The 144,179-nt window shown below is 33.6% G+C and overlaps 8 protein-coding genes across 14 annotated transcripts; 4 read left to right on the plus strand and 4 right to left on the minus strand.

Moving 5' to 3' along the window:
* Positions 1-6,693: 6,693 nt before the first annotated feature.
* Positions 6,694-10,136, plus strand: LOC144559863 (SPX domain-containing protein 3-like). The gene is made up of 3 exons (XM_078309015.1): positions 6,694-7,040; positions 7,288-7,438; positions 9,519-10,136. The coding sequence occupies exons 1-3, from the start codon at positions 6,816-6,818 to the stop codon at positions 9,893-9,895; spliced, it is 753 nt and encodes a 250-aa protein (XP_078165141.1). The 5' UTR covers positions 6,694-6,815; the 3' UTR covers positions 9,896-10,136.
* Positions 10,137-10,619: 483 nt separating this feature from the next.
* Positions 10,620-102,158, minus strand: LOC144559057 (NagB/RpiA/CoA transferase-like superfamily protein). Of its 2 annotated transcripts, XM_078307988.1 has the most exons (10): positions 102,148-102,158; positions 14,945-15,017; positions 14,713-14,867; positions 14,145-14,423; positions 13,722-13,848; positions 13,525-13,632; positions 12,025-12,127; positions 11,714-11,839; positions 11,339-11,532; positions 10,620-10,906 (listed from the first exon to the last, which is right to left on the minus strand). In XM_078307988.1, exons 2-10 carry the CDS (start codon positions 14,983-14,985, stop codon positions 10,816-10,818), a joined length of 1,224 nt encoding a protein of 407 aa, XP_078164114.1. In that variant the 5' UTR covers positions 14,986-15,017; positions 102,148-102,158; the 3' UTR covers positions 10,620-10,815. The 2 variants fall into 2 exon arrangements, with proteins under 2 accessions (XP_078164114.1, XP_078164115.1); XM_078307989.1 differs by lacking the exon at positions 102,148-102,158 and having other exon boundaries at positions 13,525-13,628; positions 13,718-13,848; positions 14,945-15,080.
* LOC144559056 (UDP-Glycosyltransferase superfamily protein) lies at positions 15,286-21,459 on the plus strand. Of its 5 annotated transcripts, none has more exons than XM_078307987.1 (16): positions 15,286-15,440; positions 15,868-15,901; positions 15,998-16,053; positions 16,143-16,277; positions 16,709-16,857; positions 17,002-17,091; positions 17,202-17,268; positions 17,361-17,424; positions 17,505-17,592; positions 18,096-18,262; positions 18,377-18,487; positions 18,563-18,624; positions 18,723-18,775; positions 19,815-19,890; positions 20,777-20,905; positions 20,992-21,085. In XM_078307987.1, the coding sequence occupies exons 1-16, from the start codon at positions 15,348-15,350 to the stop codon at positions 21,079-21,081; spliced, it is 1,464 nt and encodes a 487-aa protein (XP_078164113.1). In that variant the 5' UTR covers positions 15,286-15,347; the 3' UTR covers positions 21,082-21,085. The 5 variants fall into 5 exon arrangements, 4 of the variants coding, with proteins under 4 accessions (XP_078164113.1, XP_078164111.1, XP_078164110.1 ...); XM_078307984.1 differs by lacking the exon at positions 20,992-21,085 and adding an exon at positions 21,120-21,459 and having other exon boundaries at positions 15,287-15,440; XR_013513081.1 differs by lacking the exons at positions 18,563-18,624; positions 20,992-21,085 and adding an exon at positions 21,120-21,459.
* On the minus strand, positions 21,602-23,326 carry LOC144559058 (protein NEGATIVE GRAVITROPIC RESPONSE OF ROOTS-like). The gene is made up of 5 exons (XM_078307990.1): positions 23,218-23,326; positions 23,031-23,109; positions 22,262-22,797; positions 22,014-22,173; positions 21,602-21,911 (listed from the first exon to the last, which is right to left on the minus strand). The coding sequence occupies exons 1-5, from the start codon at positions 23,221-23,223 to the stop codon at positions 21,886-21,888; spliced, it is 807 nt and encodes a 268-aa protein (XP_078164116.1). The 5' UTR covers positions 23,224-23,326; the 3' UTR covers positions 21,602-21,885.
* Positions 51,849-54,590, plus strand: LOC144559061 (proteasome subunit alpha type-6). Its single transcript, XM_078307991.1, has 9 exons — positions 51,849-52,062; positions 52,243-52,337; positions 52,740-52,821; positions 52,912-53,008; positions 53,242-53,300; positions 53,399-53,481; positions 53,653-53,748; positions 53,860-53,919; positions 54,345-54,590. Exons 1-9 carry the CDS (start codon positions 51,987-51,989, stop codon positions 54,435-54,437), a joined length of 741 nt encoding a protein of 246 aa, XP_078164117.1. The 5' UTR covers positions 51,849-51,986; the 3' UTR covers positions 54,438-54,590.
* On the minus strand, positions 55,283-59,268 carry LOC144559055 (polyadenylate-binding protein-interacting protein 7-like). Its single transcript, XM_078307983.1, has 6 exons — positions 58,987-59,268; positions 57,709-58,520; positions 57,015-57,306; positions 56,835-56,905; positions 56,030-56,154; positions 55,283-55,904 (listed from the first exon to the last, which is right to left on the minus strand). The coding sequence occupies exons 2-6, from the start codon at positions 58,435-58,437 to the stop codon at positions 55,592-55,594; spliced, it is 1,530 nt and encodes a 509-aa protein (XP_078164109.1). The 5' UTR covers positions 58,438-58,520; positions 58,987-59,268; the 3' UTR covers positions 55,283-55,591.
* A 23,153-nt stretch (positions 102,159-125,311) lies between the features above and the next one.
* CCX4 (cation calcium exchanger 4) lies at positions 125,312-127,722 on the plus strand. Its single transcript, XM_078307795.1, has one exon. It carries the CDS (start codon positions 125,625-125,627, stop codon positions 127,548-127,550), a length of 1,926 nt encoding a protein of 641 aa, XP_078163921.1. The 5' UTR covers positions 125,312-125,624; the 3' UTR covers positions 127,551-127,722.
* A 642-nt stretch (positions 127,723-128,364) lies between these two features.
* Positions 128,365-135,695, minus strand: LOC144558924 (putative lipoxygenase 6). Of its 2 annotated transcripts, none has more exons than XM_078307794.1 (10): positions 135,148-135,695; positions 134,017-134,306; positions 132,640-132,877; positions 131,714-132,037; positions 131,526-131,611; positions 131,332-131,439; positions 130,364-130,668; positions 129,699-129,965; positions 129,041-129,497; positions 128,365-128,930 (listed from the first exon to the last, which is right to left on the minus strand). In XM_078307794.1, exons 1-10 carry the CDS (start codon positions 135,512-135,514, stop codon positions 128,625-128,627), a joined length of 2,748 nt encoding a protein of 915 aa, XP_078163920.1. In that variant the 5' UTR covers positions 135,515-135,695; the 3' UTR covers positions 128,365-128,624. The 2 variants fall into 2 exon arrangements, with proteins under 2 accessions (XP_078163920.1, XP_078163919.1); XM_078307793.1 differs by having other exon boundaries at positions 130,316-130,668; positions 135,148-135,693.
* Positions 135,696-144,179: the final 8,484 nt, after the last annotated feature.

Genomic DNA, 144,179 nt, shown 5'->3' on the forward strand with positions numbered 1-144,179 from the left:
ACTTTAAATGAGGCACAAACAAATTTAGAAGTCTGATTGACGAACAAAATGCATTGTAAAAACAAATTTGAATATATTTTGCAAATAATATGATATAATATGGAAATACAATATATTATTGTTATACAATACAAAATTACAAATATTATATTTTTTTATAAAATAAAAAGTTATGATATTTATTCTTCTGAAACTTCAAAAATATGTTATTCCCTCCAAAATTTTCTATATTACAAGAACTTCAGGATTGCTCGTGTGCCAGTTTCTTTGCTTTTGTTTTCTGTTTCTCTTTTCAGGCATTTTTTTTTTCTAATCTCTTGTTCTTATCTTTGACATTTTAATTAGTCCAATGAAATTTTGCTAGGAATAATGCTAAAAAAACAAAAATTCATCATTTTTATTCTCTAGTTCCGTCAAGGAGCTACATGACTGTAATAGAGCTTAACATGAAACTTATTTTTTAGAATTTTTAATTTATAAAAATTAATACAAAAATAAGAGAGAGAAATAGAAAGAGTATAAACGTTCTTACACCAATAGAAATGTCGGTTTAAATATTTCCGATCCAAAGTATGGACCGAATGACAATGGTGCCGATACGATTTTTTTTTTTTTGCATTTTATCTCAGCAACACGGAAGACTGCACGAATAACACCATAAAAAACTCTTCTTAAGTTTTGTTCAAGGAAAAAAAGATGGGACAATCCGACAGGAAAGAAAGAGAGAGGAGAGAACCTTGCGCAAACTTTGGACCTAATTCCGATCTGCTGTAGCTACTCCTATGCGCAAACTTTTGTGTCGGAAAAATTGCCTCCGATATTTGTACCAATCTAACAACAAGGGTATTCTTTCTTCTTCCTCGCTCTTTTTTTTATTAACAAATAAACAATTCTCCTTATTTTATCTTTTATTTGTTTTTCCTCCAAAATTCGAAGTATATTATTACCTAAGACTAAGAGCATCCTTTTTTTTTTTTTTTTTCTAATCCGATTAATCTCTAAGATGTACAATAATTTCTAAATTATAAAGTTTTCTTTAAAAGAAAATATTTTTTAATTGACATATTGGTGTTGACTGAAATCCTTTCTTTTTGTCACCGTAGCATAAAAGAAAAGTGGCATAAAAGAATAGAGAGACAGCTAATGTGGCATAAAAGAAATTCAAATTTTATTTAAAAAATATAAGAATTTAAAAAATTAAATTAACTTAATTTCTAAATATTACTTTACAGCTATTTGGAATAGAGATGCTCTAATAGTAACTTTTATAAAGACTTGTTATATTAAAAGAGATAAATTTGGATAAGTAAATTAATATTAAAATAATTGATGAAATTACTTGGATCGGGTCGGATCGACCAACCATAATATTGGGCTTGGGTTAAAAGACTTCAACTCGGGTTGGATCGGGTTAGATCAAATCCTTCTAACAAATTATCAAAATTTATACCTCCCGACCCGATCCAACTTGATCCATCGACACCTCTACAAGCAAACCGAAACAGTTTTTAGTACATTACTGAGTCTGAATTATCTGCATTACCTCACCACTTGAGTTCGAATCAGGACCGTCCACTCAAAATTTAAGTCAATTCAGCCCAAGCTTTAATTCAAGAAGTCTCTTTAAAATTCATGCCAATATATAATAACCGAATCGGATTCAAATTCAAAGATTCCTCACGAACGGTTTATGTTATTTTAGCTGGTAAACTGCTTGATATTAAGAAGAGATCTGTGGTATTATTGGGCTATAAATCTTGGAATATCTATACTAAAATGGGCCTTTATAAAGGCTATAATTTCAGCCCGTTCTATCTAAGATTAAAGCATAGTTAAGTTTCTTGTTGTCCATGTTGAAGTTGGCTACCAGCAAAATATCAAAAAGGAAAAAAAAAATTGCCTAGGGGCTTTTCAAAAAATAAGAAAAATAAAAATAAACACATGTTATTATCAATTAAGTTGTTAGCACAGAAATGGACAAAAATTCATAGAAACCTCTTTTGGCATGGTGAAAATTTGGAGTAAAGGAAATATCCATTTGGTGAACTGGCACAGACTATGTGCCTATGGTGGGGTCAACCCCAAAATACAAATTAAATTGTGTTTAAAATGTTTTATCAGACGAGAGCATCCTCCAAGAAGAATTCAAATCACCTGAGGTAACAGAAATTTTAAAGTTTAGATCTCGACCATTCCATTCAATCTGCTTTGACCGACTTTTGTCAAATACGGCTTTTCACAGAATTATATATGTATATATATATGAAATCGAGTATGGAATTCTATTTACTCACTTGAGGTTTTTTTTTGAGTAAAGGTTGGAGGTCAAACCACTCAACTATTTAATACCATTCTAATACAACAAATGATTTCTCTCATCTGAGTTTTCAACCCATAACCTCTTACATAGAGACCATGTGCCTTTGCCACTAAACCAAAAGCTATTTCTTACTCACTTGAGATTTTAGTTGATAAAAAGGGATTACAGCTGCCTGGTAAATTCCCATTTGTCATTTAACAGTAATGAAAAACAGACTTGTAGATCGGAAATTTTATAAAAAAATGAAGCAACTTAAAAACATAAAGTTATTTACAAGAATGTAAATTTCCAACAGAAGCATGCCTATAAAAAATGATCAAATAAATATATTTTGCAATATTGGATCTCTACAGACAAATTTAGTCACCTAAAACAGGGTGTAAATCATGGAATAAGATACAGGAAAATGCCAATTTAGTTAGAATTTAGAAGATGTTTTGCACACTACAATTTGAGAGGAAAAAAAGGTTTTATTTATACACAAATAAAAGTTTTATTTATACACAAATACAAGTTTTATTTTTGAAGGCCGCACATTGTTTAGTCAAGCAGATCCTAAAAAAGTTTACCCAGATATGGTCCCATATTTGAATTTTGTCCGATAATAACTTATTGAACATTTGGCAGTATTTATCAATTTATCCAAAGAGTGTTTTTTGTAGAATTTTAGCTCTGCAATTGATTTTCTTTATACCTTTTGGGTTACTAACTTCATGCCAAATCTGTCGTGCATTTTCTGTTAATATTCATACATTGTAACTTTTAAGAATGAGTATTTTGTGACGAGTAGAACTAGGGTGTTCTTAAGTTCATCAAGTTTTTTGGTGAACTCAAGTCTAAAACTATTAAATTGATTTTAAATGACAAATTTAAACCGTTGAAACACGTCTACCTTATGAGCGATGCGTCTATATGTGAAGATTTTAAACATTTGAATTAATTTAGTATGAAGTCAAGTGGTCAAAAACCGTTCAAAAAATGAATGCATTAAAATTAATTTATTAACCTTCTAATTTTGACCGATTGATTTTATAGTAAATTAATTCGAATGCTTAAAATATTTACATGTAGACGCATCACTCGTAAGGTAGGAGGATTTCAACGGTTCAGATTCGTCATTTGACGGATTTTAGACTTGAGTTCACCAAATGACTTTGTGAACTTAAGAACACCTTAGTTCTACTCTTCTGTGACAACTCTATCTGTAATTCACTTTATTTGTGTGATATATTTAGTATAGGGATTGGGTTTTGTCCAAAGCTAAGCTTAAACACCCGATTTGCATTGAGATTCGTGCAAATATATTTGAAACTTAATAAATTCAAATGACTCTTTGAATCTAAATATTTATACGAATTTTGATGCAGATCATACAGTTTAGGTAAGACTTTAGATGGGACTTTGTCAAAACCATTTGAACAAAAACCCCACTCTTAGTATATATGTTCATATTTAACAGATGCTTTGGTTGTTTGATGTATGTAAAAATAATAACTAACTTCAAATAAAATCAGCAAGTAAAATTTATATATAATAATAATAGTAATAAGAATAAGATATTATATAATAATAATAATAACTTGATATTTTAATCACAATACGATACGTAAAAAATTAACTTGATTATTGCACGACACGATACAAAATCAAAGTCACAGCACAGCATTTTCTTCGTTCCTAAATGTCAGAAACTTTCACGCCTCTTCCCAAACTCAAAAATAAAATATTAAGAGGAGGGTTCAAATGCACCCAAAAATTTGTGCACCCAAATGCACCCTATCTTTCAAATCTTTTTTCTCCATTTTCGAAGTCTGAATAGTCAATCCGAACCGTTAGATGCGATCTATATATTAAGATGTGCTTGGAGACCAAATTTTACATTTTTTAGAATTTTTTTACAATTTATTAAGCCACTTTGAAAATCGCTGATTTTACATTTTCTAGACCATTGGATCAGCGATTTTTCAAAATGGCTTAACAAATAGTAAAAAAATTCCAAAAAATGTAAAATTTGGTCTCCAAGCACATCTTAATATATATATCGCATCTAACGGTTCGGATTGACTATTTAGACTTTGAAAATGGAGAAAAAGAATAGGGTGCATTTGGGTGCACAAAAATTTGGGTGCATTTGAACCCTCCTCAAATATTAAACGCTTCTCGATGCTAAAAGCAGTACTTGCAAGTTGCAACGACAAGAACCGGTCAATTCCAAGAAATGATCCGCAAATTAAGTACACAGCAACCTCCTATTCCTTAATTATTCTCGCATAATTCTAGTTCTTCCTGTTTAATAAAGGAATATTCCTTTTTTATATTCGGCTCCTACTTCCAATCCACGGTCATAGGCATAACCTCTAACTATGACCTGTGTCAGGACTTCTTTGATTAGTTCTAGCTTTCAACCTAATTAAAACAACAGGCATCGTGGGTTGTATGTTGTGCTGGAAGCATACCCTATGAGATGAGATAACTTTTAATAGCAAATGAGTTGCTTTAAGATTCGTGTTGAATAATTTAGATTTTTACACGTATCAACTTAAAAGTTTTCTCAGAGAATGTAAATTCGTGTTGTGCCTAGGTTTGTTGGATGATGAAAGATTAACAATGTTTATTCAGAGAACAATGATTAAATGGGAGATATTATTATTCTTTTAGCTTGGCTGAAGTACTAATTTGAGTACCGATATCTCATGTTTTGAAGAGATCTGCTAATTAATGGTACTTGAAAAAAGTTTTTCATGAGATTATGGTAATATGTGTTATAAATTTGTATCTCTATTTAAGTTTAAATAGTCAATTTAAACGGTCAAAATATAATTTTCATATGAAAATCTACTTAGAAACCAAATTTTTACATTCTTTTTATAAAAAATACTATTTTTTAAGATAGTTCTAAGATCATTTGATAAAAAATTCTGAACCATCCGAAAGTAATTTTCTTTTACCTATATAACAAATTAATAAAAAAAAAAATCTGAAAATGTAAATTTAATTTGATAGGTGTTTATACTTGCACATTCTATCATAATTGAAATTTCTTTCATTGCTCAAACTCTAGGTGTTCAGAATTGAAGTTATAGGTCCTAAAAATGGATGAATAAATCAAGTATTTAACAAGTTATACTTATTGAACTTTGATAATCATTAGTACTAAATTTGCTCTCAGGCCCTCAAGTCTCCATAAATAGATCCAATTAGACTCATAATCAGGACTTGAGCATGTTTCATAGAAAAACAGGGAGCACCATGTGATATCATAATCTATGCAGTGTTGTAAACTCGAAGGGAGAGAAGATTCTTTGGAATCATACCTCACACTCTCACAGGATCACACTAAAATAAACATTCAAATCAAAGCAAAAGTCGTTTCATATTAAAGTCTTCTTTTGTACTGACCACAGAATATACCCTTTACTATTCTCTAATCGATAATTCTTCTTAACATTAATGTTTTCTAATCTCTCCATGAAGGGCACAAAATGGAGGCATCCCTTGGATGTCGTTGTTCAATTTGGTAGCTTGTTGTGCTTTATTTTTTTTTATTTTGATTAAATGATTCATATTTTAACGTGTTTTATTTCTCATTTAAGAAAAAGTATTTGATCGATGTCTCTAAAATGTAACAAAACACTTAGATAATTAACACAACTTTTTTGGTGTTCCTCAGAAAAATAATTGTGTTTTATGGTGTTATTATTTATTATATATAATTTTATCTATATAAAAAAATAAAAAATGTATTATTTTTATTTAATATCTGTTAAATATAAAATTGTCGTATTTTAACATTTTTTTTGCAAATACATACCTCTCTTTCCAGAGTGAAATACAGAAAACACTAATTGATCTCAACGCGCGAGACAGTAAAATAAAACCAACTAATTAATTACGGAGGCATTTTTTATTTTGAAAAGAAAGTCAAGGATGAAAACATAGACATGGCCTTAAAATACACATAATTTATTAAAGAGTACAATCTGCAAAGACAAATTAAGACACAATTTGCAAACAATTTTTACAAAATTAAATTGCAACTTGCAAACAACCAAACTAATTTTTTCTTTTGAACAATTTTTGTTACCTGTTAATACTATTTAAATGTCACTGTACCTTTTGGAAAGATGTTTGATTTTCCAATTGCCTTCATAACCCTCCATTCTTTTAAGTTTTAACATTTAAGAAAGGAAATATTCCTTGTAACAGCATCTATATAAGTTTTAGATTCTAGCTTTTACAAAAATGGAGAGAATCCATTTCTTTATCTCTAATATAAACTTCTTTCTAATCTCTGGTTTCCCCATTCTGGCGCGCTGCTCACGCTTGGCATATACTGTCAAATATCCTTTACTCCCTCCTATTTACTCCCCTTCTCATTTAATTTCTACACAGCTCTCCCCTTTTCATATTAAGCACCTCTCACAAGACATGCATCTCATATATGTACCTTTATATATCATTGCAGAAACTTGAAAAGTGACTAAAGGAGTAAACAATGAAGTTTGGAAAGAGGCTAAAGAAGCAAATAGATGACACAATCCCCGAATGGAGAGAGAAATTTCTCTCTTACAAAGATCTCAAAAAGCTTGTTCGGTTAATCTCGGCCGCACATCCTTCCACCAAGGCAGAGGCTGAATTTGTGGAGCTTCTGAATTCGGAAATAGAGAAATTTAATTCGTTCTTCATTGAGCAAGAAGAGGAGTTCATCATACGGCAGAGGGTGCGCCAATTTAATTTGTTCCTTTTTCTTTTGCAAAATTAAATGATGTCGTGATTAGATTTAATGGATTGACACCATATATTTTCTACTTCTAAATGGTTAAATTTTTTTTTTTTTTTTTAATTAAAGCTACTCTAGAATAGTGTACATGGTTATGAACAGTATAATGCTTGTGCATTTGGTAATTAAATGAAATTTCACCATGTTGCAAGTAAGAGTCTTTTGTCCCTCTAAAATGGCTATGCAGGAATTGCAAGATAGAATAGAGAAATTGAAGGAGAGCTTTGAGCCATCGGATGCAGAATACATGGCTGAGATGGAACAGATTTGGAAGGACATTGTCAACTTCCACGGTGAAATGGTGCTACTTCTCAACTACAGCAGTGTCAACTACACAGGTGGTGCATTTTTTTTGTTCCCTTTTACCCTATCATATTATTTGTTTATTCATTTATATATATATATATATATATATATTTCGAATTTCTCCAGTCTTAAGTGTTTATTATTTTCATTTTTTTTAATTTGCTACATGTGTGCATGTATTGATATGGAATTAACAAATTTATGTTTATGAGACCCAAAACTTGAGAAATTCATACATGGGCTGTGGACATTTAATTGTTTGGAAAAGTGAAACACAATGTGGGAGTGGTCCCATTGGACTGCCTGTTGCTTTTCAACCTGTAATTTTTACTTGCTAAATACACAAACTGAAGAAATTTTATTATACTAATTTTCTAATGTTCAAAGTTTCTTAAATTTCTTTTAAAAATCGTCCGGAAGTTTCCATATTAGATATATTTATAACAACACCTGAGCAACTAAACTAGAATATCATTTACAATTATTAATAGAAAAATTTGGATATGCAAATACACCGAAATATTTATAGTTAGCACTCTAATAAATTAAAATTAAATAATCATCACCTATATCTTCAAATTTCAATTCTTACCACCCACGCACCCCGAGGATGTGCACCAAATTTTTTTTTTAGTTTTGTTCTGTTATGTTCAGTGTATAATTTGTAGTATAAAACGTTGATTAGATTGTGTGTATAATTTGTAGTAATTTGCACACCAACTTACTTAGTACAACACGTTGTTCAGAGTGTGCGTATAATTTGTTGTAGTAATTTTTAGTTCAAATTTAGTACAAATTTTTATTTGTTAAACAAGTGTGTTTTATTTTCTACAATTTCATTGTCAAATTTGATGTGTACATATAATTCTAAATACTACAAAACAAAATAGAATAGAACATAAAAAAAAATTAGTCCAAAAATTTCAAACACAACACAACAAAACAGAACTAAGAAAAATTATTTGGTGCGCTTCCTGAGGGTACTGCACACCGAAAAATAAAAATAATTTGGTGTGCATCCCCAGTTGGGGCACCGAAAAATTTAGTGTGCATCCCCAGATTACGTAGATGGTAAGATTTAAAATATAGAGTTTTGTATGGTGGTTGTTTAAGTTTAAATTATTGGAGTGCTAACTAAAAAAATTTCGGACCAATACAATATGGCATGCAAAAAAAATCTGTTGTTGAAGGGAAACTATATTATACATGGCAGTGGAATCAACCTGTTTGGAAAGGACATGAACAAAAAAATTTAATGAATTTCTATAGTTTTAAGGTACTTTGTATAGATGTCGAAAATTTATTTTTATCATTAAAAAAGGAATAAACCAGAAAATCACGAATTTATAAAAAAAAAAATTAATACAGTTACAACTTCAAATTGTAGTCAGAAATTAAGTGGCGACAACTTCCAACTAACAAATTTATTTATTTCTAAGTAAAAGACGCTGCAGTTAAATTTGGTGAGGCCCAAATAATTTTGGCAATTTAAAATCCTTCATTTCGATAAAACATAAAAGCAAACAAGTTTGGTCAAAAAAGATTTCGTGATTTTTTTCGGCCAATCAAAACTCCAATTTATGTTTACGAGATGTCATTTTTTTCGCCAGATTTAATTTCAAGTTACGGTCGTGTAAAAGATAAAATTTCTCAGATTTCATAATTTTTTTTTTTTTTTTCCTTATTAGTAAAAATATTTTTTTCGGGTATAGATGTGGGTAGGGTACTGTGTGTTGAGCAAACAAAGGGCCACATCCACCGTCTCCTTTTGAGAACATGAACGTCACAATTGATTTGAAATTTTGAAGGTTTCTGTAGTTGACATAAATGTCACATACTTTGACTGGCTGCTTTAACTAAATGACATTTCAAAAGAAATAAATGTTACCAACCAGTAAACAAGAATAGTATGTGCTAATTTATAATAAAGCCACCTTAAATTTTCCGATTATATTATGACATAAAATAAATAAACTATTGTATTTAATTAATTTTTTTTTATACCATAAGTAATCAGTACAATTTTTGTTAAGATAAAATTAAAAAGTCTCTGTGCCAGTAAATTTTACTAATTATATCACTGAAATATGCGTTAATTTTGACACCTGACAGGTCTTGCTAAGATACTGAAGAAGTATGACAAGCGCACAGGCTGCCTTCTCAGACTACCATTCATAGAAAAAGTATTGAAGCAACCTTTCTTTACTACCGAGCTCATCTCAAAGCTTGTAAAAAAGTGTGAAACCATGATGGACACTGTTTTTCCCTTAGCATCTGGCACGGAAGATCAAGCTGAGATTAAGGAGAGAGAAGCCACTGCAATAACCGAGCCAAGCATTTTAAAAAACACAGTGGCTGCACTTGTTACCATGCAAGAGTTGAGAAATGGTAGCTCCACTTACGGTCATTTCTCACTACCGCCTTTGAACTTGGCGGAATTTGATTTCCTGCAATCTTTGTCACTGCCATCCCCAATTCCTATACAATGAGCCAGCCAACCATGCCACACACACGCATTGAAGCGTTTGGTTTTTTTAGGATCTTGGTTTGTTATTACCACTTGTATTATTCGAGAGAAAATTATATGCTTAGCATAGCGCCGCAGGTCATGATGTAGGGATTGAATTATTTGTATCACGGATTCGAAAATTACTGAATGATGCTTTATGAGAGGAAACTGTTGAGCTTGAGCGAGAATTTTTTGGTTTAAATATAATCTTGTACTTATTATTATTATTGTTGTTGTTGTTTATTATTGCAAGATTGTGCCTAAATATGTTTCTTACAATTGAGCTTTTCCACAAAGATGTTTGTCAATAATGATGATTGAACAATCAGATCGGTAACCTTCATAAAACATTACTAGAAAGAGAAGACAAGGATGGATCACCACCATTGCTTGCTAGATGAGGAATTCAGAATATGCATTTATTTAATAATCAGTGGACAATTGTGCGTTGCCGAGGCCATGCAATGCATCTCCGGACTTTGGAAACGTTAACAGAGATTTTGTTACAGGCAAAACCTCGTTTCAGCAATAAAACGGGCTATTTAAAAAAAAAGTTAAGCACCAGCATTTAGATACATTATGATAGCCAAGTTATATCTACTTGCCTGTAGGTCAAATCTCCCAAGCAAACTTACTGATGCAATTTCATGACCTTCTCAGGCAGGAGATCAAATCAGAGGGGGAAAAAAAAATGAAAGAAATACGAATGGATGATTCAACTAATTAGGAATAATAAAAAACTGACACCAAGACTAAAAAATGCCCACAACAACCTCCTCATATTTTGTAGATACAAGATAATAAAACACTTGTATAAAATGCATCCACAGAAACAAACAAAAACAAAATACAGTACTCCATCCACAAATACTATATCCAAGCAACAAAACATATCTAGTTTCATGATGTTGTTGTCCTCTTGATTACCAAATCATCTGCTGAGTAATAATCTGCAATCAGCTTGTACATATGTGAAGCGTTATGCCCTCCTCTACATAAATAAACTGACAAAATTAGAAATGAAAGAAAACAATCGGTGTTCAAAGTAATATATGAATTATATGACAGTAAAAGTACAAATAGGACCTGATACAATGGTGTACTAGTACGGCTCATATTTTACAGAAAGAAACCATTTTTGGTCTCTCGTTATCTTTTTGTATAAACTTCCCTTGGCATGCCTAATTTTTAATTCTGCATGAGGGCAACAGAGACTGATGGAACAAAACTAGGGATGATTGTGTCAATCCAGTATAAATTGAGGTTTAATTGGGTTCATGGTAGGGACGTTATTGACAATGAGAACCATTGCCCCATATGCTCGTTACACTGGTACAGATACGAACTGCCCATACGAGTACCATATCCTGCAGGAGCATCATTTTTGTGTAATACAAGGAATCAAACAGAAAGGCATGCTTACGTGTCTGTAATGAAGAGACTGACGAGTTTAGGTGGCACATAATCAAAGGTTGGGTTGACCACATGCATAAGGGGGGCCCCTCCACGGGCCCCAAAATCCATGCAATCAGAGAACTCCCCAAAGTCAATCAAATCTGATGGTGATTTCAGCTCATTCAATAGTACCTCTGGACTGTGAGAGTACAGCGGGCACAGCTGAAAGAAAAGTATTTCAACATTGTAAATAATTACCAAACTGTCTGTAAAGGAAAATGATATATGCATACTAATGTTTAAATTAATATACGTGTCATATTTCCTAGTTTTTGAAGGGTATGCATTGTGCTTAAAAAACTAAAATTCCCTTCAAATAATAAAAGGGTGGTAAGAAATAAACCTTGTGGGACCCGGCGACAACAACAAAAGGAACAGCATGCCTCTGAGCAGCAAGCGCAAGCATGTTCATTCCAACTGGTGCAATAACCCCTCCATTTGCCATAATTGCATGGGCCCCAACTATCACCTTAACAGATATCTCAAGCTATGTAAGTTTACAGAAATTGCTAAACCATGATATAACATAAAATGACTCGCTTCAATATCATCTTCACAACTCCAAAGCTAAGATTGACTCTGTGTGTTAAATGGAGAACAAAGCTGGGCATGAAACAAAAAACTACTCTTAGAAAAGAGGTGCAGTTCTGTTACCATGTTAACTCGGGAAATCATGGCAAAAATAGCTGAGTCAGTTATCACAGTAGTCTCTAAACCCTTTTGAATAAGCTCCTTAGCAAGGACATGCCCCTGATACCTGATATGAGTGAACTTTTTTTTTAATTACCATAGCATCTTATTAAGAAAAAAAGTACTCTATTTTTTTCTAAAATACATTTTGAAAAAAGCATACGACTGTTTGCATTAGGATTTTTCATTTGAGATAAAAGTGGATTTCTTGGATCAAAAGTTTTGTGTCGCTGGTCAGTTCTATGCAATGGTTTAAATAGCGATTATAGCGGTATAGCGGGACGGTTAAAAAAATAAGCGATTGAACTAAGTAGCTAGCTATAGCACCATAGCTTTTAGGGTCCGAAAAAGCTACAGCTAGCTATTTAGAACACTGGTTCTATGTCACATTCCGAATGGCTCTTTAACTAGATATTTTGAGTGTAAAAATGAGTTAAGACAAGGAGATCTCCTTTCTGCATTGTTGCTTGATTAGTTGCAGATTGTTTGAGTAAAATTGCTGATTAAAGGAGAAGATCTTAGAGCAGGTATATGCAACTTGAATTTCAATTATGCAGATGATAAGCTGATTCTCTTGACAGCCGATGGGAAAGATCTGATTAGAACCAAGTATAGGGAATTGCTTGCAAAAGTGGTATTTTGAGATTTAAAATTATAGGGGTGTTTGCAAAGTTCTGATTAATACAAAATATAAAAATCAAAGTAGTACCAATTCTCCTTTTCGGGGAAATATGATAGCTCAAAAATATATTGTAGATATTGAATGCTCTTTCAGATTGGTCGGGGAGATGATGACAGATTTTGGCAAGATAGATGGCATACTGTTTCTATTGACAAACTTTCCCTGATCTTTACGATGCATGTTATGAGCAGGATGCTTGTGTTGTTAGTTCAGTTTGGTATGGGTCTCACTTGAATACACATTTTAAAAAGCTGCAACACGGGCAGCTTGACTATATCTAATACGTTGATTATGTTACATGAACAAGGATATCTTTGTGAAAGAGTGGATACTCTATTATAGAGATGGGACTCTGGAGTGTTGTTGTAAGTTGCGACTCTATGGTTGGCTAAGTTCTGGGTGAATAAATGACAAATATTTGGGCAGCAGAGTTTGGAATTATATAATTCCTCCTAAAATTGGGGTCTTTTTCTGGTTTGGGGTTCATGGTAAAATTTGCTGGGGCCATGCAAAAACTTTCTTTATTTTATTGTGCTGGTTTTGGTTATGGTATACTACCTGCTAAGGTCATTTACAAGGTTATCTCAAACAGATGGTTTTGGGGGGTCTTTAGATTGTCTGAAGGTTGTAAGATGGTGGTTATACTCTGTAAAAGGATGAAGGGTCATAAAACTGCTTCGATAATTTGAAACAGGTGAGACTCCAGACCACCTTTTCCAAAAATTTAAAAAATGTAATGAAGCAAAGATATAAACAAAGATGCATACTAAATTATAACGGACCTAGGAGCACCTTCAGCGACAAAAACACGAAAAGATCGGTTTTTCTGCTTCGCAGCATAAAGAAACTCCTTGACTGTTTTTGACCTTCCCAATGTTAATATCACCTCACTGTCATGCAATAACAAAATATGATCATAAAGTTCTGTACTAGCAAAATCTTTTGTTGTTTGTACTTCAGATTAAAAGATGAGACTTGCTTATGGTGAATGTGCTCTACAGCTTGTTCAGAAATATCGTCATAGCAACTATTGATTTCTTCGATCAGCAAATTAATAGCCTCTATCACAGCATGCTTTAGTCTCTTGCTCCTTGCACTCTTATCGGCTGCAAGCATACTTATATGTTAATGATGCAATCAAGCAATCTTCATATCAGGATTAATGAACTGTTCCAGATTATCGATCATTCCGTATAAGTTCATGGCAGTACACCAGCATGTCCAGGGAAAAATAATAACAAGCATTCATGTTAATTGAGAACGATACAGTAACAAAAAGAAAACAAGGTGTACTATACCAAAATGGCAGGTAGTGTTGCCAACATTGTACAACAGTACCATCACATACATACAGGTACTTACAAGTACTTACCTAATAATTAGTTGGAAAGAGAATACCTACATTTGCTTCTTCCTTCAGAGTCACCATTAGAGGAGGAGTTAGATGGGACAATTGGTGCTGGCCCATCTTCTAGAAGGGTCTGCAAGGAGCGGGGTCGCAAGGTGCTCCTGGATGCAGCAGCTACAGAAGCTGCTGACAGCAATGGACCACCTTTCCGTTCCACATCTTCCTCATCATCACTTTTTTCAGATATTTGCAGACCCTCAAATGAGACAGCAGATGAATCTTCTTCTCTTATTATGTGCAGAACACGCCTTACAATGTTACCCACTGCCAGCTCTGCAGTTATTGTCTCAACTCTTATTTATTCTTTTCATTTTAGTTTTGGAGAAGGTGATTCTCTAATTGGGAAATTCATGCTCAAAATCTAATAATTATTAATTTTATTCTCAATTGTCAAGTTTTAGTGCAGAATATGGTAATGGCTTACTGAAAAAACGCTCCACATATGATTTTCAGCTTGCGATTAGTATTTGGCATGGTATAAAAGGAAGTGTGAACCGGTAAACTATAGTAAACTCCTCAACCAAGGATAAATACATATGCAGACTTTAACACTATAACTCACCAACTGGATTAGCAGCTATGAGCTGTTCACCAACAGCTCTGACAGCTTCAAGTAGTGAAGCGGTCTGATTCGTATGAGGCATGCGGTGTTGTGAAACAACAAACCGCAGCAACTCTGCGGTCTGGCGTGCAGTTGCATGCGAACCTTCTATTCTCCTGCAATTTCACGCCCAATTAGCACCGATATGACTGACTTTGGAATAAATTGAGAGAGAAAGACGAAGAGAGCACACCGCCTCTGTAGCTTGAGAATGAAATCGGAGACGTCGGGCATGGCGACCTGGGGCTATTTGGGAAGATTCCAAAATAGGAATTGAAGGGAAAAAAAAATGAGATTGGAGGTGGGCGAGAACAGAGAGAGCATGAACGGAGATGAGTGCAAGGGGTTAGGGTTTCCTTATTAGGCCTATTTCACTTGTGGGCCTAAATTTTTTAAAACAAGAATCTTTTAGCAGCCCATAATTTGAAAAGAAAAGGCCGAGATTCCTGGCCTGTCATCTTGGTAACCACACAGGGAACAACTTGTTTGCGCGCCTTAGATAATCTCAATTCTCGCGTCCACTTTCTTCTTCCTTTCCTGTTCGGAAAGACCAGAGCGATCACAGTGCGAGTACATCGACTAGAGAAGCGTCGATAATGGAGAAGAGAGCTAGGGCAGCAGTGGTGGTCCTAGGAGACATCGGTCGCAGCCCTCGTATGCAATACCACGCTCTCTCCCTCGCCAAACAGGCTCTCTCTCTCTCTCTCTCTAGCTATCTATCTATCTATCTAGATGCTCTTATCCCAGAAGTATTCAAATCACTCTCTGGTGACTATATATAAAGCATGTAACTTAACTTTCATATTTCGTATTAGTTACTCCAATAAATTTGGCATACTGTCCAATCTGAAAGACAATTAACCCTAGAAGTTGGCATGCATCCAGTTTTAGCACCGTATTTTTGAAGATTGAAGTGAAATAGTGTACCAATTTAGCATCTTATTCAGAATCAAAGAGATAAATGGTTCTACGTTCCAATTTGGGATGAAATTCTAGTATATCTCCAGTGCATTTTCTCACTTCTTTCTAATACTTCTGTTAGTCTACCTTCAGAAGGCTACCACAATTTCTGCTTGAGTTTTGTTGATGATAAAATTCATATCTTTCAATGTGCAGGCCAATTTAGAGGTGGACATAGTTGCCAATGGAGGTGCAATTGAAAACTTTTATTCTAATTATAAATAAATAAGGTCTCATACTGTTGGTTCCTAACAAATGATGCCACTCCTTTTATTGATATGGACAGGTAGCGAACCTCATTTGGCATTGAAAGAGCACCCATCTATTCATTTCTACCACATGGTATTAAGAGCTAGTTGATCTTTAATTTTTTATTATAAATGTTGTATTTTGCATCACTGTTTCACTTGAAAATAAATTGAAACTTTCAGATGCCAGTACAGCTGCAAGCAATATCAAAAATATCTGGTGCAGTGGCACTTATATTAAAAGCAGCTATTCAATTTGTACTATTGGTTTGGTTTCTTTGCTTTAAGATCCCTCACCCTGATGTATTTATAGTTCAGGTAAGAATTGATTTTCTATTATATTGTCATGTTAATTTTATTGCTATAGACAACCATGACATATCATAAGCCAAATCGACTCCATTTCATATTTAACTGATTTCGTTGAGGTTCCAACGGAGGCTTCAGCCATTGTCCCAGAGTAAACCTTTATGAAGTTATATTTGCAAGGAACCTCAGGATTTCTGAAGTTTGCAAAAAAAAAAAAAAGTCAATTAAACTGAAAAAACATCGGTTTAATGCAAATTGCACCCGGGTGGTGGGTTGCTATATATGTCCAAGAGGAAAAAATATATTCCTAAGACGTTATCGATTGTCCATTGGTAGGTGTTCACATTAAAAAAAATAATCTCAGATTTTTTGGGAATAAATGTAAATCTGATGCATATGAGGACCTAATAAGTTGTCTTTTTATGTAAATTTTGTATCAGAACCCTCCATCAGTTCCTACACTAGCTGCTGTCAAATTGGCCAGCTGGATAAGGCGTTCAAAATTCATCATAGATTGGCACAACTTTGGTTACACATTACTCGCTTTGTCCCTGTCAAGAAATCATATCATAGTTAGATGCTATTTTTGGTACTCTCTCTCTCTCTCTCTCTCTGTCTCTGTGTGCGTGTGTTTGTGCTCCTTCCCTGACCCCACCCCCTGCTCTGTACCTTTCTCTCTTCTTCTCTCCATGAGCATATTATTATCTTAATTCTAATGAGAGTCGTATTGTAGGTTTGAGAAGTATTTTGGCCAAATGTCGGATGGTTCACTGTGCGTCACAGAGGCAATGCAACATGAGCTTGCTCAAAATTGGGGAATCAAGTATGTTGACCGAACAAATTTTATCCTAGTTTCTGTGTGTGCACATGTGGTGTGTGAATTTGTATTCCTTTGATATATTGCGAAACTTGAATAAGTTGTATTTTTTTTAGAGCTACAGTACTCTACGATCAACCTCCTGAATTTTTTCGTCCTGCTTCACTCCATGAAAAACATGAGGTGAGCAATGACCTCACTACTATTATTTAATGCAAGGTGATCATACATTACTCGATAATTTATTAAACAATAACACCATATACAAATGATAGTTGTTTTGTAGATTGTCAGATGAGATTTGCAACCCAAAGGGAATCAAAGACTGTATTTCTTTTGGTAAGTTTTTTTCTAAACTTTAAGATTTATTTTGCATGACAGATGTTAATTATATGTTCTAAGATCTCTTGTGTGTGCAGAAAGCTCATCTCCTTTTACCTACAGCAATGGTGACAATATTTTATTAAAGCCAAATCGTCCTGCATTAATTGTGAGCAGCACAAGTTGGTATGCATTTGTATGGAGTTCTAAGGTTTACATTACTAATTGTTTTTTTTCATTTTGGGTAATGGGAGAGGGATCACACATTTACATCTAATTTGAAACTTCCATAATTAATTAATTACACATATGCCAACTAGAAAATTTGCTCTTTCATGAATGCAATAACATTGTTAAATATACGAAGCTCTTAATGAAGGTGACACCTTTTTGTTAAGATAAACGTTAACCATTGTTTGACTTTATTAGTTTTAATGACATGTCTGTAATGTAATATGTGACATAAGTAACAAAGAAGTTTGTATTTTATATATACTGAGATCCTTGCATATTGTAGATAAAATCAACAAAGAAGAATATATCTTTTAATTTTGAAGTATGCTTACACTAATGTTTGGAAATTGTCACATATGTGACAGTAATTTCAAACTTATAATTTTTAATATATCTTATGTAGCAAGGATTAAAATGATTTTTTTAACTGATTATCAGTTAATTTTTTTTTTCAGGACACCAGATGAAGATTTTAGCATCCTTCTAGAAGCTGCTGTTATGTATGATAGACGTGTTTCAGCCGCATTAAAGGAGGATGATTCTATAAATGACGAGAAACTATGGACAGATATGATAAGTGGGAAGCAATGCGTATATCCAAGGCTCCTATTTATTATTACTGGTACTTTATTCTTAACTGTTTTTACAGAGAATGCTATCTAAGTGTAAGAAATTGAATGGAATAATTTTTCCAGCCTCTTACAGAGGGTTTTTTTTTTGTTATAATTGTTAAAAGGTAAAGGGCCTGAGAGGAAAAACTATGAAGAACAAATAAAGAGGCTGAAACTTAGACGTGTTGCATTTCGAACAATGTGGCTCTCAGCAGAGGATTACCCCTTGTTACTTGGTATCATTTCTTCCAAACCAAAAATAATATTTTAAAATTTAGAATGCTTGAGCTGATTTTGTTATGAACCTTCAGGTTCAGCAGATTTGGGGGTATCACTACATACTTCCTCTTCAGGCCTTGACCTTCCCATGAAGGCAATGATTCATTTCTTTTCCATTTTAAATTTTCTAGCAGTTGTACTTCTTTTAAAAATAAAATTGCAACTAAATACTCAAAACAATCTGTTTTTCAGGTTGTAGATATGTTTGGATGTGGGTTGCCTGTTTGTGCGGCTTCGTACTCATGGTATTTGCGTGTTACACCTTTCATTTAAGGTCCTTAGAAAATGAATATTATTCAAATTTGTTAGAAGAACACTGTAGGCTTAATTAAAACAATTTTAGAAGTAACATATGCACTTAAACTGGATGTTATAAAAGAAACAGAAAGTGAACAATCAGCCTTTGAGCAATCTACTGATATTTACATATGCAGGCACCAAATTTGTGTCAATAAAAGCAACTGACTATACCAAGTCTGTTGAATCAAAATCCTTCTCATTTCAGTTCCCTTCTTTCTCCCTCTATCATTTGTTTTATGTTTCTAAAACCTATGATTAATCAGCTGTGAAAATAATATGGATGGGGAGAAAATTATAGAAAGCACTTTTAGAGTCAAGTTGTACATTCAGTTACATTTTTATAAAAGAAACAGAAAGTGAACAATTGGCCTTTGAGCAATCTACTGATGTTTACCTATGTAGGCACCAAATTTGTGTCAATAAAAGCAATTGACTATATCAAGTCCGTTGAATCAAAATCTTGCTCATTTCAGTTCTTTCTTTCTTCCTCTATCTTTGTTTTATTTGTATAAACCCTATGATTCATCAGCTGTGAAACTAATATGATGGGGAGAAAATTATAGAAATTTCTAGAGTCAAGTTGTACATTCAGTTACATTTTTTTTTTTGCTACTGAAATTGAATTTGTTTTTAAAATAATCAGAAAAATAATGAAAAGCTGCCGAAATCTGGAAAAGTAAAAACTATTTTGCAACAGAATATCCCGCAACCATAAACAGAGTGGGATAGCTGCCACCATGGCTGAGATCATAGTGGTCAGCTGATTTTCTAAAGCTTCCCCAGAACAAGAAAAAAATATAATACAACTAGGAAGGAAAAAAAAAAGAGGTGAAAATGGGGTCATTACAGAAATAAAATAGGTCCCCACATCAGACACAAATAGGAATTGAGAAGAAAATGCTTCAGAAGTGTGTATTATGAAGTCTTGATGATAGCTCAATTGGTTCCAACTCTGATTTGAAGTTTGGTTTGCATCTTTGTCAGCATAAAGGAACTTGTTAAAGTCGAGAAGAATGGACTTCTATTCTCGTCCTCATCTGAGCTTGCGGATGAAATTTTGGTACGAAGTTCTTTATCAATACTAGTATCCATTTCTATAATGGAATGGTCTGTTGTGTACATTTGCAAAAACAGCAAATATCATTTATAGCCCCAGGGGCAGAACCAGGAATTGGCAAAAATTTAGGATGGGGCATAATTTTATAAATATTTTCAATAACAAGCATATTATTGCAATTTTTCTTCAAGAAATAATAGTATGTGAGGCATATGTTTAAATCTTTTTGGGCAGGGGGAGCAAGTGCCACCCCATGGCAACACTTGGCTCTGCCCCTGCATAACCCTGTTAAACTTGGGAAATACCATGTGCATGCTAGCACTATATACAATACTATGTTACTCCAATACTTTATATAGGCAAGCGTAATATCAGATGTGTATCCGATACAGATACTTGTGTTGTACTTGTAAAATGTATTAGAGCCTTATCACATAATTTAAAAAGTTTTTGGCTCACGGATACAAGTCAACAATATGCACATGCATATCCATGCATGGACCTCAATATTTTATTATTCTTTCATGTACTAATCATAGTTCTTTTAACTTTTAATTTTTTGTAGACATTAAATAAAATATAGATATAGGGTGTATTTTTTAACCTGTGTTTTCTTATTTGTTGAAAAGAGAAAATACTTTTAGAAATTCCAAAATAAAATGCATTGTTTTAATTCATAAAAGTAATAAAATAAGCATCATAAAAGACGTATTATAACACAAAATTTTGAAGAATTACGCATTGCTGTATCTTACACATAATTCATCATTTTATACAAGTAGATGAAATATATCTGGTTTTGTGGGGAATAAATGCTATGTTGTTATTCCATAGGGACCACCCTAAACATTGTTCATTTTGTCCTGTTATGGTTGATGGGTTAATGCAGATGCTGTTCAAGGGATTTCCTGATGGATGCCATGCTTTGAAATTGCTGACAGATGGGGCCATGTCAACTGGCTCATCTGCCAGGTGGGCCACAGAATGGGAAGGCAATGCATTGCCACTTATTGATAAGGTAAGTTTTATGCTTTGTGCTGTATTACAACTTGGGTTTATTTGTTTATAATATATCAACAACCGAATCAAATAGATTTTGGATAGCCCAAGACCTTAAACAGATGGTACAATTGTGGTACTGTGCTGTGCTGTGCTTGTCTTGTGGTCATGCCCAGCTTGCATATTTCATTATGAATGTCATTGCAGAAATTCATAGTTGGCAATGTTTGTAGGTCCTTTCAAGTAACAGATAATAAAAAATAAAATGGAGAAAGAAGGAGAAACCTGTAGTTATCTACTTGTGAGCACAAAATGATATGGAGCCTTGATTCTCGACATATGTTTCCGGGAAAAAATTATTGACGATGTACAATGAAAAGCCTTTGTTATGTTACTGATAATTAACAATGTGTTGTATTAGTTAATCAGCGGTAGCATTATTTTCCGTTAGTTATAGATGCTTTTTATTTGTATTTTTTTTTACCGTACTTGGGCTGGATGATTTTGATGAGTTTTTTTCTAAGGAATTTTTGTATGAGATATTAATGTAGCTAAAACAATTACTTGTGGATTTTTCTCTCGTTCCTTTTTTTTTTTTGCGACTTATAATGCAAATATATCAAAAACTTAAACGTTAGTAGCTTGTAAAACGACTTTGTTTATGTTGTTTTTATATTTTCTCCATTTTCTAGAAGTGGTCACCAGTTTGGCTTCATTTTACAATTATGTTTATTTCACTTCGAATTACAAAAGCAATCTTGCAAATAAGAAATCGACCATCCATCATTATAAACAAATAATTCTTAAAAAAGAGAACAAGATAATGAGACAATCCATCCAACACCAGGAGGCCCTTCAAATTGCGATCAATGGAGCAGGATTTGCTTTTGTAACTTGATCTACATTTTTCACGGATCCTTGCAAAAAGAATCACAATCTTGCAAAAAGAACTATTCTTGTGCAGTTGCAGAAGAAAAGGCTCAACCTATCTCCTCGTTATCAAATCTCTAGATCTAAGACAATAACTGTAGAAAACCAAAATAAATAAACCATCAAATGTAATCCGATTTTGGGGATGAAATATTTTATACATAATTGTTGCAATAAAAAGGGCAGATATAACTTACACTCTGAATCAGTCTTGACCCATTTACACCTATCCGTCTCTTTCTCTTCAATTTCTGATTCATTTATCGTTTGTGCTTCTTTGTTTTCAAGATACCTCTTGGTGGAAATTGATGTATTGTTTTGAGGATATATTTTCTTATGAAGTAATGCCCTCAGAACCTTTATTCATTAAAAATTGGTAAATGAAACATTAGCAAACTTGAGTTAAATTGAAACAGAAAAATTAAATGTAGTTGTTTGAATATACCTTCTCCATCCTTGATTCCGGCATCGGATTCGTCAATTTTGGACCCGGCACAGAGCAACCTTTACCTAGAAAAATCTTCTTGAGCACAAATCTAAGTGACTTCTGCTTGATTGTTCTGGATTTATTTGTTAACATATCCTTTGCCTTACTCAAGATAATTTTCATATCAGGAGAAAGGTTTCCACCACCGTTGTTCTCAAATTCATCGTACAACTTTTGAAAAGAGGCTCGGATAAGCTCGAATCTCGAGGGACAATTCAAAATCTTACTTAATTGTTGATTTGTTCTCTCTTCTTCCATTCTGTCCATTCCTGTTGGACCCCATTTTGGTTTCATTGTGAATAGTGATTTAAGCATTTCTTGTATCTTATTGAATTCTTCTAGAGAAAAATCGCATGGATCTTGAGATGAACTAGAATCACATTCATCACCCTTTTTCGCCTCCTCTTGATTTTTGTTACCCAATGTTCCTATCGATAATAAAGCTTGGGGCCAATAATCCAACTCATCTGTGCTATCTTCATTTGAAGCATCTCCTAGAGAAAATAAAGCAGAGAAATTAATGCTAGCCAGAAAGGCCAATACATAACAGAAATTCTTTAAGAGACAACATAGCATAAGCTAACAATCTTACAAGAATAACACACTCTTTAGAGATGTAATAGGCAAGGAACTAGATAATGTCAGGGTGCTTTTACCAATAATTAAAAAAAAAATGATTAACTGAGAGAAGAGAGAGAGAACAGCATCTGTTGATTATTAAACTTACCATGCTTAGATGTCGAAACAGAATCACAAGTTTTCTTTTCTTGCTTACCCTTGAACTTGTTTTGCATCCAGTTGAAGATCTACATGAAAAAGAAAAACCATGTTAGTGATCATTCACAAGTCACAACAGAAGAAGCTACACAGAGAAAGAGTGACTGAGAGAGACCAAGTAAAAAAAAAAATCTTACTCCCATAATTCTATTAGTGCTGTATTCCTTTTGACAAATTTCTATAACAAGGCCTTTTCTCTGTGAGATACTCCTACTGAGGAGCAATAGCTTGTGCAGAGAAATGAGGGAGACTAGGTTCATATCACCCAATTTTGGGTTTAAATAGATGAGAGGGATTGCTACTGAAACGCAGGCACAGTTGCTCGTGAGATTTTTTGTTGCCGAGTATTGTAGGTAACAACGTACGGTCCAAACTCCAAAGTCTCTCTGTTAGGTGGTGGAAAGTTTGGGTTGGATGTCTATCGCAAGTAAATTTGGATTTGATGAGCATCGGAACTATGGAATGAACTCTGCTGCTTTTCTTACATAAAAGCAGCGTCCTGCTTTTCCGAATCCAACTGTTCAAATTTGTTGAGATTCGTGCATGAAAAAGTTTCTTTATAGAGATACGTGAACGAAAAATTTTGAATGGTTGGATTCGGAAAAGCAGGACGCTACTTTTCTGTAAGAAAAGCAGCAGAGTTGTATCCCGGAACTATCTGATGGGCTTTAAGATTTTTGTGTATTTAGTTCTAAAATTTGTATGCACGAATCATAAAATGCATTAGATGGTTTTTATGTTGATCCATTAAATTCAAATTGCTTTCGATGAACATCAGATTCAAACTGCACTACTCTATTAGACTTCTAAGTAATTCCGACATAGTTAATTCATTCCACGGAAAACAGGTTTTTCACCTATTTTAAATATTATTAAACGAAAAAAAATTATATAAGAAGTTTGAAAAAATGCGGCCATTTTTATTAATATCCCTAAAAAAAATGAAAATTTTAAAAATAACGCTGTGTACCATTTTTTTTTATTTCTGCCCTGACCACCAGACCCTGGGGCGCCCCATAAGGCTAGTGAGGCGCCAGCCCCCCGGGTGCCCCACGGTTCTTCTATTTTTATTTTTTTTTAGGGATCTTAGTATTTTGATTTAAATAATTTTGTGAAGAAAAAATTTTATTGTTTAGAGTGTATGCCAAAAAAAAGACAATAGTTGATTTGAAGTATATTTTAAAGAACTAAATTATTGATTTGATTCCTTAAAATTTATATGCATACCAAAATCATTAACCATAGACAATAGTTGATATGCAATATAAACTCAAAAGGATCGAATCAATTAGAAGAAGGTTATATTATGGTTTCTACTAATTTTATGGCCTTCTTTTTCAGTCACTGCATTAGTTTATGCGTCAACTTTCATAGGTATAAATACTTGAGAAATAAGAGATTAATACTTGCAAAGAAATATATTAATATTTTCAAGCGTAACTTGATATGATGATCCTCTCTTTTCAGTCCTCCAATAGTCTCCTCGTCAATATTCCTCTATGAAGTAGTGGGGATTGATACAGGAACTAAAATGCAAAAGTGATTGCACCAACATGTAGAGCATTCAAAAATACACATAATTGATATAAATTTCAACTTATTTGGATTTTTTTTACAGTTAGTTATGAATTTTCAAAGTTTAATTTTCGAAAAAACTTTAAACAACCATAACTTTGGCTAGGAAAGTCGGATTTACGCGTATGAGCACTTTTCGGAAAGGGGAGGACGAGACGGATCCGATTTTGCTTGGGTAGTACACCAGGCATCGTCATATCGGAAGCATCAGAATTTCAAAAAAATGTCGTTTAGTGCCTCAAAAATCCAGTTTAAGTTTCGTTCGACGGTAGGTATTAAAAAACAGCGATTTTCAAACCATCTTAATAATATAGTAAAAAAATTCAAAAAAAATATAAAATTTGGTCTCCAAGCATATCTTAATATAGATTAAACATCTAACGGTTTAGATCGGATATTTGGACTTTGAAACTAGAGATATGAGCACGAATTAAAATGTCCCGTTTAATTCATGAAGTAGCATAGCCTTACTCTACATGTATATATATGTACATGTATATATATGTATATGTATATGTATATGTATATGTATATGTATATGTATATGTATATGTATATGTATATGTATATGTAGAGTTAGGCAGGGGTGCTATGGATAGCATAGTGGCATCTATGCTATGGCTCAATATTTGAGTTTTCAAAATCTAAACGGTCGATCCGAACCGTTCATCTTATTCTCCATATTAATATCTGCTTGGAGACCAAATTTTACATTTTTCTGATTTTTTTTTACTATTTATTAAGTATTTTACAAAATTGTTGATCCAACGGTGGCTGCACAAAACAGTAAAACCGTTGGATTAGCGATTTTCAAAGTAGCTTAATAAATAGTAAAAAAATTCAGAAAATTATAAAATTTGGTCTCCAAGCAGATATTAATATGGAGAATAAGATGAACGGTTCGGATCGACCGTTTGGATTTTGAAAACTCGAATATTGAGCCGTAGCATAGAGGCCACTATGCTATCCATAGCACCCCAGCCTAACTCTGTATATGTATATGTATATGTACATATTTATACATATATACATATATTATAAAAAAAATTGTATATATGTATATATGTATATAGAGATAGGCTAATATGCTTTCGGTAGCATATGGGCCGAAATACACACGGTCCAAATTTGAAATTTCAAAATCCAAACGGTCAATCCGAACCGTTCATCTTCTTCTCCATATTAATATCTGCTTGGAGACCAAATTTTACATTTTTCTGAATTTTTTTACTATTTATTAAGTATTTTACAAAATTGTTGATCCAACGGTGGCTGCACAAAACAGTAAAACCGTTGGATTAGCGATTTTCAAAGTGGCTTAATAAATAGTAAAAAAATTCAGAAAATTGTAAAATTTGGTCTCCAAGCAGATATTAATATGGAGAAGAAGATGAACGGTTCGGATCGACCGTTTGGATTTTGAAATTTCAAATTTGGACCGTGTGTATTTCGGCCCATATGCTACCGAAAGCACATTAGCCTATCTCATGTATATATGTATATCTGTATATGTGTATATGTGTATATGTGTATGTGTGTGTATATATGTGTATGTGTGTGTATGTGTATATATGTGTATATATGTGTATGTGTGTGTGTGTATGTGTGTGTATGTGTATATATGTGTATGTGTGTATATGTGTATGTGTATATGTGTATATGTGTATATGTGTATATGTGTATATGTGTATATATTATACATATATTATAAAAATTGAAAAAAAAAAGAGATCAACAAGTTGTTAAAATTTAAATTTTTTTTGAATAAAAGCGAAGTCCTTAATTAGTATTATATTTAGACTTGTGATATCCAACTGACAAATAAAATCAAAGTTCACAAAAAAAATAAAAAATAAAAATCATAGTTATAAAGAGTTACGACATTATTTCATAAAAATACAACTATTGTCTTATTTTTTGGCATACACTCTAAACAAGAAAATTTTTTCTTCACAAAATTATTTAAATCAAAATACTAAGATCTCTAAAAAAAAAAAAAAAAATAGAAGAACCGTGGGGCACCCGGGGGGCTGGCGCCTCACTAGCCTTATGGGGCGCCCCAGGGTCTGGCGGTCAGGGCAGAAATAAAAAAAAATGGTACACAGGGTTATTTTTAAAATTTTCATTTTTTTAGGGATATTAATAAAAATGGCCGAAAAAAAATGTATACAAAGCAAATAAATTACTAAATTATATCTATTGCGTTAAAATTTATCATCGTAGAAATCATAATCAACACCTTTAGCTAAGAGCATTTATCTATTAAAATCCAATATTTGTATGTTACTATACAAATCAAATACCTTGCTCCAAAAATTCACTGTACAGTGACATCTCCAATAGCAATGATATTTTGCACACACCAAAAAAAAAAAAAAAATTATTATTGTTGCTATGATATTCAGTAAAAGAAATACAAAACTATGCTTGTGATCTAAAATAAATATGAATTATGTTTAGCTCAAAAACTGAACACATTTGCCTCGCTATAAAATCTAGTAAAAAGATAAGAAAATATTAAATATAATTGTTCACAAAATTTTAATATACAGATCATACTGAGCAATGCAGAAAGACCGTATAAATTCAAATCAAGATTTGAGCACAATGATTTTTGTTCTTTTTACAGCATCTGTAACACAGCTCTTTATATCCATTAGTATTTTTTTAAGGTTCGAAACTCTTTATCTATCTTAAACATGTCAATATAAATGCTCTAATTATAAATTATTATATAATCTGCATTAACCGATAAAATCGATTTGATAAAACATTATCGTATTGCAATATTAAGGGGCTCGGTCTTTTTGTTTGTTAGGCAATAAAAAAGCACATGTCATTGATAATTTGGAACAGCATAATTGACATTAATTTACAGATCTCACCTCCTAAATGCTATGTGAAGGACAGCTTGCTCCATGTGCTTAGAAGAATTTTATGATCTAGATTCTAGACAACGAAAATCACAAGTGTTTACAGGTCCATGGGCATATCACTAGGTTCAAGTTCCAAAGCTTTAGCTTTTACCTTGGAACTTTTCACAGGAAACCTTCTTTTCCCCCGATTTCCTTTTATCGGTGAATAAAACAGTACAGTAAGCAGTGCATCTCTTAATTTATCATTTCGTCCTTGCGGCCAGTAAGCATTCATGTGGTTATAATTAGCAATAGAGAAATTTAAATGCTGTTTGTGTTTTATGCCATCAAATCTGTACTTGTATTTTATATTTTAAATTTAAATTATACGGTTTATTTATTTATTTATTTTTAAAGTCAATGACCACGGAATATTTCTACGATTTATCGAACTAAGTTTACAATTAATCAAAAGATGAAAAAAATGCACTGTAATTAATCTATCAAGTTACTTTCATTTTATATATAATATATATATATAGAGAGTGTGACTAATATGCATTCGGTAGCATATGAGCCGATATGCATACGGTTCAAATTTGAAATTTCAAAATCCAAAAAGTCGATTTGAACCGTTCATCATGTTCTTCATATTAATATGTGCTAGGAGACCAAATTTTACATTTTTCTGAATATTTTTACTATTTATTAAGCCACTTTAAAAATTACTGATCCAACGGTGGCTGCTGATTTTACTGTTTTGTTAAGCCACCGTTGGATCAATAATTTTCAAAGTGGCTTAATAAATAGTAAAAAAATTCAGAAAAATGTAAAATTTGGTCTCCTAGCACATATTAATATGAAGAACAGGATGAACGGTTCAAATCGACTTTTTGGATTTTGAAATTTCAAATTTGGACCGTATGCATATCGGCTCATATGCTACCGAATGCATATTAGTCACTCTATATATATATTTAATTCCTGTGTTGAAGTACTTGTGTTCATGTATTACTGCAAGGTGCTACGATAAAAAATATATATATTAATTCACACCTATATACCATATATTGACAAATTTAAGAATTTTATTAAAATTGACGGAAAATATATATGAGGATCAATGTTTAAAATAGCTATACATAACAATGCTATAGGTGCACTATATTTTTTTAGGCCTCAAATGTCATACGTACTATGTCCAAATATTACGCAAATATTTTTTATAATTGCTAAAAGCCTTAAACTGATGCTATTCCCACTATAACTAAGTAGTTTGTAGCTCTAATAGCTAACCGCTATGTTGCACTTTTTTTGCCACAATTTTTCTTTGAGTATAATTATCATTTGTAGTTTAAAAGGTCCAACATTGCTTTTTCTCAAACAAAATGGGCCAACCAAAAAGGAAGTTGAACATCTAAAACTGATTAACATTAAAAAATTATCATTTTGTATCGAAATATCAAAAACTTTATGTGTGCATAAAAATATTATAAATCATAGTTTTTGATATATTTAATGTTTTATGTTTTATACTATAATAGAGATATGAGGAGACAAATAAAGACAAGACATCTAAAACTTCTTTATATGTATTGCATGTACATGTGTAATTGTTCAATTCTAAGTTAGGAGAAGAGTCACTTGTTATGTCTATGATTTTGACAAATCATCAAAAATTAAGCTTGAATGTGAAATCTAATATTGTAAGCATGAATTATAAAGTGTATATACCATGACTAATGAGATTTGTCACATGCATTTGAAATTTTGAATATATTTTTTTAACAATTTAAAATTAATTGTTCTTGATGCACTAATTAGTACTCACATTACAAGAAACGTTATCGGTACTCTATCTAAATAATTCAATGATATACCTACAAATTTATTTTAAATTTTCTTTAAGTTAATTTGAAGAGGAGGGTTCAAATCATGCCTCCACTTTATAATTTTGTAATAACAAAAATTTTAAAACTAAAATATTAAAATGAAACCGTTAAATATGATCTATATTATTATTTTTTTCTACATACACATACAAAATTAATCACTTTTCAAATTTGATTTTGATATGAATTAATAAGTTGAAAACTAACATCCAGTATTTATCTATATTAATGTATTTTTGCAAGATACCTATCAAAATAACTTTAAAATGTCATAATCTTTTATATGTGCATAAAGAACATAATATAGATAAAATCTAACGATTTATTTTGATATTTGAGATATAAATTTTAAGTTATTAAAGGTTAAAAAAATAAGGCACGATGACGTCACAAAAAATAGAGATATTCGAACCCTCCACTAATTTAAAAGCTTGGAATCAAATCTGCTCCTTTTTTCGAGAAAAGAAGCACCCTCTTATTCTTCCATCAGAATTGTTCAAAATTAATTACACGGCTTCAATTAATTTTTTCTTTTATATCAATATAATATATTAAAACAAATCAGATATAATTGAAACCGTTTGATTAATTTTGAACTGTCCAGATGGAAGAATAGGAGGGTACTCATTTTCTTAAGAAAATGAGCATATTTGAATCCTAAAAGGCTTATGATGCGCGTAAATTAGGTACACTTTTACCTAGGGTTTTGTATTGATAACTTGACCAATTTCCATGCATTTAGTTTAGTTTAGTTTAATTTAGTTTAGAATTACATCAAGAATCAAGTTACTGTCTAAGTCTATTTAAATTACAGAAAATGGAGCAAATTATAGATCTTTTCACAAGCTTTCCGAAAAGTCATAGAACGCTGAAAACGGAGCTACGGATAAGGAGTTATGCTCATTTGAAATCTAGTTCACAGCCAAAACAGAGGCTCTGTGCGGGCTACAGTGCGGACACCCCTGGCCGCATAGCTCACAGCGCAGGAAATCCAGCTTTCGACACCCTTTCGTATTTTAGTCATATCTTGGTCATACGAACTTCATTTTAAACAAATAAAAGATTGCTGGAAAGAGCACAACGAGATCTACAATTCTAGGAAGGTTATAAATCAGAATTTGTAATGTCCAAGTCACAGAAATCATTTTAGAAAGCCATCAGCTGATATCTACTGCCATATCTCATGAGATCTTGATTAATTCACCTTCCATAGTTGGTTGCTTCTTTCCTAAGTCACAAAATAGCTATAAATGAAGGGGAGGCAGCAAGAGGAAGGATCATCTCCCCTTTGGGGAAATCATCTCACACACAACCATTCTCCCTTGAAAACCCTAATTCCTTTCTCCATCAATCTTATCTCTCAAGTTAATCTAAGGCGCGAAGGATTGAAGAACTTGGCGGATCTCGAGGAGCTTGCAAGGAAGAACTGAGGCATAACTTGGGAATTGGTGTATTCTATTTCTCTTGTTATTTTCTTAATTTTACTTGTATGGATTCTTTGTTTTCTATCATGGATATTTTTGAATTTGCACCCATGAGAGGCTAATTTCCTCTCTAAAGGCTTAAGTTGTATCATGAACTTGTGTTAGTTTATTTACTTGGATGTTCTCTTTATTATGATTGTTTTGGCTTGATGTTTAGTTCTATTTTATATTTGTGAGTCATGCATAATTGTGTTTTTAATAACCTAACCCTTGCGGAGGTAGTGACAGTACTTCTTGTTTTTATGGGATTGTTAGATTAAACCCTTATTGTACACAAATCACCTTAGGGATAATGGGTTAGATGGACCAAATCTAGTCTACCCCGGATTCATAGAACTAAAGGTTCGATATGGAACAGTTTGGGAAACCAAGGTTATTACATATGAGTGACCGGGAATTTACCAAGTATTGTACCAATTAGTAAAAGTAAATGACTTCAATTAAAGAACCCAAATAGGTAGTGACAACCTAGGCTGGAGGTATATTAATGTGAAGACATGAAATTATGAATGATATATGTTAGGAGGTAGATAAGCCAATCCCTTTCAAGACAAAACATGAATTTAGAGAACTCCAAAAGTAAATAGATTGACCAAGTGATTGTTAACCAAAAGCCCTTAGATCTTGCTATCTTGATCACAAAACCCTTTTAATTTGCATTTAGTTTAATTCTTGTTACAACCAACTGCTTCGGGTATTGAACCCACATTTAGTTAATTGCAACAAAATCCCCCTTTTTAATTACTTGCAATTTATTTAGTTTTAATTTAGTTTTAGTAAAAATTACAATTGTCTTAGTCTTTGGATCAATACCTCATTACTACAAGGATAGATTGTGCGCTTGCAATTGATCTACTTTGTGTTTTTAGGTTTATAAATTTAAAGCATTTTGTGTAAGATTTAGTCCAAAATAAACACCCCTAAAATTCACAACAAGTTTTTGGCGTCGTTGCCGGGGACTAACGGCTAATTGTAGTTTTTATTTTTTTCAAGATTAATTCTAAATTTTTCTTTTATTTTCTTTTCAGTTTTTGTTACTTATTTCTCACGATTTTTTTTCTCTTGTGCGAGCTCTCATTCCGAGGAGATAGAAGGACAATAGCACAATTCCATGACTATGAAACCTACCAATAGCACAACCAATACCAAAACAATTTTTCAAACACCTACCAATGGCACAACCACGAATACCAAAACCATTCCTTTTTAAACACCTACAATTTTGATTGGAGAGACCACCAAAATCCTCATGACCAATATTATCAAAACCCATACCAAAACCAAGGTTTAGATGCACAAATTGATCGGATGGTGGAAAAGATGGACAATTTTTCTGCAACCTCAAAGCAGCACAATATTGAAGTAAGACAAGAACATGAGATGATCAGCAAACAGTTAGAAGAAATTAATGCCGGTTGTAAAGCCTTAATAGAGAGTAACACAAGAATATTTGAACACCTTGCAACCGTGTCATCCTTGCACCAACATGATGAGCCCCCAATCAAGCCGGAAAGCAACTCAAGGGAGCATGATCATGCCATGGCCATGGGAGTCGAAATTGTGCATGAAGGGCAAAATGGGCAAGTCGAACAAATCGAGAAAGAATCTCTGGAAAAGGAAGGTAAATCTCTCATAAAGGAAGGTGAATCTTCAAAAGAGGTAAAAATTGCAAGGTATATCCCTCCTTATAAATCTCTTCATTTTTCAGCACAAATGGTCAGATTAGGACTAGATGATCAGTTTGGCAGTTTAATTGAACAAATTAGCCAATTAAATCTTGAAGAAATCTTGCAAATGAGAAATTTGACCAAATTCTTGTTTAATCAGACCCAAATCATTAAAGAAAAGAATAAAAAGATCAATTTAAGGAGAATGACCAATCAATTGACGATCCTCTTGAGATTCTACCCCCAAAACTGAATAACCCTGGTACCTTCTCTATACCTAGTTCCATAGGCACAACACAAATTCCTACTGCCTTGTGTGACCTATGTGCAAGTGTTAGTCCCTTGCCTAATGAGATATTCGACCAACTTGAGTCCAGTAATTTTGAGCCGACCAAAACGAAATTAATTCTAGAAGATGGTTCAATACAATCTCCACTTGGTGTTTTAAAAAATGCAACAATTAAGATCCCCGCCGATTTGGTTGTAGTTGAAAATGAAAAATGTGTTCAATTGAACAATTTTTCAGGTCAAATTATCTTAACAATGGCGGATGCACACAATAATGTCAAAGAGGGGGAACTTCCTTTTGCGTGGAAAAGTTGAAAGAAATTTTTTGTCATACTCCACCAATTACCCCCTCTACTAATAAAAATTTAGTACCCTTGATAGAAATTTTGCAGATGGATTACAGTTCTTCGCATGGGACGTCGGTGGCAACATCTGATACCGACAAGGCACGAGAATCTCACAAGACGAACTCGACTTGGTACTCGAAGGAAAGATACATCAATACAATAAGAAATTACAAGAAAAGGAGAAAGAGGAAGAAGTTCGAGGCCAAATCCACAAGATGAATACTGTAAAATTACAAGATGAATACTGTAAAATTACAAGATGAATACTGCAAAATTAACGTGATAAATACTGTAAAATGACAAGATCAATACTCCATATCGCCTCTCTATCATCTCTTTCCTCCAGATTTTCACAAGATGAATATTGTAAAATTAATGAGGTGAATACTGTAAAATGACAAAATCAATACTCCATATTGCCTCGCTTTCATCTCTCATCCAGATCGCCTCTCTCCTCAATCGATATTTAAACTAATTTGCTTTTTACCTTATATAAAACTGATACATCTTGTGCCCCAATTAACGAAATATAGAGACTAGATCTCTAGGTTTCTTTGTCAAAAATGATTTATGTAATTTTGAATTCAAATATCAAATTCAAAATAAAAAAATTCAAATCATACATTGAAATAATGTGAGATCCGATATTACTCACATGACAGAGTTTTAGCACGATGCCTCGCGTGGAGAGACGACGTCAACAGTTATTGCTGCAAATCCCGAGAGATCAGAATTGGAGAGACGGCAGCGGCAGCGACGGAGTTGAGAGAAGAGGGAGCAGTGAGATCTGGAGGAGAGAGATTGGGAGGGGTGGGTGAGGAGATGGGAGAGTCATTTTCGTTTTTGTAGAGAGAGATCATAAATTTATTTTGAAAAAAAAAAAGAAACAGATCGGAAAATGAGTATAAAAAAAATGTCGTTAAAATTGAACAGCTTTAAAAACGCATTAATTAGTGGGGACCGACAGTTAATAACAGTTAAAATCAAATCAGATTAGTGTTATGGACAAAGTGTTGTGGATAGAAACATTTTCTCTTGTCAAAATTGTGAAAATAAGGGTTGTCAGTCCATTTTTAGTTATACGGTCTTACTTCCATATTATTGATCCGTACACACCTACTCCTGTGCATGAGAACCTCCAATTCTCCAAACAAATAATTCAACATGTTTTGATCTGATCCGATCCAATCTCATATTAATGATTTTTTTTTCTTAAATCTCTTTACATGACCATGCTACGATGCCCCATCAAAAAAAAAAATGAGACTGCGGCGCTGGCCCATGCATGGCACGATCCATACGCAATGACACATGGATGATTAAGCATTCGCTCCATGTCTCCATGTACTGTTTCAATGGCTATTCATTTCCATTCCTAGCATGCATTTGACGCGTTAATTGAATTTCATTCTTTGACCCGGATCACCTGATCTTTGATTTTTGTTGCTTTTACTGTAGGAAGAGATGTTGTACCGGATTCAGTTTTTGCACCAACAGGTAGAGGCGAAGTTAGACTTTTAAATTAAAGAGGTTAAAGTTAAATATAAATGAAGATCAATTATATAAATTTTTTTGAGTTATTTTGCACTAATCGTAACATGTATTATAAACTAGATAGAAAATAAGTTGCAAATAAAAAAATTTGAAAAAAAAATGAGGATCACTGACCCTATTCTTACACTATTTATCCGCCCTTGCCAACAGGTCTGTTTGGAGAAGATCTAGTAGAAGATACAAAAATAGTGTTTTTTTTTTCGTCTCAGATCTCAGTAGTTCTAACTGGTTATTTTTATTAGGATGTCTATTTTATAATGTGTATTGTAGGCAGTATTTTTTATCTTTTGGTCCATATGGTGCTTTTTAGAACTATAAATGCGTGTCCAATTGGCCTAATTTTCATGGGAATTTGTGAGAATTATCATGGACAGAACTCAAAAATCATAATAAGAGTGCTAAAACTTAAAATGCACAATATGTTATTAGTGAGAATTAAACTCAAGTTCTCCACAACCACAAAATATTATCTCATCATCAAACTTCAAGTGGATATGTGATATTTTATGAAAAGAGATTGGACTATATAAAAAAATTTAAAAAAATATTCAATTAAATTTCTAAAATCATAGAAGTAGCTTAGCACCCGTATAGATGAATATAAATCTGCTCTTGAAAATTGTGGGGGAATGTGATTTATATTCAAAGGCAACATCTGTCCTGTTTCTCAATAATAATAAAAATAAAAATAAAACAGAGATTTATATCTTGAAGTGTGTTTGGCGTTCATTCGATAATGAAAAAATTGACCTACGGAAAAATATATTGGAATCAAATTTGTACACAATTGCACGGGAAAAAACACGAGATTGGACTTAATTTTGTTTGCACATGCCATTTCATGCTCACTCTTCCTTTGCATCTATTACTTTCAATTTTTTTATTTTCATGATGAGTGCATTTTGTTTGATTATTTTTTACCACCACCTTTACTTTTACTATTTTTTTCATTAATTTTTATATATTTTTTCATGACAACTTATATATTTTATATTTATTTGTAAATAGTATCATATTTTAAATATTAAGCTTTACATTATTAGAATTAATCATAATTTTATCAATTATTATTTCAATTAAAATATATAATTGACAACATATCTTTAAAAAATATAGTTGTATGAATATCTTTTTCAAATTAAGATTTTTCACAACAATTCTCATAGTACAACCGAACATTCATTTTTAGCTCATTATCATGACAATTTCTAGACTTTCCCAACTCCAAGGATATGAGTTCCCATAAATTAATTTGTGAGTTCCAAAAAAATCTCATCCCGCACAATTCCGTGACAACCGAACATACTCTTATTATGTAACACTTTCCTTATTAGTACTGGAGTTGTGGTCCCAAGTTGAATTTTAATTTCTAATAAAACTAGCGACTTGTAACACCATCAATTATAGAGAAATTCTTATATAAAAATACTAAATTGTGTTCTTTCTTGAATGAGGATCGAGGAGAGGAGAGAGAGTTTGAAAATATAGGAGCACTCTAATATAATAAATAAATAAATAAATAGAAAGATTATAATTGGATGGATGCAAAATGTTAATAATTTGACATAGATTAAAAAAAGAGAAACATTTTTTATGGATTATAAACTAGTTAAAATTAAACTAGTGTTCAATCGATGGTACAATATATTCGGATGCTTCTTATTCAAAATTCTTCAATCAATTATACCCATAACCTGATTACTGCTAACATTCGCATTTTTGTGCAGTTAGAGATGATACCGGATATGGGAGCACAGTGTATCCGATGGACAATTGTCCGTTCAGAATCATTTAATTCGCTTCATAATTTATGTGCACTTAATTGTATGCATACATATTGAAACAACATACATAAATATTGAAGTAGTACACACAAATTATAATTAAAGTGAATCGAACAGTTCTAAGTCATGAGCATCGAACTGATTTGAATCAAATATCCATCAAACATGCCTAGAGGTGCAAACGGATCGGATACGGATCAGATAGTGGTAAAACCATATCCATATCCACTTTTATTTTTCAGATACGGATACGGATCAGATATTAAATGGATACGGATACAAATATCCGCTTTTTATAATAATGAATAACATAAATTTTTTCATAATATATATTAAATTATATAGTATATGAGTAGGGTTAAAATGCACCATACGGTTTTGTGTCCCAACCATACCTAGGGGTGAAAACGGATCGAATACGGATCGGATAGTGGTAAAATCATATTCGTATCCATTTTTATTTTTCGGATACGGATACGAATCGGATATTAGTCGGATACGAATACGGATCGGATACTAGTCGGATACGAATACGGATCGGATATTAGTCGAATACAAATACGAATACGGATATAAATCGAATTCTTGTTCGGATATTACAACAAAATTAACATATTATATAACAAATTATTTTTTCCTGTTAAAAATAGACCAAAAATTTAGCATATCAATTTACTCAGGATATCAATGAAAGATATCATACATACTGATAGCACCTTAGCAGGTCTTGACACATTTAAAAGAGTAGAAATTTAGCATATATCATGATATCAATTTACGGATGAATTCTAGCTTTTTTATATGTGTAATGTATAATTTAAGCAACTTTGATCAAAATATTTTTTGTACTTTATTATAATTTTAGAATGTACATGCAAACAGTTACCCAATTTCAATGTTTCCGAAAAAGATATTTTCCTTGTAATGTTTTCTTATTAAAGTATTTTCAGGGTTATACATGAAAATTGCCACAATAAACAAAGATGGAGAGAAAGAGGTGCATGCCATGGTCCCACTACTTGCAAGATGTATCAAGAATCAAGATATGCTCTTATTAACGGTGGGAAGAAATTGAGAGGAGCGGAAAACTAGAAATGGAGATTTGAGAAACAGAAATAAGAAACAATAAAATAATAAACTAAAAAAACGGATATCCGAAAAGACTAAATATCCGGATCCGGATAATTATCCGTATTCGTATCCGTATCCGATTCTGAAAGTGATACCAAATTCGTATTCGTATCCGAATAATAATATCCGTATTCGTATCCGTATCCGTAAACTATCCGTATCCGAATATCCGAATCTGCAAAAATTCGAATACGGATCCGAATACGGACGGATAATATCCGACCCGTTTTCACCCCTAACCATACCCCATGTCTCTATCTCTGTTTACAAAGTTCAAATAGTCGATCCGAACCGTTCATCTTGTTCTACATATTAAAATGTGTTTAGAGACCAAATTTTATATTTTTTGAAATTTTTTTACTATTTTTTTAGAAAGGTACAAAATCACTGTTTTTGGATGGTCCAAATGCAGTGATTTTGTACCTATCTAAAAAAATAGTAAAAAGATTCCACAAAAATATAAAATTTGGTCTCAAAGAACATTTTAATATGTAGAACAAGATGAACAGTTCGGATCGACTATTTGAACTCTGTAAACGGAGATAGAGACGTGAGGTATGATTGGGGCACAAAATCAATGGTGCATTTCAACCCTACTCATAGTATATATATATACTATTAAAATACGGATAATTAAAATTTAAAACCATATCTGTATCCGCATCCATATTTGCATATATATTCAGATATTGGATATTCGTATCTAATTTTTGAATATGAATTCGAATACAATCGAATAATATTTGACCAGTTTGCACCCCTAGACACGCCTCGCTTCCTACTGGATACCGCAACTCCAAACTGCTATACTAATCAGACTCGGGTCGATACCATCCTATGCAATTAGATAGGACCCAAACTATGCTGTCATGCACTCGTAGAATTGACTCAAGGTGTACAGTAAATACAAACTTTTGGTTAATTGTTCCATTCTTATTTGGTAGCCCACACGCAAAATAATAATAAATATATTAATTGAATAAAAAATAATATATTAATTATTAAAATAATAAAATGATTTTTTTTTTTTTAGAGCGTGTGAGTGAGAGCCAAGTTGGTAGAGAGACAAACAAGATATGCCCTTCCATGTTTCTCACCCACCCAACACACACTTCATTATCTCACTGTATTAGACCATTGGCTCCCATTTCCACCTTTCCAATGCAAAGCTATTGCCAAGCTAGATCCTAACTAGCTTGTATTATTTGAAATATGTTTAGTTCAGTTCTTAAATATTTACTTTTTTAATGTGTCAAGTATTTATTATTTACATATACATAATTAGATAGAAAGACCAGAAACTAGATGTTTAACATATGATGATAATAAAAAAGATGATTTGTTTTTTTTAATATTAAACTAGTTTTTCTTTTTTAATATTTCTTTGTCACAAGCAAGCCAAGGGTTTTTGGCTCGGGTGACCTAGGTCTAGCTCGCTCGATTCAGGCTCGGGCCAAAATAAACGAGCCGAGCTAAGACCCAGCTCGGTCCGAGCCAGCTCGTTTACACCCCTATATGTAAGTACAATGATGCTACTCATATGACTTATATATGTATTATTAACATACGTGTTTTGATTCTTGGTAGCCGCTACCAAGTTTTCAAAAAAAAAAAAAAAACATACGTTTTTTGAGAGTTGTAGTTTTATGTATTAAAGGAAACAAGAAAATATTAAAAGAAACTAGCATATATGTTGAAAGAAACTTAAACTGATCCAGGATGGATGCAAACAGGGGCCTTCTTTCATGACTCATTTCTTGTATTAACAAAAATAGATTAAATAATTGTTCATTAAACTATTAGAACGAAAAGGATAATTCAAAATGCTTTGTCTTGTCTTTCCTCTTTGGAGGAATTTCATGTATATACCTCAAAAATCTCAAAATTACGTATGTTTCCCTCTAAAATTCATAATTTCATATTTACTCTTCTAAATTTCAAAAGAACACAAATTTATCCAATTTATTCATTTCTCTATTAAAACTAATTTTAAACTATAAAGAACTCTTATTACACTTTATTAAAAAAAATATATAACTAACATGTTTAAGATAAATGTGTAGTCTTTTAATTTGTCAATTTTGAGATCAAATAGTTCATTTTCTTACTTTCTCACAAATAAGTATAAGCTTAAATGTCACGTAAATGTATTACAAGTAAAGAGATGAACCATTTTTCGTAGGTCACTAATAAGTTAGATGAAATATTTTTCTTTTACAAACTACATTTTTTTTATTATGAATAAAATGTATATTTTATAAATTTAATAAGTGGGATAAATTCACAAGCCTTTGATATTTAGAAGGGTGGATATAATTTATGAATTTTAGAGGAGAAAATACATAATTGTGAGAATTTTTATTAGTATACATGAAATTTCCCCTTACTCTTTTGTGACTTCATCATATTTTTTTTAGGAAAGACTTCATCATATTTCTGTATTTTGAAATTTTAATGTGGATGAGTAAGATGTATGATGTATACAATTTGCTTTCCGCATGCATATTCAAAATGATTATACAAAGCTTGAAATGTTCATGTGTGTGATTCTTTAAAAGAAGGCTTTTCAATCTCGTAAGTCCAAATCCTCCGAGGAGTTGCTCCATATTAATGAGGCGAATCACGCGGAGAAGAAAAAGGGAGGAAAATGAACAGACGAATTGTCTCCTTGTTTTACAGTTTCATGTGGAATTTATGGATGAAAATGACAGATAAATATAGTCTACAAGAATAGAATAGTATCCGCGAGGATAAAAGTGTTTTTTGTCGACAAAATCATCGTGGATATTTCTGTCGGTAATATCAACATAGTCAGAAATATCACGTTTCTATTGGTGTATCCTCGACAATAATATTTTTGTACCCTTGCGGATACTGTTCCATTCTTATAGATCTGCCAAAAAAAATGAAAGTTAAATATATTCTGTCATCAGCCTAAATTTGAGGTCTGCCAAAAAAAAAAAATGAAATGTAAATATATTTTGTCATCAGCCTAAATTTGAGGTTTCAATGTGAAACGAGGGGATTAAACAATTTAGAACCGTGCTAAAAAAATGTGTTGTAGATATATTACATTATTTTTTTTTTGGAAATGTCCACCTACAATTTTCTAAACTAAAAAGCAAGATTAAAGCTCATGTCAACCATTTAAATTTCCATTCACCTTCAAATCAACCGTTGAAGCATAGCCTCAGCGGCACCAAAAAATGCCACGATGTAATTGGTCTCTGACATCAAAAATTTACCACCAAGTTTTTTTTATTAAAAAAAAAAGACATCAAAATTTTACCCAGACATCAATCTCTGTGAAATCGCTGTTTGGTATTTTGAAGGTTTTGCGGGGACCCACCGTACAGTATGGCAAGGCACATCCTTTGAAATTTTAGTTCCTCTGTCACGGACCCACAGTGATGTTGTCACATAAGTCGGCCAGAGCCAATAGGACTATAGGAGATTAAACCCAACAATAATATTTGTTTTGTAAGTGAGATAATGATAATAATTTTTTTTTTTTTGCTTTCCTTACAGCCCGAAGGCCTGATAATAATAATAAATGCACGCATCAAATGACATGATAAGAAAGCACCAAATCAAGAGGCCTTTACTTTACGACCTGATTACATGAAGACATACACTGACGACAAGGATATCAATCCCTTTTCTGTGTAAAGGATTCACTCAGCAAGCAGCTTTTTATTTGTTAAAAAGGAATCTTAGTGGTTATATTAAGAACAAAAATGTGAAGAGTTAAAAAGTTGCTGATAATGAGGAAAGTTCGGATAATATAAATAAATAAATAAATATTATTGACCATGAAAATAAATAATTAATTTGGATCTAATTTACGAATGATACAGTTACTGAGTTACATATTAATTTGTGATTTGTCAAGATCGTTTGTAAAAAAAATTAAAAGTGATGAAAAATAAGTTCAGAAATAAATGTAATAGAATAAATATATCGGTATTAATTTGCAACATATTTGAATTAGTTTTTATCATTTTAATTGAACTACAGGTTTATATAAATAACAATGAACATTATTTTTTTAAGAGAGACGTATGTTTAATTCTCCCAAAAAAAGTCTAAAAAAATAGATGTTGGAGTTCACAAGAGTTTTTTATTTCAATAAAAAAAAATTAACATTTTAATAATGGAAATAAAAATGAAGTTCAAGATTCATGAATTTACAAAATAAGCATTGGGCTCATGAAACACAACTCTTATTTTCACCTCACGAGTCATATGACATGATTTCACATTTTTACTTTCTTTCTTTTTATCCCGATCATGTACTAGATTGATCTACACAACTACCCCGTAATCAAAAGATGTATAAGATTTTTTTTTTTTTAATAAAAGTAGAAATTTCCACTGATTTCATTACTGAAATCGTACGAAAGTACCCGCTAAGGTATCCAAAGAGGATACCTAAAACCAAGCACACATGTTCTGACATCTGTTCTTACTTACAAATTTTGAAACTATAAAAGCCAACTACACAAAAGTCAGAGATAACAAAAACAACAGTTAGATGACATAATAACAAAATGACAGTATAACTGAAAACACTCACAAAACTAGTTGTCTAAATCGCTCCAATTCACATCTTCTTCACTGCTCGAAGCACTTTCAGACATTAAACCTGTACTGCCACCCTCCAACAAGCTCCTGAGTGGCAACAGCAACTTCCAGGCCCTCTTCCTCCACCTACAGAAGATATAATATAAGCATGTCGATTTTCCAAAATATTTTTAATTGGACGAACTGGACTCAAATTACGTGGCCTATGATCCAAGTGAGAAATAACATCAGATACAGATTCGGAATTGGCATTGTCTGTAATATAAATAATGAAAGGAGGATGAATTTTATGTATACCCTTCAAAATTATTAAAATTTTCATTCCCCCTCTAAAATTCACAATATCATATTTACCCTTATAAATTTCAAAAATTACAAATTTACTCAATTTAATATATATTAAAACTCATTTTAAATTTAGTGCCCATTTAATCTTTGTTAAAATGTAACATATTTAAGAGAAATATTTAGCCTTCTAAATTCTAATTGATTAGTTATGTGAACAAATAGTTTATTTTCTTACTTGTGATACACACTAGTGTGTGTCTGAATGTCACTGTGTATATGTCAGAAAAATAAACTATTTATTTTTGAAAACTGACTAGTTAGAAGACAAAACATTTTAGAGACTACATATTTTTATTTTTTATAAAGGTAAAATGGGTACTTTCTAAGTTTAAGATACCCAATAGAAAGTAAATAAATTGGTTAAATTTGTATTTTAAAAAACAAATTAGAAGGACAAATTTGATATTATAAATTTTAGAGGAAGAAATACGTAATTTCGAGATTTTTTTTAAGAATATACATGAAATTCTCCCAAAAAAATCAAGCTTCTATCTTTTTTAAAGAAAAGTTATAGCATACGTTCAGTTTATAATATATTAAATTATTTTATTGAAACAATTATTAATATGGCATTCATTATTTATTTCATAAGTATCATTAATGTCATTAATATATAAGATTTGTTTAGCAGCTTTCACTCTCTCGTGGGAGGGTGTGGGAAACAAAAATGCTTTCGGTGATAGCGGATTATGTAGCAATAATTTACTTCTAATATTTAGTAAAATATTATAGAACTAACAAAAATTAAATAAAAAGGGAAACAAATATATTGGTTTCTCTTCAACTTGTATCAATCTATGCAGAACTAATGACATATCCAGTCTAAAATATATAATTTGAAAGAGTGATTGACTCTCTACTACTACTACAAAAAAAAGACATAATTTAAAAGAATAATTGACAACTGATTTACTCATATATTAAATCAAAGTTCCAACCAATAACCATCTAAAAATAATAGAAACTTCGAGCTTAAATTGTACTAATATAAAGTAGTTGATTAAAAGATATTAAAAATGGAGTTGGGTGAATGCTCAACTCCAACAATCACATCTTTAAATTTGAAATTTAGTACCATGGCATTTTAGAAGTGAGAAAGCACAGAGGAAGGACATGATAGTCTAAGGTTCCTGATTCCTGATAGAGCATATAGATACAATCTCTCTAATAAATTAAATTATATAATATTTTATCTATTTTTAAAGAAATATAAAAAATATTTCTAATATTTTAATACAAAAAATAAATAAATGATAGCATTTTCTATTATAATTTTTTTTTAAAAAAAACTAATCCGGAGAATTATTCTCCAAAAATCCAAATCTCTTTTCGGAGGATAATTTTCCAGAAAAAAGCTTGAATCAGGAGAATTATTCTCTAAATTGGACAAATTTGAATTTTCATAAATTTAGATGCAAAATGTTAAATATTATATTTCTTTTAAATATTAATAAAAAATTTGAGAGAGAGAGAGAACATAATTTCTTATCTATAATCTATGCAGTTTAATATGATTTAATCTATATTTAAATTTAGAAATTCATTATTATTTTTAGCCCAAACTATGTTTACTTGTTGGGCAATTCTAACATATGGCTCAAGGTAGCGGTGTAAATGGATCGGATAATGGTAAAATCATATCCATAATGCTTTTATTTTTTAGATATAGGGACGGATCGGATATTGGATGAATACAGATACGAATACAGAGACGGATATCTGTTTTTTATAATGGTGAATAACAATTTTTTTCATAATATATATTAAACTATACTGTACATATCTACTATTTGAAAACAAATAATTAAAATTTAAAACTATATCCGTATGCATATTCGCACGAATATTCTATTAAATTTTTGTATACGAATCCGGATACGAATGGATAATATCCAACTCGTTTGCACCCCTAGTTGCCTCAAGGGCGATAATAACTTTCAGCTTAGAGCTAATATTTAGACTAATCTCAGTTGACTCATTTTGATTAATAAGAATCTCCATTGACCAAACCATAAAAATATAAAACAGATCAAAAAAAAATTAAAGAGCAGTGGTCAGCATAGCGTTAATAGTGTCAGCTATGTACAATATATTTGTATAGCTCTGTTTGCTCAATTTTTTAAGTATATCATAGCATTTGAGGTTTAAAAAAACTATACCGTGTTATAAGACAACTATATTTAAATATTTAAAACACTAAGCATGTATCAGTTCTGATTCATTTGAATTATATTTGATCATCTATAAATTAAGTATCATTAGAACTAAACAATAAAATTTAGCTTGTTTTTGACGGGTGGTTAGATGATTTTCGAATTTAGTCAAATTTAATTTATGACAAATCTAAATGACTGAGGACTTATTTGTAATTTTCATTTTTTTTTTTAATTCGGACAGTGTAGAAAATATTTAGTCTTTTTTTCCCAGTAGAAACCCATGGGCATAAAATATTTAGTGTATATATCAAATAATAATTTATTTATTATGTATATAAACTCTGTCATCCATAGACCATAGATCTTTTCTTTTTCTCTATAATTGGACTCTGCAGTGTTGCAATTTAGTTTCAAATTTATATTTTTGATATAAAAAGATAGAGATCTAATTTATCAATTTTTATTCAATTTTGCATAAAGATTTTTTATTTAAATTTCGAATGTATTATTTTACAATATTTGTATTTGTGACTAGATTAAGGACTAATTCTGTTTAATTTTGTTTAGTTTTGAACTTATATATTTACGTCCTAGTCTGTGAATACAAAATTTGATGGTTTGTACTGTTAAATCTTTGGATAACCAAAATGACATAAAAAGCTTGTTATCTATCCATGGACCGGAATTCTAAGCGGCATCGCCAGTGGAATGCTTTAACAAACCAAACTAAATAAGCGCGTGTGTAACGATTTTCACTGGAAACTTTATTTTTCAAAACAAGTTGATTATCTAGTTGTTAATTAACTTGTGTATTGTGTAATCCGTGCTTAATAGTTAATTACGGCCTTGGTTAGCATGAGGTTATAATCACGAAATTGCATAGATTCAATTCCGTCGAGAAAGGAGCCCCTAATTTGTGTCTGCCAACGGTCGATGGACCACATGGGGAAACACGTGTCAATACCCCAGATCACCAACTCTGGAATCCTCTTCAGAAATGATTATTTCCTCGGTTAGCATTAAGAGTTAAGCAGCCTTTCGTACAGGGATTAGCAATCACTAATTAATCTAAATTTCTTGTTGACTAGTTAGACTTTTTGTATTAAAATAAGCTGGGATTTTCCACGCAGATCCCAATAAAAGTTTGGGAAACGCCCGGGGGCCGGGGCAAACACAATTTGGATTAATTCGTGTGAGACCATGGTACATGTATTGAATTTTTATTTTTATTTTTAAAGTTTAAATAATTTATTCAAACTGCTTAACATTATTATTAAATAAAATTATATTTGAAGATTAAATTTTATAATTTTTTAAAATATTATTTTATTATTTTTAGATAGGTAGAAAATTACTGCTCTCTCGGATGGTCCAAATTTTTTTGATCTAACTGATATTTTAATTATCTAAAAATAAAAATATATAAAATTTAATCATCAAATATATTTTTATATAATAATAAGGTTGACGGCTCGGATTGATTACTTGAAAAATAGAAATATAAATTTAAAGTGCGAATTGATCCATGTATTACAATGTACCATAGCTTAGGGCATGTTCGACTTTTATTGTTTCTGTGGAATAATGTTTCGGTCATTCAAATTTAAATTCGAACTCAAACTCATTTCCGTTCCCAATTAGCAGCCGAACAAGTCCTTAATATATAGTTACATGAAGAGAAATTGTCAACCTCATGTAACTTATATATAGTTTGGTGTAGGCCTCATAGCTTCGTGCCAAAACAAAATTCACTAATTTTCTCAAAGAAGTTAAATATCATTTGTTCTTTTGAATGATAATTAATAAAGAGCTTTTAGGACAAATTTAGCTAACAAATTTACACACAATTAGAGTTATTAATTATTTATGCGACTTACTCTTTGTTCCATAACATGATACTAGTATAGGGGTGAAATGGGTCGGATATTCTTCAACCGAATTTGGATCCGTATTAGAAATTAGATACGGATATCCGATATTTAAATATCCGTGTAGATAGTGAAACAATTGTGATTTTGAATTTTAATTATATGTATCCGAATAGTAGATATATACTATATTATTTAATATATATTATAAAAAAAATTATGTATATATCTTAAGATATCTGATATCCGATCATGTCCGTATCCACAAAAAATACATATTCGAATATAATTTTATCACTATCCGATCCGTTTTTACCCCCTATATGATGCACAAGGGGAGGGGAGATGGAGTCCGTATCATCTGAGATATCTCAATTGAGTGGATTCAAGGTGGGCTAATTTATGTTCGGTACCTATTTCAAATGGAAGGGACAGTTTAATATGCTTTGAGATTCATGTAGAAAGAATTTTTGAATGGTTAGAATTTTGCAGAGATTCACTAAAATTCGAGATATCTCAGAGGATGGGAATTCGGGGAGATGAGGGGTGACCGGATCTAACCGACCATTGTTTGCTTGTATTACAACACTAAATTTTGAAAAAAAATATTGTATACAAAATATTCAAATTTTGTAATTCTCAAATCAAAATGTAAAGAAATTAAACACTTTATGTTGCCCTTTTTCTTCTCCTTAATTATCTGAAGCACGGTCCTAGGGAATACAAGCTAGACGGTAATATATTGTCTAGATTGTTGATGAGATTTACAAGTTAGAATAATTAGACTAACAAATTGCAAGTCGAAAACCATTTAATCCATATTATTTTAGACTTGGATTTTAGTCTCACAAATTTTATTGAAAAAATATTTAAATTAAAAATATGAATAACAATTTATTATAATTAGAAAATACAAACAAAAATATAACATATTCCTACTAATAGCATAAAGAAAGTTTAAATTAAAAAATAATATATATATGTTTTTCCTCACAGTAATGCTATTTTTATAGTTCTATATACACACATATTCCAAAAGAAAAGAAAAAAAAAATACACCCGTAGTTTGATTTGACTCTAAAACCAGTAACAAAATTTCTCTGTCATCATTTGATGAAAGTTCAATTGGTGCATATATAACTAATTAAAATTTTCACAATTTTGCAAATGGAATCGAATGAAATGATTTAATTGATCGGTTTTCATTTACACTCCTCCGACCTTATACTACCAATTTATACAAGGAAGTCAAATACTCAGTTTAGGTCTGATGAGCATCGGAGTCATCCAATGAACTTTAAAATCTGTACGCATGAATCTCAAAGTGGAATGTGCACGAATCTTAAATCACATAAGACAGCTCTGATGACCATCGGAGGTACACTTTTCTCGAAATTTATGTGTGGTCATTAATCATCCACCTCGAAAATTCAACTAACAAGTGGTAACAACTACTTAGCTGACTGGAGACACAATATTTATAAAGAAAGATAATTACATATGGTCAAATCATATGTAACGTAACCCCTTATATAAGTAATACTCAATCCCGGATTCAATCTAATTAAGAGATCCTTTTATAATTACAATGACACTTTTTTTTATTTGCGTGGCTGATTATGAACTAACAGGACCATCACATTAAAAATACTGGCTAATTTAAAATTGGTGTAAGTTGTAGATAATAGAAGGCCAATATTAATGGAAAGGGGATCTCCTGCCATGATTAATGTTATGTGAATCTATGTGTTCTTAACATCTCAAAATGGTCCCTGCTCAAAAGTGCTACTATTTATGGGCCTTTTGAGTTATAATAATTTGTGGATTAATTAATTAATTAACAAACATGGCAAATAAATACAACTGTGTGTTAGTAAGCATAGACGGAGGGAACATTCTCTCTGATGGTGCATTTACTTTGGAGAAGGCAACTATGCCATGTGAGCATTGCTTGACATTTCTTGAGATGCACGATGATTAATTTTCAAATAGTAAAAGATAGTGCCATCACCAAATTAAATAAATTCTTGCCATTAATGGAGTTTGTCAGATCAATATACCTCGACGCCACTCAAAATCATTCCATTTTCAGAAATAGCTTTACATTCTATGAAACTTCGCATCTAAGGTTGCTCCCTAATTTGATAATGTTAATAGTAAGATTGGCGTGATATGATTTTTAATTGGCTATCCATCGGAGGAAGAATATTAAAAATATGGGCTTATTTTATGAATCAGTGGGGTTTCATATGGCTTTAATTTAGACGGTGAAGAATGTGCACTTTGCACCATATATATGCCTAAAATCTAAATCAGTCCTTTTGATCGGAAAAATTATAATAACGGTTATAGTGACCCGCTATACAGATGTCTTTATAGAAAAAAAACAGAGAAACCTAGATTCTGATAATGGCCTCAGCAGTGACACGCTTCAAATTAATTATCTAAATCTAAACATCTTATCTTGAGACATGATGAAGATTGAAGAAAGATGTTAGAAATTTCAAATCCAAGAAACTTTGCAACTTTTCCAACACGTGTTTATTTTAATCGGCTTAACTACAGTAACATCATCAAACGATTCAAACCAATATTTTTCATATTTGGGTCTGAGTTACTATTAATTACCGTCATTTTTTTACCTTTTGCAAGTAATTATGTCAAAATAATAGATAAGAACATAACAAATTGCTTCCTCTTTCCATCTATTAAAATTCGGTTTCCAAATTCATAAAAACTTAATTTCAATTTTTTATATTATTTGAAAAAAAATTGTTAATTAGTCACAAGTCTAAGCTCATCATTATTAATTTCTAGATATGTGCTTTCATGTAATTAAATGAAAAAAAAATTGAGCATGTTACTTATATTCTCTCTGATATTATATAATTTAAGCATGTATTATGTACTAGAATAATTCAAACAATGAAGATTGAATCAAATTACTTTCTAATCTTTTATTATCAACAAGTGTAAAAAATATTTTGTCTTCTCTAAACTACCAATATTCAAGTTCTGTACTTCCTCCACCAAATCACCCTCCACTTTTTTTCACGTTTATTTCAACGTTCACATTGTATTCCGAAATTTCATCAAAAATACATCCAAATTCACTAGAAACTTCAGAGCATTCTCTTGACTCTTCCAGACAGATCCGTGATTTTCTCTTATTGTTTGTTTCGCCTATCAAATCACCTTTTAAAATCACCATGCTCTACCAAGAAGTGCATCTTTGTGTCCTTTACAAGTTCATCCCAAGTTTGGCCAAAAAAATCCTTTAAGTTCTCCTCTAAACATTTCAATAATCAAATCTTGCTGTCATAACATATAACGAGTCAAGTTGTTACATTATGTGGCATGAAATTACGGAACATACCAAATTAAATTGTTTTTGAAGGTCAGTGAACGGACGGTCACCAACATTTGTATCAAGACCATGCAGGGCCTCACTATATATAACAGATATCTGGTGAAATGGAAGAGCAAGTATATATGGGCTGCCTGTAGAAGGCAGTTTGGGATAGATACCACCTGGAGGGTGGGAATGTAAGCGTTATGGAAGGAGCGTAATAGAACAACGTTCACCGATAAAGTCAGATTGGGACATTATCTAATCGAAAAAAATACAGCAATAGACGTTTATAATTGGACGAATTTTGGATAAAGAGATGGCATCCTGAAGGATAGGATTGTATATTCTTGAGTTATGTTTACGTTTATGATAATTGTATAGAGACTAAGAAGACCAAGTAGACCTTTTGTAAATGACTTTTTATTTATAAATATATATGTTGGAACTGATGCTTCCAACCTTAAAAAAAAAAAAACATTTGTATTAAGATAAAAAAAAAAAAAGGAGAACATACCAAATTATTACAGAATGAGAAAGGTTTAATTTATATTGTGAACTGACAGCTTTGATAACACAGTAACTGGTGTGAGCACAACAAGAATTAGAGATGCTTCAGCCCCATTAAGAAATAAGAATCTATAAAGCTATCTTGAATTTATAATGGGAACAGAAAGCTGTAAGATCAGTTACAAGAAAAAAAAAAAATATATATATATATATATATATATAATACTTTGTAGGGGCCGTCAAATTATTTGTATAATTAATTTTCAAGCCATTAATGAATTTTAAGATAAAGTTTTTTTTTGTTAAAAAAAGAAAACAAAAATGATCCTAAATCACTAATTCCATTTTCTTTCTCAAAGCCCAAGTTCGACATTGCACAATGAAGTGTCTGTTTTACTTTTGTCAGTACTAATTAAACAATCCCATCAACTACAGTAAAACTTGATGCCATTGTTTTTTTTTTTTTTTTTGATAATATCAGCAGTAGCTGCGATATAGCAAATATGTAAAGAGTTTTGCCAGAAGCATTACATCAGAAGATCAAAAGGAAAGGACCCATCGGTCCAATTATACAACATACAAATTATATAATGCATTTTATGCAATATTACCCTTATCTATATTATTATTACCATCAGTCTGATTCCGGAAGGAGATTTGTGCCCATTGACCTCCTAGCACCAGTGTTACAGTACTTCAACCACAGCCTTCCTTCCACCAAAATTCTATCTACTAAAATTCTTGATGTGACAACTTGATGCCATTGTTAAGGAAGCAATTACTTTGGGAGTTGTTAATCCTTTTTCACTTTATATCAATCATCCAACTCAGCTACTCTAAGTATGTTGTTGTTAAGGAAACAAGTAATTTGGAAGTGAATTAATCTAATTATAATTTGAAGCCGACATGCAAGTAGCAAGTTACACTCTCTTCTAGTAGCAATTTTCTTCTACACAAGTGGGGATTTAAATTTTCAACAGACCAATGTTGGATGCAGCATTCAAAAGTCATATCTAGAAGTTCACAAAACTGTGCTGGAGAAATAACCATTATATGTATAGTATATACCTGGAAAGGAGGGGTGGCTACAAATTACAATGAAATAATAGCAATCCATTTATTCAGAAAGAAAAATATATATATATACACAACGTCGCCTTCTTGAAAAATACTTTTGAATTTTTATTTCTTTTCTGGGACGGTGCTGGGCATTTTATAGCCCACAACTTTGACTACACCAAGAGAATTATTTTTAAGGGCCTATTTATAAGAAACTTTTATAATGGGCCTGATTGCTATATATATTTTGGGCTAAAGGGGTGATAACAAAAACTAAATAAACCTAAAAAGGCCCAATCCGATGCATTTCTTGCTGGAGAAGAAGCACACAGAACTCCCCTTTTTCTTGTTCATTTTTCTTCTTCGTCTCAAGCAGATCTCACATATTGAAAAAACCCCAAGAAACCCTCTTCCTAAAGTGAGAAAAAAACTTGAACTGAAATTCGAGAGAAAAGATGAGTAGAGGCTCAGGAGCTGGTTACGATCGCCACATCACCATCTTCTCCCCGGAAGGCCGCCTCTACCAAGTGGGTATGTATTATCCACCATCTCATTAGGGTTTCTATGCTAGGGGTTCAGATCGTCTCCATTTTCGGGCTCTGAGCTGCTTTATTTTTTATAGTAGTTTGATTTTCTGCTCAGAGAAAGGCTTATTAGCTCCTTCTAAAATTTGTTTTCTCTTCTTTTTGTGCAATTGATTTGGTCTGATAGAGTATGCGTTCAAGGCTGTGAAGGCGGCTGGAGTGACTTCAATTGGAGTTAGGGGAAAAGATTCGATTTGTGTTGTTACCCAGAAGAAAGTCCCTGTAAGTGCTCTGTTTTCATCACCTGTTGGTTGGAAGTTATGCCTGAATTTTTCATAGTTTTGTTTAGTTAGTGCCATTTATATCATAAAATTAAGACTTAAGCTGGAAATATCAAGTTTCCCTGTTCATCTGGGTGGTGTATGTGAACAGAGAAATGACGGGGTAAAAAAAAATGGATTAATGAGGCTCAATTCTGTTAATAAATTAGCCCAATTTTGATTTGATCAGAAATAAAGTAAATCTGCTTAAAGAGTTGTAATCAATGGCCAGTGAAGTTAGGGAAACTAGGTCTAGGTACAAATTTCTTGCATTGTCATTGTACATGACAAATTGCGATTTTAAATTTTAAAATGGGAGGAATTAAATCATCAGTCCACTTAACAATTTTTGGTTGCCTTGTAGGATAAGCTACTGGATCAAACAAGTGTTACCCATCTCTTTCCCATCACCAAGTACCTTGGGTTGCTTGCCACTGGAATGACAGGTTTGTTCTCATTTCACACATCATTACAATTCTGCAATTATAATCGCATTCTAGGCACCTTAAAAAGTTTTTGTTATATATTATGTGTAGCTGATGCAAGGTCACTTGTTTCCCAAGCAAGGAATGAAGCTGCTGAATTTCGTTTCAAATGGGGTTATGAGATGCCTGTTGATGTTCTTGCAAAGTGGTATTGTTTTTACAATAATTTTGGAGTAAAAGCTTCTATTTTTTTGTATGATTACATTTCAAAAGAAGTATTGCATTGTAGGCTAAATTGCATCATTGTCCTTGGTCAATTGTAGTCTCTATCAATGTATGTCGTAGCTAAAAATGTTGTTTTGGAACATTTTTCCGTAATTTTCTGAAAGATAATACTGAGTTTTAAATTTTAAGAAGTGAGGATTACTCTAATCTATGCAGGATTGCAGATAAGGCACAGGTGTACACACAGCATGCCTATATGAGGCCTCTTGGAGTCGGTTAGTGTTATTTACTTTGCATTGTAATACATTTAATCCTATTCATCTTTACCATAATTCTGATAACCGATTTCTCTGTTTGATCTTGTACCTGACAGCTTCTATGGTGTTGGCCATTGATGAAGAGAAGGGCCCTCAACTATTTAAGTGTGATCCTGCTGGTCATTTCTTTGGGCACAAAGTAATTCAATTTCAAATTGACATGCTAGATTTATTCTGTGGTGTATTTTTGTTGGTTTGTAAAGGGAGATTAGCATCTTCAAACAATTGACATGCTAGATTTATTCTTCTAAGTTCTAATAGTTAGCAAAAAGAAAATAAGGTGTCTCACAAAATGACTTTACAAATTTAGGCCACAAGTGCGGGGCTGAAGGAGCAAGAAGCAATAAATTTCCTGGAAAAGAAAATGAAGAACGATCCCTCTTTCTCTTATGATGAGACTGTCCAGGTCCTTTTCCTATCTTCCTTTTATAAAGTTTCTTCAGATTAAACTATTGTGACAACTGATAACTCCATTTTGAAAATGATTGTTCAAGTGTGTTTTGTTTGTTTATTACAGACTGCAATATCTGCGTTGCAATCCGTTCTGCAAGAAGATTTCAAAGCCACAGAAATCGAGGTAATACTCTGTTTATATTAGTAAAACCTCAAGCATCATAATCTGTGCTGCTTTGTTCGATTTCATGATTTCTTTTATAATAATATTTTTTCACGAGCTTGCTTCTTATTTCCATGCAAAGTATATTTCAATTTCAACCTGAAGGAATATTTTTTAGCAACAGTTATCATTCAGGATTCCAAAATTTATTGAACCAAGTATGAATATACCTACTTGTACATCCCATATATTACTGTGCTCAATTCCTTGTTTTATTTCTTGGCATAATTGATAGTAATTTAGGCTTAGTTCAGCATTAGGAAGGTTATCCAGCTAGATTAGAAATCAAGTAACCAACCCTCCTTTGGATGGATAATGCTTTCCCTTGTTCAGGTAATGATGACAAAATAGAAAAATAAATTAACAGTTAAGATTGTGTTGAGCAGGTAGGAGTGGTGACAGAAAAAGATCCCATGTTTAGAGTACTATCGACAGAAGAGATTGATGAGCACCTCACAGCTATCAGCGAGCGTGATTGAGGGGCTGGCTTTTTTTATCCACTTGTGTGCTTTTGGTAGTGAAGGACAAAACTATGTTACAAATCAGTTTTCTTGTTGTCAGTACATGTTTATTTGAACTTTGTTATTCAGATGTTAACAATGAATTTGATGAAATGAAATCATGATTTGATTAAGGAATATTAATTCGATGAATACTTTTTGTGGTATATAGAAAGATTTACTATCCAGTAAATTATGGACTTGGATAATGCAATTTACTTTGTTCATGCAGGATTTTGTTATAATATTTCCAACATGCACGGGACTGAAACACGTCTGTAATATCAGGGAGTGGTTGAGGGTCCGCTGGCATCAAAGCTGTTCGGTGCGCTCTAACAGCATCTACATCCCTGAAACTATTAGAAACTATTAGAGTTTCTAATTTGATGTGGCAATTTTTAATCTTGTTTCAGAGATGCGTGGGAGTTTCTCATTTAGAAACTATACGTGAAAGTTTCTTATTAAGAAACTGTTTATAAACTCTATGTTGGCTAAATAATTGGGAATGTGAGAGATAGAAACTTTAAAGACCATAATTTCTAAAAAATAGTTATCAGTTATTTAGAAATCCTTTTGAATTTTAAGAATGTAGATGCTCTAAGATTTGTGCATATCCCGTTCTAAGACGTGTACATGAGTTTAAAGTGCATCAGATGGCTCCGTACCCAAATATGCTTCCGATGGGCCTTGGAACCAAACTTTTCTCTTTCTAAAAAGATATATCCACAAAAAAATATTTGAAGTAGCAATGAAATTAACTATGCTTGTTAGAGTAATTATCTACACGCATTACGCATACTTCGATTGACATGCACAAAGACACATGACAAAAAGTTACTGCCACTATTAAAAAAACAAAGTGCGGAATTCCGCAAAAAACATCTTACAAGACATGGCTGTTTAGGAGCCACAATAACAAAGGTTAAACAGGTGTCACAAGGCCTACTAACCTTATCAAGAACACTTTTTATCTCCTACTTTCTCCCCCATATACAAAAAGAACAAGTCCTTTTTTACTGTTTTTCTGGGTCTTTCATTCTTCCATAACTATATATTAATACATAATATCTGATTTTTTTTTTTCAGTCTTTTATCTTCTGGCTTGCTACCTTGCATCAAAAGTTTTTTTTTTCTTAATATATCATGACACTAAGAACACCTGGCTGAGTCTGGGTGCATCGGAACCCATGCTCGAAGAGGTACTGTTCAACAGCCCCAGAGAGCCTAGGAGGGGTACGAGCACCACCCCTGGTGAGGTTACCAACACCAGGACCTACCAAAATTGTAACCTCGAGCCTACGGCCAGTCGACCTGACGTTGCGCTTTATGTTGCTTAATTCGTAATTAAGCACATGGACTGCTTCACTGGCATGAAGACCGCGAAGGTCAATTGGACGGTCCAGATTTTCTTGGCCAAAACCCTGAGCCTCCCCCAATAGTAGGCTCCTGAAATTTGCGGGTATTGAAAAATATTCATCCATTCTCAACAAAAACAACAACCAAGCCTTTAAGAAATCCATTCTCACTAAAAAATAGTTTTTGTATAAAGAAGAGTTTTTTGTTAAAAAGACCTATATTGGGAGGCGGCTTCTTTTGCTTTATCCTGAGCAGACTTGATTTGCATATCATATAGTTGCCCCTTAAGCTTGAGCTCCTTTGAGAGTGCATCATTCCCAGCCAAGTATGCTTGTCTTGCCTAAATAGAGCATATCAGCACTACATAAATTTTTAGGTTCATCACCAACACAAGAAATTAACTACGAGGAAGAAACATACAGAAAAACATTGCTATTTCGGTTAAAGAAAAATAAATATAGTGTCACATGTCCATTAGTGCCAATATGGATTTAAAAAGTACCTGAACTTTGGGTGCTTGCAGACAAACAACCATTTTTAAACACGGAATATGTACCGGACTATTCAAATTGTTTCCGTTTTCTTGGAAAATCCAGCTCCAAAATGTTTGCACAAAGTTGCAAGAGTTTCAATAATGTTATGGAACGTAAAAAATTAATGGTTGAGTTTTGAGAAATGTAACAAAGAATACAGGCAAAAGGACACGAAAACACATCAAAGTCAGAGATTATGATAAGATAACCACTTAAAATGACTTATTGATCCCAATGTGGGTAAATTGGCTAAAGTCTCTATTTTCCTAATCTAAGTTGGTGTTCGTGTAAGTTATAAAAGTTGCTTAACTTTTTTATTTGTGCAGATACCACATACTGTTGATGGTCTTTGCAAATAGAGACAAACAGAGGTGTATTTTGCAAATAACATAAGAGAAAAAGAAGTATGTATTAGGTTTTTTTCTTAAACAGAGGCAAAGGCAGGGGCAACAGAAATTTAGCTAATAGATAGAATAGACCTATCTACCTGTTCAAGGCACACATTTCGAAGGAGTGCGAGGTTGCGGAGTTCCTCCTTTGACTCCAAATTCATGCTTGCTGTCAACTCAAAATTATTTCCAACTAACAGTCCATCTTAAAAGAGAAAAAAAACGAGAAATAACAAAGAACTCGGAAAATGACTACTTGTATTTTATCATCACATTACCAACAGAATCAGTGCTTTCAAGCCAAGGTGATCCCAAGCCACCACTAGCCATGTCTTCAGTTCCATTGTAAGATAAATTCCTAGCAATTCTGCCTGATCCCATGGGCCCGACAACCAGTGATGAGCCATCCCCTCTGTACCACCAATTTGGTGCAGCTTCACTCACAGGAGATGACAAATCTGTATCTCCACCGCGTATTGTTGTTGAAAGGCTCCTGTACAGGCCATTGACTGGAGATCCTTGAGCAGTCATGTTTAGAGATGAAAACGATTTTGAATTCATCTTTTGACTCTGTAATATAAGATAAAAATGCACTGTTGTCAGTGAGATAACTCAAAAGATAGATTGTAAAATCTTAAAAGAAATTATAACTTTTTGGGCCAATTTTGATGGTGCCCTTACAAATTTTAAAAATTTCATATATTCCATTGTCTAAATGAAAAGTAAGACGAGATATCCGCCCCTGTAAAACAAAGTACCTTTCCTACCACAAAACATCCTACACAAATAAGGAAAAAAAGGACGAACATTTTAATTTATTTTCAAAAATCAGGACAGGAGGAATGTATAGCACTCCATTCCTTTAGATGCATGTGGGATATTTCTTATTTGCAGGAGTACACATCATATTCTGAAGTTAAACAGGGATATGCTTTAAGTTATTCCAAAACTTCTTTAATTAGAAAAATATACCTCCATTTCAGCTAGAATTTCCAACGTTAAGCTCAAATCCTGGCCACTTCTCAAATAAATATCAGCAAGAGTTTGAGAAGAGAGCCCAGGGTACTTCAAAGATAAAAACTTTATTGGATTGATGGAAGAATCCTCTGCGCTACTAAAGAGGCTTCCACCAATAAAGTCATGCACTGGGCTTGCGCTGGAGGCTCCATTGAAGGCATTAACCTCCCTCCCATTCATACTGGACTTACCTACATTCGCAAACTGCTTGCCCCACAGAGACCTGTTGCCATTATTACCAAGAGAAGGCGACAGAACTGGAGGCTCCATTCCACCTTCACTGATGGATAACCTCGCAAGAGAAATGGTCTCAGTTGCACGCAACTCATCTTCCCCTGTAGCTCGAAAATCAGGAGTGATGTCATCTGGTAACTGGACCCTCCAGTACTTATGTGCCTCTTCCTCTGAGGTGGTTGATGCACTTGACTCAGACCGATCTAGGGTTGCTGTAGCTGGATTTCCCACATTACCATTTCCAGTAGGCGACTTGAGGGATGAAGGAATGAACTCCGCTGCATTCGGATTTGCAACTCCAGTTCCAGTGCCACTGGATGATCTATGGAAAGACGGAACAAACTCGGCCGCATTTGGATTAAGTGTTGTATTCATTGAAGTAGAGGTTTTATTTGACAGATTTAACCTCCTGTCCATATGGTTTGAACCGCCTATTATAGACAAGTTCATGATTGTATGAGGATTCTAATCAAAGGTAGAGGCGCTGTCTTTTAGTCAGAAAAGAGCATATCATGCATGTAGTGATCCAACACCTGATGAATTTTTAAAGTAATATGTAAGTAATCATCTTTTCAACAGTTATCAATCAATTAAACAAAAATCACAAAACACGTTTCTCCTTCTCGAGTGGTAAAATTTAGATATAAAACCGGTAATACCTTGTAGAAGATAAGACCAAGAATAAATTCTATAATTCAATCCCTGATTTCAAATTCAAAGCACCCCGTTTAAGAAGAACAAAAGAAAAATAATTTCATCTAACACTGCACCTTACAGAAATCTTGCAAATTACCGTTCAATTAGAATTTGAAAAGGATCTAAGTATAATTGAGTCGGAATTGACCCATTAAAAATGAGGAAAAAAAATCTTTTAGTTAGCAGTCAAATTCGAAAAGAGAAACAATCGTCTGTTTGGTAACCCGTCACTTTAAATCAGGAGCGAAACAATTCTACAAAACGCATCAAATCCATAGAAACTCTAAAAAGATTGATGTATACCTTTGATATCAATCAAAGGCGAGTAAACTTCTATCGCTTCGAGCTGCTTTTGCTGATTAGAATTTTCAATCGTAAGTCAGAATTGCCTCCTGATTCGAGCGACCTACAAACCCTAGCTCGCCTTCTCCAGCAAAAGAACTAGACGAAGAGAGAGAAAGAGAGAGGGAGAGAGTGTGAAACAAACAGCGTATCTCCTCTCCTCTCGTTTACAATCGGCTCACCTCTCTCTCTTACTCTTCGATATTATAATCCACTTCAAAATTATACACTCTTATACTCTTTATTGACGGGTCAATTTTATAAAACTGAAGCTTAGCCTTCATGTATAGCACGTCATATGAAAGTACAGAGTTGTACAACTGTGATGGTAGACTCAAAAAAGTCATTTACATTTTTTATCGGTTGACTCGTGGCCAAAGGTTATTGGCTCATTGAAAACAGATATGTATCGGAACCGTCAATTATTTCGGGGGACTAATCAAACGGCTCGAGAGGGGTATGTAGGCTGCTGGGAGATGTGACGTCGTCCCGGCAAATTCAGGGGACCAGATTGATGGAAAACCAGAGAGAGAAGCGTGGATTTTTGGGCTTGTCGTTAAGTGTGAGAACTCGTTCCCGGCTTGTTTCTACGACTTCCTACTCACCACTAGGAGCGCAGCGTAGCGGCATGGGTCCACTTTTGCTTCAGTTTCTCGATGATAATATAATGGAGGAGATTCTCTATGCTTTCCGCTTGTCGAGATTAGGGGTGGCAACGATCGAACCGAATTCAACTTATTCAAATGGTTTGAATAAGATTTGAACTGAATTTGATTTGATTCGTTTCGAACTGAATTTATTTTGAATCGAATTAATTGCGAACTATATATTTTTTGAATCGAATCACAAACTAAATTATTTTTTAGCAGCCCTAGTTATACCGATAGTTTATAAATTAATTTTTTCTTGTAGGACAAAATTTACATGACTTTCTTTTACCGGTATGAAATGAGTATTTTTAAGTTGAAAAACTATTCATGAAAAAATACATCACAACAAATAATCGTAAAAAGAGAATTAAGTACAAGAACTGAAATATGCAGTAAAACAAGTAATCGTACCTCGAGTGCTAACTCGATCAAACCCTCAATCAGAACATCTAATGAAGTGAGAATCCGAAAGGGAGAGAAGGCGAAGGAGAGACAGCCGTCTAGGCTGGGGAGAGGAGTGACGGCCAGAGAGACAGCCAGTCGCCGAGAGCATCGGCTAGGTTTTAGAGCGAGAGGAAGAGTGAGTTAGGAAGAGGCAGAGAGAGAACTAGATTATTGAGATTTGAGAGCAAGGGAGATTCGGCTAAGTTAAATTATGATTCTCTATCATGGATTTTAATTTCATCAGGTAAATGAACGGCCGATGTTATTATGAGATTCGAACCATAAAAGTTCGCGAATCCATTTCAATCGAACCAGGCTAGGTTTGAGTTTGGTTTGAATTAATTTCGAACCGAACCTGGTTTGGTTCGTTTTAATTCGAACTCATTTCGAATCAAATTAAACTTGAATCAAACCCGAATCGAATCACGAACTACGAATTTTTTTTTCCAGCCCTAGTCTAGATCTTTTATTTGTAACATTATATTTTATATTCTCTAAAATAATTGTTCATGTAACTTTTAATATTATTTCCTCTTTAATTAGAATATGAATGACTGTAAAGTGTATTATCCATAATAATTTACTTTTATTTGTTTTTTTTTAATTTTGCTGCTATATGTTTTACATAATTTATTTCAAATAAGAAAAATGTACCTATTTATTAATATTCATTTATCATTTATCCTTTATAAAATAAAATTTAAATTATACGAACTTTAGTTGTGCATGAAATAGATACTTTTATATAAAACTGAATTCAAGCATATAGAGGGAAATATGAAAACATAAAACTAGAGATAAAATAAAACATTTAATATTTTTTCGGATATTAACATCAAAATGAATTGTGATTATGGGTCAACAGTGAAATTATTTTAATATTTTTGTGGGTCACGTGTGAAATTTTAAGAAAAATACATGTGTAACATCAAAATAGCTACATATATGTGTATTACTAAGTAAATGGATGAAAGACAATGACCCTTGTTTCATGTCGCTAATTTTTCGCTCATGCGGTCATGCTTTCAAATTCTGAACCATGTCATCACATCAAGTCCATAACCTTTTTAGTTACCACATCAAGTCCATAACCATGTCATCTACTTAATTTATTTAGACACAATAATGAGTTAGGCTAATATGACACTAGTGTTATATCAAACAAAATAACACCACATCTTAAACCCTTAGATCTGCTTTAAGATTCGTACAAAATGAAGTGCTTGAACAGTAAAAGCGGATAGTACGAATCTTAAAGCAGATCTAAGGGTTTAAGATGTGGTGTTATTTTGTTTGATATAACACTAGTGTCATATTAGCCTAACTCCACAATAATGAGTATAATCATTTTGTTCTGCTTTCACTTGCTAATACTCGAGACTCGAGAGTAATGTTAAATACAACACACTTAATTTCTAATCACAAGGATATATCAAATTGGAATAATACAACTATTATGCTGTTTCGGTAATGTCTTCGGCAAATTCAGTTTAATATAGATTTTTAAAATATTTTTCACAATTTATCTACAAAAATCTGTAGGTGTATCTTCAAAATTATAGATTAATTAAGAATTGGTTACTACATCAAATCTGAAAAAAGGAATTGTCAATGATTTCGAGACAAGTTCTCCTGTAGCATTAAAAATTATGGTAGGATCATACCAATTCACATCCAGCCTCCTGTAAAAAATTCCAAATCAACGTCTCCGTCTATTGGTTTACTCTACAACTCAAACTATAATATATTTACAATTTTCTTCCAAAAAAATCAACTACTCGTACAGAACGCGCACAATTTCTTTTTAGAAATAAAAAATGAATTATCGGGAATAAGATAGATTATAATTTTTTAATATCATAGATGAAGTCGATTCAATAATTATGTCCACTGGAGTATATATAGAGATCAAACCAATGATACAATCTAAATAGTTTCCTTGAGTTGCATTATATCTGAGCCAAAAAAAATTCTAAAACCTAATGGGACAGCCTATTAATTCGGTCCAGTAGAGACTGTAAAATTGGCTCTCATTCCTTTTCTTTTTTTTTCTTTCACGCTAGCTTCCGTTGAAAATAAGTTAATGAAATCAAAACAATAGTTTAGTCCCATTAATTTTTCAAATTATGTTATGTGATTTAGCGTGCTAAATTGTCAAAATCAGTTAGTTCGATTCAATCATTTATTGAGGGAAAGAATTCATAATGTCTCTAACAAATTATTTTTATTTCTGAAAACAAAAAAGAAATTGCAATGCGCATGATTCGTGCTCAAGCGGCCAAGCGGGTACGTTAGACAATTTAAGGTTTTGAAAAATACCACTTTCCATTTTCCAACTGAAAAAAAATACAATAACAATAAATGATAAGGGTGGGGCCCGCTTCGTGGACGTTGATAGAGACGGCTACGAGCTTTCGTCTATAATAATTTATTACTAGCTAGCTGTACTTACAAAACTCAAAACATATATTTACATCCCTGCTCCTGGCTCTGCCGTACTCCTCTGCTCCCTGCATGAAATCTACGGGAAATCTACTTGCGGACTAGGGCCATGTTTGGTTGTGGAGTAAGAGGTGGAGTAAACTCCTTACTCTACGTTTAAGGAGCCAAACGAGGAGTAACATAGGCGGTTTAAGATGGAGTAAGATTTGAGCTAAATCGGAGTAACTTACACCACCTAGAGAGGTGGTTTAGCTTACTCCACCAAACATGGTTAACTTACTCCGGTTTAGCTTGGAGTAAGAAATTTAATCCGGTTTAACTTTACTCCACAACCAAACATGACCTAGAGGTTTAATGGGCGGGCGGGTACGGGTACCCCGGGTATACCTGAGACGGGTACGGGTACGGGTAGGACGGGTACAAGGGTATACGGGTACGGGTATGGTCGGGTATATTTTTCAAAAATCATACCCTACCTGTCCTATACCCGTACCCGTGTACCCTTGACGGGTAGGGCGGGTACGGGTATTTTTTTTTTCCTGGTTTTTTTCTGGTTTTTTTGTTTCTGTTTTTTTGTTGGTTTTTTTTTTTTTGCTGTTTTTTTTTTTGGTTTTTTTTTTTGGTTTTTTGTTGGTTTTTTCTGTTTTTTTTCTGGGAGGAAAAAACAGAATTTTTAAATTTTGAATTCGGATGAATAGTACTCGGGTATCGGGTACGGGTACTAGGGTACGGGTATAGTCGGGTACGGGTAAACTCGGGTAGGGTATGGTCGGGTATTGGTCCAAAAAAACGGGTTCGATCCGGTTTATGCCCGTACCCGCGTACCCGAGTACCAGACCCATACCCGGGCTCGGGCACGGGTACCCCGGGCGGCGGGCACGGGCGGGTATGGTCGGGTATACCCGACCCGGGTATTGTTAATCCACTATTGCGGACTTCTCCGGTCACACCTAACACCCTGTTTGATGGAGAGTTGAGGAAGAAAATGGAGGTGAAAAATAAAAGAGAATATAATGGAATTGAAAAGAATATTAACATATTTTTTTTTTTGTATTTGAATGATTAATGAGAAAATTTTAATTTAATTTTAATTTTCGTTTTATTTCTTATTTGATTGATTATAATTTTGAATATTAATAACAAATTCGATAACTATTGTAGGATTGTGAAAAAAAAACTTGTATAAACATTATATAGGTAGTATATAAGATTCAGTATTTGTGTTATTTTTTTTTTAAAATATTTGCAACAAAATTTATTTTCATCCGTTACATCCTAAATTGAGAGAGAATCTGACTCTATATATTGATTATAATGATACAAGGTTAAACCTTTTGAAAGGTTTCAGGTAGGTTATATGTGTAACAAGTCAAATCAGTTCAAGATTTGTTCACTATCTAAAAATCAGAATTCATGTGTAAATTAAATTCCTAGATTAATATAGAGTTTACCACTAAATACGCAGCGAAAATCTTTGTCTAGTCTTCTCTTCCTACCTTTCTGCTTCTTCTCCTTGTCAGATAAATGCACCAGCGACAGCAGTTGCGTATCTACCGGTATCCACACGACCAGGTTTGAAAATAACCGCGAGTCAGAGTACTAGCACCAACTGGCAGTCCCCTTTTAGTCTTTCTTTCTCTCTTTCGGTTTCTGATCTGGTGCGAATATACAATATGATTTTTTGTCTAACCGAAAATTCTTGTTTTCTATCTTTTATGTCTTTTTCACTTCTGTCCGAAAACTGAACAGTTCAGAGAGAGATCCAAAAATATCATATGTATGTGTATTTATAATACAACACACCAATTGATTGCATCTATTGATCGAGCCATTTCAGAAGACCTTATCTAGATGATTAGATTAGAGATTTCGGACCTACAGATACATGCAGCCCAATAAAACTTGATCCATATTATAATTTCATTAATTAACAATTAATTATGGCCTAAAATATTATGACCTATAAATATATTTCTAACACCTTTTACTTTCTATATCTTTTATCTCTGACGTAATTTTGTCAATCAAACATAATTCAAGGAAAAATTTTATTTTGTTCCACTCCGTCCCTTCCTCTACTCTCCATCCAAACAAGGTGTAACGGGAGAGGTCCCATACTCCCATTTGATTTCACAATGTAAAAACATCGGATTAAAAGTAATTTATGGGTTGCAGTCTTGCAGACGGAACTGAGTGGGCCAGTAAATTTAACAAGTAGTCCGTCTTTGGATGGTGGCCGAAGGCCTAGTAGTAGTAGTTTCTTCCGAAATTATAGCCCATTTTTTACGAGTGATGGTTTTAAGTTTTAACCCTTGTAAATTTGTAATTTAACCAAGTCACGGGACTCAAGAAGCTCGCTCTACGAAATATGCATCCGCACAGAAGGTGAACCCCACGGGCCACGTCCCCACCCCACCTGCCCGTTTATCTAATTCGGTTAATATATTACGAATTTTATAATTTAGACTGTTTTAATTGGAAGCCAATCTGCTTCTTTTCTTGAGAAAATGAGGACCCTCCTATTCTCCAATCCGAACCGTTCAACATCGATCAAACGGCTTCAATTTCTTTTTAACATGGCACGAATCTCAAAGCACAAATAAATCAGATGTAATTGAAGCCGTTTGATCGATTTTAAACGGTTCGGATTGGAGAATAGGAGGGTCCTCCTTTTCTTGAGAAAAGGAGCAGATTTCATTCCGTTTTAATTTAAAAGTACGAATTTTAAAATTGTCTTTCTTTCTTTATATGTTTTGTAAATTTTCAAATAAATATGCATTGAGAAAATTAGTCTAATTTGGGACGAACTCAAAATTTGAATTATCGTGAATTCCACTCCTCTCGAATGTATAAAATCCGAGTTGTTTCCTCATCATTAATTGATCCTAATAGAGAGTCATGTACACAAGGTCCTCAAAGATGCTAGATTTGAGTCAAGAATAATTCTCTCGGACCACCATTAAAGGGCCGAGCTGGAACTAAGAATAAGACTCATGTCTCTAACATCGAGGAACGGTCTGCTACGGTCCAATATTCCACCCAAAAGTTATGTCGTGCCAGCACAATGGACTTAAATCAGCTTGCGCCCGAGAAGCCTGTCTCGGCTCCATGTTTACTGTCATCGCCCTCCCGTCCGCATAGGCGAGAGAGCGTTGGGTGACTGTACTCTATGTGAGCGTCACCGCTCCTTATGTGAACTCCTCTAACCGTTCTGACAAAGCGGAATGACGGTTATGAGATCGCCTATATAAGCCATAAAGCCTCATGAAGTGGGAACTGAACCTTTAGACAATAAAAGATACCAACAGGTTAGAGTCTGAATACCTCTACAATTTTTCTCTGTTTAGAGGTTCATTGTAATTTAGACTTGAACCATTCGCCGAGAGTGGGACGAGTCAAGCATCCCGACACAAGCACGAGAGTAAACGGTGTCGTCCTCCGAGACTAGTTCCGTATCAGATCCGATGATTTGTTTATTTTCTTCTTTCTTCTAATTTAAAAAGAGATATGTTTCCTTATCATAGATGTACATTAATAACTTTAAAAATATGTATATTTTATATTCCGCTGAACCAATTACCGTTCGATTAATAGTAATATATATTTTTAGTATTTTTGAAAGAAAAAAAAATTGTATTTAAAATTTGCGAAATACAAATTTTGGATTATAAATCTTTCTCTTTTTACAAAAAATAACTATTATTCAATAGATACTTTCTTCATAAGAAAGTTTTCTAGAGAATAACTCTAGTATAACAACAAATAAAAGAAGATACAATTATCAAGACGACGGATGAATTTCTGATGAGTTGACCTTCAGTATCTCTGTGGGCGCATACTCTCACGAATTGGCCAAGCCTCCTGCTCCGACCAGGTATACTCCTCTGTCGTAGCATGCTCTTGGTTACTAAGACGTATCAAATAAAGGCTCCACTAGCTGAGATGACTTCGAAAAATCACTAATGATGTACGAGAGAGAAAGACTCATCATATGCATGATCTGTCTAAGGAGCCTACATGAATAGCCTTTCGAATTGTCAAATACAATCTTACATATCTCGACACAATATCTATCATGTGTTGAGCGATAGGCATTCAAAGCATGTCGCTAATAGCATGTTCGTCGTCCTGCCGGAAAAACAGACCAGATGCAATCTCATCGTATGTGATGATAACGGATAACCTCATATGGTGTAAGTTTAGAGTGTGAAGCAATATTTGACTCCCTACTGTTTTGGTAGAAATAGGTTGTTTTTTTTATTGAATTCTGATATAATTTCTGAACATTTGAAGACAACTTGGTTAAATTTTGTATGCTTTTGATAAAAAAATTTGTACAATTTACAAAATCTGGTACAATTTAGCACAATTTTGATACAATTTTTCATTACTTGAAATATTTTATTACAGAGTTGGTCAACCTTTAGCCTACCATCGGTTGTAATGGATTTACCTTTGATACTAAATTTATCTACAACTATTTATTAATTCAGATCAAATTAAATAAAAAATTACCTGACACGTAAAAAGGAATTTGCAAAAAAATTAAAAAAAAGTCTGAAGACTAAAATGAAGAGGTCATAGTAAACAATTGCAAGTGGAGATGATTTTCTCTCTTCCGCCACTTTTATAACCAAAACAGATAAACTAGCATTAAAGGATACTCTGATTTGGCCTGTGTATCGCCCCTCATTGACACATAGATCTAATCTGTGTTCTTGCTAAGTTCAAAGAATTTTCTAATGTGATTCTAACTTCAAAATTTTTATTTTTTGTTAAATACTAACAAGAAATAGTCGGTTGTCCGAGCAAGCACCTATTATGATGCTACAAATTCAAATTCACCTTTTTTTGTTTAATAAAATAAGAAATCAAATTATCAGATAATGAATCGATTTTTTTTGTTTTTGGAAATAGATGAACCCGAACTATTGATTAAATTTATATAATATTGAGTTGGTCCCTAGGAGCTAAAATTGAATCAATGGATCGCCCATTGATTTCCATAATAATCGCACCAACTGTCACAAAATATGGAATATGTTGGTCGAATTATTCATTCAGTTCCAATGGCATTTGGCTCCGACATTTTTAAAAATACCTAATTAACTAAATCTTTTAATAATAATAACTAAGTTTTAGTCAATTTAATAAAAATGATCAAACCGTGAAAAATTTTCACGGCTTGAAATTTTAATTCCAAACAGTGAAAATTTTCCACGGTTTGGGTCTCTTTTTTTTTGCAAAATAGAAATTTTTAATTTTTTTAATTTTTTGTATTGAAATATTAGAAATGTTGAATATATTTCTTTAAAAATAGATGAAACAGAATATCATTTGATTTATTAGAAATACTGTAACAAATAACCCGATCAACATTTTTCAGACCGGATTTTTCGTGGCTGTAAGAAAAATTAATATATTTCTTTATGTGTTATTGGAAAAAAATAAAAATGCTTGGATTCTGAGTTATTGATCCCGGTTCAAAAGTCACTTCTAGGTAATATAGAAAATATTGTGATCCTTCTAGTACATTTAATTTCTAAAAAGTTGTATCTATTTTGAGAATTCTTTTTGAATAAAAATCATTAAATAACTTAAAGTTTTGTTTTTTTTTTCAAAAATAGATACAACTTTTTAGAAATTAAATGTACTAGAAGGATGACAATATTTTCTGTATTACCTAGAAGTGACTTTTGATCCGGGATCAATAACTCATAATCCAAGCATTTTTATTTCTTTCCAATAATACATAAAGAAATATATTAATTTTTCTTACAGCCGCGAAAAATCCGACCTGAAAAATGTTGATCGGGTTATTTGTTGCAGTCTTTCTAATAAATCAAATTATATTTATTCTATCTATTTTCAAAGAAATATATTCAACATTTGTAATATTTTCATACAAAATATAAAAAAATTTAAAAATTTTCTGTTTTGAAAAAAAATTAGGTTGGTAACTGCTCTCTTCCCTTGCCGTATGGAGACATTACTAGAGTGCTGCAAACACCTTCAATTAAAGTATTATATTTGGGTTGCAACTACCCTCTTCTCTTTCCATATGGAGTTTAATTAGAGTGTTATATTAGAGTTGCAACTACCCTCTTCCCTTGATATTTGGAGACATTACTAGAGTGCTGCAAACACCTTCAATTAGAGTGTTGTATTATAGTTATAACTACCCTCTTTTGTTGCCATATGGAGACACTACAAGAGTGCTGCAAAGTCCTTCAATTGGGGTGTTGCATTAGGGTTGCAACTACATTCTTCTCTTGCCAACTAGAGACACTACTAGAGTGCCGCAAAGACCATTAATTGGAATGTTGTATTAGAGCTGCAACTACTGTTTTTTTTTTCTATATGGAGACACTACTAGAGTGCAGCAAAGACCTTCCTTTTTCACTTGCAATTTCAAGACATAACTAAAGTGCTGCAAAAACTTTCAATTGAAGTGGTTTACCAGGGTTGCAACTACCCTCTTCTCTTGCTATTTAGAGAACTAGAGTGCTGCAAAGACCAAAGGTACATATTATTCAGACAACTTCTACATTTTTTGTCATCTAAGTTGTATGGGTAATTGGGCAAACTACATGAACTATTTTGCGTCACTTCCAGTGCTTCTGTTCATGTATCAGGGACCATCCGCGTTGGTTTGAGCATTTCAACAAACACCTTTAATGCATTATTCTATTTAATAAAATGATCTCAAAAATTCAATCTTTTCAAGTGCATGGACTACAAATTCGAATTAAGTGATTAAAAGAGATTACTTACGATATTTTGTGCAGGTTTGATTTCGTTTCAAGTTTAGTCTTCAGAATGCCCTTGAGCCACTGTGCAATACACCACACTAAAAATAAGAAGATTGAAGGAGAAAGCCAAATAGAAAGAGGAATGAGAACCAATTTCTTATTTCTTTCCATCTTAACCAGCGGAGAAAAGGGGGAAGGAAATGAAAAACTTGGTGAATTCAAAAGATGCACGAAATCAGATATCAACAAGAAGAAGATACGAAGATTTTATCAAATTGGATTTGAACCGGTACTTTTAGGTGATTTTATTCAACAACTTAATACATGAACCAGCCGGTAAAATTGGTTTTCACCGATACAATAGCGATAGAATTGCTGAAGTGATAAATTATCTGAACCAAACCGGACAGGTGACCGGTTTCGTTTTTTTTCGGCCGGCCCGGTCCGGTTCTGATAACACTGGTTAAAACATTTTAATTTTGTTATGCATAAAAAGGATGTTCATATTTGTAAAATTATTTATCATCAAAAAAGAATTTACAATTTTTAATGCTATAAGAAAAGAGAAAAGGTAATGTCCCTCGACCTTCAGTCTCCCGATAATCCCCGCATATAGAAACATTCCCGGTTTAGCTTCTTCTGACGCAGTCCACCACTTCGAAATTGAAAAATTTCCATTTTCGACCACATGTTTTCAACCGTCCCTAACGGCCATAACCGACACTTTCAAGCAACGCGGTCCCCACTACCACCGACATTTTTCCTATTTAAACCCTTCCATTTTTACCGCTTTCCATTTTTTTTGAAAATTGAATCAATTTATTTCTCTTTTTTTCTTTTTTATCTGATTTGTTTCCTCTTCTATTTCTTCTTTTTGTGAATCGATTTATTTTGAGCATCGAGGAGTAGCATCTCCAGTGGTTCTAATTTTGCAATGTTTCTCCATTGAAGAGCATCATTGAGGAGCAGCATCTCTAGTGGTTCTAATCTTGTGTCGTTTCTCCATTGAAGAGCAGCATCGAAGCGTTAAAAGCTATTTAGTGAGTTTCTGATTATATACTAGTATCCAATTTCGTATTTACATCAAATTTTTTTTATTATATACTGGTATCGAATTTGCACCAAGTTTTTTGATGTAAATTTTCAATTTCGTATTGAAAGTTAGATAGATCGTTTAGCTTGTCATGTTTATCAATTGCAGTTTACAAAATTCAATTATGATGTTAACATGGTACATTCTTTTAGTTTGTCATGTTTATATTTCATATATTTATAGTGTGATAGATTTTTACAATTGCAAATTAATTTATAAGATCTTTGTTTATATTTACTGCATACAACAACTGAAGTCAAACTTTGTTATGTATTTGTTGATGATGTATAAATTGATAATTTGTTTACATGATTGGTTGTGATATATTACATGGTTTATATTGACGTTTACAGGATTTGTTTTATAGAATTTGTTGTTTTGTTCACAAGATGTTTTGTCAGATTTAACTGATTTTATATGTTAATGCATTAGTAACTAGTATTGTTAATTTGTTTTGTAATTTTTTTTTGAAAAACAAAATTATATATATTTTTTTGAAAAACAAGATGTTTTTTTTTTTTCAGATTGAACTGATTTTATATATTAATCCATAATGTTGTTGTGATGGATGTCATCTACCTTACAAATATGTAATATATTTGTGTTATTTTACAAATAATATTTATGCAACATGTTCATATTCTTAATTAAGGGTATTTTTGGTACTGCATGCTTTATGATGTAGTGTTTACAGAATTGTGCACATTGTTATATATAATTAGTAACTTAATTTACAGATTAATTCTACTAAAATTTCTTACTATTATAACTTTCAGGTATCATATGCCACTTGTGCTTTTTGTTGGTGTGAACCATCATTGGCAATCACTGATTTTTGCTTATGCTATTCTTTCAAGAGAAACTGAGGTGGATTATAAATGGTGCATTAAGAAGTTTCTTGATTGTATGAAAGGTGTTAAGCCAGGTGACATTTTGATAGATCAGTGCTCGAGTATTCAATCAAGGATTAGTCATGCCTTTGGTGCTGAAAGCATAGGTGTTGTGCATAACATATTTTATGTAAGTTGCCTAAAAAATTGGGTGGTACTATTAACAAGGATGGTATAATTCTGCTTGTTAACGATGTCATATACCATGTCAAAACACATTTTCAATTTGAAGAATATTAGTTAAGGTTGATGACAGAAATTAGATATGAAGATACACCCTGGTTTAGAAGTATGTTTGCACAGAGGCATAAATGGGTTCCAATTTATTTAAATGACCAATTTTGGGCTGGAATGAATACTACCCAATGTGTGGAGCGGATGAATCATTTTCTAGATAAATATCTCAGACCTAATGCCACTCTAGCTGAATTTGTTGGTAGTTTTGATAGTGCTTTAAACAGAATATGGCAAAAAGAAAATGACAAGGACTTTGAAACAAATACAAAAACAACTACCATATATTCAGAGTTTCTATTTGAAAAACAATTTTCCAAGGTCTATACTCTTACCATATTCTACAGGGTTCAACATAAGCTGAGAACCTCCATCAATATGACTTGTGTTTTTAAATTGGGACTACCTGACTCTAGAAGATTTTATGAAGTTGAAGATATCAGGGGGGCAAATTTTTGAGGTCCAATACGACAATGAATATAAAGAATTTTCTTGCATTTGCAAAATATTTGAGGCTTCTGATATAGTTTGCTCATATGCCTGTTGGGAAACGGTGCACGTCAGAAGGTACCTTTCAAAAATTTACTGAGTGCCACACGCGATCTTACTATAAATATACAATCAATCACACGTAGTTTATGGATCATGTTACATGCATGATCAAGTAAAGTGTTTGTTCACATGCAAGTGTATACATAAAGTTTCAGGTACAGCTAGCTGTACCCTTTTAAACCGTGATTTAGCTTTCGAATTAGGTTGCAAGTGCACAACGTTTATTCAATAGTATAATCAGGTATTGATCCGTAGGGACGGTACGGTTCAACTCTGGACTTCTACTTATCTCAGTTAGGCACTAGATCTGAGAATAGATTGATTTGATATATGTAAATTTCCTAATTTCAATAAGAGAAAATGACAACAATCAAAAATTTGGTTTTAATTGATTTTAAAATGAAGTTTTCAGGGTTTCAGATTTCATCCTCAACTCTGCTTCTCTGGACCCTCACGCGACTTGCATGCTTCCGCACGCAACCCTTGTGACGTGACCCGCATGGTCTCCCACGCGACTCGCGTGGTCCTCGAGTGAATGCAGCATTTAGTCTGTTTCTGAGTTATTCACTTATGTAAGGATCCATTGACCGTACCTAATGTTCCTAAACCTCAACTCTCGTTTATTGGCTTAATGAACCTGGTAAGGAAATGCAACTTCACCTTCTTAGATTTACAACCTCAAACTCTCGTTTACTGGTGTTCAACCTAAGTCATTTGTTTGGTTTGCTAAAGGTATCCACTATCTCTCAATGGATGAAAATTTCACCACTCAGTTACTATTGATCTCACCTCTCGGATCTAAGATCTACCTCAAATACTTGATCTAATTGCAAGAAACATCAAGCTAGGTCAAAGTACTAGAAGAAATGCTAAAAACATTCAACAGTAGACATCAAGATTCATTCAAACAATTTCAATCAAGCAATGGAAGAATAATACTCAGGCAAATAAACACAAGAAAAACTCAAATTCATACTTAATGCATTACAAATAGAATTTCAGACTACATCAACCCTAGAAACAAAAATGATCTACTCAAGCATCATAAAGAAAGAGATAAGAGAAGAAATCATGATAAAACTGAAGGAGGAATTGGATCTATGAAGAATCTTCAAATATTCCCTCCTCAACTCCCTTTCTTGAGTGATACTTCAAAGAGCTAGGTAGTTTGAACTTCTTGAATTTTCTCCCTTCCTCTCGTTGGTGGCAGAGGGTGGTCTTTATATAGCTTTCCCAAACGACCTCATCCAATTTGGGCCTTTACTGGGCTTTCATTAGGCCTCCGCCTTCCGCTCTAGTAAACTTCGATGCGAGTCGCGTCAACAGTGATGCGACCCGCGTCAGCTTGTGTGTCTGATGCACCTCGCATTGGTTGACAGTGCGACCAGAAGGACTTGATGCGCCTCGCGTCTTGTGGTAGCGTCAGGGTGTGATGCGACTCGCGTTAGCCATGATGCAGATCACGTCAGAATCTCAGAATGTCAGAAACTTCCCTTATTTCGCCAGTTTTTCTGCAAAATAAGAATGAAAGTGCAACAGTACCACATTCTATATATATTCAATGTAATAGACGCTATTTGATGGTATAAAATACATGTTTTGGTACGGGAATTGGTCAGAACAATAGATTAAATATGGCAATATCAGTGTTGTAGTTCATACCTTGTCCTCTTGCGAGGTGACGGGCTTGGGTGCCTCAAGCTGTCTACTCGCAATCTGCTCGCTTCTTCTTATCTTTCCAAGGTAGGAAAGCCAAGAGGTATGCTGTGTTCGGGAAGGATGAATTGCTCCCGAAAAGGAATCTATGGATTCTCTTCCAATTGATTGGATCGTAGGTGCGATGATTTACTTCACGAGCGAGGTCTCTGGTTCAAATCCAGGATGGCCCCCAGCTACGACAGGGAAAAGAATAAAAGAAGCATCTGACTCTTTCATGCATACTCCACTCGGGGGGATATAACTCAGTTGGTAGAGCTCCGCTCTTGCAATTGGGTCGTTGCGATTACGGGTTGGATGTCTAATTGTCTAGGCGGTAATGGTACACTAGGGGGTAGTCGAATAACCGGCTTGTTTGATTGCTGGATTAGCTCACCAATCCCAATCGAATCACGAACGACTGATCAACTCCAATAACTGGATTGAATCGATCCACAATCGCTTTTCCAATCAACACACCTTCATGGATTCAATCCTCAATCCCAATGCAAGATCAAACACTTGATCTTGCATCTCAATCAATCACACAAGAGAAAGGAGAAAAAGGGAGAGACTATTAGAGTGACGTGTACACCTTCAACACACCTTAAGTTGCAGCTACCCTCTTTTATTGCCATATGGAGACACTACTAGAGTGATGTGAACAGCTTCAATTGGAGAGTTGTATTAGGGTTGCAACCACCCTCTTCTCTGGCCATTTGGGAAAACACTACTAGTGCACTACAAAGACCTTCAATTGAAGTGTTGTATTACGTTGTAACTACTCTCTTCTCTTACCATTTGGAGACACTACTAGAGTGTTGCAAAGACCTTTAATTGGAGTGTTATATTAAGGTTGCAACTACCCTCCTCTCTTTCCATATGGAGATACTACTAAAGTGCAGCAAAGACCTTCAATTAGAGTGTTGTATTAGTGTTGCAACTACCCTCTTCTTTTACCATTTTGAGGCACTACTAGAGCACTGGAAAGACCTTCAATTGGACTGTTGTACCAGAGTTGCAACTACCATCTTCTCTTGTCATTTGGACACACTACTAGAGTGCTGCAAAGACCTTCAATTGAAATGTTATATTAGGGTTGCAAATACCCTCTTCCCTTGCCATTTCGAGACACAACTAAAGAGCTGCAAAGACCTTCAATTAAAGTGTTGCACCAAGGTTGCAACTACCTTCTTTTCTTTATATTTGGAGATACTACTAGAGTGCTGCAAACACCTTCAAATGGATTGTTGTATTAGGGTTGCAACTACCACCTTTTGTTGCCATATAAAGACACTATTAGAGTGCTGCAAACACCTTCAATTATAGTTTGTAATAGAGTTGCAACTACCCTCTTCTTTTGCCATTTCAAGACACTACTTGTACCAGGGTTGCAACTAACATCTTCTGCCATTTGGGGACACTACTAGATTGCTGCAAAGACCTTCAATTGGAGTGTTGTACAAGGATTACAACTACCATTTTCCTTTGCCATTTTGAGACACTACTAGAGCGCTGCAAAGACCTCCAATTAGAGTGTTGTACCAGGGTTGCAACTACCTTCTTCTATTTCTATTTGGAGACACTACTAGAGCGTTGCAAACACCTTCAATTAGAGTGTTGTACCAGGGTTGCAACTACCATCTTCTCTTGCCATTTGGAGACACAGCTAGAGTGCTGCAAAGACCTTCAATTGGACACCTTCAATTGGAGTGTCGTGTTGGGGTTGTAAATGCCCTATTATCTTGCCATATAGAGACACTACTAGAGTGCTCCAAATACATTTAATTGGAGTGTTGTATTAGGGTTGTAAATGCCCTATTATCTTGCCATATAGGGACTCTACTAGAGTGCCCCAAACACCATCAATTGGAGTGTTGTATTAGGGTTGTAAATGCCCTATTATTTTGCCATCTGGAGACACTACTAGAGTGCTCCAAACATGTTCAATTGGAGTGTTGTATTGGGGTTGTAAATGCCCTATTATCTTGCTATATATAGACACTCAAAGAATGCTCCAAACACATTCAATTGGAGTGTTATATTAGGGTTGTAAATGCCCTATTATCATGCAATCTCGAGACACTACTAGAGTGCTCCAAACACCTTCAATTGGAGTGTTCTATTAGGGTTGTAAATGCCATATTATATTGTCATCTGGAGACACTACTCGAGTGCTCCAAACACCTTTAGTTGGAGTATTGTATTAGGGTTGTAAATGTCATATGCTCCAAACGCCATAAATTGGAGTATTGTATTAGGGTTGTAAATGGCCAATTATGTTCCCATTTGGAGACACTACTACAGTGATTCAAACACATTCAATTCGAGTGTTTTATTAGGGTTGTAAATGCCCTATTATCTTGTCATATAGGGACTCTACTAGAGTGCTCCAAACACCTTCAATTGGAGTGTTGCATTAGGTTTGTAAATGCCCTTTTATATTGCCATGTGGAGACACTACTAGGGTGCTCCAAACATCTTACATTAGAGTATTCTATTAAGGTTGTAAAAGCCCTATCATCTTGCCATATAGACACACTACAAGGGTGCTCCAAACACCTTTAATTGGAGAGTTAAATTACGATTGTAAATGCCATATTATCTTGCAATCTACAAACACTACTAGAGTGCTCCAAACACCTTCAATTGGAGTATTGTATTGGGGTTGTAAATACCCTATTATCTTGCCATAAAAAGACACTACTAGAGTGCTCCACACACATTCAATTGGAGTGTTGTATTATGCAAATGCCTTATTATCTTGCATCTTGAGACACCACTAGAGTGCTCCAAACACTTCAATTGGAGTGTTGTATTGGGGTTGTAGATGCCCTATTATATTGCTATATAGAGACACTACAAAAGTACTCCAAACACCTTCAATTGGAATGTTATATTAGGGATGTAAATGTCCTATAATCTTGCAATCTGGACACACTACTGGAGTGCTCCAAAAGCCTTCAATTGGAGTGTTGCATTAGGATTGTAAATGCACTATTATCTTGCCATATAGAGACACTACTAGAGTGCTCCACACACATTCAATAGGAGTGTTTTATTAGAGTTGTAAATGCCCTATTTTCAGGCCATCTAGAAAACTACTAGAGTGCTCCAAACACATTCAATTGGAGTGTTGAATTAGGGTCGTAAATGCCCTATTATCTTGCCATATAGAGATCCTACAAGTGTGCTCCAAACACCTTCATTTAGAGTGTTGTATTAGGGTTGTAAATGCCCTATTATCTTGTCATATGGAGACACTACTGGAGTGGTTGCAACACTTTAATTGGAGTGTGGTATTAGGGTTGTAAATGCCCTATTATCTTGCCATATAAAGACTCTACTAGAGTGCTCCAAACAACTTCAATTGGAGAGTTGTTTTAGGATTGTAAATGAGATAGGTTCTTGCCGTATAGGGACTCTACTAGAGTGCTCCAAACACCATCAACTGGAGAGTTGTATTAGGGTTGTAAATGCCCTATTATCTTGCCATCTAGAGATACTACTAGAGTGCTCCAAACATCTACAACTGGAGTGTTGTATTAGGGTTATAAATGCTCTATTATCTCGCTACATAGAGACTACTAGAGCTCTCCAAAACACCTTCACTTGGAGTGTTGTAAGCCATATTATCTTGTCATCTGGAGAAACTACTAGAGTGCTCCAAACACCTTCAATTGGAGTGTTGTATTAGGGTTGTAAATGCCCTATTATCTTGCCATATAGAAACACTAGTAGAGTGCTCCAAACACCTTCAATTGGAATGTTGTATTTGGGTTGCAAATGCCCTATTATCTTGCTATATAGAGAGCCTTCTAGAGTGCTCCAAACATCTTAAATTGGAGTGTTGTATTAGGGTTGTCGATGCCCTATTATCTAGCCAAATAGGGACTCTACTTGACTGCTCAAAACACCTTCAGTTGGAGTGTTGTATAAATGCCCTGTTATCTTGCCATATAGGTACTCTACTAGTGTGCTCCAAACACATTCAATTGCAGTGTTGTATTAGGGTTGTAATTGCCCAATTATCTTACCATATAGGGACTCTACTAGGGTGCTCCAACCACTATCAATTGGAGTGTTATATTAGGGTTGTAAATGCCATATTATCTTGCAATCTGGAGCCACTACTAGAGGTCCAAACGCTATCAATTGGTGTGTTGTATGGTAAATGGTCAATTATGTGGCCTTCTAGAGACACTACTTGAGCACTAAACACCTTCAATTTGAGCGTTACATTAGGGTTTTAAATGCCCAATTATCTTGCCGTTTGTAGACACTACTATACTGCTCCAAACACCTACAATTAGATTGTTGTATTTGGGTTGTAAATGCCCTATTATCCTACCATATAGAGACTCTAGTAGAGTGCTCCAAACACATTCAGTTGGAGTGTTGTATTAGGGTTGTAAATGCTCTGTTATCTTTCGATTTGGAGACACTAGTGCTCCAAATATTCAATTGGATTGTTGTATCAGGGTTCTAAGGTAGTATCAGGGTTCTAAATGCCCTATTAGCTTGCCAAATTCGTACTGTAGTAGAGTGCTCCAAACACCATTAATTAGAGTGTATTGTGTTGTAAATGCCATATTATCTTGCCCTATAGAGACACTAGTAGAGTGCTCCAAACACCATCAATTGGAGTGTTGTATTTGGGATGTAAATGCCCTAATATCTTGCCATATATGGACTCTACGATAGTGCTCCAAACACCTACAATTTAAGTCTTGTATTGGGGTTGTAAATGCCCATTATATTGCCATCTGGAAACAGTACTAGAGTGCTCGCCAAACACCTTCTATTGGAGTGTTCTATAAGGGTTGTAAATACCCTATTATCTTGCCATGTAGAGACACTACTAGAGTGCTCCAGACGCCATTAGTTCGGGTGTTGTATTAGAGTTATAAATGGCCAATTATGTTCTCATTGAGAGACACTACTGCTCCAAACACCTACAATTTAAGTGTTGTATTGCGGTTGTAAATGCCCTCATATCTTGCAATCTGAAGACACTGCTAGAGTGCTTCAAACACCTTGAATTTTGAATTGGAGTGTTGTATTGGGGTTGTAAATGCCCTATTATCATTTCATATAAGGACTCTACTAGAGTGCTACAAACACCTTCAATTGGAGTGTTCTATTAGGGTTGTAATGCCCTATTATATTGCCATATGGGGACTCTGCTAGAATTCTCCAAACACCTTCAATTGGAGTGTTGTATTAGGGTTGTAAATGCCCTATTATGATGCCATCTGGAGACACTATTTGTGTGCTCCAAATACCTTCAATTGGATTGTTGTATTAGGGTTTTAAATGCCATATTATCTTGCTTTATAGAGACACTACTAGGGTGCTCCAAACACTTTCCATTGGAATGTTGTATTAGGGCTGCAAATGCACTATTATCTGGCCATATAGAGAGACTACTAGAGTGTCCCAAACACCTTCAATTGGAGTGTTGTATTAGGGTTCAAAATGCCCTATTATCTTATCAACTGGAGATACTACAAGAGTGCTACAAACACCATCAATTGGAGTATTTTATTAGGGTTGTAAATGCCCTATTGTCTTGCCATCTGGAGAGACTACTAGAGTGCTCCAGACAACATCAGTTGGAGTGTTGTATTAGGGTTGTAAATGGCCAATTATGTTCTCAACGAGAGACACTACTACTGTGCTCCAAACACCTACAATTTAAGTCTTGTATTGGGGTTGTAAATACCCCATTATATTGCCATATGGAAACACTACTAGAGTGCTCGCCAAACACCTTCAATTGGAGTGTTCTATAAGGGTTGTAAATACCCTATTATCTTGCCATGTAGAGACACTACTAGAGTGCTCCAGACGCCATCAGTTGGAGTGTTGTATTAGGGTTGTAAATGGCCAATTATGTTCTCATCGAGAGACACTACTACTCTGCTGCAAACACCTACAATTTAAGTGTTGTATTGGGGTTGTAAATACCCCATTATATTGCCATATGGAGACACTACTAGAGTGCTCGAAACATATTTAATTGGAGTGTTGTATTACTGTTGTAAATGCCCTATTATCTTGCTATCTGGAGACACTACTAATGTGCTATGAACACCTTCAATTGGAGTGTTGTATTAGGATTGTAAATTCCTTATTAGCTTGCCATATAGGGAATCAACTAGAGTGCTCCAAATACCATCAATTGGAGTGTTCTATTAGGGTTGTAAATGCCCTATTATCTTGCCATCTGCAGACACTACTAGAGTGCTCCAAACACCTTCAATTGGAGTGTTGTACTGGGGTTGTGAATGCCTTATTAACTTGCTATATATAGACACTAAAAGAGTGCTCGAAACACCTTCAATTGGAGTGTTATATTAGGGTTGTAAATGCTCTATTATCTTGCAATATGGAGACTCTACTATAATGCTCCAAACCCCTTCAAATGGAGTGTTGTATCAGTGTTGTAAATGCCCTATTATCTTACCATTTGGAGACACTACTCGAGTGCTCCAAACACTTTCAATTGGAGTGTTGTATTAGGTTTGTAAATGTCATATTATCTTGCCATATATAGAAACTACTAGAGCGCTCTAAACACCATCAATTAGAGTGTTATATTATGGTTGTGAACGCCTTATTATCTTGCCATATAGGAACTCTGCTAGAGTTCTCCAAACACCTTCAATTGGAGTGTTGTATTAGGGTTGTAATTGCCCTGCTATCTTGCCATCTAGAGACACTCCTCGAGTGCTCCAAATACCTTCAATTGGACTGTTGTATTGGGGTTGTAAATGCCATATTATCTTGCCCTATAGAGACACTAGTAGAGTGCTCCAAATGCCATCAATTGGAGTGCTATAAATGGGTTGTAAACGCCCTATTATATTTCCATATAGGGACTCTACTAGAGCGCTCTAAACACCATCAATTGGAGTGTTATATTATGGTTGTGAACGCCTTATTATCTTGCCATATAGGGACTATGCTAGAGTTCTCCAAACACTTTCAATTGGAGTGTTGTATTAGGGTTGTACTTGCCCTACTATCTTGCCATCTGGAGACACTCCTCTAGTGCTCCAAATACCATATTATCTTGCCCTATAGAGACACTAGTAAAGTGCTCCAAACACCATCAATTGGAGTGCTATAAATGGGCGCCCTATCATCTTGCCATATAGGGACTTTACTAGAGTCCTCGAAACGCCTTGAATTGGTGTGTTGTATAAGGGTTGTAAACGCCCTATTATCTTGCCATATGGAGACACTACTAGACTGCTACAAACACCTTCAATTGGAATGTTGTATTAGGGTTGCAAAATGCCATATTATCTGGCAATATAGAGAAACTACTAGAGTGCCCCAAACACCTTCAATTGGAGGGTTGTATTAGGGTTCTAAATGTCCTATTATCTTGCCATCTGGAGACACTACTAGACTACTCCAAACACCTTCAATTGGAGTGTTGTATTCGGGTTGTAAATGCCCTATTATTTGGCCATCTGGAGACAATACTAGACTGCTCCAAACACCTTCAATTGGAGTGTTGTATTAGGGTTGTAAATGCCCTATTATCTTGCCATATAAGGACTATAGTAGAGTGCTCCATACACCTTCAATTGGAGTGTTGTAGTAAGGTTGTAAATGCCAGATTATCTTGCCATATAGAGACAATACTGGAGTGCTCCAAACTCCTTTAATTGGAGTTATTTCGGTTGCAAATGCCCTATAATCTTGCCATACGTAGACACTTCTAGAGTGCCCTAATCACCTTCAGTTGGAGTGTTGTATTAGGGTTCTAAATGCCCTATTATCTTGCCATCTGGAGATACTACTAGACTGCTACAAACACCTTCAATAGGAATGTTGTATTAGGGTTGCAAATGCCCTATTATTTTGCCATATAGAGAGACTACCAGAGTGCCCAAAACACCTTCAATTGGATTATTGTTTTAGGGTTCTAAATGCCCCATTATCTTGCCATTTGGAGACACTACTAGAGTGCTCCAAACACCATCAATTGGAGTGTTTTGTATTAGTGCTGTAAATGCCCTATTATCTTGCTATCTAAAGACACTACTTGACTTCTCCAAACACCTTCATTTGGAGTGTTGTATTAGGGTTGTAAATGCCCTATTATCTTGCCATATAGAGATGCTACTAGAGTGCTCGAAACACCATCAATTGGAGGATTGTATTTGGGTTGTATATGCCCCATTATATTGCCATGTGGAAACACTACTAGAGTGCTCTCCAAACACTTTCAATGGGAGTGTTCTATGAGGGTTGTAAATGTCGTATTATCTTGCCATATAGAGACACTACTCGAGTGCTCCAAACACCATCAATTGGAGTGTTGTATTAAGGTTGTAAATGGCCAATTATGTTCCCATCGGGAGCCACTATTCGTGTACTCCAAATACCTTCAATTGGGTTGTTGTATTAGGGTTTTAAATGCCATATTATCTTGCTCTACAGAGACACTACTAGGGTGCTCCAAACACTTTCCATTGGAATGTTGTATTAGGGTTGCAAATGCACTATTATCTGGTCATATAGAGAGACTACTAGACTGTTCCTAAAACCTTAAATTGGAGTGTTGTATTAGGGTTCAAAATGCCCTATTATCTTATCAATTGGAGATACTACAAGAGTGCTCCAAACACCATCAATTGGAGTGTTTTATAGTTGTAAATGCCCTATTGTCTTGCCATCTGGAGATACTACTACACTGCTCCAAACACCATCAATAGGAGTGTTGTATTAGTGTTGTAAATGCCTTATTATCTTGTCATCTGAAGACACTACTTGACTTCTCCAAACACCTTCATTTAGAGTATTGTATTAGGGTTGTAAATGTCATATTATCTTGCCATATAGGGACCCTACGAGAGTACTCCAAACACCTTCAATTGGGGTGTTGTATTAGGATTGTAAATGCCACATTATATTGCAATGTTGAAACACTACTAGAGTGCCCTCCAAACACCTTCAATTGGAGCGTTCTATTAGGGATGTAAATACCCTATTATCTTGCCATGTAGGGACATAACTTAAGTGCTCCAAACGCTATCAGTTGGAGTGTTGTATTAGGGTTGTAAATGCTATATTATCTTGCCATATAGAAACACTACTAGAGTACTCCAAACAACATCAATTGGAGTGTTATATTAGGGTTATAAATGCTCTATTATTTTGCCATATTGGTACTATGCTAGAGTTCTCCAAACACCTTCAATTGGAGTGTTGTGTTAGGGTTGTAAATGCCCTATTATGTTGTCATCTGGAGACACTATTCGTGTGCCCCAAATACCTTCAATTGAAGTGTTGTATTAGGGTTGTAAATGACACATTATCTTGCCCTATAGAGACACTACTAGAGTGCTCCAAACACCATCAATTGGAGTGTTATATTTGGGTTGTAAATATCCTATTATCATGCCATATATGGACTCTACTAGAGTGGTGCAAACACCTTCAATAGGAGAGTTCCAAAAAGGGTTGCAAACATCCTATTATCTTGCCATATAGGGACTCTACTAGAGTGCTCCAAACATCTTCAATTGGAGTGTTGTATAAGGGTTGTAAGTGCCCTATTATCTTGCCATATGGAGACACTACTAGACTGCTACAAATACCTTCAATTGGAATGTTATATTAGGGTTGCAAATGTCCTATTACCTTGCCATATAGAAAGACTACCCGAGTGCCCAAAACACCTTCAATTGGATTGTTATTTTAGGGTTCTAAATGCCCTATTATCTTGCCATCTGGAGAAAGTACTAGAGTGTTGTATGATTGTAAATGCCCTATTATCTTGCCATCTGAAGACACTACTTGACTGCTCCAAACACCTTCAGTTGGAGTGTTGTATTAGGGTTGTAAATGTCCTATTATCTTCCCATATATGGACTCTACTAGAGTGGTGCAAACACCGTCAATTCGAGAGTTCTAACAGGGTTGCAAACATCCTATTATCTTGCCATATAGGGACTCTACTATAGTGCTCCAAACATCTTCAATTGGAGTGTTGTATAAGGGTTGTAAGTGCCCTATTATCTTGCCATATTGGACACACTACTAGACTGCTACAAACACCTTTAATTGGAAAGTTGTATTAAGGTTGCAAATGCCCTATTACCTTGCCATATAGAAAGACTATCAGAGTGCCCAAAACACCTTCAATTGGATTGTTATTTTAGGGTTCTAAATGCCCTATTATCTTGCCATCTAGAGACACTAATAGAGTGCTCGAAACACTAACAAATAGAGTGTTGTATTAGGGTTGTAAATGCCCTATTATCTTGGCATCTGGAGACACTACTTGACTGCTCCAAACAACTTCAATTGGAGTGTTGTTTTAGGGTTGTAAATGCCTTATTATCTTGCCATATATGGACTCTACTAGAGTGGTGCAAACACCGTCAATTGGAGAGTTCTAATTGGGTTGCAAACATCCTATTATCTTGCCATATAGGGACTCTACTAGAGTGTTCCAAACATCTTCAATTGGAGTGTTGTATAAAGGTTGTAAGTGCCCTATTATCTTGCCATATGAAGACACAAATAGACCGCTACACACATCTTTAATTGGAATGTTGTATTAGGGTTGCAAATGCCCTATTACCTTGCCATATAGAAAGACTATCAGAGTGCCAAAAACACCTTCAATTGGATTGTTATTTTAGGGTTGTAAATGCCCTATTATCTTGCCATCTGGGGACACTACAAGAGTGCTCAAAACACTAACTAATAGAGTGTTGTATTAGGGTTGTAAATGCCCTATTATCTTGCCATCTGGAGACACTACTTGACTGCTCGAAACAACTTCAATTGGAGTGTTGTATTAGGGTTGTAAATGCCCTATTATCTTGCCATATATGGACTCTACTAGAGTGCTGCAAACACCTTTAATTTGAGAGTTCTAATTGGGTTGCAAACATCCTATTATCTTGCCATATAGGGACTCTACTAGAGTTCTCCAAACATCTTCAATTGGAGTGTTGTATTAGGGTTGCAAATGCCCTCTTATCTTACCATATGGGGACTCTACAAGAGTTCTCCAAACACCTTCAATTGGAGTATTGTATTAGGGTTGTAAATGCCCTATTATCTGTCATCTGGAGACACTACTAGTGTGCTACGAACACCTTCAATTGGAGTGTTGTATTAGGGTTGTAAATTCCCTATTATCTTGCCATATAGGAACTCTATTAGAGTACTCCAAACACCTTCAATTGGAGTGTTGTACTAGGGTTGTAAATGCCATATTATCTTGCTATATATAGACACTAAAAGGTGCTCCAAACACCTTTAATTGGACTATTATATTAGGGTTGTAAATGACCTATTATCTTGCCATCTGAAGGCACTACTCGAGTGCTCCAAACACCTTCAATTGGAGTGTTGTATTAGTGTTGTAAATGCTATATTATTTTGCCATGTAGAAACACTATTAGAGTACTCCAAACACCATCAATTGGAGTGTTATATTAGGGTTGTAAATGCCCTATTATCTTGCCATATTGGGACTGTGCTAGAGTTCTCCAAACACCTTTAATTGGAGTGTTGTATTAGGGTTGTAAATGCCCTATTATATTGCCATCCGGAGACACTATTTGTGTGCCCCAAATACCTTCAATTGGAGTGTTGTATTGGGGTTGTAAATGACATATTATCTTGCCCTATAGAGACACTACTAGAGTGCTCCAAACACCATCAATTGGAGTGTTATATTTGGGTTATAAATGCCCTATTATCTTGCCATATATGGGCTCTACTAGAGTGGTGCAAGCACCTTCAATAGGAGAGTTCTAATAGGGTTGCAAACATCCTATTATCTTTCCATATAGGGACTCTACTAGAGTGCTCCAAACATCTTCAATTGGAGTGTTGTATAAGGGTTGTAAGTGCCCTATTATCTTGACATATGACACACTGCTAGACTGCTACAAACACCTTCAATTGGATTGTTGTTTTAGGGTTCTAAATGCCTTATTATCTTGCCATCTGGAGACACTACTAGAGTGCTCCAAACACTATCAATTAAAGTGTTGTATTAGGGTTGTAAATCCCCTATTATATTGTCATCTGGAGACACTACTTGACTGCTCCAAACACCTTCAATTGGAGTGTTGTATTTGTGTTGTAAATGCCCTATTATCTTGCCCTATAGAGATGCTACTAGAGTGCTCGAAACACCATCAATTGAAGGGTTGTAGTAGGGTTCTAAATGCCCTACTATCTTTCCCTCTGAAGACACCACCAGACTGCTCGAAACACCTTCCATTGGAATGTTGTTTTAGGGTTGCAAATGCCCTATTATCTGGCCATAAATAGAGACTGCTAGAGTCCCCCAAACACTTTCTATTGGAGGGTTGTAGTAGCGTTCTAAATGCCATATTATTTTGCCATCTGGAGACACTACTATGCTCCAAGTTCCTTCAATTGGAGTGTTGTATTAGGGTTGTAAATGCCCAATTATATTGCCATCTGGAGACACTACTAGACTGCTCCAAACACCTTCAATTGGAGTGTTGTATTAGGGTTGTAAATGCCCTATTATCTTGCCTTATAAGGACTCTAGTAAAGTGCTCCATACACCTTCAATTGGAGTGTTGTATTGGGGTTATAAATGCCCCATTATCTTGCCACATAGAGAATACTGGAGTGCTTCAAACTCATTCAATTGGAGTGTTCTATTAGGGTTGTAAATGTCATATTATCTTGCCCTATAGAGACACTACTAGAGTGCTCCAAACACCATCAATTGGAGTGTTATATATAAGTTATAAATGCCCTATTATCATGCCATACAGGGACTCTACTAGAGTAGTGCAAACACCTTCAATTAGAGTGTTTTATTAGGGTTGTAAACGCCCTATAATCTTGCCATATGGGGACTCTGCTAGAGTTCTCCAAACACCTTCAATTGGAGTGTTGTTTTAGAGTTGTAAATGCCCTATTATCTGTCATCTGAAGACACTACTAGTGTTCTCCGAACACCTTCAATTGGAGTGTTGTATTAGGGTTGTAAATGCCCTATTATATTTTCATATAGAGACACTACTAGAGTGCTCCAAACATATTTAATTGGAGTTATTAGGGTTATAAATGCCCTATTATCTTGTCATCTAGAGACACTATCAGTGTACTCCGAACACCTTCAATTGGAGTGTTGTATTAGGGTTGTAAATTCCCTATTATCTTACCATATAAGGACTTCTAAACACCATCAATTGGAGTGTTCTATTTGGGTTGTAAATACCATATTATCTTGCTATCTGCAGACACTACTAAAGTGCTTCAAACACCTTCAATTCGAGTGTTGTAGTAGGGTTGTAAATGCCCTTTTATCTTGCTATATATAGAAACTAAAGAAGTGCTCCAAACACCATCAATTGGAGTGTTGTATTTGGTTTGTAAGAGCCCTATTATGTTGCCATCTCGAGACACTATTTGTGTGCTCCAAACACCATCAATTGGAGTGTTGTATTAGAGTTGTAAATGCCTTATTATATTACCATATAGGGACTCTACTAGAGTGCTCCAAACACTATCAATTGGAGTGTTATATTTGGGTTGTCAATGTCCTATTATCTTGCCATCTGGAGACGCTATTAGTGTGCTCCAAACACCTTCAATTGGTGTGTTGTATTAGGGTTGTAAATGTTCTATTATCTTACCATATAGGGACTCTACTAGAGTGCTCCAAAGACCAACAACTGGAGTGTTGTATTCGGGTTGTAAATGCCCTATCATCTTGTCATCTGTAGACACTACTAGAGTGCTCCAATCACCTTCAATTGGTGTGCTGTACTGGGGTTGTGAATGCGCTATTATCTTGCTATATATAGACACTACAAGAGTGTCCCAAACACCTTCAATTGGAGTTAATATTAGGGTTGTAAATGCTCTATTATCTTGCAATTTGGAGACTTTACTAGAGTGCTCCAAACACCTTCAATTGGAGCCCTATTATCTTGCCATCTGGAGACACTACTCGAGTGCTCCAAACACTTTCAATTGGAGTGTTGTATTAGGTTTGTAAATGCCATATTATCTTGCCATATAGAGACACTACTAGAGTGCTCTAAACACCATCAATTTGAGTGTTATATTAGGGTTGTAAACACCCTATTATCTTGCCATATAGGGACTCTGCTAGAGTTCTCCAAACACCTTCAATTTGAGTGTTGTATTAGAGTTGTAATTGCCCTATAACAGGTGTACAACCTTTCTAATAAATCAAATTATATTGTATTTGATCTATTTTCAAAGAAATATATTCAACATTTCTAATATTTCAATACAAAAAATTTTAAAAATTTCTGTTTTGCAAAAAAAAAAAACCAAATCGTGGAAAATTTCCACAATTTGGACATTTTTATTAAATTGGCTAAAACTTTGTTATTATTATTAAAAGATTTAGCTAATTGGATATTATATCGGCATTTGGCTTGCCAATGGACTTTCAGACCACTTATTTCTAGCAGACAATATGTAATTAATTTTATGTTTCATATACGAAATGGGCCTTGCGCCTTTTATAAAAAAAAATTCCAATATTTATCACACATACACAACTTCAGCTTTTAATAATATAGTCAATAATAAAATAAATAAAAAAGTTCTAGCGACTACTAGACTGAATCATTAATTTGGTCTCATTAGTTTTAAAATCTTTGGTGACCATGGCACACTGTAAATTCTCAAAACTACTAGAATCTCATAAAATATTCGGTTGGAACAGAACCAATTGTAGGTACCATATATTTTTGAGAAAATGTTTCTGTCCATTCTGTTTTGTCCACCATCTGTCCACAGTCTTATCTGACTCCTGGTTCAACTGACTTTAACAGCCTTCGACCCCCATCTTTCTCTCTTATAAAAGTTTCTCGTTAGCGCTTTCTGTTTTTGAAAATAATTACTAATCTCTCTTTTCGCTCTCTCTCTCTCTCTCTCTTCACAGAAGCAAAACTACCGATCACTCTTTCTCTCTTTGTGATCTCTCTTTCTCTCTTTACAGAAACAAAACTTCTTTCTCTCTTCACAAATCTCTCTTTCTCTCTTTGACGGGTTCTTGATCGTGTAGATCTGAACGACATCCTCTCCTACAGTTCATTTTTCAACGACAACACCACTACTCGCCACTCGTCAGCACCACTACTCGTCGGCGCTTTCTTCTCTCCGACGGACTTCTCCGACATCTCTCTTAGATTCTAGTGGAGAGAGACGATCTAAGAGATGCGATCTGGTGGAGAGCGATGAGAGCGAGGTGATATGGAGAAGAGAGATAAGAGCGAGGCAATCTGGAGCATAATCGGATTCTTTTGTAGTATTCACTTTGTAGTTTTACAATATGCATCTTGTGATTTTACAGTATTCAAAACAACTTGTTTATTTACTAATCTATTTAAGTTTCGTTCCTTTTATTGATTTGAATTGATAATCATGATTTCCTTGCTTCTATTGAAGTTTCATTTGAATTGATGTAGTCTCAAGCGTGTATGCATTATATGAACATTGATTTGAATTTTAATTGTATCATTTACTGTTCAATAACGGATCTCGCATTATCTGATGGTCTGATTTGAAATGCATAGTTCGTTTTCTTTATGTCGTTGTTTTGAATTGTTTGATGTACGAAATTACATGATTCTATATTTTGTTTTACAGTATTCGATTTCATATTCGAAAGAAGAACACGACGAGATTTTGTCATCTCTGAACTAGTCAATTAACATATACCACTTCAGATCTGGTGAAATATGTAGAATATTTTTACATAATATATGCACTATTTTATAGTATCTATTATTATTGATATTTACAGGTTTACAGTATATAGTTCACAATTTTACATGATATAGTTCATTGTTTTACATGATACATAGAGTGTTTTATAGGATATAATTCACAGTTTTACAGTACTTGCATGTAATAAATCCAATTTGTTACATTGTTTATTTTATTTGTATGCAGGATGATACCTCGAAAGAACGTGTAGTTCTTGTGATGAGGCTTCTTACTCATCCCAGCAATGAATACATGAGATTTTTAATGTAGAAGTTTTATCTTTCCATAGTTTTTTTTGATGATATTCTGGATGTTGATTGATATAATTAGGTTTGCTATTTTGTGGTGAATATTATGGTTTGTGTTGAACAGATGTTGTGTGTGGTGAATATTATTATTTTGTTGAAGAGATGATGTATGTATGTTTAGATTCAGAAATTTTACAATATACATGGAATTGATTTATAGTTTATATTTAGAAATTTTACAGTATTAATTGTTTGTAGGTTGTATGTTTTGTGTTTTGAAATTTTGTATTTTTTACATTTTATTTTATTCTTTTCATATGCTTATTTTACATTATTGAAAATTTATAGTTTTTACATTTTGTTTTCACAGTTTAAATTAACAATTTTATAGTATTGAAAATTTATATTCTTTTAAATTGTATTTTAATCGTTTTCATCTGCTAATTTTACATTATAGTTTATACTTTTTATTTTTACAGTTTAAGTTTATAATTTTACAGTATTGAAAATTGGCATTTTTAAAATTTTATTTGATCTGCTAATTTTCTAGTTTTTACCTTGTGATTTTACAGTTTAATTTGATAATTTTACAGTATTGAAAATTATTTTTTTTAACATTATATTTTATCGTTTTCATCTGTAAATTTTGCATGTCTGTAATTTTATAGTTTGTACATTTTATTTTTATAGGTAAAGTGGTCAATTTTACAGTATTTAATATTTTGATGATTTATTTGTGTGTTCATTAAATTGAGAAAAAAGAATTAATCAGAAAATTAATTTTTCCCTTTATCACTTTTTTGTCAAAATAACTGCTAATAACTAACATTAACTGCTAATAACGTCTTATAACTGCAATTTTCGAAAGTACAGTTTGAAAGTACAATTTTTTTGTCCTGTTGTGCAAATTGCAATATCTTTTTAACTATCATGGAACCACTTCAAATAGTTGCTGGATGCTTTGTGATTAACTGATATATTTTATGTGATATATTGTATAATTATACAGCATGTAGAAGTAGTTTTACAGTATTCGCACAAGTCAAAGCTATTGACAAATGGTGGACAAAAGTATGTGGACAATTAGACGCTTCTTATATTTTTGAGGAAAAAAACAATCAATCTCTTTCCTCATCATTTAATTTCTTTTTTTTTTTAAATTACTTATCTGTAAGTACATGACTTTGAAAATATCTATATATTTTTTTTATGTCGAATTTAAAAATCCGTTCAGAACATTCTTTTTACTTTGTATTACAAATATAAGTGGCGAAATTAGGAAAAAAAAATGACGAAATTTTTACAAACTAGCAAGTTCAGAAAAGGTCACCGATATGTATACATATTTTGTTCACATATTGCTAGTTTTATATAACATTGCAAATTAAAAGGACTCCCGTGTCCTCAGTCAAACGTTTCAGGAGCCGGGGCCGAATTTTAATCTATATATTAATTAACTAGTATCATATCCGTGCGTTGCAATGGAAACATATTATAAGAAGAAAAAATATATATCAATGAAAATAATAATTATCTAAAATTAAGACACATGTTAATAGAAAATTTATATGATTCTGTATTTTTAATAAATCATGAACTCTGATAACAATTTGATGATTTGATGATTATATATTTTTAAGTACCAATGATATTAAATAATAGCTCGATTCAAATCTAATATCAAATATCATACAACAATTCAATATCGACATATAATGATATCAGAAAACATAAATAAAAAGTGTTATCGTGTGTGTGTATAGGACACACACACACACACACATTATAAGAGAAACATACATTCACACACACGTTCCAATTTATATTCTTTTTTATATTATTCTTCTTCTTTTTTTCCAATTTAGAATACACACACACACATTGATATATTATATATTGGAAATATATCCTAAATTGTCCACAACAATATGTATAGAAGTAAAGAAAGAGAAATAAGAAAATAAAAAAAAAATGATTTTCATTGTGATCTATATAGAAACGAAGAAGAAGTAAGGAAACGAATAAATAAAAAAATGGAAGGTGGAGTCTTCTAAATTGAAAAGGAGAAATATGAAAACAAAGATATAAGGAAATTGATAAATATATCGCTAAATTTCATATTTGTTTAATTTTAATTGTAACGTATTGTGTGGCAACACATGTGGTGAGTATGTTTTTAACTACTTCTATACATAAATCAGATGTATTTAATCAAAAGAAGACAAATTATGTAATTGGAGGGCTGAGATCAAATCCGAAGTTTCATCTTTCAATCATAGTCGTTGGTGGATCGAACACCTAACATGCTTAATAATAGAATGGAGATATACATGTAAAAAAAAATAACACTTTATTCTTTTTGTGCCTTTGAAATCGTAGGGGTCAACTATAATAATTTTATAAAACCAAATAAAAGTCAAATTTAACTTCGATATCGCATTTTTATCTAAAATATAATAAATAACGTACCAATCTATTAAAATTTTGACTAAAAAAGGATCAATTGATGATGCAGCCAATTAATGAGAGAAACAAGAGGGAATTTAGTGCTGCGAATTAACGGCTCATTAAAAGCATAATACCATGGCTCATTAAAGAGAAAATCATGCTACTTTAAAATTATATATTGCAAGATTTTGTAACAACTCATTTTTATTTCTCTTTTATTATAAATAAGCATATAGGTTAGTGGAGAGAATATTAGATGAGAGTCAGTTCGTTTTTGTCTTAGTGTGATGCTAAGTTTAGGGTGAGTGAGTCCCCTTCGGGTCTCCTTTGGGTGAGCGAGTCACCATTGGATCCCTGTTGGGTGAGCAAATCCCTTAAGGGTTGAGTGAGTCCTCTTTTGGTTGACCAACAAATATCTTGTATCGTTACTATTTTATCAATATAATTTTATGTTTAAGCAATCTCCATTATGTTTGCAATATTTTCCGCTATCAAATTGGTATCAAATCAGGTTGTGCCATGCCATGAGGGATATGTAGTGCAAACCAAGCAGACTCGAGGTCGAGTCTTATTCGAGAGGAGGAATATGATGCAGCCAATTAATGAGAGAAACAAAAGAAAATTTAGTGCTGCCAATTAACAGCTCATTAAAAGCATAATATCATGGCTCATTAAAGAGAAAATCATGCTGCTTTAAAATTATATATTGCAATATTTTGTAACAACTCATTTTTATTTCCCTTTTATTATAAATAAGCTCATAGGTTAGAGGAGAGGATATTAGATGAGAGTCAGTTCGTTTTTGTCTTAGTGTGATGCTAAATTTAGGGTGAGTGAATCCCCTTCGGGTCTCCTTTGGGTGAGCGAGTCCCTATTGGATCCCTGTTGGGTGAGCAAATCCCTTAAGGGTTGAGTGAGTCCTCTTTTGGTTGATTAGCCCCAACAAATATCTTGTATCGTTACTATTTTATCAATATAATTTTCTATTATTTTTATGTTTTAGCAATCTCCATTATGTTTGCAATATTTTCTGCTATCAATTGATCCCTTTTCTTTGGATCCAAATCCACTGTTATTCTAAGGAGAATAATAGGGCGGTGCTCTCCATTTTTGTCTCTATCTCTCTTAAAAAAAAGGAGAGAGAAATAAAAAAGAGAAAAAAGAGAGAGATAGAGAGGAGAGCACGAATAACATGGATTTTGAATAGCAGCAGATTTCATTCCCTTTCTTCATGTGTATCTGGATTCCGCCCTTAGAATTTCATACTTCTAAAAATTTTAGATGAAATTTTATTCTTTGAACATGTTGGTACAGAATATAATATAACTCAAAATTTAATATAAAAGGCTTGACTATGTGACATTTTGTTTACTGAGGACGCAAGGTTGTTTATGGTCTTCTTTTTCGTTGCTTTCACACAAAATCTCGTAGGTCGTGATTCAATTGAGTTCGATTTGAAAAGAAATTCGGTTCGAAACAAATCAAATCTAATTCAGTTCGAAATTGGTTCGAATTGAACTCGAACTGAGTCTAGCTCGGTTCGAAACTCTTCTTTTTAGTTCTAAACTTTGCTTCAATTTGAACCAGTTCGATTCGAAACTAGTTCAAATCTCACCGAATCAAACTTGAACTCTTATTTTCAATTCGAAATCCTGCTTCAATTTCGAACCAGAACTCGAATTCAAACTGGATTAAATTCGATTCGGTTCGATTCGTTTGTAGCCCATTTCAATTACTATGCTTTAGTTGTTTTCTGCCACTTCTTTTACCCATAAAAAAAATAGTTAGGATGTAGAGACATTTTAAGTGGAAGTAAAACGGAAGGTATTCCATTTTATACCAAAAATCACAGCAAAAATCACAGGAGAAGTTGAGTTGTGATTTTAATTTAGGGATACAAGTAATGTATCTTTGTCTTTATTGTCCGAAAACAATATATAAACTTAGTTTGAATATTCTAATTGTGCCATACTTTAAAGTGTTAACGATAAGTAGCCTAAAAAAATATAATCTGTGAGAAGTTTTGTTAAACAACTGGTGTGGTGATATGTTATTTTATAATGATGGACTCGTTATCGTTCCCTTCATTCTTACGCACAAGACTTGCAAGTTACCACGTTATTAGCTAAGCAATGGCACAGATATTTTTTTTTAAATTATAATTTTCTTTTTCAACAAAAAAAAAGAATGAAGAAGGGTTTCTTTTGGAAAATGTGTGATAAGGAACGACTAGTTTTTGAAATCAACACGTTTAAAATTAAAGCAAAAAAAAAAAACATAAGGACAATTTTTTTTTTTCAGAAAGCACCAACTTCCAACTGGACATTTTTTTTTTTTTAAGGGACTTAAATTAAGAATTTTTTATTAATACGAAGCTTTATGAGAAACGGGAAAATAATCTTTTTAAACACAAGTCACGATGTTATTGACTCATTATCATTATTTGTAGGCTTATACATGAATTTGTATCACCTAATTAGGTAACATACTATTTATGTTTGGATTTGGATCGTCCAATCAAAATCACCCGACTATTAAAATGCTCCCGGTACGTTCTATTTTGAGCCTGATGGCTCAGATTCCGATCGAGTGGCTGCGATCCAAATAAAAATATTATGTTACCTCAGAGGATATGAATTCAATTACTTGACCGGGCGATTTTTGCAAAGTCCACAGTGGATAGAATATTTCTTCGTATTATTAACAAAGTTATTTATTATATGTAAACAAATTACGCAAGATTATATATACAAAAAGAAGGGTTTTAATATCTCATGTTTTTCATATCTCATCATATTTTATATTTATATCTTTGTTTTTAAAGTTCAAAATGTTAATCTAAACTGCTTAACATGATGTTTCTACTAAAATATGTTTGATGATGAAATTTTGTAATTTTTGTAATTTTTTTTTACAATTTTTTAAGTTAGATACAAAATCACTGCCTTTTCGACTGTTTGGATTTTAAAAAGAACAAATATGAAATTTGAGGCATAATGAAGTACGAGAGACATGAGGCATTGGAACTCTTCTCATATAGAAAACAAGGAGTGAGTCTATGGTACTATGCATATTACGATTTGGCACTGTGCTACGGCTCTATATTCGAGTTTTCAAATTCTAACAGTCGATCCGAATCGTTCATCTTGTTCTCCATATTAATATGTGTTTGGAGACCAAATTTTACATTTTTTGGAAATTTTTTACTATTTTTTTAGATTTATTAAAAATCACTGTTTTTGGATGGTCCAGAATTTTCAGATCAAGTGATTTTCTAAATATCTAAAAAAAATAGTAAAAAAAAAAATCAAAAAAATGTAAAATTTGGTCTCCAAACACATATTAATATGGAGAACAAGATGAACGGTTCGGATCGACCGTTAGGATTTGAAAACTCAAATATAGAGCCGTAGCACGGTAACAACTCGTAATATGCATAGTACCATAGACTCACTCGAAAACAAGTATTGCATAATTTAGTTTTGAATGTCAATGTTTTATTTTATTAGTGGATTATTTTAGTGTAAGAAATTGTCTTAACATTATTTTTTAGATTAATTATTTTTGTTACAATTTTGTCCTTTTTTCAATGCAAAACAAGGGTAGCAAATTTTTTTTCCTGAGTTTCCCATCTGATTTGACCGTTTTCTTACCAATTTTATGACTAAATTATCGATTTTGACTTCGATTATGTTTTTGAAAACTGCGATCATAATTAATTTTGTTTGCTGGTACATGAAAAGTCTCGTTAATTAATGTTCTTTTTATTTGGTAATATTTTGAATTCTGATTGGTAATTACTAATTAGTGTTGAAATTTGAGTTAATCCATCAAATTCTGATTGATAAATAGTAAATTAGGTTAAAATTAGAACTAACTCTTATGAATAAAATATTAATGTGGATGTCCATAACTCTCAACATTCATTCTCAACTATTCCCACTACTTCATGCACTACAATTGGAATTGATGGCCACTACTATTGAAATTTATTTCTCTATTTATTTAGATGGTTTTTCATTTACAATTTGTAGCCTATAAATAGAGACTTTGTAATATTGTATTGTACACATATATGAGAAATGTATGAATAAAGAGATTGTCATATTTTTCTCTCTATCTTGTTTATTCTTCTTTATGCTTGTTTATCTTTATTTTATAACACATTATCAGCACGAGAGCTCTACTATTTGAAGATTTGAGGTAATTTTAATAACTTTTATTTTGATAGTATGATTCATAGAATTTTATATGAAGTGCATTTTTTATTTAATCTTCCTGAAGAAGATTTAAAAGATAAATCTTCTTGAAGAAGATTTATATGATGTATAAATATTGTATAGTTGTTCATATTTTTTTTCTTCAATAATTGAATCTTCTTGAAGAAGATTTCAAGAGATATTACGAAAATTCTCAATTTTATAAAATGCACCGAGCAATTGGTCCGAAGCCATTATAGCCATTTTATCAACTTTTTCAATTCATATTATTGGCCCGAAGCCAATTCACCTCTAAGGAATTCAATTTAATTGATATCATATTATTGAATTTTAACATTTATTGAAAATTGGCCCGAAGCCATTCTATCATAGTATTGATTTCAATTTTAAATTGATTAATAAGAAATTAAATTTATTAAAAATTGGCTCAAAGCCATTCTGTCAACATAATTTAACTTTTAAATGATCATATAATTTTTTTTTCAATAATTCAATTTTTCAGAAGAACATTTTAAGAACAATTCTATAATTTTGATCTTCCCGAAGAAGATTTTAAGAAATTTTCCTGAAGAAAATTTAAATAAAAATTCATGTGATGTTCATATTTTTTTTAATTTTAATCTTTATGAAGAAGATTTCAAGAAATATAATTTGTTCAAGTAATCTTCCTGAAGAAGATTTATGTGGCTCACAAAAATTAATATGAGAATATTTCAATATATCTTCTTGAAGAAGATTTCAATAAGATTTATATGATGTGGAATTTTTTGATGTACTCTCCCGAAGAAGATTCAAGAAATATTTCGAGTTTATACATTATCTTTTACATTATATTATGTTAATGAAATGGCCCGAAGCCATATGAATATAAATTATGTTAATGAAATTGGCCTGAAGCTATTTCATCAATTTTATCAATTGACTTGAAGTTCAATTATAATAAATTATTGAAACCACATGTCTTGTTCTGGTTGAACAAAATAATAATTACACCTGAAGTGGAAAATAATATGATGGACAAACTATTAGATATGGACGTGATAATGAAGAAAAAGCGCATCATTCCACTAGAAGTGGAAAAATAAATGAACAAAAAGAATTACCACTAGAAGTGGAGAAATAATTAGAAAGTGAAGAGAATGACAAATAAGAAAATTCATGCTATTATTAGTCATGTACCTGTCGTACGCCAACGTACCTGTAGTGTTGGGGTTTCGGGGTGCTGTAATCAAACCCGTTTAGGCTTAAGGTGCGGAATGACCGTAGAACAAAAATTTCTACAGCCAACTTAAGCTCAGGATTAAACGGGCTATGTCAGGAAACTTTCCAAGGTGGTCCACCTTCAGTATTCCTTTGGCATCAAAACTCAATTTAATCCTTTTACAGATCTACTCCATGATTGATTTCTAAAACTTTAATCTACTTACCAATTAAATAGATTAATATAACATATTATACCTTGTTTCCAAATCATAGTTGGAATGCAGACCGAGCGAGTAGAGCCTCACCAGGGAAGGAATCGACTCGGAGTATCACACGTGTGATACCTCTATCGGTTATCCACCAGGACTAACCAGAAAGCGGTTTGTTTCTTCTGCCAGAAATACCATAAACCGCGGAATTCTGCAAAAACACTATTCACGGGGAAAAGACGAAAACCCGTAAACACGAATTTTTAGTTACTCAGTTTCATCAATATGCAAAACTGACATACCGCTAAATTCTGTAAAATACTATTCATCAATCCCGTAAATATACTCCACAACAACCCGCAAGATTATACGTCAAGTACGTATAACTTTCTTTTCTCAACCGAAACACTATTTGGGAGAGAAACCGAGAAAGAGAGAAAATACCGATCTGTTTCGACACGAAACCGGTACGAATGAATTAGCTAATTTCTCTCTACTCCTCCACCCCTATTTATAGGGTTTAGGGTCGGTTGCAAAAGACCAAAATGCCCTCCAAGTTCGGCCTATTTACAAGGTATGCCATTGACACCTCATCCTTTTATATGTGAAATGACCAAAATACCCCTTCCACACCCTTCCACACTCTTCTCCATGTTTCTACACATGCAAGGTGGCATAGGTGTGAAATGACCATTTTGCCCTTGTGGATAGGATTGATGACATGTCATCTGGATAGGATCAATGACATGTCATGCGGATAAGGACGAATCTGAAAAGACCCGAATGCCCTCGGCCCGAACACAAATAATATTCGTATAATTATTCTGAACAATTATATATATATTTTTCTTGCGGTTTGTTGTTTCGGTAATTTATACAACGTGTCCTGCACATTTATAAATTAACCGGTTAACTTTTATACAACGTGTCACACACGTTTATAAATTAACCAATGTTTTTGCTTGTTATTTTTACATAACATTTATAATTTAATTATAACACGTATAATTAATTATAACCATCTTACTACTGATCATAACCAATTTATAATCAATCACAATAAGATTCTCCGATTAACTCCTATATGGTGTGACCCAATAGGATCTGTGTTATGTTGGTAAATAGAATTAAAACTGTTTTAACTTCTATAATTATGGGTGGCATCTGGCAACACATCATGACCATCCAATTACACAGATGATGCTGTACAGTACAATATCACGATCCAGTAAACAATTTACTTGTGTATGTTCTTCTGTCTCATAGCTATCAGATCAGTTTCAAGGTAGATATGTGTCATCCTTGCTAACTGAATCTTTTCTTGATCTTGAGCAGATTATCAAATATAATTACTCTTGTAATTATACCGCTAGCAGATAATCTAACTCTATCAAGGGGCCCAGTGATGCTATAGCTCGTATAGAGATACGAGGGACAAATAGTATTCTTGGTAAACTATCACTTCCTCAGCTAAGCTATACATATGGAAAAACTACTGTTATGACTGCTTTTTACGGACAGCGGTAGATAACAATCACACATACATATTTCTCAGTGGGAACGATAAATACCTCATACTGTAGAACCTGACACTGAATGAAAACATAAATGACACCAACACAATTCTATTTAATGTTTCATTCGGGGTCTGTCAAATACCATGTTCCTAGAACATGTATCTATGTGATTAAAATGACATCTCGTGTCAGGTGGTTTGTAAAACTTAACCATCTTTTAATCCACATACTAACCTTATCGCGGTAATTAGTGTTCCTGCTAATTACCTTGGTCAGTGACCTTTTAAGAGTATATATCATCTATATTATGGAGTTTCACAATTTCAGTCATGAACTCGAAATGATCCATAAATTCAATAATACTCAAGGCAACAAAATGATATATAAATAAACATTCAATTCATGAACAAAGCTTTATGATAATTTATCGTATTATTGACTTCTAGATTATTACAAACTAACATGTAGTACGTCAAAACATTATATTGAACTATTATAGACAAACTCAATTTAATCAAATGATTTGACATTATTTGAATGATGAAAAAGAGAAATATAAAATAGGTGACATTTATGAAAAATTGAGCCCTCACTGTTTGAAAAAAAAATAGTATATCAAACTTATACAAAATTATTTGAAAAGAGATGATTTACTTTCAAAAATTATTTAATTTTCTATTAATACAATGCCCTAAAAGAAGCTTGTTTGTTTCTATTAATACAATGTCTTAAAGAAGCTTATCTATTTCATTAGAGGTATTACATTATAATGTGGAATTTTAATTTTTATCTTTTATGTTGTTACGAAAAATTTTAAGATAAAAAATGAATAGTTATTCATTCTTTATTTTGAAAAATGAATTAATACTTATTTATTATTTATATTGATTGTAGTGCATAAAAAAAATGTAAATGTAAGATAAAATTTACTTATGTACGTTTAATTTTTTTTAAATACTACTTATTTATTGTTTTTATTATTGATTATTGTTGAAATGATATTTATTTATTTTTATAAAAAAAAATTGATTGAAAGCTCCAGAAGAGCTATTTTGTTGTTATATGTAGAAATACAAATTTATATTAATGATGTATTATATTCTTGTAAGTCTCAAAGAAATTTGAGACAACTAATGAAAAAATATTGAATATTTGAAAAACAATGCATATTGAAAACAAATTGCATATGTTTTACCTCTGACTTGTACTACACATATATTAGTACAATTAAAACACATGTTATTGTAAACCAGAAGTTTACATACAAGAATATGTTTATAGTTTGGCATGACCGGTTGGACCATTCCGAATCAATAGTGATGCGAAAAATAATAGATAATTATTATGAACATTCATTGATCCACCATAATGCACTAAAATGGGATATCAAAGAAAGTTGAGAATTTATATTGAATTTGAATCTCCATATATAATAGAGTGGTAGATTTATTCATGGCTAATTTTGCCGGTTGTGATTTTAATGAATAAAAATTCCCAACTTTAGGGGAAGAAAAATATCAGCTGAAAAAAAAATATATTAGTATGAATTATCATTGTCTTATTTTGATCCTCGTACTAAAGAATGTGAACTAAATGTTCAAAAGGTAATTCATTTGCAAAGTGTTACATCTGTAAAAAAAAAAAATTTCGTAAAACGTTATGTAACATTTTTCACTGTAAAACTTGATAAAAATAGCAATTTTATGAAGGCTGGATTCAATTAAAACGTCATAACGTTTTTAGAAAACGTTATAACGTTTTATACACTAAATTATGCGTTTTATACACTATTTTCTGCGTTTCTCACCAGCTGAATCGTTACAACGATTTACCAAAACGTTATAATGTTTTATCCGACAATGTGAGGGTCTATTTAGCAAAATTCTGTGTCTCTTTCTCTCTCACTCCGTCCCTTCTCCCTCCCTCTTGTGTATTCCGCCAAAGAAAGAAGAAAAGAGAGAGAGAGCTTCCCATCCCTCAAAAACTCACCAAAACTCCCGTGAAATTGAAGGAAGGAGCGAGAAATTGGTTGCTTCTCTCATCTAGCTCTCCCATTCGGTATTCCCTTGTCTCCTCTTCTCCCTCAAAATCTGAATTTCACCATTGTTAGGGTTTTTCGTTTTAAACCCGAGATTTGTGTTTGAATTACTTGTATACTAGCTCCTTGAGCCTCCTTGGTTGTTTATGTGTCGATCATTTTCCTGATTTCACCTCGATTTTGGATTCCCATTTCTAGGGTTTTTGGTACGAAATCCGAAATTTGGAAATGTTGTTGATCGATTAGGCTAATCCGACCAAATAGACTTGTAATCGGTAAACCTCTCTATCAACTTTGACATAAAGCGGTTAATTCAATTTTCAACCAAATTAGGGTTTAATTAATCGGCAAATTGAATTGTTACGAGAACCAAAATAGTGAGAGGAATTGTTACCCAATTGGAATTGTGTATGGTCTAGAGGACCCAAACGTGATTATGAGAATTGATAAGAGATGTTAAGTAATTAAGACCAATGAAGAAAGGGTTGACACTAAAATATATGAATTTCGTTAAGGAAAGTATAACGAGATTAATCCAACTAAAGCAAGCACTCGAATAAAGATTAAACCAAGGGTACATGTAATATAGGTGTAGGCTCGGTCGAGCAAGACTTTACGGGACATTTCGAGACACCTGATCCATAACTAAGCGGTACGCTCGTCGTAATCAGGTGCGGGATTCTTGGACTTGTTTGATACTTTATTTTCAGGAATTAAACTGTGTATTTGTTTGTCATGTTGAATATCTGATTGATTGCATCATTGAATTGTGTAAATCATTTGCATAACCCAATCAAATTAAACTCGAATTGATGTGACTTGAGTGATTTGCATGCTGGTATGGTTGTCGGTTGTGTCGATCTATTATGATCTGATTTGATTGAAAGTCACCACGGACTATGTATGTGAGCGGATTTACAAAGTTGAGCTGTATAGCTGACTTGGATCCGACGAATTGTGTGTGTGAATGGATTTACGAAGTTAAGCACTTGGATCCAATGAATTTGCAAAGTCGGGCTGTATGCTGACTTTGATTCCCGGGATCCTAATGGCCTTAGGTGAACGACCCTCAATGTTTCCCAGTACCGGTTGGGACGAGGGAGGGTGATTATGTTATGAGGTGTGAATTGGAATCGTGGGTGACATGTGTAACGTCTGTGGCTCGGTGGCATTCTCCTACGTGTGAATGCATTTGGAAGGTCAATTGAATATTACGAATATTGGAAATGATTATAAAGAGAATTTTTTTCATGTGACTTGAACCAGACCTTAATAAATGGTTAAGCCAAGCGATTATAGATGGGTGTCAGATAAAGGGTCCAGCTCGGTGGGCCATCTGTAGGTGTCAGTAACCCTACAGATGTGGGTTTGATAAAGGGTCCAGCTCGAAAGAACATCTGTAGTTGCTACAAGCCCTAATGAGTCGAGTTAAGCCAAAATATGTGTTGTGTTTGAAATTCATCTTGGAAATTATGTAGACTATGATTCAGTTTGATCAATTGTTGTCGACCATTGGCATTCTGTTATTTATGAATATATATATACATTTGTTTGAATTGCTATTGCATGGGTTTCATTTTTGAGTATGGAGTTTGATTGCAAGTCCAATAATCTAACTGTGGCAAATTCGCACTGAAAATTTATTCTCACCCCCTCCCTTTGGGTCATTTTTAGGTTTATTACACGGATACAGAGAGACGATTCTGGATTGTGTATAACAGCATAACCACACATAATTTGGGATTTGGGTGGTTGAAACTGATAGGATGCGGGAGACAATTCTAAATTATAGTTTGCCGTATTCTGTCAGATAAATCTTGTAAGGAATATAGGGATATAGTTAATATGTAATGGTGTTATTAGTAATGCATATAAAAGATCCACTGCCTTGCGTATATATGTCTTAATAAATATACGCGGCGGGCTGTTATATCCTGGATTTGGGGTGTGACACAAAGGTTAGTGAATCAATTGCCAGATACATTCACAGACTCAAAGAAAGTGACCAAATCACATGTACCAGCTGATAATGCTCCAATTAAAGTCAGTATCCATGTTGGACAGACAAATTATAACACGCATGAAGCGTGAAAAAGCAATCGGTTCCAAAGATTAAAAATATAAAAATCCTTGAAAAAGAAAAGAAGAAAAGAATGAAAATGGTCAAGTCGAGGATATGATAATTTCAGATAAAACTCCAGAAGAGAATGAAATTATAAGTAATATTGGAGTTCCAGCATAAACTTAGGTATCTGAAATTTATGAAAATAAAGAAATATCGATAAATTATATCATGAATGAAATAAGATGGAACCGAGATGAAATTGATATCAATAATATTTTTATATATAATATAGCGCTAAACATAATAAATATTGAGGATCATGACTAGAAGTCTATTAAAGAATGTCGACAAAGAAATGATTGGCCAAAATAGAAAGGTGCAATTCAGGTAGAGGTAAACTCTCTTGAAAAATAAAAAGTTTTTGGACCTGTTGTTACGTTACGAAATTTTAATGTCTAAAGTCAAAGGATTTAAAAGCCAGAATCGAAAATTTTGCTAATAAAATGGAAGTTTAAACCTTAATTAAGGTTCCTCTAAATAAGTAAATTAAGTATGAATCAAAACCGCGTTGAAATTTCGAGATTTTGAGATTTTATAGGCTGAGTGCGGATGGATTGACCCGCACTGCGGGTGGGTGCGTCCGCACTCATGCAAACATGTGTTGATTGAAATTTTGAAAAAATTGGCTAAGTGCTGAGTGCGGGTGAGTGACCCGCACTGCGGATGGGTTCAGCCACACTCATGAATTCCTGTATTGAACTGAATTTCCTGAAATCGGCTAAGTACTGAGTGCGGATGAGGTTGACCCGCACTGCGGGTGGAATTCATCCGCACTATGCTCGGACTTTTCCTGAACTCTTGCCTAAGTCCCGAGTGTGGGTGAGTGACCCGCACTGCGGATGAGTGCGTCCGCACTGTGTTAAATTTCATGTTCTGAAAACCGACCAAGTCCCGAGTGCGGATGGGTTGACCCGCACTGCGGATGAAACCAGTCGCACTGGATGATTCTGAGGGGTTATTTGCATAATTCCTTTGCTCTCTCTCTCTCCCACTTCATTCATTTCCCCATTTTCAAGTGATTTTCACCCGAGAGAGAGAAAAAGAGCGAGAGAGTTTCCCGTTCCTCTCAAACCCTCGATTGTTGCGAGAAATCGAAACTGGAACCGAGTTAGCGCCCGTGAATCTCTCCCAACACTCCGATTCGGTATTCTTTTCTTTCCTTTTCTCTTTCTAAACCTCAAATTTTCTCGATTTCTCAGATTTTTGTTTTAAACTCGAGATTTATGTTCGAATTCCTCGAGGATTAGTTCCTCTACACTCCTTGCTCGTTTATTTGTCAATCTTTTTCCCGATTTCCCTCCGATTTGTGAATTCTGATTTCTAGGGTTTCGTGCCAACGCCCAAATTGAGCATAATCGTGAATTGATCTGTTTAATCCAACCGATTAGACTTATAATCGGTAAGGTTACCCTTTGATCCTGAATTTTTAGAACAATTAACGGCTGAATTGAGGTTTTGACCAAATTAGGGTTAACCCAACGGTAAATTGAATTGAACCGAGAACCAAAGTAGTGAAACGGTGAATGAATGGTAACCTAAGTGGAATTGTGTAGGGTTTAAAGGACCCAGAAGTAAATTGTGTGAGTTTTAAAGGTTTTTAAGTAAGAAAGAAGGAACCGAAAAGAACCGATACCAAAGCATCAGAATTGAATTAAGACGGTATGAACCATTGGTAAACTAAAATAAACGTATAGACCACTGAACCCGAATTAAACCAAGTATACGTATAATATAGGTGTAGGCTCGGTCGAGCAAAACTTAGCGAGGCAATTCGAGACGCCCGATCCGTAACTAAGCGGTACGCTCGTCATAATAAGGTGCGGGATTCTTGGACTTGTTTGATACTTTATTTTCAGGAATTAAACTGTGTATTCGTTTGTCATGTTGAATATCATTGATTGCATCATTGAATTGTGTAGAGCATTTGCATAGCCCAATCAAATTAAACTCGAATTGATGTGACTTGAGTGATTTGCATGCTGGTATGGTTGTAGGTTGTGTCGATCTATTATGATCTGATTTGATTGAAAGTCACCACGATTGGATTGAATATGTTTGTGAATGGATTTACGAAGTTAAGCACTTGGATCCAATGAATTTGCCAAGTCGGGCTGTATGCTGACTTGGATTCCCAGGATCCTAAATGGCCTTAGGTGAATGGCCCTCGATGTTCCCAGTACCGGTTGGGACGAGGGAGGGTGATTATGTTATGAGATGTGATTGGAAATCGTGGGTGACATGTGTAACGTCTATGGCTCGGTGGCATTCTCCTACGTGTTAATGCATTTGAAAGGTCAATTGGATATTACGACTACTGGAATGATTCCATAGAGGATTTTCTTTATGTGATTCAAACCAGACCTTAATAAACTGTTAAGCCAAGCGATTGCAGATGGGTGTCAGATAAAGGGTCCAGCGGTTGGCCATTTGTAGGTGTCAGTAACCCTACAGATGTGGGTTTGATAATGGTTCAGCTCGAAAGAACATCTGTAATTGCTACAAACCCTATTGAATTGAGTTAAGCCAAAATATATGTTGTGTTTGAAATTCATCTTGGAAATTCCGTAAATTGTGTTTCAGGTTGATTAAATTGTTGTCGAGCATTGGCATTCTGTTATTTATGATTATATATATCTGTTTGAACTGCTATTGTTTGGGTTTCATTTTTGAATATAGAGTTTGATTGCAAGTCCAATAGTCTGAACTGTGGCAAATTCGCACTGAGAATTTATTCTCACCCCCACCCTCCTGGTTATTTTACAGGTACTGGTGCGACTGATTCCGGAGAGGCACGAGAGTAGTAGGCCTTAGTAGCTTACCACTTGATGACCCTAGATATATTTTGTTGTATAGATTTAGGGTAGGCCTCATGGTTGGTATCCGGATGTGATACTTTTGTTGTATTATTTATTGTCCAGACTGTGTACTCTGATTTTATATTAGAACTTGTTTATATTGCTTGTTGTTTGGATTAAATTGTTAATAGCCTTGTAAGCATACACGGCGTTGTATGCTTACGGCGGGGGACTGTTACGACCCGTGGCCGCGGGGTGTGACACCTGTAGTCCTTGTACCTCAAGGCATAAAACCAGTAGGATATAAATGAATATTTATGAGAAAATAAAATGAGAAAGGTGAAATTTTGAGATATACTCACCTGTGGTGGATGCAACAACTTTTTGATATATAATTAGTCTGGCAGTCCATGAAGGACTTAATTTGCACCTAATGGATATTGTTACAGCCTATTTAAATGGCTTGCTTGATAATGATATTTATATGAAAATCTCTGAAAGATTTAAGATGCCTGAAGCATGTAATTTAGGTTCTCGAGAACATTATTCAGTTAAATTGAATAAATTTTTATATCGATTAATGCAATATGGACGCATATGCTATATTTATTGAAATATGGATATAAGAATGATACGATCTGTCCATATATTTTCATGAAAATATATAGAAATGATTTTATTATAATTGCAGTTTATGTTGACGATCTAAGTATCATTGGAACTCCTGAAGAGCTTCCAAAAGCAATAAATTATTTAAAGGAAGAATATGAGATGAAAGATCTCGGGAGAACAAAATTTTGCATTGGATTACAAATTGAACATTTAAAAATGATATTTTTATGCATCAAGAAAATTATATTGCAAGAGTGCTGAAATAATTTTATATTGATAAATAACATTCATTAAGCACTTCGATGGTTGTAAGATCATTAGATGTGAATAAAGATCATTTAGACCTCGAGAAAATGATGAAGAACTATTTGGTCCTGAAGTACCATATCATAGTGCAATATGAGCACTTATATATCTTGATGGACATACAATGCATGATGTATCATTTGATGTAAATTTAGCAAGATATAGTTCTTCTGTCATGTGAAGATATTGGCATATAATTAAACATATATTTCGCTATTTATGAGAAAATTTAGCAATACACAAAAGCAAGCTGAGTGTGTGTTTGGTTAAGATATGTGATTCAACACATTTGTCAGACATGCAGCTTGTCTTTTAGAGAAATGATCCTGACGATCATATATGAATATAATATTGTATGTATTGCTCAATGAAAGAAATGATACATTAAATGAGATAGAACAAAACATATTTTACCAAAATTCTTTTTCACACATGATCTCCAAAAGAATAATGTTATTCATGTTCAGCAAATCCATTTAAGTGAAAAAATCCAGCAGATTTATTCTCTAAGGCACTCCCTACTGCAATATTCGAAAAACTAGTTCGTAATATTGGAGTTCGCCGAATTAAAGATCTTGACTGATGCTGTCATGAGGGGGAGTTCATATGCACTATATTTTCCTTAACCATGATTTTTCCCACTGGGTTTTCCTGGTAAGACTGTAGTTGCGTATTTAGAAGAATATTGTACTATTTTTCCTTCAATAGGTTTTTATCCCATAGGATTTTCCTAGTAAGGTTTTAATGATGCATATTCTTATGTAATGGACATCCAAGGAGGAGTGTTATGAATAAAATATTAATGTGGATGTCCATAACTCCCAACATTCATTCTCCACTATCCCCACTACTCCATGCACTACAATTGAAATTGATGACCACTACTATTGAAATTTATTTATCTATTTATTTAGATGGTTTTTCATTTACAATTTGTAGCCTATAAATAGAGGTTTTGTAATATTGTATTGTACACATATATGATAAATGTATAAATAAAGAGATTGCCATCTTTTTCTCTCTATCTTGTTTATTCTTCTTTATGTTTGTTTATCTTTATTTTATAACACTAACCACTTAATTCCTTTTCCTTTCTTTTTTTAAACTCTTTTAGCTAATCCGATATTTATTTGAACTCTGTTAGCTATTAAATAGCACTGACAACCTCTAATTGGCGAAGATTAGGTGCCACAATCGAGCACAAGTAACTACTTCCTGGCGCTCAATGTGAGCTTTGCATCCAGAAATAACGCTTCAAATTGATTTTTTTTCCATATATTTCCACTTTAGTTATTTTTAACAATTTATTCAGTTTACAAATTAAAAATGAGGAAAGAAATGCGGAAAAACGTCGTACCAGTAATCCAGTACACGACATGTCCGCAGACTATCGATTCCCAATAATCTGAACACAAGACGAACATCTCTGACAAACACGCAATTACACGACACGATCAACACGACACGGGATTTATTCAGCAACTATAACGATAAGACGAATCGCCTGTGACTGGCATCTAATGCCAGCTTATCTGTTGACGTGGCATCACTTAGTTATGTTCCCTCCTTGAGACCCACTTCGCCACTCAATCGGACAAGTGTATTAATTTTCATTGGTCTGGCTTTACCATGGGTCCGGTTTACAGATCGAGGTAGTAAACCAGTGAGAATCCTTATCAGAAAGGGTCGATAATAACGTAGACTGGGCCCATGTGAATACACGAGCGATGTTCAATGATTGATGCGGACCCCACTTTCAGCATCTCTCTCCCGCCATTTAAACCCCTTGAGGCACCATGCCATTAGAGCACGCGCACGAGATTGAGAGAGGGGAGCTCTCCTCTCTAGCCCTGAATATGGGCCCCTTTCTCCCCATCGCACACCAAGCCATGAAAAATCAGAGAATTGGAATTTGAGGTACTCCTTGGTGTTTTTCTCTAACAACAGGGTTTTTTTGTTCAAATCTTCACTCACTGAAAAGTCATGTCTGTTACTGGAATCCAAGAAGAGGTGGAGTACGCATCGTGCGACTGCTGTGGATTGACAGAGGAGTGTACACCCGCATACATTTCTCTTGTGCGTAGCAGGTACGTACTGTGATTCATTTTTCATTCCGACTTCTGAGGACCAAATATCAATTCTTCAATCTTTCAAGTGTCAATACGCAAAAGAGCATATAATTTTTCACAGGTACAACGGACGGTGGATCTGTGGGTTGTGTGGAGAGGCGGTGGAGGAGGAGATTACACGGTCAGCTGAGCTGGCGATATCGTTTGAACAGGCCCTGGAGCGTCACGTCAGCTTCTGTCGTGCCGTTCGTTCCCCTCCAGCAGATCACCTGATCAACGTTGTCAGGAATCTCCTTAGAAAATCGCGCTCTGCTCCGGTCAGCCCTCGGAGGAAGGATGACTTGGACGGGCCAGGCGGCAGTGGTTTAAGGCCATTGATCGCAGATTAATTAGATTCTAAAGTGTCGGGTCCATCTGTGTCCCATTCATTATATGCTTTCATGTAATGAGTTGCAATGTAGGTCGCGCATCTCCTCGCTCCGAGGAATTGTATCAGTGAATATGCTCCTTGGACCTTGGGCAATGGGCATACGTAGCATGACTAACCGTCGCTTAGTAATTCACAATGGTAACAACTCGGCTACATGGAGATTGACGCAGAAAATCAGGATTTTGGAACCCGAGAGGGAGAAAGGAGAGAATAATTAGTCATTGACTTGTTAATTTTTTATCTCATTAGTACATTTCAATTTCAATTTCAATTACAGCGCATGTATCATTGTATCTACTACTACTCTTTTCCCTTTTTTGTCCCCCAGAGTTTAAGGGGTGAAAACAGTGGAAATAAAATTTAGGAAATGGGAGAATTTCATTTCCTTTAAAGATCTATCTTCTATGATTTGTTTCCTAGTGGATAATTATTCCTGGTTGAATAATTCAGTGGGGTCACGCACTCACGTGATATACAGTAAAGATTTCTAATGCGACTATGCGAGATTATTTGCAGAAATTATATACTCCCTCTTTCCTTTCCTTTTTTTAATTTATTTAATTATGATGGACAGGAATGCTAAAAGGACTTGCCCAGGACGCTAAGCCTTATAATAAACAAAGCCCCAGAAAGAATAAACAACCAATTAAATGGTATCTGTCATTGTTTATGGCCCCAGATTGGTGCTTGTCTTGCTAGACACTCAATCAAATGGGGCCAGAGAAATACAATTGTTGGCGCTTTTCCGAATCAGACAGAGAGTTGAGCTTGTGCTCACTTCTGGTTTTTGTTCTGTTTCATAAATAAGGAAATGAAATACAATTAATCACCAACATTTTATCATGTCCATATATCTTGAACAAATGGATTTGACAGTTGGACTTTTCAGAAAATTAGAGACAGGTTGCATATATTGACAAGGAATTATTTGATCAACTGCATATTATAACTCGTTATTATAAATTATAATCTTAGTTACGTTCTTGATCGTTTGATCCATTTTGTTTTGATAATATTTTTACTGTATGAAAATTATCGCTGACCAAATATTTTTCAAGTAGTAGTAAATTTTATAAATGGCGTATTTAAATGACAAAAAAAAAATTATAACTGTAGTTTTCTAGAATATTCTAACTATAAATATATTATTTGTCAATATTACTCTAACTATAAATATATTATTTGTCAATATTACATAATTTACTTAAAATAATAATGAACGCCATTTATTGCAAGAGATGTTCACTCCTTGCATCTACTGTATCATTTTTTTTCTTTAAAAGACACTAGGTTTGAAAACTAATAGCTATTTTTGTTTTTTTGAAAAATAGTGGTATTACCACCGATTTCATAGAAATCAAGCATATTTGATATGGTACCTAAAATTGATACCAAAATCAAATATGAAAAGTTGTACATCAAGTCATCATCAACAAACATAAAAGCATACAAATAGAGATAGTACCACAGCAAAAACTAAATGGGAAATAAAATGAATACTAAGCCAAAGAACAAGTCTCAAAAAGCAAGCATATCATAGAAGACTAGTAATCCAATAAATCCTCATCCGACAGCACGTCTCCAGACATATGATCTGGGGGGTTGCCGGCTCCAAGAGCTTGAGTGGCCTCTGCCTCCGCCAGTATCTGATCTGGAAGGTCCTTAACATCACATGGAAGCATTAGACTTAATTTTAAGTATGAATTGTTAGAGCTAGACTTACACCAAAAAATAGCTAAAGATATTATCTTAAATCCTAATGTTTTAGCAGAAATGGAAGTAGTATTATCATTAAAAATAACTCGATTTCGTTCCAACCAAACAGTCCATAAGATGGCTCCCCTTAACAATTCTACAAGGAGTATATCTTTTAAGGGGATAGAAGCATCAAGTAACCACAAATTATCTAAGGAATTACATGTAAAGGGGAATGAATTGTATGTTGCAATCCAATTCCATATCAATCGTACATATAAACAATGTATAAATAAATGGTCAGTACTCTCATGTTGGTCACAAAAAGCATAAGTAAGATATCCTGGCCATCCTTTTTTTGCCAAGTTAACCTTAGTGAGAATTTTATCTCGTCGGACAAGCCAAAGAAATATTTTAATTTTTAAAGGAATGTGAGATTTCCAAATGATATCATAATCAGAATTTGGAATACCACCATACTCTAACCATTTATAAAAAGAATGAACAGTGAAAACTAATAGCTATTAAATAAAGGGAAAATATTTAAGATGAGAAAAAAAAATATACAATCAGTTTATGTGGAAACTAAAAAAAGGAATGCATAGTTAAAATAAGCGTGACGCGTGACGGGATGAATCATCCAATGAAGGTAGATGTTGTTGCATAGTTTATTTATACTAGAAATTCTCACGTAAAATTTATAATTTATAAATAGGGTTAAATAGGATACTTTATTTAACAACTAATGACAACTGACTTCAAATTTTCGTTAAGAAAACTAAATTTGTGTATCTAAATATATACCTAGTTCTATGGTTGATATGCATCGTGTATCGAATTTGGTGCACATAACATTATTTGATAACTGAGGACATATAACTTCAAATTTCGTTAATTAAGAAAGTAAAAATAAATTTGTATATGTAATTCTATATGATTAAATTAATGCATCATGTATCACATTTTGTGTATTTAAAATTATTGGTCAACAATCAAATATCAACGGAACTATTTAAATCGTTGATTATTCAAAGCACTCAATCAATGACAATTAACCAATCAATTTTTAGATTGCATAAAATCCGATAATATAAAGAACACATCTACACTTTGATAACCGCTTAGTCGGTCATCGGTTTATTCAAATAATATTGTCTATAACAAGCATACTCTATAAATAAATTATATTTAGATTTTAGGAAGAGGAGTTCAAATCAATTATCATAGTAAACTGCATCTAGCAGCTGCCATTAGACCGATTCCAAGCATATTCCAATTAAAATTTAGAAGAAAAAAATTAATAGAAAAAGAAGCATATTGCACTGAAAATAAAAAAATAAATTCCGAATTCTCGAATGATGTGCGGCATAATCTGTGCCGTTTAAATTTAATCGGACGGCTCATGTTTGCAATAACAGCAAGCTGCTATCATTCAATTGCAGTAGAATTCGGATCCCTCAGGATTAGAATTAGACAGACCTAGGGGTGTCAATGGTACCTTTTTAGCCGTTTACCCGACCCGTATCGTATTCGATAAGACGGGTATGGGTAAGGTTTTTTTTTCGTTAGCTTATTGGGTATGGATATGGATAAGAATTTTTTTTCGTTAAATAAATGGATAAGGGTATGGATAATGACTATTTCGTACCCGTTACCCTATAGGGTAATTATAAAATCCAAATATATATTCAATTCAATTCAATTTTCAACCCACTTAAATGTATATTTAATTCAATTTCCAACCCACTTAAATGTATATTCGTGTTTTTGAATTTTTATTCTTTATAAAAAATAATTTAGTTGGAATTTATTGCACATTTATTTTATTTTTTATTAGAAATGCAATTATATATGTGTTAAAATGAATGAGTTTTTGATATTTAATTTGTAAAATATAATAAAACTAATTATTATACTAGTATTATTCATTATTCACCCGCTACCGTTTCGTTACCCGATAATATTAACGGGTAAGGGTAGGATAGGATAAGATCAATTTTTAATGGGTATGGGTAGGATATGAATAAGATCAATTTTAATAGGTATGGGTATGAAAATGTCTCCACCCGACCCGTACCGTAAGACCCCTAGGTCACAGACCCACTGTACATCCGTGAATGCAATATGTGGCTCCAAAATATTATTTGTTTTCCCTACCTACTTAAGCAAATAAATATTGAGCTTACAATAATCAATTAATCATTCGTTAGGTGCGCGCGGTGCTTGGCTTTGGCTATTTTAAGACAAATGCGAACATCAAACTGGACATTTCCTACTACACGGATATTTAGTCATTATACCAGAGCCCACTCGAGATGCTTCATATTTTCCTATGAAACAATTGTTACATGTACACAAAGCTGAGCTCCTATATATACCAAATACCCAACTTTATGATTGCAAACTAAGGAATTGAGATCATATCAAACCTTTTCATGATTAAAATGATGTGAAGAGATGGTTCGCTACGTGTCAGCATTTGTATATTTAAAATTTTGCACTTTTACATGATTACATCATAGGAGAGCTCAATTGTCTCATTATTTCCGTAATACGTTCATTCCTTACATCTTTATTTTCAATTTTCAAGTTGAAACAAACAATTCAAAATGATATATATATTAAAATGTGTTGGAGACAAGAATCTACCTTTCATCTAGTAACAAAGACACGTAACTTACATGTGAGAGGTTATCAGTTTGAAACTCATAAAGTGAAGAAATCCTATGTCATATACTCATATACACAAGGATTTGGAAGTGTGTTGAGTGGTTTAACTTCTAACTTATGATTTCAAAAATATGTTGGAGATCAAATTTTATATTTTTTGGAAATTTTTTACTATTTTTTTTATATATATATAAAATTATTGTTCTTTTTATGGTCCAAAATGTCATGAAAAATAATAATTTTGTACCTATCTAAAAATGTAAAATTTGATTTCCAAGTACATTTTATAATGAATATTATGTTAAACAATTTATATTGTCTATTTGAACTTTAAAAATAGAAATAAGAATGTAAGATATTATTAAAGCAAGGAATCGATGAGGCATTTGAATGAACCTAACCATTGTATAATATAGATTGGACTAGACTCAAACTCAGATCGTTACATTTATCCATTTGCAATTTGAGAACGCAATGTGGGTTCCTCTTGCATAATCTTTGATCTTTCGGCGGTTAGTAAAGAGGTATTGTTGTTAATTTGTTATGGTTGCAAAACATGATTACTCTTAATTAGTCTGATATGAGCGTGGATCACGGATAGCACCTACTGGTGGTTACTTGGCACAAGCATATGAAATTCCATTCAATTTTTGAAGGAAATTTCACATTATGCCTAAGTCCCTAGCTAGATCCCTTGACCAAGACACATCATGGAAAGATTGCTAAAAGCACCGACAACTCCGACAATCTGACATGTTAGATTGAAAATGGAGTCTGACATATGTGTTTAATTGAATATTTAAGCATCTTGATCAAAAGCAGCTTAGCAAAATTGGTGGCCAAGTATATTTCTAATTTCTAAGCATCTTATGTTTGACAAATAAAGTATTTACTAAGAAGGTAAAATACATTATAGTTGATAGTACTGAAGTAATTAAATAAACTAATTTTAATTATATATAAATATCATATTGACTTCGTTTAATTACTATGCAGCAAGTGAAATAATAAATTGAAAATATCAAACTTAACAAATTTGTTACTTTAAATATATTCTGCCTCCTGAAGTAATTTTACATTATTCCACTTTTAAATACTTCTAATGCATTCAAATACTTAAATTATTGTAACTTTATTTACCAAACACAATGAATTTAAACTCCACACTCTGGGCGTGTTTGTCATTTCTCTACAATCACATGACTGGATGGGCATATAAATGAGTTTGGCTAATATAACATCAGTGTCATTTTAGCATATATAATACAAACTCTAAAACCTATTAAATTGACTTCGAACGACTAATAACCTGTTCAAATCAATTTATATTATGAGTGATGCGTTTATATACAATTTTTTTCATATTTTCGAGTTATTTTAGTATCAAATCAAGCGGTAAAAATATTGAAAAATGAATGTATTAAAATTAACTTAAAAACTCACACATTTGACCACTTGACTTAATACTAAATAAATTCGAAAAGTTATAAATTTTGCATGTAAATACACAACTAATGAAATAGATTAGTTTGAACGGCTTGAATTCATCATTTAAAGTCGATTTGATAGGTTGTAAAATTGGTGTTATATAGGTTGAAATGACACTGATGTTATACTAGCCAAACTCCATATAATTAAATTCGTTAGTTGTTACAAAAGACAACATAAGCTACGGAGAGCAATTTCTAGTGTATATTCTGATCAAGTTTTTATTTTTTTTAGGAGAATATGATCAAGTTAATTGTAAGCAGCCGCGGAGCCAAATTTTCGAACTATGAGGATTAAATATATATATATAGATGTTGGCTAAGATCAAAGTGATAGTTCCTGAGCTTTGGTGCTACCAATTCGTTTTTTAATTTTTAAAGTTCAAAACATCGATCCGAACCGTTCAAGTTGTTCTCCATATTAAATTCTGCTTGGAGACCAAATTTTATATTTTTCTGAATTTTTTTACTATTTATTAAGCCACTTTGAAAATCGCTGATCCAACGGTGGCTTAACAAAACAGTAAAATCAGAAGCCACCGTTGGATCAGCTGTTTTCAAAGTGGCTTAATAAATAGTAAAAAAATTCAGAAAAATATAAAATTTGGTCTCCAAGCACAATTTAATATGGAGAACAACTTGAACAGTTCGGATCGATGTTTTGAACTTTAAAAATTAAACAACGAATTTGTAGCACCAAAGCTCAGGAACTACCACTTTGATCTTAGCCAACCTCTATATATATATATATATATATATATATATGAGTTAGGCTGGGGTGCTATGGATAGCATAGTGGCCTCTATGCTACGGCTCAATATTCGAGTTTTTAAAATCCAAACGGTCGATCCGAACCGTTCATCTTATTCTCCATATTAATATCTGTTTGGAGACCAACTTTTATAATTTTCTGAATTTTTTTACTATTTATTAAGCCACTTTGAAAATCGCTAATCCAACGGTTTTACTGTTTTGTGCAGCCACTGTTGGATCAACAATTTTGTAAAATACTTAATAAATAGTAAAAAAATTCAGAAAAATGTAAAATTTGGTCTCCAAGCAGATATTAATATGGAGAATAAGATGAACGGTTCGGATCGACCGTTTGGATTTTGAAAACTCGAATATTGAGCCGTAGCATAGATGCCACTATGCTATCCATAGCACCCCAGCCTAACTCTATATATATATATATATAGGGAGAGAGAGATGAGCTACGCTACTCCATGAAGTATAACACGTTGGTGCTCCATGACACTATATTTTTATTTTGAAAATCCAAACGACCGATCCGAACCGCTCAACATGATCTCCATATTGAAATGTGCTTGGAGACCAAATTTTATATTTTTTGGATTTTTTTACTATTTATTAAGCAATTTTGAAAATCACTAATCCGATGGTCTAGAATTTTTTACTGTTCACAGCAAAACAGCAATTTTAAAAATTACTTCATAAATAGTAAAAAAAAAATCCAAAAAATGTAAAATTTGGTCTCCAAGCACATTTCAATATGGAGATCACATGTAATGGTTCTGATTGGTCGTTTGGACTTTCAAAATGAAAATACGGCGTGAAGTACAAACGCGTTTTACTTCATGAAGTAGCATAGCTCATCTCTCTCTCTATATATGAGGGTCAATCATATAAAAAAAATTTAATATAAAATGGGAATTAATTTTACTCTAAATTATATATAAAATCATATATAAATATAAAAAATTTAAAAAAATGAAATGAAAGCGAATTGATGCCATACTCTTTACCTCCGCCTCTGATTGTAAGTGCAGCAGTATAGGGGATACCTCGATACCTATAGTACTTCCATTAATTTGTCCATGCATAAGCTCAAAAATCTGAAATAACAGTGAAACTCTTTAGTTTGGTCACTCCAAAATTTAAATAAATCACGTATACATTATGAAAATAATCTATATTTTAACGGCAGACTTAGTATAGTGATATGAATAGTAACGGATTCAGAATTTCAGTTAGAAATAGACACAAAATACTGACAAAAGTAGTGAAAAAAAATGTGACGTGACTAACACACCGTAACTTTTGATTACGTCACATCATGGCACGACACATTACTAAAATTTATTTTTACATGACGTGACTAAAATGGTGGATAACATTTACGTCACGTGTGATCACGCCGTGATCACACGTGACGTTGCTGATCATGTTTAGATATTGTTTCAAGTTTTAAGTTAGTTCAAAGAAAATAATAATAAAATATACCAAAAAAACATAAGAATCTATTACAAAATAAATTATAATTAATAAATAATATTGAAAAAGTTGATCACATAACATGATTGAGATGGTGAAGGATAGTCACGCACATGAATGATTACGTCATGCAACACGCGAGTCATTTCACATGATTGGCACACATGACGTGACTTGACGAAACTGTTAACGACATGACCAATTTTCTTCTCTAGACAAGAGTGTAAATTTCTTTCTTTTAGCGAATCGAAGCGGAGCAGTGGACATCTTTTTTTTTTTTTTTTTTTTCCTAGTGAATCAACGATTTTTCTTAGCGAAGTAGCAGACCAAATCACACCTTTTTTTCTTTCTTTCTTTTCAGTGAATCAGTTTAATCTGACTTTCTTTTTAACGTGATTTTTTTCTACTGGACTGTGAATTAATCCAGTGATAGGTCTTATTCCCATTCAGGGATAGACACAAGTATAAAATTCCATTAGATCAAAAGAAAAAATTTGAATCCAGAGATAGATATTTGTCTGCCTCCGTGTCTCTTTAGATCTGCTGTTGAACATGAGTCTGTCTCTCTACGAAAATATAGTATGTTTAATTTTTAAGAATAATATCTAAAAAATGTTAAAGTGTACTGTGACCTTTATTATAAAAAAAATATTTGTTAGATGAGAATGTATTTAAAATGTATTTGTGCGTTATGCTTTTAATAAACTGGCAATATACTCGCACGATCCGGCAGACGTGATATTTTTTCATGCATCTATTTTTTTTTTTTTTTTTTTTTTTTTTTTAACATGTGCACTTTATACTTTATAGCATAGAAAAACGCTAGACAGAACCCCGATTTTTTTAAAAATATCCATTAAAAAAATTAATTTAATAAAAATAATCAGATTTGAACAGAAATTTTAAAACTATCCAGATCGCGGATTTTTTCCGCGCTCCGGAATTTTTATTCCGGGCCGCAGAAAAAATTCGCGCTCAGAAAAAAAAAATTAATTTTTTATTCCGAGCGCGGATATTATGCGCGGGCCGGATTTTTAATTTTTTTTTTTTTTTTTTTTTTTTTGTAGAGTTTGGAGGAAAAAAAATTATTTTTTTGGTCCAACTTTGCACCTCTGGTTAACATATCAAAACACCTTCAAAAATCATGAAAATTTACCGACATGCATTCTTGACTTCATAGAATAAGATTGTAAAGTTTCATACAAAATCTCAAAACAGATCGTGAGATATCGGCTCTCAAAAATTGCCCGTACTGCTGAACGAGTGCTTCTGACCCCAACTTTGCACCTCTGAATAACATACCAAAACACCTTCAAAAATCATGAAAATTTTCCGACATGCATTCTTGACTTCATAAAATAAGACTGTGAAGTTTCATACAAAAGCTCAAAACAGATCGTGAGATATCGGCTCTCAAAAATTGCCCGAACTGCTGAAGGAGTGCTTCTGAGCCCAAATTTGCACCCCTGATTAACATATCAAAGCACCTTCAAAAATCATGAAAATTTACCGACATGTATTCTTGATTTCATAGAACAATATTGTGAAGTTTGATACAAAATCTCAAAACAGACCGTGAGATATCGGTTCTCAAAAATTGCCCGAATTGCTGAAGGAGTACTTCATGATTGAAGGTGTTTTGATATGTTAATCAGAGATGCAAATTTGGGTTCAGAAGCACTCCTTCAGAGAGAGTTCAGTTTTGTTATGTTTGAGTTTTGATTTGTTATGTTCAGTTTTATTATTTTCTTAGTATATGTTTTATTATGTTTCAGTTTTCAGTTTTGTTATGTTTCATTATTTCATGGTCTATTTTGAGATTTTGTATGAAACTTCACAGTCTTGTTCTATGAAATCAAGAATACATGTCGGTAAATTTTCATGATTTTTGAAGGTGCTTTGATATGTTAATCAGGGGTGCAAAGTTGGGCTCAGAAGCACTCCTTCAGCAATTCGGGCAATTTTTGAGAGCCGATATCTCACGGTATGTTTTGAGATTTTGTATCAAACTTCACAATATTGTTCTATGAAATCAAGAATACATGTAGGTAAATTTTCATGATTTTTGAAGGTGCTTTGATATGTTAATCAGGGGTGCAAATTTGGGCTCAGAAGCACTCCTTCAGCAGTTCGGGCAATTTTTGAGAGCCGATATCTCACGATCTGTTTTGAGCTTTTGTATGAAACTTCACAGTCTTATTTTATGAAGTCAAGAATGTATGTCGGTAAATTTTCATGATTTTTGAAGGTGTTTTGGTATGTTAATCAGTGGTGCAAAGTTGGGCTCAGAAGCACTCGTTCAGCAGTACGGGCAATTTTTGAGAGCCGATATCTCACGATATGTTTTGAGATTTTGTATGAAACTTCACAGTGTTATTTTATGAAGTCAAGAATGCATGTCGGTAAATTTTCATGATTTTTGAAGGTGTTTTGGTATGTTAATCAGAGGTGCAAAGTTGGGGTCAGAAGCACTCCTTCAGCAGTTCAGGCAATTTTTGAGAGCCGATATCTCACAATATGTTTTGAGATTTTATATGAAACTTTACAGTCTTATTCTATGAAGTCAAGAATGCATGTCGGTAAATTTTCATGATTTTTGAAGGTGTTTTGATATGTTAACCAGAGGTGCAAATTTGGACCAAAAAAATATTTTTTTTTCCTCCAAACTCAAAAAAAAAAAAAAAAAAAATTTAAAATCCCGCCCGCGGATAATATCCGCGCTCGGAATAAAAAATTAATTTTTTTTTTTTTCGGGGCGCGAATTTTTTCTGCGGCCCGGAATAAAAATTCCGGAGCGCGGAAAAAATCCGCGATCTGGGTAGTTTTAAAATTTCTGTTCAGATCTGGTTATTTTTATTAAATTAATTTTTTTAATGAATATTTTAAAAAAAATCGGGACAGAACCTAACGTTATTATCCAGACATATCACACTCCTTTATCTTATAAAGATTCTGACGGCTGCGATAGTGTATTTTGAATGGATGCTTTAATCAGCGCACTGACTTAATTTTAAAAGAGGGGGTTTTCTCTTGCCGCGCGCGTCCGCTCTTTCGATATGATGAAATTTGTATTAATTTTGAAATTACAATTTTTTTAGTGATGAAATTACAAATTCACGAGCGACGAAATTGGTGAGAATCATAAGTAAATGGAACGACATCCCAATTAATCGGATCTACACCTGTGTTGCAAATTAATTTACACAATACATCCTGAAAAACAGAGAAAAATAACATAATATCAATCACCAAACCTCCATTGAGGGATAAATTTATAAAACCAACAACCACATATTTTAACCAAAACTTCTGTTTGGTAAACTATACAAATAATTGACAGCCAGATATTCCTTTTATGGTAATTTTTTTTAGTTTTTCTTCATTGGGTTAAATTGACATGCTTAACTTGATAACTCCAAGGGACTAAAAGCTAACTTCCAATGACAAATTAGATTTTGTATAATGATTATCTTTTGAAGATATTGCTCCCTTTCTCGTAAATTTTCTCACAGTGATATCTACATTTTTATTTTCATTTTTATGATGCAAAAATCAGTGCATACTATAAGAATTTGTGAATATTTGCGAGAGGAAAAAAATGATCATTGTCAAGAATAAGCTGACATCAATTATTATTTTCAAGAGTATCGTTATTATTAACATAATATATGTACGAGTATAGCGGCGCTGTTAAGCACTTTTACTCTTACAAATACTCTCAGTATATATATATATATATAGCAAAATCCATTAGGATGACGCGCATGGGGAACAAGTCAGTTTTGTCAGCATCCTTAAGAATTAATATTGACATTCCATAGATTAACCGAAATTCCATGCAAATTTATAAAATTAGCAGGAAGCAAAATAAAAAATAATGTAATGTCAAACAGTTCAAGGGATCAGACCACAAGAGAAAAGAAGATATATAATGAGAAATGCTAAATTTGGTTTCTAATTGAGGTGAACTTAGGATGTATAATAAGCAAAATGATGGATCATTTGTTAGTTTAAAATCATGGTATTGACAGTGATTATAATTAAGGAAGCACCTAAAGTGGCATAAATTTGAAATTGTACTTTAAATCATGGATCTAAGAAGAATTACTAAATACCTGCATGTACCTGATATACTCCCTTTTAGAACTTTTGCTATAGTTGGTGTTTCCTTGTTATTATTTACCATTTCTCTCTATATTCACTTCAATTAATTAACTTATAGTAATTACCAACCTTGTTCGAAAGAAAGTATCGTTTCTAAAATCACGAACTTTAGACCTGACATAGGCAATATATATAGGTCCCATAAAAAAAACTCCGAGATTTATTTTTTTTTTTTTAAAAAAGAGCGCCCCCCCCCCCCCCCCCCCCAAAAAAAAAAAAAAAAAAATGTAAACAATATTACTGTTTATAATGAGGGAGATCTAAAAATAATTGATCATACGGTGTGTTACCCCTATATATGACTCCATACCCGTATACTATACGTATCATTCCGTATCGTATCTTATACAATACCCGTATTCATGCAACATAGATCATATCTTCAAATTCAGTATTTTCCAAATTAGCTCCATAAACATGTTTAAGCAACCGAGTAGAGTAAAAATGCTCCCTTGTTTTCATGCTCCAATCATACTTAATATTTATATTTATTTTTAAAGTTCAAACAGTCAATCCGAGTCGCTCAAAATGATTTTCATGTTAAAATGCGCTTGAAGATTTTATATTTTTGGAAATTTTCTACTTTTTTTAGATAAATACAAAATGGTATAAAATCTTCCGAGAACATTAATTTGATAGGTACAAAATTATTGGGTTTTTTTTTCAGAAGATTATAGATTAAAAAAAATAATAGTTTTGTACCTATATATAAAAAATAGTAAAAGGTCTTCAAAAGTCGCTAAGTACATTTTAATATGAAGACCATTTTGAGTAGTTTTGAATCGACTCTTTGAAGTTTGAACTATGAAAACATAAATAAAAATATGAGACGTAATTGGAATACAAAAACAATAAGATAATTTAATCCTACTCTAACTTGAATAGAGTAAGATAATGTTACTATCTTGGCTAACATATTTGGTAACAGAGAATTAGTATTCTTGTTAATATTAAATTATTGGATGATTTAACTTCCGAGGTTGGTTCAACAAACAGTAAACAGTTGGTAACAATTTCAATCGTTTGATTTTAACAGCTGCAAAAAATAATTTTTGAAGTGACACCAGTCTTGAACGATAAACAAAAACATTATTTAAAATGACATGAATTTGAGGAGTTACAGGGGATACATAGATCCATTTTTTCTAATCGGGCCATTACATTACATTATTTTTATTTTTGAAGTTATCGAAACTGCTCAGTATAATTTTCATATGAAAATATAATTGAAAACAAAATATTATTTTTTTGTTACTTTTTAATTAATTTTTTAAATAGATTGAAAATCACTTGATTTAAAAAATTTATATTATTCGGAAGTAGTGATTTTCTATCTATATAAATAAATAGTAAAAAAATAAAAATCTAAATTTTAGTTACCAAGTACATTTTTTATGGCAATCATGTTAAACAATTCTGATTGATTATTTAGACTTTAAAAATCGAAATATAAAACCGTAGTACATATATAGAGATCAACGCTATGAATAGTACCGTATCCTTACTCAAACAAATATATCTAGAAGTAAACCATTACCCTATTAATTTACTTTTAAGTTCTCATTTGATAGAATCTTTGTCATTTAATGAAAACAAACACAAAAAAGTATTTAATTTTGAATAGCATATCTGTCATCCAGATAAGATCAATGTTGCAACTGAACAACCGCAGCAACGCTCCATGCCTCTGCTAGTCCGCTCACATAATGATGCAAGCAAAGAACTGTCATGATCTCCGGCTCATTAAATTGTACTACATGCAGTTTTGTAATTTAAAAAAAAAAAAAATAATGGATTATGGATGGTTGAAACTTGAAAGAATTCATTATATAAATATAGGGGAATTTTCCATGGACACAGTGAAGCAGCGAAGACAAAAACTACACGTGTGTGGAGACATTATATACTTGTTTCAATATATCCTTCCAATAGTTTTTTCATGGTTTTGTGATTCTACGATTATATATGAGAAATAGATTTATTAAAAATATAAACAAACACAGAAAAAAAACATTATAAATGTATTCTAGCATAATTTTAAGGACAATATATGTATTACTTGTTGGAGTTAGCACATATTGATATAATATGCTAATGTAAAAGACACAAGTTAGAGTTCATCAATCTTTTTTTGTGATCTTAAGTTTACAAAAGGAGGCCTAAAATGAATAAAAGTACACACAAGCACACTTTAAATGCATTCTAGCTTAATTTTATTCGTAATATTTGTTGTATCTAATTTATTTAGCACAAAGAAATGTATACACATGTTAAGACATAATCTAGTCTATTTGTCAATTTTGATGCTTTATGATCGAAACGAGGTCTAAATTGATTAAAAAATTATGAACAGACACACAAATGAAAATGCATTATAGTATAATATATGCATAATTTTTATTGTATTTGTTTAATTTAGCACATTTAAATTTAGGCCTATGTAAAAGATTTAAATTGAGTTTATTTGTCATTTTTTAGGATCTTACAATAATAAATGAGGCTTAAATTGATTGAAAATATCAAATCTGTAAATGCATTAATTATATCAGAATTTTATGCATAATATATTTTGTATTAATTTGATTTAGCAATGACAAACTTATACAGATGTAAAAGATGAGTTTCAGTTTATCTCTCTGTTTCGCTGTTCTAGCTAATGACCATATGAATGGCCTATGGCCTAGATTGATTATAAACATTTAAATACACAACAACATGTTGTAAATGCATTTTAGAATTTTTGTATGCACAAATGCTGAATATGACAATTGCAATTTAAATTATATAATGTAAAAATAATAATTAATTTAGCAATATTACTAAATCACAATCTTTTTAGAAGTACGTCATTTTTTTATTACTTTTAAGTGCTAATTTCATAGATGCAAAATAATAAATCAAAAAAATGTAAAATATTCAATACTTTCACTAACTAAAATTAAAATATATTTAAAGAATCAGAGATGAAGATATTTTGAAAAAAAATAAAAATATGATTGTTAAAATTATTAATATGAATATCTATTATTTTTATAAGAGGAGGGTTTAAATACCTCTATTTTTTGTGTCTTCACCATGTCTTTATTTTTAAAATATTAATAACTCAAAATTTAAATTATAAAGATGAAATGTGCTTCTGACTCATCTCTGTCTCTATCCCGAGTTGTGAACCAAAAACGGTGTAAAGGTCTTGCCGACTCCTCCACTAAGAAGCAAAAGGAAATTAACAGCCTATAAAAAAAGGCCCAGCCCATCAACAAAGAGGCCCTCTGCAGTACAAATTACTGCGACACCTTCCCAATTCCCAACTTTTCAACTTCTTAGCAATGCCCGTAAGTTAGTTGACAGGTGCGGAGATTTGTAAAGTTACCATTTCAACCCTGTTCGCACCGCGCTACGCCGTAAAGGAGAGGAGAGCTTCTTTCCTTGCTCTGGTCGTCGTCAACGTCAGCAGAGACGAAGGTGATGCTACTCTTTATTCCAAATCATAATCTCCTCCAAGTCGGATCCAATTAGAGATCCATTTTTCCTATTAGAACCCTGTTGCCAGTATCATTTTAATGGTCTTCACGAAGCCCTAGCTCGTAATCGTAATAATGGCTAGGGTTCGTCCGGTATTCAATGGATTATGCGTGATTGTGCTCCTAATATTCTTTTACAATAGAGGTGATGTTCTCAAAACCCCAATCCTTTTCTCGAATCACAAATTACCCCAAAATCTAGCCTTCCGGTCAGGGATTTTCCCTCATAGGAGGCTTCCTGAGCTCAATATCAGCAATTCAATAAGTAATTCGACTCAAAACCTTCTAATTGATGAAGAACCCCTGTTGGTTGACAACCCGGCAGTTGCATGTGCGGGCATAGACGACCATGTGGGGTATGCTAATCAGTGTGAGTTCCTGAAAGCTCATGGTCAATGCACATCTGGTGGTTTCTTTGATTACCTCACTTTCTTTTACTGCACTTGCGGCAATTTGCGTATCTTGGGTTTCGCAGTTCTCTTTGTATGGCTCGCTGCTCTGTTCTACATGCTTGGCAACACTGCGGCTGATTACTTCTGTTGTAGCCTAGAAAAGCTCTCAACTTTACTCAGTTTACCACCGACTGTAGCTGGTGTAACTCTACTTCCACTGGGAAACGGAGCCCCTGATGTATTTGCAAGCATAGCCGCATTTGTGGGGACCGGAGCTGGGGAGGTTGGCCTCAATAGTGTATTAGGTGGGGCTGTTTTTGTCACTTGTATAGTAGTTGGTGCAGTTTCTTTGACAGTGGCTGAGAAAAATGTACAAATTGATAAAAGGTGCTTCATTCAAGACATAAGCTTCTTTTTGTTAACCCTGGTCATTCTCTCTGTTATATTGATTGTTGGGAAGGTGTCTGTATGGGGTGCCTTTTTGTTTGTGGCCATTTATGTGGTTTATGCATTCACGGTGGCAGCCAATGAGATTCTGAAAAAACATTCAAGGAGACTAAAATTTGATGTGGTGACTCCTTTGTTACCAGTTGCTGGTAGTCTGTTTACGCATGGAAGGGAGGAGGATGGATCAATTTATAGCTCTTTACTAGAAGAGGACTCAGAAACCGAGGTACAGAATTTGAACACTTCCTTGCCTCAATGGATGTGGGCTTCTAACTTTGCCATGTACTCAAATCACGGGTTCCGAGGCAGTAATGCAATGGATTCATCTAGGCCTTTGTGGGGCTGGAGTGAAGAGAGGGAAGAAGAGACTGGTGCTGTAACCATATCTTTTTCCAAACTCTTTTTATACATGGAAATCCCATTGACTGTACCAAGACGTTTAACCATACCGATAGTGGAAGAAGATAGATGGTCAAAGAGATATGCAATTGCAAGCACCTTTTGTGCTCCTCTTCTGGTGGTGTTTCTCTGGAATAGTACCAGAGAGTACAGTAGTATATCTTCGTACATAAGCGGCGCTTTAATTGGCATGTTACTATCTTCCCTCACTTACATGTACACCAGCTCAGACCGCCCCCCTAGAAGATTTCTCTTTCCTTGGGTTTTAGGAGGCTTTTTAATGAGCATTGTTTGGTTTTACATAGTTGCAAATGAGCTTGTGGGGTTGCTAGTGTCATTTGGTGTAATTTTGGGGATAAATCCATCTATTCTTGGCCTGACGGTTCTGGCATGGGGCAATTCTATGGGGGATCTCATGTCAAATGTGGCTTTGGCAATGAATGGTGGAGATGGTGCCCAGATTGCCATGTCAGGTTGCTATGCAGGGCCCATGTTTAATACACTAGCTGGTTTGGGTGTTTCTATGTTGCTCAGTGCTTGGTCCGCTGCACCGAGTGTATATGTGCTGCCGCGAGATTCTTCTCTTGTATACACCATGGGATTTCTCATCTGTGGGTTGGTGTGGGCTCTATTGGTGCTTCCGAGGAGTGATATGCGGCCTAATAAGCTTCTGGGAACTGGCCTCATTACACTTTATTTGGTGTTTCTCTCAATCAGGGTTGGCAATGCTATTGGTTTAGTGCACTTGCCTGGGTTGGGTTGAGTTTTCCTTCTTTTTTTTTTTTTTTTTCTCAATTGGAATTATATTTTTTTTTCTTAGTCATTTAGACTGCACAGAAGTTAATGTATCTATCTGCTGTTATTTTTATGGGAAAATATGAGAAAAAAAAGATGGAATGACCGGAATATTCAAAGTAGACTTGAATACCAACAAATTGTGCCAACTTCTTTTTTACACAAAATTTCTTTACTACTATGAAATGGTAGAATTCTGTTTGTTCTGGTTAATCTCATTATACTATTGTTGGTTTAGATGGAACAGTATCCTTTCAATTGCACTGGACAATTTTTTTTATCAAGGATTTCATGTTATATATCACTAACAAGGTTGTCATGGTCCCATAAAAGTAAGTGATGCTATTTTAGGACAAGTATCAAGATGAATATTCTGTCATTAGATTGGCTATAGCTCCTTTTACCTGTCATTAGATTGGCTATAGCTCCTTTTACCTGTCTGGTATGCTGGTAGGCAATCACAAGGCATTACTGTACCTGTAGTGTGATTTTGCAATTACAAACAGCTGAAACAAAAATCATTCTATACATAGACACCTTGTCCCTTTTCATTCAAGTTATGTACGTATTATTTTTTTCCTGTCACCCAAAACTTGCATCACGGATCTCATTAAAAAGCTCTGTTAGGACAAGTATCAAGATGAATATTCAAGTTAATGAATATTCTGTCATTAGATTGGCTATAGCTCCTTTTACCTGTCTGGTATGCCGGTAGGCAATCACAAGGCATTACCGTACCTGTAGTGTGATTTTGCAATTACAAACAGCTGAAACAAAAATCATTCTATTCATAGACACCTTGTCCCTTTTCATTCAAGTTATGTACGTATTATTTTTTTCCTGTCACCCAAAACTTGCATCACGGATCTCATTAAAAAGCTCTATTACACATTTGCTCACAGACTTGCACATACCACACCAAAAATTTACAACAATATTACCAAGTTATCTAATACTGCGATATGGCTAACCAAATTCCTAGAAGTCTCTCATCCGTGGAGGTAAAAATAAATTTCCTAAATATACTAGTAAAAGAATGACATCAAATAGAGATGCTATTTGGCACACCACGGCAGGTGACCCCAGGTGAAGAGCTAGGTGCGAGCAACTCGTAAGGCAACACACCAGCACCACACCTGTTTCGCCTTGCAGGATCTGAGTTCCATTTTGAAATATCCTTCTCTGCGCGGGACACTGAGGCTGCAAACTCTCTCTGCAATCTGACAGCCCTCTTGTCAGATGTCCACAAAACAGCATTCTTGCTCCAGTCCTCCCCAAGGTACTCCTCATCCGGCGAGTGCGTTGACAGAGTGTCAACAACTGCCATAAATTTTGTTGCCTCTAGTACCTGAAAATGAAAACCATAAGGTTTAGTACTAGCAATTTACAGTCTCGGGTGATCTCTTTCTCTTTCTTTTTTCTTTTTTCTTTTTCCTTTTTCGCTTGTCTTTTACTTACCCCTGGCATAGCACCAAGAAAAAATCGATGCGGATCGGCCAAAAACTCTGCGTACTCATTAGTATTTTCATCTGGTAAGAGACGGCGAAGTAGGGGCGGCCGACTCGGTACGTACCCACCGAGCGGGTATTGGCCAAAGTTAAGTGCTGCATGTTGAGCTGATGCAAGCCAAATGAGGGTTGAAAGTATGGAAGCAAGATCGGTCGGAGTGGAGAGTGGGGGCCACCAAGGGGCATTATTGAGGTCGGCATGACCCACATGGATAGACTCCCAGTACCATGATTGGAGCTCTGTATCAGAGCGAATCTGGGCTGAGTCTGGGTAGTAGAGAGACACATAAGAGTTGACCCAGGTTTGAATTTCTGACCATAGTAATAGGCCGTCATTTGCATAAGGATAGTCATCAATAAGCAGCCGCAAACCATGTGGCTTGGTCGGGTCTTCAACAGCCACTCCCCTGAGTCATTGATTAAGAGAAGATTAGCATAGAGGTAATATTTATTTAGTCTTTTCATAATTTAAATGAAAAGAGATCTTGTTTCATCAAATAATTGCAGAAGTGTAGTCCCTTTTCATTATTATTATTATTATTTTATTTTTTTGGGACGGGTTGGAGGAGTATTTTGGTCAACTTTCAACTGTTTCCTTAAACACATACCTGCGTATGAGATCAGCGGGAAGGGATTCCTGGTCAAAGCGCCAGAACTGTCGATAATAGGCAGCACTCATCTCCATGCAATAGGGGCCTGGTGTGAAGCAGGATTCAATCACCCCTTCAGCATTAATCAAACTCTGCCTTGCCAAAGCATTTATCTCTAGAGTATATCGCGTGTGTGGATGCAGCAGTTTGTACACTGGGTGCATTGCACTTAGCTGTCGGTGTGCTGCCAGTATAAATGGTTCCATGACTGCATGTGTTCTCAACCTTTTCATTGAAAAAAAATTGTTAGATTGCTATTGCCTCATATGATCCTTGCTTGGTTCTACTTCAAGAGCAAAATATACTTGGTAAGGCATGAACAGGGATTAAATATAATGTTTCTGTCTACTGCTAGTTATACATTTATCTTTTTGCATTCTCTTACAATTGGGTGTTCAATCTTTAAATTTTCCAATAATTGGTTTCTTCAAGATTATGATAAAATATGCAAAGGAAAGAGGCCAAATAATGAAGGACAAGCATTAGATCTGAGGACAATTATAAATACTTGGGGGCGCATTAAGTGATCCACTTCTCTTTTCTGAAAATCATCTGACAGAAATTGAAGTGTGTACCAATGGTTTACTAGTTGGATAAATGATACAGGTTGTTGGAGTGTGTACCAATGGTTTACTAGTTGGTGGACTCCAGCATCGTTGGAGCTGACGTGTGCCTTGGCGAGCATCCAAAGCCAGTTGGAGGTGGCATCACAAGGAGGTGTAAGGACCTTGCTGGGACGGGGCCCACCTGGTTGGGATGGAGGAAGGCCCAACTCAATTGCTATAGGCTTCAGTGTACCAGATGGCCCCAGGAAGAAGATGGTTCTTGTTCCATATGTCTTGCGACCCTCCAACGCATTTATGCGGTCCACGAATGGAAGATAGATATCGTGGTAGTCTAGCACGAATAGCTTCCCTTCATCGATTGCCTTACATTTTGTTTTAAAAGAAATTAGAGGAATGTGAAGGTAACACACAGGACTCTGGAAATTAGTGAGCAAACCGGCAAAGCCTACCATTGGGGTGTTTTGAACATACCAGGGGTATATGTTTTTGGATTATGACTTGCAGAAGTAATTAATGGAGGACCGTTCCAAAGTTTGTACCTTGAAATGTTACAGGATTTGCATCACATTTTGCTTTGCTTCATCAGCAGAATACTATGTCTTGATGGGTATTTTACTTCACCAGTTCCATATTTTTTGTTTGGTATTATCCTTGGTTTTGTTAATTGATTGTATTTAGAAGGAATTTAATTCACAATAAGGAATAATTTTACAATTGATAGGTAATCAACAGAAGTAGGTGCAATCTAGGATTAATTGAAAATTATGATTATCTGAAACTTTATTATCATTGAGGATTTCTTGCAATTTCACTATAATATAAGTGGGTTTTAAACGGGGCAAATTGGGTATAACAAGAATTTTTTAATCATATGGGATTATGATAGTTGCAGGTACTGTACTGGTTGGTCAGGAACTGTAATCTCATGGATATGATGCTAATTAATTGCAAAATAGTTCAGTTCTGTGACATTTAAGTGACCGAATTAGAGTGTAGTTTGTTGTAAGGTGGTATCATGTCTGTACCTGTTGAACAGTAAGCCCGTTAAGGTGGCAGGTGATATGTTCCTCTGTTATGGCCGATTCAGGTGGGCCATACATATCCTGGTCTAGCTGGCTCACAGGAGGGAAAACCTACAAAAAATATGCCCTGTTTAGTCGGCACTAAATAAACAAATGGCAACATTGGCAAAATTACCCCCATCGATTAGAAGGTTTACCTTTACCCTATCGATGTTCACCGGGTTTATTCCTGCTACCATTTGTCGAGCAAATTCATCATCACGTAGCCATGCAAATTTATCCTCTGCAAGTGCAAGTCATTTGATCATTAGACATGAAAGCCTTGAAGGAAGCATCCACATCTTAAGTTTGTAAAGCATAGATAGACAAAGTAAATAATACTTACTAGAAAGGATCCTTGGCGTGTCATACCGAAGCATCCCTTCACTTGACTCTTGAATTTTTTGTACAAGTGGTATTTTGTTGAACAAATGTTCTTGCAAACCAAGCTTCAATTTGAGTCCCTCCTTGTAGAGATTATCTATGTGATGAAACCCTTGAAAGCTGTGTGTGTCGGCCGAAATGTTCGCAATAAGAGATGGAATAAGTGTGTGTAGAACTGCACGAAGTCGACCAGCTGAAAAGGCACCTTGTTTGAGTTCCTCAAATACTTCATCTCTTGGTACATAGATTGGATGTGGCTTTTCCAATCGGCTCTCAGCATACATATCTGTTTGGAAATGGTTTGAACATACGCTTGTTAATTATGATTATGTTGTGTTAACTGTTAAGGCGATCCCCTAAGTATCAATAACCTGATAGAATACTTAGCTGGTACATGAAACTAGGCCCCTGATAAGATTTATGAACTGAATACCTCCCTTGCTGACTATCTGATGCTATACAATGCATAATTAAGCTGATGGAAGGTGACTTTTGATAACATTTGTTTATTTTTAGAAGATACCATTTTGGTACAGTAATTCTTGATTGGATTTTTTATTTGGCTGAGAATGACCTACCTGTAAGATTCCAGTGCTGCTAGATTGGTAAAAGTTGGGTGCCCTTATCATTTTGACTTCTCTAGTTCTCCTACCAACCCAATATCTGGGTCAATAACTTCAGTCAAAGTCAACAAAATCATTGGATCAAAGCAACCTCAAAACTTAGTCTAACTTTCCAGGCAAAAATGTTCCAGGTGGATGATGTTGAATTATTCATATTATTTTCATATTCTTCTTATGATACTTATTCCACTCTAATTAAATAAATATAACTTAGGATTATTTGACTAGGTTGTTTGATCAAAATGAACGATATAGAAAGTTATACTTGTGTCCGTTGGATGCCGACCAGTACGGCACCGACGCGGGTATGGCATTTTCTCTCCTCCGGCTGTTGGCCTGACAAACTCCAACCCTTTATCTGGGTTACCCAAGTCATTATAAAGAGCGTAATCATAAATTCTGTCTGACAGCTTTCTTACACCAGTGCCGTCTCCTCTCAAATCACTTAGTTCCTTCTCTCTGAGTGCTCTTAGTCCAGGAGGTGTCTCAGATGGCAGGTATGGCTACAATTAGTTAATTCTATGTTATGAAAAAATATATTAATTAAATTAGGAACTAAAACAAAACTAAAATTCTGGATCCAAGGTACATTAGTAGGTCATAAATAATTAAGCACCGTCTCCTAGCTGTTGGAGTACACAGTGCACATGATTCCTAAAACTTCTAATAAATGAGGGGGTCCAGATGCAAATTACCCCTTTGCTTTGCTTTACTAGGCGAGTCACAACTCACAAGGCAAAAAAGGTTATATTATTCGTGCTTGTTATGCTGGTAGGTAATTAAAAAATATTCCCTATGAGCATTTCAAGAGGACGTGGCTACGGTGCTATGGGTAGCTAAGAGGCCTCCGTGCTACGGCTCGGATTTCAAGTTTTCAAAATCCTAACGGTCGATCCGAACCGTTCATCTTGTTCTCCATATTAATATGTGCTTGGAGACCAAATTTTACATTTTTATGAATTTTTTTACTATTTATTAAGCCACTTTGAAAACCCCTGATCCAACGGTGGCTTAACCCAACAGTAAAACCAGAAACTACCGTTGGATCAGCGGTTTTCAAAGTGGCTTAATAAATAGTAAAAAAATTCATAAAAATGTAAAATTTGGTCTCCAAGCACATATTAATATGGAGAACAAGATGAACGGTTCGGATCGACCGTTAGGATTTTGAAAACTTGAAATCCGAGCCGTAGCACGAAGGCCTCTTAGCTACCCGTAGCATATTAGCCAAAACCCATTTCAAGACGAGAAGATTAAAGCTCTGTATAGATATCTGCTGGTTAGGCTACTTAATCATTTTTATTAAGCAGAGAATAATTGAAAGTGATACTTCTAGACAAATATCACCACATGCGATTAATCTGCCTTTATGGCTAAAGAAGTCATGTTTTACTTTGCGTATTCAATTTTGAAATGGACAACCAACCAAAACAACACTTTCTACAATTTAAGAATTCAAGAATTCAAGAAACTTCCGTTGGTTTCAGACAGTGGATCAGATTGGCCCCACAAGGATCTGACAAGCTATTTAGTCTGTTCAATTATTTTTGAAATATAATATAACAGAAAACAATATTTTTACTTAAATACCTAATTCAATCTAATGCTTAATAAGTAAATATATGGGTATTGAATAACATACCTTGTTACTGAAGAAGATCCTTTTTGAGGCAAGGTCTTTCTCCGACTGGATCCATGAGTCGCATGCGAAATGCACCGGGCTCCACATGACCCCTTGTCCTTCTACCACAATGCTCTCAAGAAAGAACTCTTTCTGGTGCCGGTTCAGTACAGTCACAGCGCCCGGCTCGCCAAAGGCCGAATCCACCATGAACTCCACTGAGTACACCACCCGCTCTCCTTTGTTGCCGTTGCGTTTTTTGCACCAGTCTTTTATTGCCACCTCGCCACTCCTTATCGGATTTCTGGTTTCTACAGCAATATTCAGATCAGATTTTGGATTAATAAATGAAGGTCTTTATTTCATCCATGCAATTATGGAGCAGCTTTTTGGAGATGCAAAACAGAGAGCAATTTGAATTATTGGGACCGAACGCATCGATTGAATATACTAATAATACTGTACTGGGGTGGGACAATTGCTTATTCAGAGAAGAAAGTGACACATGTAAAGAGAAATCATCTATTAAATCAAGAGAGTATCCCTATAATTGATTGGATTATTTAAGTAGCACAAAATATATAATTGATTGGATTATTCAAATGCCTCCATTTTTTTGTGTTTTTATTATGTTTCTATTTTTTTTTAACTTTAAAAATTCAAAATAAAAACGTTGGATATAATCTATATCATTTTGTCTATTCACATGTAAAAAATTATGACATTTTAATTTTATTTTGAATGTCATCAAGAGCTTTAAAAAACATGCTAATATGGATAATTTCTAGACGTTGATTTTTCAACTTATTGATTTACATAAAAATAAAATTGAAATGTGATAATTTTTTATAAGCACATAGAAAAAATAACATAGATCACATCTAACGGTTTTATTTTGACTTTTAAGTTTTAGATTTTGAGTTATTAAAGTTTTGAAAAATAGAGGCATTTGAACCCTCCTCTAATCTTGTTAATTTATATAACCTTGCATTTTAATACTTCGACAGATCAATGATGGCAGCAAAAGGATTGGTAATAATTTCTAACTGCCGAAACCAAATAAAGAAAAAGACACTGAAATCAAATTTCCAAATAAAGATCAGAAATGCAAAATCCAAACAATATATAGAAATGAGGCACCAAATTACTCACCTGGATCGAATTGGGTGCTTATGAGCTCCAAAACCACATTTCTTCCAATCATATCAGAGAGCGCATCAAGATTATTAGCAATTGCATCCTTTATATCTTCCTTAAGCTTTCGCCTCACGGTCAAAACAGCACGTAACTTCCTTTTTACCGTCGTTTCCTCGGTTATTACCTTGATCTTGTCTAACTCTTCACTTATAGCTGCAACAATTACAGGTCTCTTTTTCATAGATTTCACAGGCCAGGTGTGTGTGTACCTAAATCTTCTCTGATCCGAGAAGAACAGAGTAGGTGTGTGTAAAGAGGAAGCTTTTGATTTCTGTTGGAGAAGCAAAGATATACTCTGAGCTTGGATCAGAGACGACGCCATGATTTTTTTTCTCAGGTAGAGATTTTTGGTCAGGGGAAGGGGGTTGGAGATTTTGGTCGTTGGGAGCAAGAGTTTAATATTTGAAAAGGAGACGAGCAGATGCTGAGAAGGTGAAGAGATCGGAGGGTAGTTATTTTGTGACTTTTATTTATGTAGGCATGCATGTTGGCGCCGTTCACATGCTCAGGTAACTGAGATTTTATTCAAATACTTTTAAGTTACCAGGTCAAATGTGAACAGAGTTGATTAATATGAGATTAATTTCAAAGTATCATAGTATTTTATTAAAAAATAATATATAAATATAATTCTTATTAAAAATAAATGAGAGTCAATGCACATCCACTCCTGATTCAAATCGTAATTTTTAAATCGGTTTTATCATTATGTGTTGATCAGATAATCCAAATAATATTCATCTAAATTATTACCTAATTCACCTTGGAGATAATAGGCCATCTTATAATATGGTATGCAATTTTCAGATAAAAGTCGGAAACATAATTATTTAAAATAAGGCCTAAAAGATCGCATTAAAAAAATTCAACGACATGATTATAATGTCACTCGTACGGAGTGGATAAGTGAATTGCATACTCAATATGGCACAAGTAGATTGCACATCACAAAAGCATATTGTACATGGAAAAACCTGTTTGAATTCATCTTTAGAAAATTCCTCTTGCATCCACTCCTAATTGTGTTTAGTAATTATGTTAACAAGTATGTTTGTATTCAATAGACTAGTTTTTGATCCAGTGACATCTACTGTGTGAGAGGTTGTGAATTCAAAATTCAAATTAAAAAATTCTTTATAAAAATTACATGTAAGTTGGAAGGCTAAACTTGTATTTTCAAAATGCATACTTCTCTTATTATGTTAGCATAATTTTTTTAACAGATATATTGTACCTATAAACAATTAGCTAAGAAGTTACTTCAAACATAAAATTATAAAAATAAAAAAAGGGTGGGACCACCGTGTATATAAAATTATAAAAATAAAAAAAAGGGTGGGACCACCGTGTATTTTTAAATATCTTAAACGAGTTACTTTAAACCAAATTATTATTCTTGTAAATACGCATTTTACTTTCGAGTAATATTTTATAATTCCTTTTAATATATAATTATAATTCTCAATACATATATGATGCTTGTAAGGAAGTCAAATAGGTGATTATCATTACATTTTCGTATCATCAATACATACGTCTTAGAAAAATTGTAACTATAAAAGTGTTAGAAAAAAAACTATAAAATGTTAAAAAAAGAAGAAGTAGCCAAGTATTTACAAGAAAAATATTTTTGTTCATAATTAATTTAATATTAAATACACATTCATGCGATATTTTTGTATGTATTAAAACTAACTAACTTACTGTTAAAAACAACATGCTAGATATATGTTAAATAAATTAAAACATTGAACACATCTAGGGAAAACTTATGATGTGACTTCCCTAATGACTAATTACATATATGGTTGTATACTTTTGTGCACATTTTTCGTAAGAGTTGAATAAGTCCCTTAGAAATCTCTACCGAGTTCAATTTAAACGAAAGATATTTGGAATTAACGAATTTGATTATGGGAGCATCTAGCTATCACTCGTAACAATTCCCTATTTCATCCCCAGTCATTAACTACTTCAATAACTACTAACTACTTAGGGGACCACATAATATTTGAAAGATTTTACAACTGGCGCGCGCAAGTATTCATCTATAATGCATCAAGTATTCATCTATAACACATCAAGTATTCATACCTAATATATCAAGTATTTAAAAAAAAAAATGGACACATTTTTAGAGGTGGGATTTTTTTTTCTTTGTTCAATCTAATTAATATTTCTGACGATCGGTAAGGAATTTTGCAAATCTAAAACCACGAATGTTTTTGACATAATTTTATCTTTAAAATGAGATCCATGATGATATACTTTTGAGTTGTCCGTTGTACAAGTATTCATCCTCGTCGTGCAAGTGCAAATACAGAAACTGGACACATCACTCATCCATCTTTTACACGTTTTTAGAAGTGATTTTTTTTCTCCGTTCAATATAACTAATATTTCTGACGATCTATGAGGAATTTTGCAAATCTAAAATCACGAACGTTTTCTACACAATTTTATCTTTCAAATGAGATACATGATGACATACTTTCAAGTTGTCCGTTGCACAATTATTCATCTCTTATCGAGAAAGTATTAATCCTTATCGTGTAAGTGTAAATATAAAAACTGGACACATCACTCATCCATTTTTTTACATGTTTTTAGAGGTGGGTTTTTTTTTCTCCATTCAATCTAACCAATATTTCTGACGATCTGGGAAGAATTTTGCAAATCTAAAACCACGAACGTTTTCTACACAATTTTATCTTTCAAATGAGATCCATGATGACATACTTTCGAGTTGTCTGTTGCACAAGTATTAATATCTTGTCACGCAAGTATTCATACATAAGATATTAAGTATTCATTTATACACATTGAAGTATTCATCTCTAAGACATCAAGTATTCATTCATATATCTCTATTTTTTTTTTCAAAATTTGTTTTTATGTCATTTATTTAATACGCAGTGGCCTAATTCACTATTAATAAAGTTTTGTTCTTTGCAAAACTCACTACTTCATGAGGAAGGAGAACATAAACATGAAAAAGATTAATTGCATATACATATACAAAATTATTTTGATACGATCGACAGTGACGGATCTGACCCGGTAGAGACGTGCTCTAGTATTCATTCAAACACATTGAAGTATTCATTCATGCACGTTGAAGTATTCATTCCTGGCAGAGGCGTGCTTGATTGGGATGGAGTGATGGATGATCTCCGGCAGAACGTTCGCTAGAGCAGGAGCAGCAGGCATAGAGGGAAAAAACCGAGGCGAAAATGTAAGAGGGAGTGAGCTTATTGTATTTATCATTTCGAGGTGGGAGAGGGAGGGGAGCTTATCAATGGAAAAACGGAGGTGGAGGAGGAGGTGGGATGCGGAGGTGGGAGAGGGAGGTAGAGGCGGAGGTGAGGTGAGGTGAAGGTAAGAGAGGGAGGTGGGAGGCGGAGGTGGGAGAGGGAGGCGGAGGCGAAGGTGGGAGAAGAAGATGGAGGTGAAAGAAAAAAAATAGAGGTGGAAGAGAAAGGGAGAAAGAGGAAATAAATAAAGGTTGTTAGAAATAGTAGTTATAGTTATAGTTAAAATAGAAAGTTAGTTGGGGGATGAAATGGGGGATGGATAGGTGGGGATATTATAATTACTCTTTGATTATTGGAATCTTGATTGCTTAGTGAAGAGATTTCTCACTAATCCATAAGGTAAGTCTTATATCGATACTTTATTGAACACTACCTTCTAAATTTGTGACAGCTATAAACTAATTATTCTAATGGATATTTTTTTTATAATTCCTCAAAACATAAATTAAAAAGTATTACCTACAATCAGCATCGGTCAAATTAAATAATAGATAATTATATTTTAAATAGTAAATTTAAAGCATTTGAATGTGGATAACTATTATTAAAAATGAGTAATGCATCAACTGATATTTCACATTTTTGGATAAACAAATTTAGCAAGTAGGATGTAATTGATATAACTTGTTATCTTTCAAGTTGGTAAGGCTCAATTGCGGATTTTTGGAACAAGAAAGATAGATAAAAAAAAAATGAAACTACATTTGTTTATATATTTCCTAAATTTGTGGAATGCTTATAATGATCAGCATTCTTCAGATTGTTTTGTGTTGGTTGGTGATAGAATAATTTGCATTTTACAGTCTGCTTACAATGCAAAAATCTAGTATTAAATATTTCTATTAATAGAGATGAGAATCACTGGTTGATTTACAATTAAATTCCAATATGAATAAATAAAATCTAGTATTAAATATTTCTGTTGTTTAATTAATAGTCGAATAAGTTAAAGAATTAGTATCAAAGGGAACATTAATTGTTCCACGACGTTGGATTAATTAATACTAATTTTTGTGTCTTTCCAGGCTTAAGAGGTCCATAAATTGACCCATTTATTTATTAGTTACCTCTTATTTTAAGTGATGAAAGTGCTCGCAAATCTCTCTCCGTCTCTCTTTATTTTCTCACTTGAAGTTAGAACCTAAAACTCTTATAAATCGAGCCTAATAGCTTATCACTTGAACACTTAATTAGTTGAACTTTGCATCACGCAATTATTATTTGATGTTTTTTATTTATTTTATATATTGACGAGGTTTGACTTGTCATTATAATATTATATAGATTAAGGAGGCACTAAATGGAATATATATTATGACATCATTTTCTTTATCATGCTATGTTGCATTAGATAGCAATATATTTTGTGTTGATTATTATTGTACCAGGAATAATTGGTAGGTTCCTTCATGTATGTACACCCCCCAATCTGACAACTTTTAGTGTTAAAATTGAAACGTATGAATTATATAAAAATATTATAAAATCGAATTATTATAGTTACATGCTCTAAATATAGGAGTATATTATTTTTCAGATATGGTTTTATATCGGACTTCCACAACAGTGCCACAGTATTTGATATGTGGTGAATTCTGAAAAAAAAAAAAAAAAAACAAAACATGGCATAACAAGACAGAGGTCCATGGAACACTATGGATTTCGAGGTGCTGAGTGCTGTGGCGAGAGCGTAACAAGAGACTATTCACACGACAAAGCAAAATAGTGATGGATCTTATTAACAACACTTATTAGAAATTTCAAATCAACAATAATATATTCGCCATGACACTAACTAAAAACTTTTGTAAATAATTTTTTTCTTAATCAATGAAAAATCTTAGTTTCCACTAACCTTAAAGAGAAAAAAAAATAATGCTTTTCAAATAAAATTTAAATTTTATTAACAATATTGTTGAGTTAATGATGTCAACATACGCTTTACTGTGTCTGGTGGCAACAAACACAACTTTTATATTATGTTATCACACACATGAACTATAATTTTTTAATACAAGTCCGTAGTCCGTAGACAGACACTAATTAAATTAAATTAAAATTTCAATCTAGTTCATGTTAATTTATCTTTAAATCTTCATTATAAAAAACTATAATCCTAGACCTTAGCTTCGATGACGTATACACAAGTGACCTTGTACAATATTTCTTCCTAAAGCTACCGAGAATAGGAAGTTATGGGGTGCCAATCTATATTTTTCTTTTAAAAAAAAACGAAACAAAGGAAATGACCGAAATTTTTATTTATATCCTCAAAAAAGAAAAATTCCAATTGTCTTTGATTTTTCAAAATTCCGAAAACTGCATTGCTATTGTTGGCATACCGGCATACCGCTGTATTTTTGAGATTTTGAAAAATCGAGGACAAAGTTGATTATTTTGTTTTTCAGGATATGAATAGAAAGTCCGGAGGAAATGAAGTCCCCAACAAATAAATTATTTATCAATTGTCATTTCCAGTCTCCTGAATCCATATTCTCCGAGGTAACAGAATATTTTTGTTTGGATCACAGCCGTTCGATTAGAATCCGAGCCAATCTGACATGAAGTAGAACGCACAGAGCCGCTTTAATAATCGTGTAGATTCTGATTAGACGGTACAGATCCAAAAAGAAATATTATGTTACCTCAGTGATACGAATTCATATCCAATAACCAGTTGTCACATGCTCTGTTTCTTTACTACTTTACTGGCATGCTCGTTTGGTCCACCACGAAAAGGCCTCAGGCGCACGTTCTCTAATTCAGTTCCACATTGGATGGTCTATACTCTAGTGGTGCTTGAATAATAATTTCTATTTCTCCGACCGATCTGTCTTCAAACTTCAAAATCGCCTTTTTTGAAATTGTTCCTCATGATGTAAACATCAAATCAAATTCTAGTATGGATTGTAAGTTGACTCTAATGAAATTATCATGTCCGTCACATTAGTGGAAAAAGGCAATCAAATCAATCACTAAGAACATGATGGGCGGATTCTTCAGAGTTTTTGTCAAGGTAAAAACAAATATCATATTGAATTTAAATAGCTAATTAAATTTAAAATCATTAATACTCGATAAAAAAAAATATTTTGACTTGTAATTTCTGATGCTCTAACTTATAACTCTAATTACCAATTATAATTCAAAAAAATTATTTTAATTTTAATACTAAATTTAACTCGAATTACAAATTAAATCTCCATAAGGATTAAAAAATATTTTAGAAGGAGAGTAAAGTAGATCGGAGCCAATAGATCACCAATAAAATCGCCCCCTAAAACCATCCGCCCCTGGATGTACCTCAAATTTATTATATAAATTTCAAAAGAAAATAATCCAGTTAAATTAAGTATACATGGTATCGTATATATGGACCGCCAAAATTGAAAATTCTATAATATCCAATAACTATCTTTTTTTTCTACTTATCCGGTGGAAGGAACAAAATCAAACATGCCTTCCAAAATTTAAACTATGACAGCAATTTTTTTTTTGTTGTTGTTGCAAACGCTGTTATCTGAGCAAACTGAATGGGAAGTGCCGACCTGTTGGATAAAGTTAAGAGACTTGATGTTTCAAAGATAGTAACAAACTGAAAAATATTATTTAAGCATTAAATGTATTACGGAGGGACCTAAGTATGGCTGCAACCTACTGTGACCTATTTTTTTTAATCTTAAAAAAAATTAGTCAATAATCATCTTGAATTATTTATATCAGACTACAGAAACAAAGCACACAAGTTGTTATTTTATGATGGGCTCAGTTTGAACATGAATTCAGAAGTCACACGCTTGATAAGCTGCTGGTTTTTAGAAACAAGCAGAGATAAAAACCAATGGATTCATCGGTTTTTCATTATTTTCCATGCATGTGTTGATTCCCTCGACTGAGACGCCACGCCAATTTGCTAGAAATATATTATTTTTCTTGGGAGCATTTTATCCTTATAAATTCTACTCAAATTATTACTTTTATATTAAATCTCTTTTTAATTAAATTTATAAAATTCCAATGATATTCTTAATTACAAAAATAAAAATATGTAGCTTGTTTAAAAAAAATATATCATATTCTAATTTTGGTCTTGAGAAAAATGATTCATTTTCTTATTTGTGATACACACACAAGTGTATGTCTAAATATAATTGCATATGCGTCACAAATAAATAATTGAACCATTTATCCTCACAAATCGGCAAATAGTATATTGAGCATTTCTCTGACATGCTACGTTTTTTTAATATTTGAAATTTAGAAGGGAAAAAATGATAATATAGATTTTATAAAAAAAAAAATGTAATCTCGAAGTTTTTAAAAGCTATACATGTAATTCTCCACCTATTTTGATTGGTGACTAAATACTATTATTGTTTGGTCATTCGCATAAGAATTTTTGAACTAATAGTTATTACCTGGCCTAGGGGTGGCAACGAATCGAACCGAATCGAATTTACTCTAGGTTTGAGTTTGGTTTGTATAAGATTCGAACCGAATCTGGTTTGATTCATTTCAAATCGAATTAATTGCGAACTACACATTTTTCGAATCGAACTCGAATCGAACCACGAACTAAATTATTTTTTAGCAGTCCTAGTTATACCGGTAGTTTATACATTAATTTTTTCTTACGGGACAAAATTCACATGACTTCCTTTTACCGGTATGAAATAAGTGTTTTTAAGTTGAAAAATTGTTCATAAAAAATACATCACAACAAATAATTGTAAAAAAGAGGATTAAGTACAAGAACTAAAATATACAGTAAAACAAGTAATCGTACCTCGAGTGCTCACTCGATCAAACCCTCGATCGGACCATCTAATGAAGTGAGAATCCGAAAGGTAGAGAAGGCGGAGGAGAGACAGCTGAAGAGAGAGGAGAGACAGTCGTCTAGGACGGAGAGAGGAGTGACAGCCAGTTGCCGAGAATGTCGGCTAGATTTTAGAGCGAGAGGGAGAGTGAATTAGGGAGAGGCGGAGAGAGAACTAGACTATTGAGATTTGAGAGCGAGAGAGCGTCGACTAAGTTAAATTATTACTCTCTATCTTGGATTTTAATTTCATCAGGTAGATAAACGGCCAATGTTATTATGAGATTTGAACTATATAAGTTCGTGAACCCATTTCGATCGAACTAGGCTAGGTTTGAGTTTGGTTTGAATTAATTTTGAACCGAATCTGATTTGGTTCGTTTCAATTTAAACTCATTTCGAATCAAATTAAACTCAAATCAAACCCGAATCAAACTCGAATCAAATCACGAACTACGAATTTTTTTGCCAGCACTAACTCCTGGCCACTAAATTTTCTTTTCAAAGAAACAAGAAAGTTTTGAATTATTAATAAGGCTAGGCATTTGTTATTGCCGCTTAATTACCTGTGGTCCCGTCTCCAACTTTTCCTTTTTTTTTTCTTCTTGTATGATAGTTAGGCAAACCAAATAGACCACTGCCCCCGAGTTTATATGAGCACCACAATAACAAAAGAAAAAAGAAAAAAAAAAGATAGTCAAACCAAATGGACCACTGTCCCCCGAGTTTATATGAGCACCACGATTTTTTTATTTTTTTTATGCGGGATGGCATTAGTTTGGTTTCACTAATAGCTGGCTGGATCGAATACGGCCGCATAGCGTGGAAAATTAATGGGTTCCAATAATTAGTTCGGT

This window comes from Carex rostrata, chromosome 9 (genome assembly GCF_964058835.1).
Source record: "Carex rostrata chromosome 9, lpCarRost1.2, whole genome shotgun sequence".
NCBI lineage: Eukaryota > Viridiplantae > Streptophyta > Magnoliopsida > Poales > Cyperaceae > Carex > Carex rostrata.

What these genes read in the sequence shown, in the direction of transcription:
- LOC144559863 (XM_078309015.1), top strand. Translation starts at nt 6,816, where the DNA reads ATGAAGTTTGGAAAGAGGCTAAAGAAGCAAATAGATGACACAATCCCC. An exon ending in AGTTCATCATACGGCAGAGG is followed by an intron (nt 7,041 to 7,287) that starts GTGCGCCAATTT and finishes ATGGCTATGCAG; the next exon opens with GAATTGCAAGATAGAATAGA. An exon ending in CAGCAGTGTCAACTACACAG is followed by an intron (nt 7,439 to 9,518) that starts GTGGTGCATTTT and finishes GACACCTGACAG; the next exon opens with GTCTTGCTAAGATACTGAAG.
- LOC144559055 (XM_078307983.1), bottom strand. Translation starts at nt 58,437, where the DNA reads ATGAACTTGTCTATAATAGGCGGTTCAAACCATATGGACAGGAGGTTA. An exon ending in GAAATGTGTGCCTTGAACAG is followed by an intron (nt 56,155 to 56,834) that starts GTAGATAGGTCT and finishes TGCTCTATTTAG; the next exon opens with GCAAGACAAGCATACTTGGC. An exon ending in GAAGCCGCCTCCCAATATAG is followed by an intron (nt 55,905 to 56,029) that starts GTCTTTTTAACA and finishes CGCAAATTTCAG; the next exon opens with GAGCCTACTATTGGGGGAGG.
- CCX4 (XM_078307795.1), top strand. Translation starts at nt 125,625, where the DNA reads ATGGCTAGGGTTCGTCCGGTATTCAATGGATTATGCGTGATTGTGCTC.
- LOC144559058 (XM_078307990.1), bottom strand. An exon ending in TGTTTCGACATCTAAGCATG is followed by an intron (nt 22,798 to 23,030) that starts GTAAGTTTAATA and finishes TATTTTCTCTAG; the next exon opens with GAGATGCTTCAAATGAAGAT. An exon ending in CGGAATCAAGGATGGAGAAG is followed by an intron (nt 22,174 to 22,261) that starts GTATATTCAAAC and finishes TAATGAATAAAG; the next exon opens with GTTCTGAGGGCATTACTTCA.
- LOC144559061 (XM_078307991.1), top strand. Translation starts at nt 51,987, where the DNA reads ATGAGTAGAGGCTCAGGAGCTGGTTACGATCGCCACATCACCATCTTC. An exon ending in AGGCCGCCTCTACCAAGTGG is followed by an intron (nt 52,063 to 52,242) that starts GTATGTATTATC and finishes TTGGTCTGATAG; the next exon opens with AGTATGCGTTCAAGGCTGTG. An exon ending in TCAAAGCCACAGAAATCGAG is followed by an intron (nt 53,920 to 54,344) that starts GTAATACTCTGT and finishes TGTGTTGAGCAG; the next exon opens with GTAGGAGTGGTGACAGAAAA.
- LOC144558924 (XM_078307793.1), bottom strand. Translation starts at nt 135,514, where the DNA reads ATGGCGTCGTCTCTGATCCAAGCTCAGAGTATATCTTTGCTTCTCCAA. An exon ending in TCGGCATCCAACGGACACAA is followed by an intron (nt 132,038 to 132,639) that starts GTATAACTTTCT and finishes ATTTCCAAACAG; the next exon opens with ATATGTATGCTGAGAGCCGA. An exon ending in ACGGGCTTACTGTTCAACAG is followed by an intron (nt 130,669 to 131,331) that starts GTACAGACATGA and finishes ACAAAATGTAAG; the next exon opens with GCAATCGATGAAGGGAAGCT.
- LOC144559056 (XM_078307987.1), top strand. Translation starts at nt 15,348, where the DNA reads ATGGAGAAGAGAGCTAGGGCAGCAGTGGTGGTCCTAGGAGACATCGGT. An exon ending in GCTCAAAATTGGGGAATCAA is followed by an intron (nt 17,092 to 17,201) that starts GTATGTTGACCG and finishes TATTTTTTTTAG; the next exon opens with AGCTACAGTACTCTACGATC. An exon ending in GGATTACCCCTTGTTACTTG is followed by an intron (nt 18,488 to 18,562) that starts GTATCATTTCTT and finishes ATGAACCTTCAG; the next exon opens with GTTCAGCAGATTTGGGGGTA.
- LOC144559057 (XM_078307988.1), bottom strand. Translation starts at nt 14,985, where the DNA reads ATGCCCGACGTCTCCGATTTCATTCTCAAGCTACAGAGGCG. An exon ending in ATTCTCAAGCTACAGAGGCG is followed by an intron (nt 14,868 to 14,944) that starts GTGTGCTCTCTT and finishes GTGAAATTGCAG; the next exon opens with GAGAATAGAAGGTTCGCATG. An exon ending in AGTCTCTTCATTACAGACAC is followed by an intron (nt 10,907 to 11,338) that starts GTAAGCATGCCT and finishes TTATTTATGTAG; the next exon opens with AGGAGGGCATAACGCTTCAC.